Below are 134,770 nucleotides of genomic sequence, written 5' to 3' on the forward strand. Positions count from 1 at the left end.
GGGGTGGAGGGCTTCCTGGGTCCAGGGCTGGACATTTAAGCCACACATCTCTTCTTTCCAGGGCCAGGGGCTGAGCAAATGAGCGGTGGGGGAAGCTTCCTTTTTCTGTCTTCCAGGGCTGGCTGATTGCAGGTGGAGCAGTTGAGTTGAGTTGAACAGAACTGCAATACAAACCATTTTAGAAGCAGTAAGGAGCTAGACTCAGTGGTGTGGTAGTTCAAAAAGGTGAATGCATGTGGTGCAGGCATGAAAAGAGGTGGGGAACAGCAAATAGAGGGAAAGAGCAGGAGGGTCAGACAAGATTCCGAGTTTCCTATCGGGAGAAGAAGCAACAGAACCTCCAGTTAGAATAAGGTTGGTTTGCTATAGCTTGGAGAGAACAACTGATGCAATTATGATCTTAGAGTCTCATGGTCAAATCCTCAATCCGAGATTAATGCACCTGCCTCTGAATGCAAAGCTTGATGGCCTCTCAGATGTGTGGGGTGGGGTGGGGAGGGTTTCTGGAAGTTGCTCCCCCTTATCTGGAAGGCTGCCTTCTGGCACAGTGGGAGGCTTGAGGGCACTGGATCTGTCTCAAATAAGTTGGCTTTGATCACTTGCCGACTCAGCTTTTGAGTGTGTTGGCTCTTGCTGGATTGAGTGACCTTCAGGCACAGGGAATCAGGAAAGCAGGTGCTGGAGGCCAAAGATGCACAGGGAGCCTGAAGCAAGATGGTCTTGACCAGGATGTTGGGTGTGTCAATCTTCTTCTCCTCTGCCTGGATTGCTCTGGCTCACTGCAAGTTTTGTCCACGATTGACAAGGATGCCTTAAATTCTAAATGTATTGGAGAATGTGGTAGTTTTTGAAATGTCTCAGAACTGCTTTCCTTCATTTTTTTTTATATTTTGCTTCTAGCCCCTTAAATATATTTGAAATGTTTGCTTTCAGTTGGTGTTTGGGACACACAATTAAATGTGCAGCTTTTTTGCCTGATGTTTTAGTAAGTTCCCGCTGGACTGAGAGCGCTTACTCCCATGTAGAACTGAATCTACCCTCTTTAAAGCTTTAAAATTGCTTTGGTGCAATTAAGAAAACATCTAGAATGCTGTTTTTCTCCCTCTGCCGCCTCCTCCTGTTATCTTTCAGAGAAGTTGCTCCGCGGAATCTTTTTTTCGTCTGCGGAACTCTGTTTTCTCAGCACCCGGGGCAGGATGGGAGTCATAGGGCGTAGAACTCCTTAGCAACCGAGGGGGCGGAGACCCCGTTGCTACGAGACCCTCGGGCAGGAGCTCGACCCGGCGGCTTCCGCTCCTTCCGGAAAGTCTTCCCCGTGCGACCCGCTCCCGCGCTTTCGGTTCCGTCCGCGGGGCGCAGCGAGGCCGGCAATGCCGCTGAGCCGCTTCGGCGCGCTGGAAACGGAGCGGGCGGCGGCGGCGCTGCGGCGGCTTCTTCGGGCCGGGGGCTCGGCCAGGTTCGGCCGCGAGCGGAGCGGGTCCCCACGAGCGCCTGCGGGGGGGAGCGGAGGGACGCCACCGGCGGGACGATCCCCTGCGCCCGGCGGATCTCTGCGGGCGGCTGGGCCGAGGGGCTTCCGTGGGTCGGAATGGCAGCCGCCCCCGTGGGAAGGGACTGCAGGTCCCAGAAGGCGCGCCGGCTCGGAAGCCGGCTCGGGGGCTGCTCGGCCTCCCGCCCGGAGGGGCTCCTTTCATGTCCCCTTCCTCTTCCTAGGGCCAGGATGGTGAGGAGCTGGGGGGTCATCGCTGGGGTGGCCGTCGTCTTTGCCGCCGGCCTCTACGTCCTCTGGGGCCCCATGGCCGAGAGGAAACGGCGCAGGAAAGGTGAGGGGCGCCCACCTGGGACGGCAGCCAGGTGGGAACTGAAGCGTCTGCCAGCCAACAACATCCAGGCTCGGAAGGCACCGGGGACCCACGTTCATCCTGGAGCTGCAGGGATTCTCTTCTTCCGTTGGATTAAGAAGAGAAGCGGCCGAGCCTCCTACAAGGCTAATCCATGGCGTTAATCTTTCTCCCTCCCCGCCCCAACAGGGCTGGTGCCCGGGCTGCTCAACCTGGGCAACACGTGCTTCATGAACTCCCTTCTCCAAGGGCTGTCGGCGTGTCCTACCCTCATTCAGTGGCTGGAAGGATTCGCAGGTCAGGACTCGGCTGGCCAAAGCAAGAAGGCTGGGCAGCAGTCCCTGTCGCTGACCTTGCTTCGCTTGCTGAAAGGTAGGAGGTGCCTGTCATTTTAACTTTTGACTCCTTGTTCTGTTCATTGGATTACCTGGCAAATGGACACAGCGCTTTTTATGATACAAAGGAGGAAACGGCGATGTAGTGGTAGGACACAGTTCTAGAAATGGTGATATTGGCAACGCAAGAGGACACGTTCCGTCTGAAATTTGTAGAAAACTAAATGCAAATTCCGCCATTTGACAATGTCAGGGCAGGCAAGTGCATGCTAACAGCACTGGTGTCAAGGTTTTCCACTCTTTAGACTGTTCCGAAGCATATGAGTGTAAAGCATTTTCTTTAGAATCAGAGGCTCCAGGACTGGGAGGGGAATAAGTTCGCTTTTCTGGAGTCTGCATTAACTTTTTGGGCCATTTGTTGCTTTCAGCTTTATCCTGCCAAGAGACACCGGAGGACGACCTCTTGGATGCAAGTTGCTTGTTGGAGGTTTTAAGGCTGTACCGCTGGCAGATCTCCTCTTTTGAAGAGCAGGTAGTGATCGGAAAGAAGTAAGGTGTCATCTATTGCTCAGCTTCTCAGAATCTATACATAGATGGTCTGATCTATGATATTGGGCATATAAAAACAGGAGCAAGAATTACCTTCTCCCCTGTTCATTGCAGTCATTTTTCCTGCTGTTGTTGACCTGCCATTTTAAACTCCCGTCACTTCTTTTTTTGCTAGGATGCTCACGAACTGTTCCATGTTCTGACTTCTTCACTAGAAGAAGAACGAGATGGTCAGAGCCAGATTCCACATTTATTTGATGTGCATTCACTGGAGGTGAGTGAAAGAATAGCTAAGGATTACAACTAGAATTAGGAATCAAGATACATTTAGGCCAATCGCCTGTCCTCTACTTGCCTGGGAATTCGCCATCTTGAAGTTTTCAGGATTTTTCAGTAGCGTACATAGGGCTGGGCACGGGTGAATTTTATCTTTCTTTACATTCTTTAAATCTCCAAAACAAATAATTCAAATAATCAAAACTCTTGATATTTCTGGCTTATTTTCATAATACCCTTTATTTGTTGTTTTTCCTACTTAGGAGCCGGAAATACCTCAAGAACAAATATGCTGCCGGACAAAAGGTTAAAGAAAAAAAAAGCTTTAACAGGGTTGGCAGATTTATTACACAACAGATTATGGCACAAGAGTTGTATTTTGTAGGTCCGCATTATCCTTTGCCAAATCGTTGGAAAAGTCAGCATCCTTTTCATGGGAGACTGACAAGTAACATGGTTTGCAAGCACTGCAAGCAACAGGTACATAAGAAAAATAAGTGCAGGTTTTTGGATCCATTGTGTAGACATATGTGATCATTCTGGGATCCACCAGAATGGAAGAGTTGCCGTGAAACTCTGACTTGGGCAGGGCAACGGAGGTGCTTCTCCATCCTTGCCTGTCTGCCGGGAGGTGGGACAATGTTCAGATGGAGTCCAGTGCTTCTTTCTCTTCCAGAGTCCCCTCAGATACGACACCTTTGACAGCCTTTCCTTGAGCATCCCGGCCACTGTGTGGGTAGGTCCATTTCCTTGGAGGCCCAGAACCATGCTTTAGGAATCTGCTGGAGTTCTGACCTTTGCTTGACTTTCCCTGTCCGCAGGGCCATCCCTTGACGCTGGATCACTGTCTTCGCCACTTCATCTCCTCTGAGTCGGTCAAGGATGTCGTATGTGACAACTGTACCAAAGTAGGTCTTCTGCTTGGGATCACGTGGTGATCTGTTCTGTATTTCACCCACCAATTTGCAAATAGGTGTAAAAGTAGGGTCCTCCAATCCCCATTCCTTTGTGAATCGTGTCTTGGACACACCTGACCCCTGAACATCTTTGATTTTTTTTCCCTCTTCTCCAAGATTCAGGCCAAAGGGACAAAGGGCCTCCAAATTATGGAGCACCAGAGAACAACTTTTGTTAAGCAGTTAAAATTAGGAAAGGTAAGAACTGGGGCATTGGAACTGTTGGGGAGGGGCAAGGGACCCTCTCTCTCGCTAAGCATACTGCAAACTGCAGAGCAAAAACTGTTCTGTCTCATTCCGTGACAGCAAACGTTAGAGGTGGAAGATAGTCATGAGGGGTAGGTGGCTTCCTATGGCAGATTGGCAAGACCAGCATTCAGGCCCTTTTTGAAGATGAAGCTACTGTCTGTGAGAGGCTAAATTCCCAATTCACGTTTATTTTTCTCTGCGAGCACCATCCACCTGTAGTGTGCAGAGGATCAACCAGTATCGCAGGCTGACTTGTGAAACCACTGAGAAATTTGACACTGGTTCTGCGTGGCCCCAGGAATGTCCTAAGAGCTAGGGGTTCCCATTTGGGGAAACCCTGGGCTTGTGTTTCCGCTACATTGCACATGGGAATGTGTCGTCCTGCCACCAACAGCCCCATTTCCCTCTTGCCTTTCTAGCTCCCTCAGTGTCTCTGCATCCACCTGCAACGGTTGAGTTGGTCCAGCCACGGCTTGCCCCTGAAGCGGAATGAGCACGTGCAGTTCAGCGAGTTCCTCATCATGGATCTGTACAAGCAGCACTTCCCCACCCATAAATCCAGCCCCAGAGGGGGTCTGCAGGCAGAGCCAGGCGCCGGGGAAGGTAGGCATCGCGGACAGGAGCCCTGCCTGCTCGCCTGCATTGGGGATCTTTAGACATCCAGCGTCCGCTTGCTTTTTTTTTGTTTCGTTTTTTACAGGCATGGAACTAGCCGGGAACAGCAAACCCATTCTCAGCAACGGCACATACTACACCCCGTGGCTGCCTCCCTCTATCGGTTTTCCTTGCATGGCTGTTCCTGGCTGTGGGTAAGTGAGAACAGGGTGGGCTGCTGCTGGACTTCCTCAGAGACGAGAGCAGCCTGTAAAATACTATCTGTCTGCTGAGCCTGTCTATTAAACGCAGGAGTATTGGTTGAGCCTGTCTGGACTCAGCCCTGCCATAATGGTTCTAGAGGCAGCTCAGCTGCTGTCCCATGAATTTAGGCAATTGCTAGAAAGAGCAGAGTTTGCTAGCTTCTCTTCCGAGCTCAAAACGGAGAGGGGAGGATGGATGTGGAGTGGACGCCCCTGCCTCTCTTTTCCCTTTGGCAGTTCCCCCCTGTACGTGTACCGCTTAATGGCTGTGGTGGTCCACCATGGGGACATGCACTCGGGGCACTTTGTGACCTTCCGCCGTTCTCCATCATCTTCCCGGACACTGCCCTCCGCCGGCAGCCAGTGGCTCTGGGTTTCCGACGACGTGGTACGCAAGAGCACCTTGCAGGAGGTCCTGTCCTCGAGCGCCTACCTGCTCTTTTACGAGCGCATCACCTCCAGGCTGCAGCCTCCCAGCCGAGAGTTCCAAGCTGAGGAATGATGGAGGAGAGCAGGCCAGGCGTGCAGGAGTCGCTGCTCTACTCTGGGGCAAGAAGACACCGGGAGGTTTCTGCCCTGGACGCCCCAGGATGCAGTGGAGAGGGTGCCTCCCAACAGGAGCCGGTGGACCGCCCAAGGATGTGGTTTTCCTCCATCTCAGAAAAATGTGCTCCAGAATACTTTCCGTTCCAGGAATTTCAAGTAGAGACCTCTTAGGTTCTCCTCCCTTGTGACGTTCACCTCCGCTTCCTTTGTGGTGATTGATTTACTGCCAGTCTTTTCACATTTCACACCTGTAGCAGATTCAGTCAGACGACAACCTGCCGTGTCCGGAGGGGAGGGTGGAAAATTCCTTTTAAGTGCCTTGAACGTATTTTAATTAGCGAGACGGTGCTCTGGAATTCCGGGGGAGGCCAGCGGAGCAGAGGAAGCCTGGATCTCTGGTTGGGCCTGAAGCTGCTTCCCAGAAAGGAGGGTGGGATCTTTGTTCTGATGAGTCTGTTGTAATTACGTCAGATTTCTTACCGGGCTCTCCTTCAGCAAAAGGAGGAGCCCTCTTTCCTATAACTTGCTAATTCTGCCACCAGAATCTGCCGGTTTAAAATATTTTGTACATAATAAAATAGCTGCTAAAATTCCAAATGTGTTTAGACCCACATCTGGCTTGGTCTATGTGAGAGAAACCCTTTTCTCATCTTCCTGCACCAGCTCCTGTGGACTCAAAGCCATATGACAAGTGTGCTAATGACGCAACTTGACTGATGACAAAGACAGAGCTTTTCTCCCATAGAAAACAAATGATAACTATTTATTTCAGGGTATGTAAACAAGACACAAAGCAGTAGAGTTTGTGGACCTCTGGCAGGCTGCTGCTTGCAGAGCTTGCTGGAATAGGAATGAGTGGAGCAAAGCACAACAAATAGGCCCTGGGAATACACAGGCCCCTCCTTAGCTCCAAGCTGGGCGGGGGTTCCCCAGCTAGAAACAGGCCTGCATTTCGAGGGGCCTCGGCATAGAGACGCTTTCCTTGGCTTAAGACAGTAATGTCTCCCCACTGGTTAGAGAAGCGCCGTGGATCTTGATCAGCTCCTTAAGCAGCAAGCAGATTGACTGCAGTGTTCCCAACACCTGAAGCCTGGTTTGTTCAGTTAACCCTATTTTCTTGTTTCACAGGATACATTGTGCCACAGGCCAGGTTCACACAGCCGTCCAGGATAAACTGGCTGGCTGATTAACGAGTGAATCCAAGGCAAACCACAGCCACAAATACAGTTTGGTTAGAGACACATACACACCCTGCGTATCCAGGGGCTGCATCAGGTTGTGCAAGCAGAGCCTGTGATTAAAACAGCCCAGTTTTGAGTCCAGGTAGGTTTCAAGAATAGGGAGCTGTAAACCCATGCTGCAGCCTGTGTGAAATAAGGTTCCTTCAAGCACCCAAAAGGGCAGGCGCTCTGTTCCTGGGGGCTAAAGAGTCCTAATTTTCCGAAAGGTCAGATTGATTCTGGGCGCCAACACTTTCTTGCGGCTGGGCAGGCTGTGGTACCAGTAGCAATTGGTGGGGAAGTTCATCACCAACAGACTGCCGTGGTCCAACTGCAACTTGACTGGTGCGATTCGTCGGGAGGGGCTTTTGCCCCGAGAAGCCCTATGGCGGAAGATGAAGTCCCTGCGGGCACCGAAGGACAGAGAGGCAATGGGGCTGCGAGGAAGCAGCTCCCTCTCGTCATCTCTATGCTCTCCGATGTGGTCGTGGCCATCTTTATACCTGCAGAGGCACAAGGAAGACCTCGGATTCGTCTGCTGAGCAATGCAGCAGGGCAGCTGGAAACACCCCAAGCCCCGTGTGTCCGATGGATGGCGTTTCCTGCTGTCTGAAACACCCTGGGGAATTACCTGTTTATCAAAACAAAGTTGAAGGTGTGCCCAGTGGCCAGCTGGACACGGTCCCTGATGCGATTCAGAACTGGAATCCAGGGCTTGGGAGAAAAGGTGACACCAGAGTAAGTGTAGGTGAGCCCAGCATCCCCGTAGGTCACCTGCTTCCTTGGGATGTCGTGCCATTTCCCAAAGACGCGCAGCTTGGTGAATTCACCTGTTTGGGGAAAAAGCAGAACTGCCGATTCTGCTGCAAATAACGATTAGCGTTCACAAATCCCCGAGGCTTGTCAGGAGGAGGGAGAAGCGGCTTCTGCGGCCCCCTTCCAAGCCCAGAGCAAGAAAGAGAGCAGGGGTTATTTCCTGCTGCCACCAGCTGCCTTCACCTTCAAAGTACTCCACCTCCTTCTCCAGCTGCCGGAAGGCCTCGTCCGCCTGGGCTCTGCCGTAGAGGACGGTGTAGTCACAGCTGAGCCCCTCGGCCCGGATTTCCTTCCACAGCCCGCCCGGCAAGCGGGGCGCCTCTCGCTCGGCCCTCTCCGCCTCCTCCGGGCCGCCTTGCCGGGCAGGGCCCGCCTCCCCCTCCGGGGCCCTGGGCCCCGGGGCGGAGGCAGGGCGTGCCGGGAGAAGGAATTTCTCCGTGGCTGACTTCGGGCAAAGGAAGAGGGGCGGCGGGAGGGCCCCGGGGCCTCTTTGCAGGGCTCCCCTGCAGCAGCTCCTTCGCCTGCCGGCCCAGGACCGACCACGGGAGGAGCAATCCCGGCAATAACGGCCAAGGCCCCCCGCTAAGGCTCCCCCCCCCGGACCGGCTCCTCAGGGCCGCTAAGGCTGGGGAAAAACCTTGCTCCCCAGGCGCCCCCTGCCTCTTAATCCGGGGGGGGGGAGCGGGCAGGCAGGAAAGGGGCCTTCGAGGAGGAGAAGCAGCCGCCGCCGGAAAGCCCGCTCGCCGCTTCGATTTTGCTCCGGGGCTCTTCCTGGTCGCGGCAGCGCGCGTGCGCGGATTGAACAGGCGCGGGGGGGGGGAGGCGCTCCTTGGCCGCGCGTGCCCAGCAGTTTCGCGGCAATTTTTGTCGGGGAAGATTCCAGCGCTCCGCCGCGGCCGCCGCTCCCGACCTGCAGCGTCCCGTTGCCCCTGCGAGCGGTGCCACCATGATCGGGCAGAAGTCCCTGTTCTCCTTTTTCACGTCGGCGCCCGGCAAGAAGAGGACTCGCTCTCCGGAGTCAGACGCGGCAACTGAGGTACTTTCCTTTTTTGGGGGGGGAGTTATTGCGAAGAACGTTATTAATAACATTAACGCCATCAGCGCTTTATTAATAGAGCGGGAAGCAGTCTGGCGGTTTGGCGGGAAGGAGCGGGGCATGTTTTCACCTACCACGTTTTCGCTAGTCAAGACAAAAGCTGCGCTCTGAGGGGCCGACCAATGAGAAACCTCCGAAGGCTCTCGGCGGGAGGGACGCTGGCGGCCGCTTACGGTCACGTGATCTGGTGAACCAATGAGAATTCACGCTTTAGCAATCCAAGAGAGGGGCGGATCTTAGGTCGAAAGTTTGCCCCCGATTGGTCGCGAGGGTAACCCCCTTCTACCCGCAATCCAATTAAAGGACGAGGCGGGCCAAGGAAAAAAAAGGAAACAATGGGCGTAGGCCAATAGGAAGGCGAAGGGGCGGTGTCTTCAGGCTAATTTGCTTGGGTGGGATGCTAGCTTTGTTTTTCCCGCGAAATGTGCACGTTTCTGCGTGGCCGGAAGTGCCGGAGAGGCGGCTGCGGTTGCTTTGCCTCCATGGCAGCTTCCTGGGGCGTTTGGTCGTCTCCCCGCTGCCTCCTCCCTGCTTCCCCGCTCCTGACCCGCTCCTTTTCCTTCTTGCAGGCCGCCAAAAGATCGAAGGTTGATGGCTGCTGCCCGCAATCTCCCCCGCTTAGCCCGGAACAGGTGGAGCGCATCCGCAAAAACAAGGAGGCGGCGCTGCAAAAGCTCGCAGCCCGCACCGCCAGCTACATTCCCGCGGAGCTGGGTCAGAGCTGGAGGGTCTCCCTGGCCAAAGAGTTCTCCAAACCGTACTTTGCTCAGGTGGGCGAGAAGCCAGGATTTTTGCGAAGGGATCAGGTCCCCCCATCCCCGTTTCCTTGGCTTTGAGGTCTTAGTCCAGCTAATTAAAGAGAGGGGTGAAATTTAGCCTGTTCCTGCTGATACAAGGTTAGACAAGTGCTTTTAGCTCAGCAGTCCATCCTCAAAGGCTACTACCCCACTGGGTCAGGTGCTTTTTAAAGTTGGTTTGTAGACCTTTGTTTAATGAGTTCTGAATGCTTTAAGAGCCGTGTTTTGTTTTGATAAAATCTGAGATGACTGTTTGGGTATGACACAGAAATTCATTTCCAGCAGAATTTGGGATGAGAGTACTGAACACCATCGGGGGACAAAGACTGTATCAGTGCACGTTATGGAATGCCATGTCTCCATAGTTTGTTATGACCTTTAGTTGAGCTCTAAGTAAATTTTTCTTCCCTTTATATAGCTGATGGCATTTGTTGCTGAAGAGCGCAAACGCTGTACAGTTTATCCACCCCAGCATCAGGTCTTCACTTGGACCCAGCTGTGTGACATCCATGATGTGAGTCGACAGGTTATGATTAGTTTGTGTTTATCATCTTGTTCCTTTAAGAGTGGGTGGTGTTATCTTTGTTTGGGTCTTTACCCTTGGCTATTAGCTGGGTTCACCTGACACAGGTAACCATTGTGATTTTTTTTCAGTCATTCATGTTTAAGCAAACCCTGCCTTAATGCAATTCGGCTTTGTAAATCATAATGCCTGTCACCCTGACTAGTCTCTCTCTATTTTATGTAATGCCATTTGCTGCTTTTTTGGAATACTACTAAGAAAGAAAGAATTTTCTGTCATTAAATAGAAGCATAAATCTAGACAAAAATTATCTGAGAACAGGAATAATGGATGTGGAGTGTTTGAAAGTTTTCGGCTTTTGCTTTCAGGTGAAAGTGGTTATTTTGGGCCAAGATCCATATCACGGGCCCAATCAAGCTCATGGCCTCTGCTTCAGCGTCCAGAGACCGGTTCCCCCTCCACCCAGGTAAGATCAGCTGTGGCCACTTAGTTCTGTCAGGTTGAGGGGTGTCATGTTGTTGTAGCATTCTTTGGGACAGTTGACTGTTGAGTCTATATTGTGTGAAAACATAGAGCGTCTGAGACTTATTTTTCTTTGTAGCCTGGAAAATATGTACAAAGAGCTTGTTGCGGATATAGAAGGCTTTTCTCATCCTGGCCATGGAGATTTGACTGGATGGGCTAAACAAGGTGACCCAATGCCATTTTCCCCCCCATTGCTTTCATGCTTTTGATTGTGCTGCATTCATGCTTCAATTGCTAGAGTTCCCCAGCCTTTGTGACCAATCTGAAAACTGAAGGTCACATATCCAGACTGGTTGAGGTGTCTCCCCTAAATAGGTATTGTTTCTAACCTCTCATAATCATGTTTCTCACGTTTCTCATCAAGCAACACAAGTAATCAAATCAGCTGCGATCTTTCAAACTAGGCTTGTAGCAAAACCTATAATAGTGAACAAAAAAAATGCAATTATCTTATTGAGGGACTGTAATTGAAGTTGTACAAAATTATCCTTGAAAGCCATGTTTTCTCGTTAACTGGGAATGGAAATAGGTCTCAGTCCACCCTTCTGTCCCATCAACTTTGGATGGGCATATAAAGTGACATTGATTATCCAGCTTTGGTGGGAGCAAAAATGACTTTATTCCAGGACTCTTACTAATGGCATCCTTTTTTCTTTTCCTTTCCTTTCTAACAATACAGGCGTGCTGCTGCTTAATGCTGTCCTCACAGTCCGAGCTCATCAAGCCAATTCCCACCGAGAGAGGGGCTGGGAGCAGTTCACAGACGCCGTGGTCGCCTGGCTGAACGAGAACCTGGACGGCCTGGTTTTCATGCTGTGGGGAGCGTATGCTCAGAAGAAGGGCAGCTGCATCGACAGGGTAGGTGGGCTTTTGGCAGCACCACTGTTTGCATGCAACTTTAAAAGGGGATTTGGGGGAGCTACCCACGCTTAGCCCTCCTGCCGTTCGCTTGCAGTAAATGATGAAGCTAACCGTGCTTTGCTCCTTACCGTGGTGGGAGAGCCCAGGGAGCTTCCAAATGAGGATTAAAAGAAACCAAACCTTTGCACGGTGCATGATGAGTCTAGCCAGTGAAACTATTCAGTTTTTTAAAAAACCAACCCACTTTCTAACTCAGTAGATGTAGAAACGTGGCTGCTTGTAGGATCTCTCTGCTTAATTCTGGCCACGGTATGATGGGATACTTCGGGCTCCGCTAACCTTTTACTCTATGCCCTTAAGTCCCTCCGATTCTTCACTTGTGGGGCTGGGCAGTCTTAACGCCTCTGGCTTCTTGCAGAAACGGCATCACATCCTCCAGACAGCACATCCCTCGCCCCTCTCGGTGCACAGGGGGTTCTTTGGCTGTAAGCATTTCTCCAAAACGAATGAATTCCTGAAGAAATCCGGGAAGCCGCTGATCGACTGGAAGGCCCTGTAAGGATCCCGCATCTGTCTGGAGACCAAGAGACCAGCCCTTTTGTCCCCGTCACGCTGCAGAAATATTCTTGGAAGCTGATCTAAACTATTCTTTTCACTTTTAATTCAGGGGCAGTCTGAGTCAAGGTGCTTAACTCCAAGTACCTATACAGTATATATATATATATTAGTTTTGGAGCAAACGGAGATGGGGAAAGGAGCCCTGCCCTGTTTTCCTTTGAATTCTTTATATCACGATCAAGAGCGCCCTGCCAATCTGTCCTTTGCAATGAGGGCCTCGGGGGTTTTTGTTCTTCATTTCTCTCTCTCACGCTTCTCAAAGGAAAACGGAGACATTGGCAGCCAGCAGGAGCTCATTCAACAGGCTGCTTATTTCATCCAAGCTGATGCCTTATCTTAATTATCTCAGCTTGTCTTTTTTCTATCTGCCAACAATTTAAGACTTTCAAGAGGTGCTATGAAAAATAGTTTTTAGTATTTTGACTTGCAGGAAGCGGACCAACGATCCGAAAGTATTTAAAAGTATTGCCAGAATTCTGTGGGAAATGTTACTTAAGTAATATGGAAAGGAGAGCTGCAGTTGGTCAAAAATTACAGACTGAAAATTTTCTAGGAAACTAGCTTGCGTTCGGATGAGGGCTAACCGGCCTGCGAGGCATCGCACTTGGGTTGCAATTGATCCCTCTGTGCGGAAAGCAGGTTCTGGTGCCAGCCTCAGGTATTTCCCTTCTGCCAAGCTCAGGTGCCTTTTTGACGCTGCCCTAGCCCAGGTGTGGCAGTGGGCAAAGGTTCGCTTACAGGTTATTGCTATAGGAGCTGTTGCTGAACTCCCATCAAGTTCTGTTTGTGAGAAGAAGCCTTTGGCTTTGTTGTTCTATGCAAAATGCATAGGGAGAACTTCCAGCTGGTATATTTAAATACCAATTTAAGACTTTTTTAAAAAAAAATCTTTCCTGTAACACTAGTTCCCTATGTTGACTTGTTCCAAAGTTTTCAAATAAATGTTTCTGATGTTTCTGATATTTACTTGAAGCCCATGGTGCCCATCTTTGAAAGATTACTTCCCTTAAATGGCGTTGTAGGGAAATGTTCCTTTGCATATGCTGGTTTTTGGGGGGGCGGGGGGGGCGCAAGGACACTGCCAGACCTGCCCAGGGGGGGGGGGGTTGGCCTTGCAGCGGGCAGGGCTGCCAGGAGAGGGATGCCCAATGGCAGGGAGGGTACTGGGATGGAGAGGGGGGGGCGGGCTCTCGGAGCTTTTAAGCACTGGGAAGGGGCCAGGTGCGCTCTTGGCTGTCCCCGTAAGGGGGGAGGGGGGGGCGTTAGGGCCGCGTAGGATGGACTTTGCAGTACTTGCAGTATGGGTCTTTCACCCAGAGGCCGCATTCGGCCCCAGCACTCCTGCGTTTCCAAATGCCCTCGGAGGCTCCCGGCTGCGCTCCTCCGCGCGGGGACCTCGGGCTGCTCCGGGGAGGGGAGGGGCGGTGCCAGGCGATCGCGAGAAGCCCGCTGGCTGCCGTGGAGCCGGGCTGTCCCGCCCCGCCCGCCGCCCTTAACCCGGCCCTGCTCTGAGCGGCCGCTCTGCCTCGGAAGGAAGCGGGGCTGGCCGAGCAGGCGGGCCCGAGGCTGGGCTTCCTGGAGCTTCTGCCCAGGCGAGCCCCGTCCACGGCGCCCGCGCCTCGCTCGGCTGCGCTTTGGAATAATGCAAAAACGGTGCACCGGCACACGAGGACGGTTCCCTTCAAACTCTACATAAACGTGTGTGTGTGTGTGTGTGTGTTGTTTGTTTGCAAGGGAAAAGGTAATCTTACGCACAGTACGGTTTTTATTTTGTTTCAACTTATCTTTGCCAGCAGCAAAAGCATCTTTGGGAGATGCTAGAAGTAGTTGTTGTTTACAACTTTTAGAGCTACGTGTGGTATCCAGTAACCTTCCGAGGTGTCCAGCAGTTGTCCGTTTTTATACTGGAGAGTGAACTTTGCCCCAGTTAAAGTCAAACTGCCCTATTCGGCAGACGGCAGGATGCCACGGAGCCGTGCCACTTGGCACCGGCCGCTCCGGCCTCCCAGCCAAGAAAGAAATTTCCATGCAAACGCAACACAAGGGCGTGATCTTCTTTCAGACCGGGAAGCGCTGAATTCGGGTGTGCTCAGTTTTGAGTGGATTTAAGGTTGAGATGTAAGTAGCACAAAAGCCAAAATATTTATTAGGTGGTGCACCGGCAAAGAAAGAATTCGTTTTGAGCTGGCCTTTTCTAATGTTACCATTGCGCTTCATCTTAGCCGAAAGGTTTTACGTCGGTTTGCTGGCTGTAATAAAGTTGATTTAGTTATTATTTATTAGTACGTTTCTACTCGCGAAGACTTTGCACGTATTGTTGGTGACTCTGCGTTTTGTTTGTTAGAGGCAGAACTACCAACTTGCTAATTTGCTCAGCACTGGTGATGTTAACATGCAAATAATTGTGTGTGTTGTGTGGATGCCTACGTCCGTGCAGGATCCAGTTACTCTAACATTCCTGGACTGGCAGCTGCTGAGGAGCAGTAGCTAATTCGTTTGTCAGAAAGTTAGTTTTTGTAGAAAGTATATTAATGGACTAGAGAAAGCTGGAAAAGATGGCGGTTTTACCTAGTTAAAGCAGCTTTAGATAATTCATTAGATACTTGGCATGATTTCAGTCCCTTAAAATGTTGGTTGTTGGTTGTAGTTACAAAAGTTGTTGTTGATCCCTCGGCTGGTAGGAGAAAGGTTGCTTTCCTAGATGTTGGAGTGTTGGAATTGCAGGCAAGGGTCTTCCAGGGTGGAGGGAGGGTCTTGCCGAAAGAGGCTGGTTCCCGGTGGGCCAAGGGCCGGGGAGCTCTTCACCTATGGGGTCTTGGGGCAGGACCGCAGCCAGCCCGGATGCTGCTAGTGGAGGGTAAAAATAGCAAGCTCCTTTATAGCTCAGGCAGAGGAGCTGCCCGGGCAGCCAGGAATCCGGGCCTTGGAGAAGGGCGGCGGGGGGGGGGATGAGGTGGACCTTCTGAAGCTCTGAGGCGTTGAGGTGGGTGCGAGTCTGCAGCTTAAGGGGCAGAGGAGGGAGGTTGCCGATTCAGGGGGCTGCTCTTCTGCTTGTCACCCGGTGCCACTTCTCCAGGGTCCAAACAGCCTCTCTTGTTTCAGGTGCAGTTTGAGGGAGGGGCACCCTCTCCTCTTCTACAACGTTACCGCCCTCTCGGGTCCAAGGCCCCAATGATTCTGAGTCCCCAAACTCCCTGTGCGCCCAAGTATTCCTTCCCCCGCTGATGAGTGCTGCTATTCTCTTATTTCCAGGATTCCTGAATGGTTCTGCTGGCGCTCGTGGCCTTGTTGCTGGGACTGTGGCTGGTCTGGACCACGATGGCCAAAAATCCTCCACTTGGTTTGAAAAAAGGGAAGCTTGAGCAGCCTGTCCCAGAGCAGCTGGCCGCTCCCGAAGTCCGGCAGCTGCCTTCTGGCGGGTTCCTTCCACAGTTGCCGGTAGATGGGAGGGAAGCGGTATCTTCAGAGCCCAGCCAGGCCCCTGCAAGCCCATCGCACCAGCCCCTTCCATGCCCCCAGACATCCACCGACCCCTCCTGCCAACTCAAGCCCTCCATTCCTCGCTCTTCCTCTGACTGTGTGCTGTCTCCGGCCGCCGATCCCTCCAGGCCTTTGAGCCGGACTGTCCGAGTATCCTCAACACAGCTCTTGAAGCAAATGCACTCCTTGTCCTTTGAAGAGCAGACCGCCAGCCGTGCCCAGAGGAAGCAGCGAGCCATGGCCAAGTTTGTCTTGGGCTCCTTCGAAGACAATTCTTCCGATGAGGAGCTTGCAGGCGGAGGAGCCTTTCCGAGGAGCAGGAGGAGACGAAGCAGCCTGGCCTGCCCCGGTTCATCCTCCTCCGTGGACTCAGACGCGAGCATCGTCATGAGGTAGGCAACGTGGTGGCGTGGCTGCTTCATCCTCTGCCCTCAGGAGGAGCAAATTCAGGGAGGGTCAAGGTGGGCCGTGTCCTGTTCTTCCAACGTTTGGTTAGATGTGACTTATTTCAGGAGGCTTTTGGATTGAAGCTACTGTTCTGCAAGCCCCTTTTTAGTAGCTAGGATCTACATTTTAACCATTTTTGTTTGTTTGTTTTCAGTATTTGTATCATTGCCATTCAAACTTATTTCCTATTTATTTCTAAAGAGTTGTTGACTGCTTCTGCATACAAGTTGAAAAGCTGTCAGAATGCACGATGTCATGAATTAAAAGGGAATGTGTATAACTCTGAAAGGTAGATTGGTGCAATACGATTTGAGTTTGATAGGCAGAACAGTCCTTGCGAGCTTCAGCAGCCAGAATATCCTGATATGCTATTCCAAGGAATATGCCAGGTAAATGCACATCAAGCTACAGCTTAACAGAGTTCTGTGCACATTGGTCTTGGGTTAAGCTGCGTTAAATGCAGTGGGGTGCCTTTAGGATTTGCCCAATGGCTTCTTGGCGTATTGCTCTAGAAATGCAAGTGGTTGAACTTGGGAGTTTTCTACTGGGTTAGAGAAAAGGAGCAAGCAGTGCTCAGCAAGAGGTTAAAATGAATTCTGTGACTGTCTGATAAAATGCTTTTTAAAAAAACAATGGAAAAGCTTATCTATCTATGTGTCATTTCTCCTGCTTGACTCAGTAATCTGAACAAGCCCCCATTTTGGCTTCTGTTCTGATGTGTTCGACTTACCCCCCACGTGCTCTTTTACTCTCTTTCAAGCATTGCAGACTTCCCATATTTGGTCTATTAAAGCCAGAAAGTGGCATTGCCAGGGCAGCCTCTCTATTTGCAGAAATTGTTCTTAGGTTTGCCGAAGTTCTGGGCCAAAATGTCCAGGGTGCCAGTCTGAGGAAAGGTGGCAAAAGATCTCAGCGTCTCTCGCTGGATGTCGAGAGAAATCTCCTTAAGCCCGGCTCCGGGATCTGCAGTTATTTGTGCAGGCATTAAGGACTTAACAGCCGTTGGTCTTGGGACGAAAACCAGAGCAGCCTGGTATTTCCATCTCTGTGAAATACTCCCAGCCCTTTTTTAAGTGGCTTTTTGAAGTATGGGAACCCGATGTGCAAACTGGAATAGTGAGGAGCAAGAGGATATTCGGATCCCCGGAAGCCGTGAACCCTTGAGATGGGAGTGCAGAGAATTATTGGCTGGTTCTTTCCATTGTAGATTCATTCTGCCCCTTTCACACCCGCCATATACTATTTTACCTGTTGGTGTCTTCCTTTTTCACTTTTCTTTGCCCCTACAACGAGGGCATAAAATGCAAAGAAAACAGATCAGTTCCTGGTGCCATTCAGTGAGCTACAGTGCTGATAATGAATGTTTATCAGCCGTCTGCTGCTTGGGATCAAGGGCCAAGGATAGCTTTTCAGTTGATAACGGACTCCGCGGTCGGTCGGGGAGAGCGAAGTATTGTTGCTTTTATGGTCCGTCGCACAGCCAGCCACAGGTTTAGACCGCTATACCAGGAGGTTTTCCCCCCTTGAGCCACCGGGGGGTGCTGCTGGGGAACTGTCGCCCACGGGGAAGGGGGGGAAGTCACAGAAATGGAGGAGGAGGAGGAAGAGGCGGCAGGGGTGGCCTCCGACTCTGTTCCTGCCTGCCTCTCGGGGGGTCCCAAAGCCGCAGAAGAGGAGAAGAAGAAGCAGCAGACCGGAACTGGGCGCAGCAGCCTGGAGGTCAGTACCGGCCAGCAGGATTCTGACTTGCTTTGGCTCTGGGCGGCTGAAGCCTTCGACCTGCTCGGAAAGGAGAAAGGGGACAGCACAAACCTTCCTTTCTCCCGTTCTGAGCTTGTGCAGCAGAGTCCGGCGGCAGCACCCGGCAGGGAGTGTCGTTCTGGGGGCTGAGAATCGTCTCCTCCTGGGAGGTGGGCAGAGAGCAGCTACGGAAAGGAGGGAGCGAAGAACGTTTCCAAGCGCTCTAAGCCCGGGCGCCCTTTTGTCCTTCAGCCACCAGAGAGCTGCACAACTGTTTGAGGGGAGTCTCTCAAAACAGTTTCAGAAGCAAATCTCCTCTGAACGAGGTCTTCACTTTTCAGGGATTGTTTCCTAAGGATGTTTCCAGGAAACGATACCCAGCCATTTTCAAAAACAAGCCCTCCCTGCACAGCTAAGCGTTGGAAGCATTCCTTCCTACCCTCCTCGTAACCTTTGCCTGCCTGCCCCGATCCATTTTCCCTTTTGGAAATACGGAGCTTCTGAAGGATCGGCAGCCTAACAAAATGTGTTCTGGAGGGAAGACAGATGGTCAGTTCCTAAGATGTGTGTGTTTTGTGTTAGACGTGCCACCTTGTACCAAAAGCCTGTTAACTGAAAAGGTGGGAGGAAGACCCTTAACATTTAAATGCCAGGACAAGACAACGCTTTGCGCGGAACAATTTCCCCTTCACTCAGGCACGTGTTCCACCTTCTCCGGCCCCCCTGCGTGACTGTTGTTCTCCGGCAGGCTCAATAAGAGCTTCCGAGTAATCCAAGGTCCGTCTTGCATTCTTCCCTGAGGAACAGGCTCAGGCGCTATGGATTTACAGAAGTATTTCCTTCCAGAACCAGCATGTCAGGGATGTACCTGGTTAAGAAAGGGCGGGAGCAGAGGAAACTGGACCTCCACAGGGACTTCACGGTGGCCTCGCCTGCCGAATTCGTGACTCGTTTTGGAGGAAACCGGGTGATTGAAAAGGTATTGGCTGCCGAAGAAGAAGCGATGCTCCCCTTGGGCCCTTGTGATGCAGCTGGGATGGCTGCCTGTTAAGTATATTTCCTCGATGTGAAGCCCAATACGTGTAAAGAAACTTTATATAGAGTCAGGCAGATATTCCAGAAGCTTGGCGGGAATGCTGGATTGTCTAACACCGGGAGGGAAGGGGTCTCTCACTGAGCCCAGATCCGTTTCAGCCCCCTCTCCGCTCTGCCGGGGTTCCTGGGGAGTGACCGGCCTGGGGGTGCCTTCTTCCCGAACTCAGGTCCTGATCGCCAACAATGGCATTGCGGCCGTGAAGTGCATGCGCTCCATTCGCAGGTGGGCCTACGAGATGTTCCGGAATGAGCGAGCCATCTGGTTTGTGGTGATGGTGACCCCTGAGGACCTTAAAGCCAACGCAGGTCGGTAGCGGAGGCCTTCGCTGCGTTTCCCGGGGCCCCGGAGGGCTCCCCAGCCCTTAACTGACAAGCCCAACCCTCTCCTAGAGTACATCAAAATGGCGGATCAGTACGTGCCCGTCTCCGGAGGGACCAACAACAACAACTATGCCAATGTAGAACTGATCGTGGATATCTCAAAAAGAATCCCAGTGCAGGTAACCGCCCGAGTTCTCTGTCCTCCCTGGGCGGCAGCGAATTCTGCAGCAAAGAATGGGTGGAAAAGCGGGCCGTCTATAGAACGAGTAGAATAGAATGGATGAAGATATAGAACTGCTGAAGTGATCCCTTTGGGATCTGGTGCAACAGATCGCTTAAACCTTCTCCTAGGCTGTCTGGGCTGGTTGGGGACATGCCTCGGAAAACCCCAAACTTCCAGAGTTGCTGCAGAAACACGGGATTGCTTTCCTAGGTAGGCGTTTTCTCTCGGCTCCGTGTTGGCACGTTTGGTCAAGCACCTCCCGGAATAGGAAAACGCTGGTCTCTGCCGCCTAAGACTCGCCTTTCCCCAAGCGGCGCTGCCGAGCCTGGATCTGTGTGTGTTTTCCACGCAGCCTCCCTTGAAATTTCACCCCATTCTTTGTTCTTGCTAAGTAAAAAAATAATCTTCTTTCCCAGATTTCTGGAAACAATCTCATCCCTTAGGGCAGAGATCTGTGTTTTTACCACTCTGTAAAGGCCCCCCCCCAGGCTAGCTTTCCTACTGGACTTGAGGGACCTTCTTGTGTGATCAAGGTTAAACGCCTGGCCAGCAGAACAGGTGCGAGTGACCTCACCGTCCTTGCTTCTAATCCTGCCTATGTATAGCCAAGCTGCTCTGCTTTTGTCTGGGCCTCCAGCATTCCAGCCGAGCTTGTGCAGGCCTCTCCCAAACGTATTTTTCCCAAATGTCAGCTGACCCTCTTTTCTCTGCTTCCTAGGCCCACCCAGTGAAGCCATGTGGGCCTTGGGGGACAAAGTGGCTTCCACCATTGTGGCCCAGACCATCCACATTCCAACGTTGCCGTGGAGCGGCAGTGGTAAGAGGACCTGTCCCCCGCCTTGCTGTTCTCTGCCCACTTTTGACTTGGCGTCCTGCAGCTGGGATGCCCGCTTCCACCTAGGCCACTCCAGATCTCACAGGACCGAGAAAGGGCTGCATGACTGAAATCTCTTCCCTTTTCTTGCCTTCTGACTTATCCCTTGCGTTACTTTGGGGCACGACGAAGCCTCCGCTTCGATCATAAAGGAATAGCTGTTGCCCTCAAAGTTTTGTTGTGATTTATTTTCTAGACTTAGTTGCTGAATGGACCCAAGAGGAGAAGCAGCAGGCGGAGACCCTCACGGTTCCCCTGGAGACCTATCAGCGGGGCTGCGTGCGGGACATGGAAGAAGGCCTAGAGGTGAGTGGAGGCCCCTGGATGCCTTCTAAGGAGTTAAAGTGTTATTAGTAAAAATATTATTAGAGAGGGAAAATGACGGAGGCTTAGGCAACTATGCATGGAGGAAGAAAGCAGGTTTTCTTAATTAAGTTGTTCTACCTTTGGGCTTCCTATCGGATCCTGCATTGTCTGCAGAATAAAACACACCAGGCAGATTTTTGTTCCTTACAAGATTCATTACCCTCCTTTGTGTAAGGAGAGAATTGGCAAACTCAGTCGTGTGTAAGTCTCAACTTATGTGGAATTTTAAGCATAGGACATTATTTTTCCTGCTGAATACATTAAAAAATAAATGGTAAAATGTATTTGTGTCAGAAGCATCAGGGCGCTACAGACATTATGAAACGGTTGGCAGCCATGCAGGTCAGTTTGTGTTACTTTATCCTGACTAGTTTAGATGTTATAGGCCAAGCATACAATCTTGCTATTGACGGACCTGCATATTTTAGCAGGTGGCAAAGCCGGAAGCCTCTCTGCGCTCCGTGCCAAGGCTGCACGTCATTTGGCTTTGGAGCAGGCCTGGCCAGATCCATTTGGAGGAAGGCTGAGTTCGTCTGGGCAGCACAAGTTCAGGGCTGGGATTCCAGAGGAGACTTCTTCACCCTTTGCTTCTTCCTTCTCCTCCCTCTCTCAACTGCCAGGCCTCCAAAAGAATCGGCTACCCGGTGATGATCAAGGCCTCCGAGGGCGGCGGCGGGAAAGGGATTCGAATCGTGGAAGGGGTGGAGGAGTTCCCTGCCCGCTTCAGGCAGGTAAAGGAGGGGCTGCTCTGGGATTCTCCTGGGCCAGGTCCCACCCCCACCCCCGTCATTCTAAGGGCTTCCTGCCCCCGTCTGGCCCTTCTCCTTCGTGTCCCTCCAAAGAAGGGATGCCGTCGTAGTTTATGAAATCCTCTTTCCTCAGCTTCCTTTAAATTCCACGCCGAGAGGTCATCCAGTTGTTTGGCTTGAACTAATTAAGGGATATTTATGCTTTAAACCCGGAGTGCTTTCCCAAGGCACAACTCCCTGGCTTTTAGCCAGCTGTTTGGAAGCTCTAGACAGTTGGTGCTCCGTTTGATTTTCTTGCCCTTCGCCCCCCAGGTGCAGAGCGAGGTCCCCGGGTCCCCCATCTTCGTGATGAAGTTCTTGCAGCATGCCCGCCACCTTGAAGTCCAGGTCCTGGCTGACCAGTACGGGAACGCCATTTCCTTGTTCAGCCGGGACTGCTCCATCCAGCGGAGGCACCAGAAGATCATCGAGGAAGCCCCGGCCACGGTGGCACCTCCGGCCGTCTTTGAGTACATGGAGAAGGTGCGCATCTCCTGCCCTGCCCGGAGCTCTGCGCAAAGTCCTGGCCGAGAACACAGACCAGCCACAGCTGCCGTTTCTCGGAAGGGAGCCCCAGGACAGGCGCTCAGCGTGGAGGGCAGTTTGTGGCCCTTGCAGCATTCCACTCAGGGCTGCTCCTCTGTTGAACTCCTGAGGATGATGGCTCCCCTGTGTTTCCCCCCCCCTCCCTGTAATCTTCTGGTTGTGCTATAAGCTAAATTGGATGTGAGAAATAGCCGGGGGGGGTTGAATCTGGGTCTTTTCTGACGAAAGGAGAATATTTATAGCTCAGGGTTTCTGTCCTGACTGTGTGTGACATTCGTAAAAAGAAAGAGCTTTGCTAGCATACGGTCTGCGTGTATAGTAACGATTTATTTGAAACTACATCCCCTGCTATGTTTGGAAATGCAGTCCCTCACTCCTGGGGAGCCGTTGAATAGCATCCCAAGAAGCTGCCTATTTTTAGCCCAGCTCTGTTGCGTTTTCTCTCCGCAGTGCGCCGTGCGCCTTGCCAAAATGGTCGGCTACGTCAGTGCCGGGACAGTCGAGTACCTCTATAGCGAAGGAGGGCGCTTCCACTTCCTTGAGCTGAACCCTCGCCTGCAGGTGGAACACCCTTGCACGGAAATGATTGCTGACGTCAACTTACCGGCTGCTCAGCTCCAGGTATTTTCTGTTCCCAAGTCAGTTTCTCCAGCAGCCGTTCTGCAGAGCTCCAGAGAGAGAAGAGCTGAGCCTGCGTTGCAAATAAGCCAAGTAGTTTCTTTGTATGCCTCTTCTTCTTCTTCAGAAGAAGAAGCACCGAGACATCTAACAAATTCTTTTCAACGTGCTTCCCTCTCTGTTTTTTCCTCCTGTCAGATTGCCATGGGGGTCCCGTTGCACAGAATAAAGGACATCCGAGCTCTCTACGGAGGGTCCCCGTGGGGGGACAACCCCATCGCTTTTGAGGACCCCAAGAGCGCTCCTGTTCCCAGGGGCCACGTCATAGCAGCACGAATCACCAGTGAAAATCCCGATGAAGTCAGTGGAGTTAAAAGTCTGTCATCTCTTCCTTTTAAGGAGGGCAAATGCCTAGAAAGGCTGGGTGACCCCGTAGCTGGGCGGGCTCTGGCTTGCCTTGTAAGAGGATAGAATCCTTCTGTTAAAATGGTGGCAAACATCTCTAAAACACATTGCAGATGTTAAACAAACCTCCCTGTTCTTATTTGTTTAAAGTATTGGTTCTGTGCCTTTCTTTTCTATGTTCTCCCCGTGACCGCTTCAACTGATGATTAAAAATAACAAGCGTGGCTTAGAGCGTTAGTGCAAATATCTAGCACAAGTAAAGGGACACAGTGTAAAAGACCACTGGTTTCCCCCCCCCCCCAAATCAGGGCAGACTGATTTTGAACAATTGCTTCCAGTTGCCTAATCAAACTATTTGGCAATCGCAACTGACCCCTGAAAGGGAAGAAGGAAAATTCTGGTGCTTAATTGGTTTAAATGGTCACGAAGGAGACAATTTGTTACCACCAGGCCTAACGGACCCGAAGGGGACTTTAGATTAATCTCTCCCTGCTCAGAAGCCTTCTGTCTTTTGGGTCTGGGGCGCTGCCCGTGTGGCTCTTAAGTGCTTTGTTGGGGCCTCAATTCTGCCAAAGGTGAGCGAAGTCTGCCTTTCCTACCCCTCCCTCACCCTTACCTGTCTTTTGTGCCCCCCACCCTCCCTTGCAGGGTTTCAAGCCCAGCTCTGGCACCGTGCAAGAACTGAATTTCCGCAGCAATAAGAACGTCTGGGGATACTTCAGCGTGGCGGCCACTGGTGGCTTGCACGAATTTGCCGATTCCCAGTTTGGGCACTGTTTCTCCTGGGGAGAGAACCGCGAAGAGGCCATCTCGTCAGTATTGTCTTCCCTTGGGCTTTCCTGGGTGATGGGAACCTTGCAGGGGCTACTCCAGAAGGCAGCTGGGACTCTCCATTGGCTCGCTTCTCACGGGGGTTACTCCTGGGTTCTACTTCCTAAAAAGACCCAATTTTACTGGGATGGTCGCACATCCCGAAAGGAACCTAAACCTGTCAGCTCGCCTCCCTTTGCAGGGGCGTCGTTTTCACACTCAGACCCCGCTGCTCGGATTGAGGGAAGCAGTTGGGGTCTTTATGCGTCTGGCTTGTTGGCTTTCAGAAATTTGGTGGTCGCTTTAAAGGAGCTGTCCATCCGTGGCGACTTCAGGACGACGGTTGAGTACCTGATTAAGCTGCTGGAGACAGAGAGCTTCCAGACCAACCAGACCGACATCAGTTGGCTCGATCATCTGATAGCCGAAAAAGTGCAGGTAGCCCGTCTCAGAGTTGCAGGAACTGATGCTTGCATCCCTTGAGCCTTCTCCTTCCAAAGACTCCTGAGTCCATACTTTCTCTTTTAGATACCACATTTTTTATCTGGGTTTACTCTTCATTTGTGTATGTTTGGAAATCTTTTGCTCCGAAAGACTCACCAATGTATGAGCAGGTTCCAAAGTGAGCAAATTCTTCCGCCATTGGCAGGCGGAGAAACCGGACGCGATGTTGGCCGTGGTCTGTGGTGCCCTTAACGTGGCAGATGCCTCCTTCAGGACCTGCATGGATGATTTCCTGCATTTGCTGGAGAGGTGAGCCCTCACCCCAGCCGGGCCGTTTCGTGCCGCTCACTGCGCCAATCAGCAGATGTCCGTCAGACGCTCCACAAGCGTAAACGCTTTAAAATGTACTCACAATAGAGTTCCGCCGATTAAGATGTGCTGGGATGATTTGTGGAAAGCTCTCTTCCTAACATCCAGTGTCTCTGCTGTGTTTGTCAGCCATTCTGGGAGCCGCTTAGAAAGAGTTACAGGGGACAAAGGCCATGTGTTCCTCTGAACAAATTTGAGAGCCCTTTTCTGACCTTCAGCAGAGAATTAACGGAAAGGCTCAGGACACTTTTTGGTTCAAGAGCGTAAAGGTTTGGCTGGTTTTCCAGGGGCCAAGTCCTGCCAGCAGCCTCCCTCCTGAATATGGTCGATGTGGAACTTATTTACGAAGACACCAAATACGTGCTTAAGGTACGCTTGGCACAGGTTTTCCTTGACCGAAATGGGAAAATTCTTTTTCTGGTAGAATGGGAAGGGAGTTGTTGAGTTTGGCCCGCCCTCCCCCTTTAAAACAAAAACAACCGGCTTTTACGTCTGAACCTCCCTTTGGAAGGAAAGCAAAAAAGGCTGTTTCATTTCCGCGGCCTCTGACAGGTGGCCCGGCAGTCCCTGACGACCTACGTCATCATCATGAACGGCACCCACATCGAGATCGACGTGCACCGGCTGAACGATGGGGGGCTCCTCCTGTCTTACAACGGCAACAGCCACACCACGTACATGAAAGAAGAAGCCGACCGGTAGGCGATGAAACGGGTCTCTTTCCAGCCGTGCCCAAAAGCTCACACTGACGATGTACCCCAGACCCCACAAACCCACTTCCTTCCGTTGCGCGACCATGTCTTAATCTCTGCGATGGGCTACTTGAGCAGGAATTCCTTCTTGCTGTACGGAACGAGGGGACCCGGGAAGTGTCCAGTTGATGAGCTCGACGGAAAGAAGCAGAGTCTGAGGCGCTCTCTTCTTCAGAGAGGAGGGAAAGCCAACATCCAACCACATTTTTATATTTTTTCCTTTCTATGGCTTCTTCGTTCTCTGGCGTCTGACCCCCAGATACCGCATCACAATTGGCAACAAAAGCTGTGACTTTGGAAAAGAGACAGACCCAACCTTGCTCCGGGCACCCTCTGCAGGAAAGCTGCTGCAGTATATGGTGGAGGACGGGGGCCACATCTCTGTGGGTCACAGCTATGCGGAAATGGAGGTAACTCCTGCTCTGGGCGGAGGGCGGGGGGGAGGGTTCTAGATTCTTCTCGGTGGAAAGTGGCTGTTTCCCACTAATCAGTCCCTGACACTGATGTGCCTATTTGGGGAGCGTTCCGGCTCCGCTAGCTGGCTGGCAGTGAAGTGACCAGCTGGCTCTGCCTATTCCTCCTTCGGACCCTCACGCTGGACAGCTTAGCTTTGGTCCACTTGCCAGATGCTCGAAGCATAACTGATCATGTCGGGATCATTTGGAAACCATGGACCACCTGCAGGTCTGTTGCTCCTCAAACAACAGGTGATGAAGATGGTGGCATCCTTGACAGTGGAAGAGTCGGGCATCATCCAGTACGTGAAACGGCCGGGCACGTTGTTAGAGGCGGGCTGCGTGGTAGCTCGGCTTCAGCTGGACGACCCCACTAAAGTTCACCTGGTGAGCAGCGGAGCGGCTGGAAGCCGCTTGGGAGTGAGCAGAAGCCGCCTGGGAGCGCCCGGAGTTTGCCAGGCACCCGGGAGGGATCAAGGAGGCCGCCTAGTGCACCACCTCAGGGCTCCTCTCACCCCCCCACCCCCCGAAGCGCCTGGGCTGCCTCCTGTGTGTCCGGACGCTTCTGGGGACGAGCAGCCTTTGCTAGGACTCCTGCGGACCCATTTCCAGAGTGGTGGATTTTCTGGTTATAACGTTCTGTTGTTTTTCATGTTTTGCCTCTCTACCTGCCAATGCTTCCCAATGCAGGCCCAGTTGTACACGGGGGGGCTCTCCCCTCAACCGCCCCTGCCCATCCTTGGCGAGAAGCTGCACCAGGTCTTCCACAACATGCTGGAGAACCTGCAGAATGTCATGAACGGCTATTGCTTGCCAGAGCCTTATTTCTCCGCCAAGGTAAGACGTTGCTGCTGTTTTCTTTTCCACCTTTGCAAATATTAAGAACCATGCTTGGAAGAAGCTGGCTTGGGCTGTCCCGAGAATACATTCCTGACCTCAAGGAAACGCTTGGGAGAGGAGGAGGAGGAGGAGGAAGGCCTTGAAAGATGGCAGAAGGAGAGGCTAAAGGAAGAGGGAAGCTCACTTCCCTCCATCAGCCAGAAGAGAAGCTGCTTCTGTGGGAAAGTCTTATTTCCCCCCCCCCCCAGCCTGTCTCCGTTGCTAACCGCCCAAAATCTCCATGGCTGAGGGAGGCCCCTTGCCCTCGGTTGTCTACTACCACGCAGAGGCCCGGAGCCCCCTTGCTGGTGTCTTCTGTGGTTCACTCACGTGGTCCCTGAATCTTTCAACCTTTTTCCCCCGACTCAGATCAAAGAGTGGGTGGGTAAGCTGATGAAGACCCTCCGGGATCCCTCTCTTCCCCTGCTGGAGCTGCAGGAGATCATGACAAGCACGCTGGGCAGGATTCCAGCTTCCGTGGAGAAGTCGATCCGAATAGTGATGGCCCAGTACGCCAGCAACGTCACCTCGGTGCTCTGCCAGTTCCCCAGCCAGCAGGTGAGGGCGGGGGAGCCGATGGTGGGAGGGGGGGTGAGAAAGATTGATGATACGGACCGGCTGGGGAATTCTGGGAACTGAAGTCCACGTAAGGTCGAGAAACACTGACCGCTATAAAGGATTTTTCCTGCTTCTCTTTCTCTTCAAGATTGCCAGTATTTTGGACAGCCACGCAGCCACCCTGCAGCGCAAAGCTGACCGGGAAGTCTTCTTCATGAATACCCAAAGTATTGTGCAGTTGGTTCAGAGGTAGGTTTGAGTGCTCGTCCTCCACCTTTGGGAGAATCACACCGCGACACTTCCTGCCTGAGCATCTGCAGGGAGAGGCAGCCTCTTTCGTTGCACCAGCCGAGCTGATCTTCCTGTTGGTCCCGAGCCAACAGTTAAGAAAGCAGACAGTGTTTTTAGCAGCCCTGAAGGTGATTTGGAAAGGGGAATGCATCCTCCTGCATTGCTACTCTCTTCAGCAGGGCTCCTGCAATAAACAAGCGGAGCAGATTTTCTGCTTTTGTCACAAAAGTTGTGCCCCAAAGCCTTACAACGAATCATCTCTGACCCTCTTGCCCCACTTTCTCCATCGTTGGCGACTCGTTCGTAGCACCTTCTCTCCCGATTTCAGGTATCGCAGCGGCATCCGAGGCCACATGAAGTCGGTGGTGCTGGACCTGCTGAGGCGATACTTGCAGGTGGAGACCCAGTTCCAGCAAGGTAAGATGGAGGAGGAGGGTGCTGGCAACGCCTGGGGCAGAGCTTCCCAGAAGATGGCAACTTCTCTGCAACTCGCCCCTCTTTGGGTTCCCACTCTCGCTCCAGCTCATTATGACAAATGTGTGATCATCCTGAGGGAGCAGCACATGCCCGACATGAGCCCCGTGCTGGAGTGCATTTTCTCCCACGCCCAGGTGGCCAAGAAGAACCTCCTGGTGACCATGTTGATCGTAAGTTGAACAGGAGCCGCTTCCTGAAGCGGTGAGCTGAGCAGGGGAGGAGACCTCCGGCCCCTCCAGCGACGCCCCTTCCCCGCCTGGCTACCGAGCTGCAGGCCCAGCCCGGCCGGGAGGTCAGGCCAGGGAGCCCTTCCTCGCCCTGCCAGAGAACGCCAGCGCAGGGACACAGCTGAACGGTTGCTTTGTTTCTGATGCCCAGGAGCAGCTTTGCGGCCGAGACCCGACCTTGACCGATGAGCTGATGGCCATCCTGAATGAGCTCACCCAGCTCAGCAAAACGGAGCATGCCAAAGTGGCCTTAAGGGCCCGGCAGGTCAGGCCAGGGGTTGCCACTCATCCTGGCTGATTCTCCCTGACTTGCCTGGGTGGTGGTGGTGGTGGGGACTCTGCTGACCCAGCCCTGCTTTTCCCCCAGGTGCTGATCGCTTCCCACCTCCCGTCCCACGAGCTGCGACACAACCAGGTGGAGTCCATCTTCCTCTCTGCCATCGACATGTATGGGCACCAGTTCTGTCCTGAAAACCTAAAGGTGACTTCTTGAGCCTCCGCTTGCCTCGGAGTCCAAGGTCCGAGCAACCTCTGCTTACTTGGCTGCGGTTCCATCTTTTACAGAAACTCATTCTTTCGGAAACCACCATCTTTGACGTCTTGCCCACCTTCTTCTATCACGCCAACCAGGTGGTGCGCATGGCGGCCCTGGAGGTAAGGAGAGATTTGGAAGGCTCGACCAAGGGGGGTGGGTGGGCGGAGGGGAGAGGTTTTGCAGAGCAGATGACTTTTATGTTGCCATCAAGCTGCCGAGCGCAGAGCTGGAACTGTTTCCAGGGAGAGCAGGGTCACCTGCTGGGGCTCAAGGGGCACGTGGCCCTGCCTCAGGCCCTTACTGACCCTTGCCCAGGACTGACGTTGAGCTGTTGCCGCCCCACTTCCTTAGCCACAATGACTCCTTAATGGATGTGTTGGTGGTGCCCAACCTCTGGGCTGTGCTTTCCCTCTGCCAGTCTCATTTCTGCCTCTGCAGCCAAAGGTTCTTCTTGCTCTAAAACAGGAATCTCCAAACTTGGCAACTTTAAGACTTGTGGACCTCAACTGCCAGCATTTCTCAGCCATCCCTGCTCTAGAATTTTGCAGCAAAGCCGTGCAGATAATCCAGAGTCCTGAGGTTGGAGAACGTTTTGCTGCTGCTTTGCTGATCCACCATCCTGCCCAATCCGAGCGGCCCTTTTGTCTGCTGTAATAATTTCTGTGCACGGAGAAAATCATGAAAAGGCACCTTGGCCACAGATTAGCAAGCAGTCTTGCTTCCTTCTGTCCTCCCAGGTCTACGTGAGGCGAGCCTACATTGCCTACGAGCTGAACAGCCTGCAACACCGCCAGCTGCTGGATGGCACCTGCGTGGTCGAGTTCCAGTTCATGCTGCCTTCCTCGCACCCCAACAGGTAGGGCCCGTGTCCCTCGGCCTTTCTGGTGTTCGTGAGGGGTTGGGGCAGACCGAGGAGAAGCGGGAGAGGGTCTGCCTGGGGGAGGTTTTGGGGTCACTTGCTGGTCTCTGGTTTGCCAGCCTGGGGGGAGAAGGCCGAGGGGTCCCGGCGGGTCTGTCTCGGAGCAAGGGGGCTATTTGTGTTCCTGTCTCTTTTCAGAGGAAGCAGCCCCACTCTGAGCAGGTAGCGTAGCGTGTCGAGTTCTTTTGGCCCTGCAGCATGACAACAGTTACACAAAAACTCAGCTCCCCCGTAACTGCCTCCTCGACTTTTCCCTTAACTGCCCCGCTCCGAGCCCTTTGGCTTTGCTACTAACTTCCTGTCTGAGAGCATGTGAGGGCAAGACGGGCTCCTTGCTGGACCCCTGGAGCAAGCGGGTGAGGGAGAGCGGCAGGGGGGGCCCTTTTGCAAAGAGGCTGTCTTTTTTGAAAGCCCTTTGGAAAGAAAAGTGTCGGTTCCTGGTGGCCTCCGGGCTTCTGTCTGTCCAGCTGGATGTGCCAGTTCTGTAAGCTCCTCTTGGAAGCAGAGGAACTCAGCTCTACGCCCACGAATTGGTGGCCTGCTCCCTCTGAGGTTTGCCCCCTTCCTTGCGCTTCCCCCCTCCCAGAATGTCCGTGCCGGTCAGCATCTCCAACCCAGACCTGGCCCGGCACAGCACAGAGCTCTTCATGGACAGCGGCTTTTCCCCACTCTGCCAGAGGATGGGAGCGATGGTGGCCTTCGACAGATTTGAAGATTTCACCCGGTTGGTGGCCCACCTGGGAAAGGGACGGGGGGGGGCTCCTGGGCACGGCCTTGCGGCCCTCACTGGGGGGAGCTGCGTTGCTGTTCCTGCCAAGGTGCAGGTTGGAGCCCTTTCAGTTCTGTAACCAGAGATGCCCTTGCAGGATTAGATTTAGCTCCTCCATAGTAAGATATTTGGTTCCCAGATGTTCTGTTGGTTTAACTTCTCACTCCGGCCTCTAAATTTTTTTATGCCAGGAATTTTGATGAAGTCGTTTCCTGCTTTGCTGAGCCTCCCATGGAGAGCCCCCTATTCAGCGAAGTGAGATCCACCTCTTACGATGAAGACGATAACAAAGTGAGTTCTTCTGGGCTGCGGGCTTCTTCTCTCTGCTGCAGTCTGGCTGAGCCTAACCTGTGTGGGGTTGTGGCTTCCAGAACATCCGGGAGGAACCCATCCATATCTTGAACGTGGCCGTACGGTGGGCAGATCACCAGGAGGATGAGGAGTTGGTGCCGATCTTCAGGGCCTTTGCCCAGTCCAAGGTCTGTTCTCACGAAACCCTGACTTCCTCCCCTGGGCTGCTTGGCCCCCGGCTTTGCTGAAAGAAGGTTTACTAATTCATTTGCCTGCTTCCCTGCTTTAAAAGTGGGCCTGTGAACCCCTCACTCTACAGGCAGGTGTGGTTGCCTCTCCTCACTCAGCTGCCTTGATCTAATCAAAGCCTCTTCCTTGTTTCGTTCCTCTTATCTCCCAGTGAGAGGAGGGCAGTTCGTCAGATTTTCTTCTCAGATTATTCAGGTATTTTCTCATCTTCTTTCCCCATGCAGAATAATATCCTTGTTGACTATGGGCTCCGAAGAATCACATTTTTGATAACACAGCAGGTCAGTGAAAATGAATATGTGAAATAAGCCTGTGAAGTAAATGAATGTGTGCAGCTGCTCTTTCTCCTCACTGAAGAACACTCTGTGTTCTGTTGCAGAGGGAGTTCCCGAAGTTCTTTACTTTCCGAGCACGGGATGAGGTGAGGGGTGACTTAATGTTTACACTATGCACGATCTTGGTTTTAACAGGTGGGGGGGGGGCAAGCTTAGCCTCAACATTAAGTCCCACGAGGTTTTACGGCGCTTTCTCTCCCTCTTCTGCAGTTTGCTGAAGACCACATTTATCGCCACTTGGAACCAGCGCTGGCTTTCCAGCTGGAGCTGAATCGGATGCGCAACTTTGACCTGACCGCGCTGCCCTGTGCCAACCACAAGATGCACCTTTACCTGGGTGCCGCCAGGGTGCAGGAAGGCACGGAGGTCACCGACTACCGGTTCTTCATCCGTGCCATTGTCAGGCACTCCGATCTGATCACCAAGGTGAGTTCAGGGCTAGTTACAGGCAGCGCTTTCTGCTCGCGAGGGCCCTCGCTTCTCTCCGAGCTGGCTCCTTTTCTTGCAGACGTTTCACGACCCAAACTAGGTAACACCATCAGTGTAGTGATGACGTTGCTGACTAGATCTGATGATGTCACCTAGTTGGGTCATGAAACGTCTGCAAGGAAACGACTCAGCTCAGAGAGCACCGAGGATTCCGCAGTTCAGCCCTGAGCTACAAACCTCCTCCTTTTTTGGTACTTTCTGCTCAGCACAGCAGCCCATTCCAGGATGCTGAGGAGAGTCGATAGATGTACCCCTGCTCCCTTGGAGTGCAGCTCCACGGCTGATTTACAAGCCTTGCCTTTTTCTCGCCCTCCTCCTCCTCCTCCGTCTTTCCTCCCAGGAAGCCTCCTTCGAGTACCTGCAGAACGAGGGCGAGCGGCTTCTCCTGGAGGCCATGGATGAGCTGGAGGTGGCCTCCAGCAACACCAGCGTTCGCACCGACTGCAACCACATTTTCCTCAACTTTGTCCCCACCGTGGTGATGGACCCCTCCAAGGTCTGTGCGGCTTCCTCTCTCTGTCTCTGGAAAGACTGCCGCACTTGCGGCATAAGGGGCTCCCCCTGACCACACTTTGCTGGGCCCCCAGATCGAGGAGTCTGTGCGGTCCATGGTGATGCGGTACGGTAGCCGCCTCTGGAAGCTCCGGGTCCTTCAAGCAGAAGTGAAGATCAACATCCGCCAGATGCCGACAGCCCAAGCGGTTCCCATCCGCCTCTTCCTCACCGACGAGTCCGGATACTACCTGGATATCAGCCTCTACAAGGAAGTCAGCGACCCCAACACTGGAAGCGTAGGTGCCCTCCAGAAGCTTGAATACCTCCAGCCTCCTCCAGCTTTGCTTTCCTTCTTCTCCCAGGGGTTGGTGACCCTCCAGAGTTGCATTTCCCAACCGAGCTGCCCCCCCCCAGGTGCTTCGGGTCCATGCAGACTTCGCCACATGCTGAGGGGTCTGGGAACCATGGCTGAGGGCACCTCCAGACCATTTGACAAAGTGTAATTTCTACACTTAGGTGAAAATTCTGGATTGCAGAGTGAATGCCGCTTCTTGACTCATTTGAATTGCCTGATCCCCCTTTTTTTTTTTTTTTGCTTTGTGTCCTGGGCTAGATTATGTTCCACTCCTACGGAGAGAAGCAGGGCCCCATGCACGGCATGCTGATCAACACGCCCTACGTCACCAAGGACCTGCTCCAGGCCAAGCGCTTCCAGGCCCAGTCGCTTGGCACCACCTACGTCTACGACTTCCTGGAGATGTTCCGGCAGGTGGGCTGGGCCACGGCTCCAGGCACTCCTCTCGCCTCGCTCTTTCGGCCATCTGCGTGGAAAGACACTCAGTGCAACTGCTGCTCGCTGGGCTTCCACTGCGGCTGTGGACGAGCTCCAGATTTAATGTTCAAGAGGCCACAGAGTAGAGATTGTGTGTTCTAGTTTGTCTCTTCATTGGAGCTCCTGATTTGAGAGTTGCTGATGATTTTTAAATTAAAAGACAGCCTCCCCCCCCGCGCGCACACACACACACACACACAGAGGGAGAGAGACTGAATATTGGGGAATGTTTTCCTGAAGCAGGTGCCTTCCAGAAAATTGGACAATAAGAGCCCACTTCCTCTGGAGAGAAAGCCCACCTTCAGGCCTGCCTCTCCAGTACTAATAGGAAAAGCCAACGGGTACCGAATGCGCAGAGGTGCCTCGCAGGCCTCCCCCAAAGAGGCTCCGTGCCAACCGAAGAGAGAGACCCCGGTCTCCCTGATGGACAGCCCACTTCTCATCCTTGCAGAGAAAGATCCCTGGGCCCCAGGAAAATGTCCCCGTCTTCATTCCCTTGAGCTATCTGCCGCTAAGAATCCCTCTTCCTCCTCAGGCTCTGTTCAAGCAATGGGGATCCACTGAGGACGCCAGGCCCACCGACGTGCTGACTTACACGGAACTGGTGCTGGATGCCCAGGGGAAGATGGTGCAGCTGAACAGGCTGCCGGGTGGAAATGAGGTAGGCGCCCAGCAAGGCAAGCCAGAGCTCGAGGGAGGTGTGGGGATTGCCGGGGAGGCCTGAAAAAGCTGACCGAGGGACGGCCTGCCCTTTTTTCCTCTCTAAGCTGGCTTGCTGCAGCCCTCTGCTAAGAGAATTCAAGGGCAGAACGCTAGAACGTCCTCCAAATTAAGAAATGCAGCTTGGTTACTCTGCTCTTGATCCATTCCTCTTTCCTCCTCCTGCCAGATTGGAATGGTGGCCTTCAAAATGAAGCTGAAGACCCCCGAGTACCCCAAGGGCCGTGACATTGTGCTCATCAGCAACGACATCACCTACAAGATTGGGTCCTTTGGGCCTGCCGAGGATCTCCTTTTCCTGCGGGCGTCGGAGCTGGCCCGCGCAGAGGGCATCCCACGGGTCTATATTGCAGCCAACAGTGGTGCCCGCATCGGGTTTGCCGACGAGATCAAGAACAAGTTCCAGATAGGCTGGATAGATCCAGCAGATCCCTACAAGGTATGTGGATTGCTGTGGGAACCCAGCGGGATTCCATCACGGCTGGATCGCCACTCGGGAAGAGGAGAAGACGCCTTTGTTGCTCAAGCGGAGCCTCCTTGCCTGGCCAGGGAGAGTCGCGTGACTTCCAGGGCCTCGTCCTTCATGTCTGAAGGTATAATAGCAGGCAGGCATGAAGCGCTGGCTTCTTAGTTAATGAGCAAAGAGGCCACAATTCTCCAGACTCCTCATTGTGGAAGAGCAGGAAGGACTCACTGCCCCAGATCTAAGGGGGAAGCAAGAAAACATTTTTTCCCCAGTTGCTTGTTCCTTTTTGAGGAGGACCCCCAAAACAATCGAATTATATGCTTATCTAAAGGCTTTCTAGCAGTCTTGCCTTCCAGATTTATCCAACTAATCCTGCCCACCCCTCCCCTCTTTTCCAAAGGGATTCAAGTACCTGTACTTAACGCCGCAGGATTACACCAGGATCAGCTCCACAAACTCTGTTCACTGCAGGCATGTTGAAGAGGCTGGTGAGTCCAGGTGAGCAGGTGGCGCCTCTCCTTTCAGACTTTCTCTCCTGGGGGGCGGGGGGGGAGGCCAGGGAGGAGCTCTCTGTGTGTGTGTGTGTGTTCATCTTCTGCCTGCTCTCGTCTTCTGCAGGTATATCATCACTGATATAATTGGTAAAGAGGAAGGCTTTGGGGTGGAGAACCTAAGAGCATCCGGCACCATCGCGGGAGAGACCTCCCTCGCCTATGACCAGATCGTCACCATCAGCATGGTACGGCTGCGGATCTCTTTGCTTCAGCTGCGCTGAAAAGGGCAGCCACTGGGCAGCTACTGAGCAGGAAGCTATCGTGTTTTCTAAACCAGAAGTTCTCCACCTTGGCAGCTTGAAGATGTGTGGACTTTAACTCCCAGGATTCCCCATGGCTGGCTAGGGAATCCTGGGAGTTGAAGTCCACACATCTTCAAGCTGCCAAGGTTAAGAAACTCTGTTCCAAACTAAATAGCAGCTTTTTGCTTTCTCGGCCGTCAAGTGGTTCCTTTGCTTCTGTTATGCAGGTAACCTGTCGAGCCATCGGGATCGGGGCTTACCTGGTCAGACTCGGCCAGCGAGTGATCCAGGTGGAGAATTCCCACATCATCTTGACTGGGGCTGGCGCTCTGAATAAGGTATGAATGGGGCTTGTGTGGGCTTCCGTTGTTGCCTTTTGTTTCAGTTTGCCTAAGAAAAGTGCCTTGTGCCAGCTGTGCGATTGAAGAACCGGCCGGTGGGAAATGAGGCAGGCTTGTTCTTGTATGTAAAACAAGATATTCCCACGAAAAAGAACTGCCACTCGGAGGAGAATACAGCCTTAAAAGCCAGGTGGTTTTATTTATCATTTATCATTCCGCGGTAGGAACATTTGCATCCCAAACTCTGCAGTCCCGTATTAGTCCAACGGGGGGGTTTCGGGAAGCCCGTCCTGCCTCCTCCAGCCTTGACGACATCTGAAGGCTCAGGATGATGAGTGGGGCAGGAGCCGTGTGCAGACCCTGAGCTGCAAGAATGTGCCCTGCCGAGTCATTTCCAAGGATGCAGGCGTGACCGCTAGGAAGCTGCGCTCGGAGTCTGAGGACAGCGCCGTTTCTGTTGGCCTTTGTGGCAGGTCTTGGGGCGGGAAGTCTACACTTCCAACAACCAGCTGGGCGGAGTGCAGATCATGCACAACAACGGGGTCTCCCACGTGGCTGTGCCCGACGACTTTGAAGGCGTCTACACCATCCTCCAGTGGCTCTCCTACATGCCCAAGGTACCTCAGGGGCGGTGGAGGAACGCCAGGCTGCCGCTTGGCAAATCCTCTCCCTCCTTCAGTAGAGGCTGGTGAGAGCAATGGTGCCAGCATTTCAGTGAGGAAGGCATTTCCTCTTGTGGATCCCTGGCCTAATATCTTACACTAAAGTTCTTTTATTTCATTACAGTTAAGCCTTTCCAGCTTAATTGGGCCACAGGTTTTTTTTAAAAAAATAAGTAATCTATATATTATAATAAAAAACAAGCAGCTTCTATAATTGGCTAAGAATGCATGATCTTTGCTTGTTAATGTCACAGTCAGATTTCTTCAATTACCTGAAAGAGCCTGTTTCTTCCCTCCCTGACCACCACCAGTTTCTTAAAACTGGCCTTGAGAAATGTTTCTTCTTGCAGGATCATCACAGTCCCTTGCCTGTTATCCCTCCAAGTGACCCCATTGATAGAGAAATTGACTTTGTCCCTTCTAAAGTCCCCTACGACCCCCGGTGGATGCTGGCCGGGAGACCCCATCCGAGTGAGTATGGGCTCTGTGGCAGGAAGCCTGCCGGGAGGGCTGGAGAGCAAAATCCAGCCCTGGGGTGGAAAACCAGCTTGGTTCAACCGAATATAGGTAGCTTTTGACAAAGATAAAATGTGACTGGATAAAACGTGGAGATGAGGAGTTATTAGATGTCTTTGTTGGTTGGAAACTGTACAAATTGGTACCCAGGATTGCTGGAAAGAAGCAGCTCAGCAGGAGTTGGAGATCGGGATGTGATGTGGTTTATTTATTAAATTTATTGGCTGCCCATCTTACCCCAGGGTAACTCTGGGTGGCTCACAATATGAGCAGGCCTTTCCTGTGGATTCTCACGGTGTCTTTGGGTTTTCCCCTTCCTGAATATTCTCCAGTTTTGCATAACAGAGCAGCAGAGGTTAGAGAACGGCGTGGTTTAGAAGACTTTACCTTGAACTCTCTCTCCCTTTTCTTCCTCTCCATCTTGTTGTACAGCTGTGAAGGGATCTTGGCAAAGCGGTTTCTTTGATCACGGATCGTTTGCAGAGATCATGCAGCCCTGGGCCCAGACTGTGGTGGTGGGTCGAGCCAGGTATCGGCAAAGGGCTGGAGCTGGCTGAGAAGGGGGGAGGAACGAGGGAGCTTGCGTCATCCATTTTGGACCTTAAAGTAAGCTGGAACTTCCCTTCCTGCCCCGGCTGATGCATGTCTGCCTGTAAGGCATGATAAAGAGTTCGGCACCCCCAAATCTTTCTTCCCAAGTTTTAAAATGTTAAAATAATGGCACATTGTTTATTGACTGGTTGTATTGGGTACATGTATCCCTAACCTGAAGTCTGGATTTATCTTGGCAGGCTAGGAGGCATCCCCGTGGGCGTGATAGCCGTGGAGTCCCGGACGGTGGAACTGGCCATACCAGCTGACCCAGCAAACCCAGAATCGGAAGCAAAGGTTGTGCCCTGCAAAATTCAGAATCTTTCGTCTTGCAGGCCGTCTTGTCAGTTTATCTGTCCATCTCTCCGTCTTGCTTTTCTCAAGCTTCCTAGAATACAGTTCCACATCACATTGTGGTCTCCAGCAAAAGGACACCTCTGTGAAATTGGCCATGCCCGTACAAGGTGTCGAGGACGTATTTTTGCACAGCGTCTGATTGGTGTATTAATTCAGGTCGACCCGTGAATTTTTCCTTCTTGTCTTCCCCAGATAATCCAGCAAGCCGGGCAGGTCTGGTTCCCAGACTCAGCTTTTAAAACTGCCCAGGCCATCCGGGACTTTGACCGCGAGCACCTTCCCCTCTTGATCTTTGCCAACTGGCGGGGCTTCTCTGGAGGCATGAAAGGTGCTCTTCCCGCCCCCCTCCCATCGCGTCAGTGGCCGCCCGAGAGAGAAGGAGGTGGGGGTGACCTCTCGGTCTCTGGTTGCAGATATGTACGACCAGGTGCTGAAGTTCGGGGCCTCCATTGTCGACAGCCTGCGGCAGTTCAAGCAGCCGGCTCTCGTCTACATCCCCCCACATGCTGAGCTGCGGGGGGGCTCCTGGGTGGTGATTGACTCCACCATCAACCCCCTCCACGTGGAGCTCTATGCCGACCAAGAGAGCAGGTGAGCGCCCGGCTGCATCCCCGTCTTCTTTGTGGTCGCGTCTCAGGGTGGCAATCCCGGGCTGCTGAAATTGGCCTGCTCTCCAAAACGTCTCCCAACCTGTGAGTTTCTCCCTGGCTAGAAGGACAGCTACAGGTGTCTTTATTTTTGCTGAAGACGTTGAGACCTTTTATGCATTGGTTAGGCTTTCAGTGGAAAAGTCTCTCCCTTTTTTCCTTACAAAAGCGGCTTGTTCCTTAAGTTTGCCTACTTCTGGGGCCCGTTGTGAAATGCTGTCCAGAGGCTCTGTAGGCCCACCTTGACACACACACACACACACACACACACCGGGTTACATGGGGGGAGGCTTGTTCTGACCTGCCCAGCGCTTGTCAGCACAAGAGGCGGGGCTGCTGAAGACCCCTCGGGAGCTTCCCTTGCCTGCACCAGTTGGCAAGAGAGCTCTGCTTTGCAGGGGAGGCATCCTGGAAGCGGAAGGAACCGTGGAGATCAAGTTCAGGAAGAAGGAGCTGCTCAAGACCATGAGGAGGGTCGATGCCACCTGTGCGCGGGTGGCGCAGCGGCTGAGTAAGAGGAAGGCCGAGCCGGGCCTGCTCTCCTTCCCCTTCCCTTTCCTGCTGCTGCTGCTGCCTGATCTGCGGCTGTTGGGCACTCGGCACTCACCCCCCCCTTTGGGGAAGCGGGGGAGCAGGGCTTCGGGTGGGAACGTCTTCCTGGGGCTGGGGGGGTCTCCTCCCCAACCCACCTACCCACAAGCCTCAGACCGGCCCTTTCTGTGTTCTGGGACAAGCAGGTTCTCTGGACCTCCCCCAGGGGGAGCGCAAAGAACTGGAGAAGCAGCTGAAGAGCCGGGAAGATAAGCTCCTGCCCGTCTTCCACCAGGTGGCCGTGCACTTTGCTGACCTCCATGACACCCCCGGGAGGATGCAGGAGAAAGGAGTGATCTCAGTAAGCAGCCGGGCTCGGAGCCCTGGAAGGGATTCTTCCTCCCCTGAGCTTCTCCCGGCCCAGCCAGGGGTCTTGGGGGCTGTCTGGGGCTGCCTGGGCAGCTCTGTAGCCGAGGGGCAGAAGTGCCCTGTTGACTGCCGCCTGGCGTCACTCATTTGCTCCTTCTCTCCAGCTCTGAGCTTTTAAGGGGGGAGAAAAGCCAGAAAGGGCTCCTTAAGCAATTGAATGAAACACTGGCCATTTCTTGCAGAGGGCGGGGGGGTTATGAAGACCTGTGTGCAGGAACAGTTGTGGGAACGTGTCCCGAAGTGATTTGGCGTGTGGTCTTCTCTTTCAGGACATTCTTCAGTGGAAGGACAGCCGCGCCTTTTTCTACTGGCGGCTGCGGCGGCTGCTGTTGGAGGAGGTGGTCAAGGCCGAGATCCTGAGCGCCAACAGTGAGCTGAGCAACAGCCACATCCAGTCCACGTTGCGGCGCTGGTTCCTGGAGACGGAAGGCGCAGTCAAGGTCTGGGGTGGGAAGCGGCTTCTCTCGTCTCTCGCTGCTCTCGCTGTCCCGGCTGAGGGCAGCTCTCCGTTTCTCCCTGCTGTAGGGTTACCTCTGGGATAACAACCAGGTGGTGGTGGCATGGCTTGAGGAGCACCTGAGCGAAGAGGACGGGGCCAAGTCGGCCATCCGGGAGAACATCAGATACCTGAAGCGCGATTACGCCCTGAAGCATATCCAGAAGTGAGTGCCCGGGAGAGCTTCCTTCCTGGGTGGGGGTGGGGTTCTCTGAGAGGGCCCGTGGACTGGCCGTTCCGGGACATCGGTTGGCATGGCCTAGGCGGAGGCCTGGGAGCCCCGAGGGCATTTCTGGGAGGAATTAAATGCTTTGTATTTTTTATGCTTAAATGGGAGTGCAGAATGAGTGCCTCCCTCGCTCTCTAGAGATGGTAAGGCTTAGGCTGCCTGCATTGCTTCGTTGCGCAACGTGTGAAGAGGCCGTGAGAGTAGCCTTGGAAGGCTTTCATCAGTAGCCTTGGAAGGCACTCTCGCGGCCTCTTCACACGTTGCGCAACAAAGCAATGCAAGGCAGCCTAAGCCTTACCATCTCTAGAGAGCGAGGGAGGCACTCATTCTGCACTCCCATTTAAGCAGAAAATACAAAGTATTTGATTCCTCTCTGGAGGCTGAGAGGCCAGGATATTACAACTTTCCTCTTTACTGGCCCACTCGCTTCAACTTGACAGTCTGTTCCTTCTCCTGCTTTCCTTCTTAATTTTTGCTTACCTTGAAACGGTTGCTGAGCAAAGCGCCAGTTGTCTTTGGGACTCACAAGTTCAGAAGAGGAAATAAACTTTTTTGCATTAGTCTCTCTCTATGATCCCTCTTCTCTCTTTCAGCTTGATAGAGTCAAACCCGGAGGTCGCCATGGACTGTCTCATTCACATGACCCAGCACATCACAGGTGCCCAGAGGGCGGAGGTGGTTCGCCTCCTGACCACGATGGACAATCCTTCCCCCTCTTGACTTGCGGCACTGACAGCAGGAGAGGCTGCCAGCCCTCTGAGAAGCGAAGGAGACGGCAACGGTAAACCGTCTTCAATGGGTGAGCTCCGTCCTTCTGCAGCCTGGCAGCGCAGCCCTGGTTTCCCCTGAATTGGGACGGCCAGAATCTCCCAGTTCCCAGGATTTGCTGCCCTGCCACGCTCGGCGGCCCATATTTTCCCCAGCCGTCTGGGCCTACTGCATAATGTCCGAGGAAAGTGTTTGCATCACCCGGTTTAGAGTGTGTATGTTTAAAAGTAAGTGCATTTTCAATTATTGCCCAGGGTTATCTGTTAAATTAACGAATTCTCTTTCAAAAGACTCAGGACATGCCTTTTGAAATGGGTGTTGGAGAAAAAAAATGTCTGCCACCGAAGCCAACATGGAGCGGTTTGAGAAAACTTCCAAACGGGACTTCATTGCGCTCCAACGCAACTGTCTAGACTATTCTGCTCACTCCCTCGAAGCATTTGAGAATGGAGGCACTTCTGGCTGTCGGGCTAAGGAAGGAGATTCTGCCTTTCTCCCCTGGAAAAGTGAAAACAAAAGGTGTCCCCCTGCGCCCCACCCCCCAAGCGAGGTATTTTGGGTTCTGTCACAAGCTACATCCTGTTGTTTCTTCAAAAAGAAAGGGGGCCCCATCCGTGTTCCTAACTGGCTGAGATGTCAGACATGATACGAATGGAGATAACGGCGCTATTTAATGGAATTGCAGAATGAGTGGACTTTGCTAGGGGCAAGACAGTCAAAACAAACTTTTAGAGAGAAAAATCATCAGCAGGTGGAAAGTATGATGGGCTGTGAAACATCAGATGCATAAAACACTTTAAACCGCCCCCCCCCTTGGTTCCCCCCTCCGATCTTTTTTGAAGGAGACCTGGGACAGGGGAGGTGACGGCTGAAGGTAATTTACATTGTCCGGCACGTCCTTTGTTGGGCTGGAGTTCTTGGCAGGCCCTCATGGGAGTGGGATTGTCTCTACCTCTGGCATGAATGCTTGAGTGTGTCTGGTATGGGACAGTGGGGTTTTTTTCCCCCTAACAAGAAAATAGGGTTATAAACTACTTTTTCAGGGGAGGAAGAAATCTTGCTTTTCCTCACTGGAGAGCTGTTAATAAGTCTGTCTTCTCAGGGAAGGGAGGCCCCCAGAACGTACGGCGGAGGAGCTGCAAATAGCTGTTGTTTTTTAATAAGAGCAACTCTTTGACTTTTGATACAGACTTCAAGGTTTGTTTTATCTTTTGTGAGTTGGAGATTCATTAAACTGGTCTTGATTTTCTTAACGGTCCCGATTGTATTTCTTCATCCTCCACCCACCCCAGGAAAGATGCAGAATTGCTCTCTAGAACTGATCTGCCGGTGTGGATGCTGCTGCCGCCGCCATTTAGCCGTGTCTCCATCAGTAACACATTTTTATTGTCGTTTGTTTCCATACAAAGCTGACAGTAGTAAATTATGGGATGATCAGCGCATCAAGTCATCAGAACCAAAAGTACATTTTCAAGGGGAAACCTTTTCGTAAACCATTTCCACTTCCGTCTGCATTTTGCTTTTCTAGCCTCATCAGGCATTGCAATGTCTGTAAGTAGTCTTATATTTGCTTTAAAAAAAAGATACCTCTGGAATATTTGTGTGAAACAGGTTCCTGAAGAACAGCCCACGAGGGTCATCCGACAGGAGCTACACCCTGACCGCTTTCTTCTAAATGATCTAAGGCCACATAGGCACCCCCCCCCCGCCTTCCCAAAACAAAGGCGGCTCTAAAAATGCACATCTTCCCCTTGGCGGGAGGTGGTGCTGTAGGACAAGATGGCCTGCGGGGACCCTCCTCTCCCCTTGAGGCCTGTGCATATTGGCCTCGTGGAGGGAGGTGGGTGCCTAAGTGTAAACCTTTATAATGCAAATGACCCCCCAGGCAGAGAAAAAAAGCCAGCGTGGAATAGCCTGTTCCTGATCTCTGGCAAGATACAGGAGAGGGCTACAGCAGAGCCATCCTGTAACTCTTGTTCTGGGTTAGGGTCCCCAGGGCTGGGTCAGGGGAGTTTTCGGGGCCCTGGGGAAGGCTGTCGTGGGAACCACAAACCAGACAGTGGAGGGTCCCAGCTCACTTGAAAGGCCCTGGGCCTTGCTGGAGAAAATGGGGCTGTCCCCATGGAACTCAGGCGCCCCTTCGCTCAGACCTCCAGGGCGACCTGGAGGGTGAAAAGAGTCTTTGCCCCTTCAGTGGTACATGCAATTTTCTTGAACAGAATTGTTTGGCCTCGATTCTTTCAAACTGAAGTAGATGCAATTCTGAGACAATAGAAGAAATGATTAAAACCCTATTCACAGTAAAAAGGTCTTTAAAAATAAATATTAAATGAAAGTTAACCTGGTATTGATAGCCTAAATGCTAAATCAGAAGATCTTAACTGCAATATGCAGTGTCTCCTATTAGTGGTCATTTTTAAAACAAACAGTAAACAAAGATTAATGCATGATATATTTCTAAGTAAACATTCAGGGCTGAGCTGCAAAAAAAAAAACACGTTTTTATGTCAGTTGTAGAAAAGCTTTCTGCCTAAAACTAGGCTTGGTCTTTCACAGAAAATGTTACGTCTACAGTAAGTACATCCAAAGTGCTTGTTTTGAAATTGGAGTTTAAAAATGTCCAAAGTATCCTGGTGATTTTTAAAACAGTTTGCTGCAGTTTGAATAATTAAGTAAAAAAATATTACAGTGTTTTTCAAAAGTCAGTGCTGAGCATAAAAATCCCCTTTTTGTTCTCATAAAAATAAATTATAAATAAAATTTACAAACAGTAATACTGCTTAGCCCGAGAATCAACAAACCTCCTAATCCTAAACTCTAGTATTTTTTTTCAAAAAATCCGTAGTAAGCTTGTTAATCCTAATAATCTATTCAAGGTAAAAAAAAAATTCTCATTTAGTACATTATTTATCCTGGAACCCAGGACTTTTTCTGCTCTTGCTATTAAAAACATCCTTTTTCCCCAGTCTGCAGCTTACAGTCAAAGCTCCAAAGGGGGTCAATGGTCTGCAGGGTTCAGCCCCTGCGAGGGGAGGGGAGGGGGGCCTAGTGGGTACGCCTAGGACTAGAATTCCTCTCTCTGGTGCAGAATGTCCCAGGCCTGGAAAGAGGTCTGGGAGGTAGACAATCAGTGGGAGTCAGCTGTGAATCTCAGCAAAAGCTCCCGAAGAACCTCTGCAAAGCAGGACTGGACAGGCAGAGCAGCCGTGAGCAACGGGGGACCGGGGAGGGGGGCTCAGAACAATTTCACAGTATTTACCAGTAGGAAGGAAAAAACCCGAAGTCCCCAAAGTCCCCCCCCAGATGTAGCCAAAGGAAGAGAGGCTGGCTGGTCTCAAGGCAAGGGGGCGAGAGGTGGGGGATCTCCTTCGGAGAAGAAGTTGGGCAAGGGGGCTTTGATGAGCTCAGAGAGCATCGGAGGCCTGATGGACAACTAAGAGCCCCTGGGGAGGAGGGTGTGTATTTCATTCTTCCTTTGGATCGAGTTCATTTAAATTTTCTAGCCCCTTTTGATTTAGCTCTTCTGAGAATGGCTACTTTTCTGTTCTTGCTGCCCTCTCTCTCCCCCCCCCCAAAAAAATCCCACAATAAATTAAAATGTTATCTAGGTTCTGATGAAGAAGCAAGCTGCGTGCTTCCTACCAGTCCAGAAGCGAAACCAGGTCTGTGTCGAAGCTGCCCACTCCCACCAGATTTAAAAGATGGGCTTCGTCCTAAGAGTGCAGGCTGCTTTCGTTTAGTATTCTCAAGTCCATGAGGTGGTCTTTCAACCTTGGTTGATGGGCTGAAAATGGGGGAGGCCTGGTTTTCATACAGTCAGACCTGGCAGTCACTTGGGGGGGGGGGTGTTTGCCCAGTCCAGGTGTAATGGGGCTTTCAGAGCAGAGCAATGGGTTTGTTCCCTTGAGGGCCCCGGTACTGTGTGGGGGAGACGGCATCCAGCGCGGCACAGGTTGTGTAGAGGCCTGTCACCTGCAAGTCTGCAAAGGAGTGGTGGCTGGCACTGGGGGCAGAGGGCAGGCTGGCGGGCACCAGATCGCAGTCGGAGAGCGCCAGGGGAGAGTTGCTGAAGGCACCCAACGATTCCAGGTTGAAGCTGTCGTCCTTCTCCTCCCAGAGGTTCCCTTTCAAACAAAAGAGATTGTGATCGGATCTCTACTCAGAGGAGACTTAAGTGGGACGGATAAGGGCGTTTTCTGCTTCCAGATTCCCTCTTTTCCTCGCCTGCTGTTTGACTTTCCGGAGAAAAGGAGAAAAATGTGGTATTGTTTTTATTTCAGTAGATAAAGCGACTTTATGGCCGGTTGCAGGACCTTGCATTCTGGGCCAGCTACTTCAGTCGTCATCTCGACTTGAGCCATTAAGCTCAGATCACCTGAGGATTTAAGCCCAGCCTCTCCCCCAGGTGCCCCTCACAAGGTGCACGTAAAAGGAACTAAGGGGAACCAGAACATTTCCCTCCATAATCCCATTTTCTGGGCCAGCCCTTGAAAAGACCTTCAGGTAGAAAAGCTGGCCTGCTGGGAGACGTCTACGCCGCCACTGTTTCCTCCTGCAAAAGCAGCTTGAAAGTAGATTAAGGCAAGAATTCCTGCAGATGAATGAGGACCACCCCCAACTTGACCAGCTGCCACATTAAAAAACAAAAACAAAACCCAGCAACTCTAGTCCCAGCCTTCCAACCTTCTCTCTTACCTTGGAGTGCAAAGTCCATAATGCTGGGATCAAGGGCGTCCACCTCCGTGTTCAGGTCAGTCATCATGTTGAGAAAATCGGGGCCACGGCTCACCAGGTGTGGAGGGAGGGGGCTGTGGTGGACGCCGGGCAGGGTGTGCAGGGGGGGTGTCTGTGCAGGGGCCGGCGAGTCTGGGGCCAAGCACGCCTGGGGCTGGATCTGCCGGTGAAGCCGGACGGACTGCAAGGACGGCGTCCTGATCGGCTGGGGCTGCACTTGCAGCAGGTGGCCCTGAGTGGCCACTGCCCCGTGGCTGCGCATGGACGCTTCGGCCTCCGCCAGCTTGCCAGGCCTCCTGCAGCCAGCAGGGCGGTCAGTGATCAGCTTGTCCAGTTCCTCTGCAAGGAGAAACGGCTGTCTCAGAGGAGAGGCGGGACCGTCGTAATTCCACCGAGTCACGACACTTATTTGCATGGTGTGCTTTTTAAGTGCAGTGCGGCTGGTCCTCAAAGTGACCCTTTGAACGGCACTGAAACAATTGACTTATAACCGTTTCCCACACTTACGACCGTGGCAGCATCCCCAGGGTCATGCTATCAAAATTCAGACAAGCGGCTGACGATGGTTGCCGTGTCCCAGAGTCACCTAATCCCCTTTTGCGGGAAGGGTGGCTGCCTCCCGAGAGGCTGCCCGCCCAGGTTTCCCTCCTGGCGAACGACTTGCGGGATTTGAGCCTGAGGGAGGGAGAGGCCCCTTGCAGCCCCAGCACTCACCTGGGTTCGCCATGCTCCTGCGAATGGCGGCCGGGTCTTTCCTCTTCCACTTCTGCATCTCCTCCTCCATCTTGTCTATCTTGGCGGGATTGAGGGCCCAGAGGCAGCCCTTGCGTGAGGAGCTGCTCGCCTTGTTCTCCACTTTCTCGAAGCACTTGTTCAGGGACAGGTTGTGCCGCACGGAGTTCTTCCAGCCGTCGGGGGCTGTCTGTGAAAAGCAGGTGAGCCCTCACACTCGCCCCCAGACACACACACTTTGCCTAGAGCCCCCAACTCAGGGTCCTGGCTGTGCTTTCCCAAAGCCTGCTCTGTGTGCCGCGACTCCAGAGACCCCCATCATCCTTCACCCTCGGACGCGGACATTAATTCAATGTTTGTCTGGCCGACGAGGGAATCGTTGGGAGGCACCTGTCTGCGTTTCTGCAGGTGGCCCAAGTTGTCCCGTCTGCCTGGGAAAAGGCAGTGAAGGGAGGGCAGCCGTGAGAAAGTGAAGATTCCCACGACCCAAGGCTCCCATCTTCAGTGGGGTTTTTCGGCAGCCAATGCTCTCCTGCACAGACATCCCTCCGTCTGTCTGTACGTGGGCCCACTGCGGGGTCTCTGGGCCTCCCCCGAGGGCTGGGGAGGGGCTGCTGAGGGCCCGTTCTCCTGCACCCTGTTGGGCTCGGCCTTCCTCACCTTGAAATAGGGGAAGTGCTCCTTCATGAAGCCGTAGATCTCACTCACAGGGAGGCTGCCCGTCTTGCTGTTCTTCAGGGCCATGGCGATCAGGCAGCTGCCGGAGGGATAGTGGGGGACTCAATGGCCCTGCGGCATTCCTGAACCTTGACTCTACCCTTCCCAATAAACGGGGCTCCCGCCCCCGAAGTCAGGGGCTCTTGAGTTTTACTCACCTGTAGGAATAGATGGGCTTGGGGTAATGCTTGGTGTGCAGCTCCTGGGCTGCGTGAGGAGCCAGGCGGGGCTGGGAAAAGTGGGTGGGGGTGCCGTAAGAGGTGCTGTAGATGGTCACTGGGTTGCACTGTGGCCAAAGCGAGAGGGACAAGACCGAGTCAGCCTCTCAGAGGAGACGGTGAAGCAGGGGGGGAACGTGGGCTGTGGGGGTGTGATCCCACCCTGCAAATGCTGTTCGGAACACTTCAGCGCATCTCACATGCACTGCTAAACCCACAGCCACTCTGTGTCGTAAATGTTAACAAAGCAACTAAGCACTGGCAAGGTTCCTTAAAGTTGTGCTGGGACCCCAAAGCTTAGACCGTACCTGCTGTGTGCTGTGGGTGATGGTGAAGATCTGCTGGGTGTGGCAGGAGGGAGTGGGGAAGAGCGGGGCCGGCTGTGGCTGAAGGCTGGGGGAGGACTGGCCCCCCACCACATACGGACTTATCTGGTATGGAAGGGAGAGAAACAGGAGCATCAGTTGCCCAGGGCGCGAGCCCCCCCCCTCCCCAGGGCCATTAATGAGGAAGGGAGCCTGTCTTACATTGCTTTCGTGGGGTGAGACGGTGTTAAGTCCTAGAATGTTTGGAGATACGCTGGCTTGTACATGGGGCGTCGCTCTTGGGGCCCCCGAGGTGTGCACGGCACCTGACATCGAAAAGCAGGATACGGTACGATTCTGGACTGCTGTAAATCCCCTCCCAATCTACAGGCTTGCATAGGTGCCGATCGTAACAACTGGGCTTATTAAACCCAAGTCAGTGCTAGGTTTATGCAACTCGTTTGTTCTTTGTGTTTTTAAAATGACCACTAGTATCACAGCACTGAGGGGTCAAAGCAACGGAGGCCAAGAATGAAAGGGTCACAGAGTTTTCTACCTGTCTGCTGCAGGACCACATTCTGTGAAGTGATGCCAAAATCCATCCTTCCGCTGGTCATCTGCTGCAGCCGAGGGACGTCAACGGAGGTCAGCCACGAAAGAGACTGCAAATCGCCGGGGAAGTCGTCTTCGCTCAGACGGGAAGGCTCCGAGCCCAACAGTCTACGGAGGAACAACTTGGTGGGTTTTGTGGCTGCGTTGCCCTGGCCTGCTAGCCTGAAGGTAAGGCAGCAGCTGTGGGCCGGCAGCCCCTGTCCTGTCTACATTTTTATTCCAGTTGCCTGCATGCTGCATTATATGAGACTCTCGTGCGTAGGAAAGAAAGCCAAGACAAGGGGGAGGAGTAGTTTTCATATCATGCCGAGAAAGATAATACTTTGCACCTTCCTACTTTCCTAAAATTAGAGTGCTGGGCACCAAACTCAGTTCAAGAATAAAGCTTTTGCAGATTGTTTCTAAAACCCCCGTTTCCTAAAGGGAAGGTGGTCGGTGTTTCTGTTCTACCGAAGTCATGTTAACGCAAGGTCCACGTGGCGCTCGGAGCCTGCTGGAGTGGCACAACACAGCAATACCAGAAATAAATAATTTAAAATAGTGAGAAGGATTGAACACTACAATGCCTTCTTTGCAGTTTCCAAGGCTTTGAAATGCTCTCTTCAACTCTCTAACTGCAAAGCAAAACTTTCCAGTTCAAAACTTCTGGGCAGTTGCCCTCCCTTCTCGGAGGCTGAAGGGACGACAAGATCGATTGTTGTTACAGCAGCGGGCGCTTGGTATCCTGGCTAGTCCCGCCTGTCCTCCTGCCACCCTTCTCCGAAGCCTGTTTTCTTTTTAATGTCATGTATTGATGTGGCAATAACCAACATTGCCATGGTTACACTTCTACAGTTATTTTGCAGAGCCAGTCGAGTCCCATGCCTGAAAAAGAACATCAGGTGACCGGTCTCCCTGCCCGGCCATTGGCCCAACTGTAAGTAAACACCAGCATCGGATGGTTCAAAAACGGGGAGCAGCCCTTCTCATCTGCGGGAGTTGGTGGCCCTGCGCATTGTAAGCCGATAAGCCATTGTGTGTGGGGAGGCTGTTGGCTGCCAGCACGTGGCCACCCTTTGTTTTTGGAGATTCTGGCTTAATTGTTTTCTTCTGCCCACCCCGCCTCCCTCCCCGTTTTTACCAGTTCCCCATTAATCTGCCTGAATGACGGGAGACACTCTACCCGTGCCATCTGCTGCTCCCCAGCCCCGCACAACAAGCCAGCGGGGTCAAGGGGGCGGGAAGGGTCGAAACCCACAGCAGTGGCCTCCTGTCAGAGACCACGTGCACCACAGGCCCCGCCATCCGGTGCGCCTCGGAACCTTGCTGGGTGGAGATGCTCCGTGGAAGCTGATGGGCACCCGGCAGGCACCCCTGCGGGCGTAGGCAGAGTTAGCCGGGGGTGTGAAGATACAACCCTGGCAAACAAATGCTAACTCATCTTTAAAAAGATGCCCATCTTTCTTCCTTTAAAATGACCCTTAATTATTTTTCTCAATTCTTTGGAGCCACGGAGCCGCTGGGCTTCTTCATTTTGCTCTGTCCCCTTGAGAAAAGAATCCCCTTTTGAACAGGGCTGTTCATAAGAAGGAGGCACCTTGAGTAGGTTGGCTGAGGGGTTTTTTCCTCCAGGGAAGAGCAATGCCCGTCTCTCCTGACACTCGTTTAAATCAGTTGCGGGTCTGATCAGCAGACTTGATCAGATGTCACAGTAGAACTATGGAAATGGAATGGATGGCTTCTTTCTCTCCCTGAGGGATTTCTTGCTCTCGATTATTTACCTCAAGAGATTTGGGGCCGTTTGGCTGCCTGATTCCAGCCAATCCCTGCCTTTTCATTCTTCCTGCCAAGGGATTTTTTTTTGTGGCAGGGGGGAGTCAGCAGAGAAATCTGCTTGCCAGGTCGGTCAGTTGAAACTGGCCAATACAGGGCACAGACCGATGACCCAAAGCCTGTTTCCAACTTTGCTTCAGAAGGCGGTTACCTTAGCTGTTCACACACACACACACACCCTGCCTTTTGGAGGACGAGAGCCCCCCATTTCAAGGAATGTACTGTATTTTTAAGTCTAAAATGCTTTTATTCTCCATCCACCCTCCTCCACCCTCCGCTTAGATGTGGACAGCCTTTCCCCCCCTCTTTTCCTGACCAGTGATAGATTAAGAAAGGTCGTGTGCAGTTATTCAGCGCTCAAGCACAGCTTTGCCGCTACTAACTTTTCCCCGGGCAGGAAACGGTGCTGCCTTCTTGACTGGGCAGAAGGACCCTCCCAAGCTTCCACCCCGACCGAGCTGACCAGAGCAACCTCTGTGCTGAGCTGATCTGTGCTTGTTAGCTGCTTCTGAATGCCGGAGAGGGACGGGAGCCCCCTCAGCGCAGGCTAGCCAGTGTAGCCTCTCAGGCTGCTGAGGGATTACAGTCCTTGGCTTTCCTTTTGAGGATCCCTCCATTTTCTCACCTTGCAGCCTACTCTTTGTGGAGATTATCCCCCATTAATTCTATTTGCTAGGACTCCGTGGAACATAGCTCTTTAATCCCTCGTGTTCCCACGTTTCTGATTTGTCACATTGTGGTCAAGAGAGATCTCAAACTGGAGAGGCTGTGCACTGCCTAGGGCCCTTTGGAGCAGATACCCTGGCAAAGTCAGACTTGCATGCACACAAATGCACCGGCATGGATCCTCGGCCTGTTTGTGCCTGTTTGATAACGTGCAGGAGAAAAAAATGCTCACGAGGAAGAATGCAAGGGCTGCTAAAATCTTAAGTGAGATTTCATGAAAACTCTGGCTGGACTCTACCTCTGGCCGTAAACTAGAGAAGAAGTGTTTGCTTCCACCTCAGTTGCACCTGGATTCAGAAGGATTCTAGCATCTGTCCATAGAAAGTTCCAGGACAAATGCAGAGTTACCGATTTTGCAGCATCCTGACGCTCTCAGCCGCTCTCCGTCTGGGATGGCCAAGAAGCTTTTCCGCTTCTGTTTTTTAACCCTGACTTTGAAATCTGGTTCCCTTCGTGTCTACCAGCCTCAAGTGAAACAGAAGCTTATTCTCAGCACAATTACCCCTCCCTTCCACTAATTGGGGGCCATTCCTTCATCCCCCCCCCCGCCCGCCTGCGGAGCACTCAAGACCTGAGGTTCCCGTCCTGCACTGTGGTGACAGGACGAAAGTAAATTGACCTGATAGAATTTGACAGGTCTATTCTCTTCTTAAAAATCGGTCAGTCTGGAAGATTTTCTTTTACATAATCCAAAGTGGTTTCTCATGGAAGAGAACAAACGTTACAGCGCACTTTGGAGATAACGGTCTGGATCCGTATACATTTTTTTGTCACTTTTTAAAGGGGTCATGCAATTCATGGGTAGAAAAATGACCGTGCTGATAAATTACAACATTATTTTTGAGGTGGGGTGAAGGAACAAGAAGAATTTGGGAAACGGGTCTATTTCTAGAAATAAGCATTTTGCAACAACTAAGGTGACTTGTCAAAGGCTGCCTGGAACTCTATATAAACCAAGCTATAAGCGTCAAATCTTTTTTACTTAAGAAATAACTTGGACTTAATCTGCCAAATGACTGCGTATTTGATCTAAGCGGTCACTCACGTTGCTTATGCTAAGAATTAAAAAATCTTGCCCACATAATTTTCAAATGCCATCTACTCTCATCAGATTTGGCAAGTACAGATAACTTACAACCTTCACTTAGCAGTAGGATTTCTTTTAAAAAGCTAGCTTGGTTAAGGGCAGCCTGCATAACTTCACCCTGGAAGGTCCCTTAGTCAGTGTAACAGCGGATACTGGTGCCCTGACCACTTTTGGGGGGACCACTTGTGATGGGGATATTTCAGATCAGGTAGATGCTGGTCTTGAGTCTGAAGGGCCTAAATCCTTCTTGTTCCCTTGACGTCCACCAGAGCAACTTCAAAACTGGGCCATGCTGGAGTGAACAGTTCATTCTCTCCCCACTGCATTGTGTCAGTGGGATGCTGTTGTTTTTAGGGGGGGGGAGGCTGCAAAATTTGGACAATGCTTCCCCCAATCGAGCATGGCTTCCTTATCCCTATTTGCAAGACTGAAAAGTTACAAACAGAAGAAAATGTTTTGAAAAATTAGAGGGAGAGGAATATCTTTAAAGCAACTCCAGAGCGGATCACCCCAAACACTCCACTGGAAGGTTTCTGCCCTGGATTTGCGCCTGGAGACACCCAGCAACGGCCAGGAGGGCAGAATGCGGCTTTTCGGGTATCCTGATCTTAAATCATGAATGGTTTTGTGAAGAACGGCCAGGTCAGATTGGCAGCTAGTTAGGACTTTAGCCCAGGAAGACTTTCGCTGTGGCTGACCACAAGTTTGCCAAGAAGGAGAGTGACCGTTTGCCCCACCTCTCGCTTCTAAGGCAGCCTTCAAGGGGAGACCCAAGTAGATTATGTTGCAGTAGTCTAAAAAGATGATGGATCGCAGTGACTCAGCACACCAGGTCTAAGAAGAACAAAGGGGATGCTGGCCAAAGTAGGCCCCTGACTCTCCAGAAGCACTCCTAAGCTGCAATCTTGGATCTCCAAGAGAATGGAGCTGTGTTCAAATCAAACTGAATTTCCAGACTTGGATAACTTATCAGCAGCACCATCTCTCTCTATATATCTCACTGCTGAGTCGTTTCTAGGGAGCCCCAGAAGCACAGGATTCCCCCTTCTGGGAGGGGGGAGACCCAACCATCTCCCTCGACTGCCAAGCCTGGATTTCCAGAGGGGGGGACTGGCTCACCCACCCCTGCCCACCCACCACGTGATCGTGGCTGCCGATGGTGGCCTCCCACTGTTTGTCTGTTTGCCCTAAACCAGCCAAATCCCGGGGGGAGTCGGATGCGGGAAGGGGGCAGAGAGAGGCTGGGGGGCCCTTTTCGGAGGGAGGGGCGGGACTGTGGCCGGAGAAGGGGCGCTTTCCTGGCCCCCGAGGGCGAGCTGTGCCAAGGGCCGGGCAGGGCCAGGTGCTCCTTCAGTCAAGCCCCCCCCAATGGCCGGGGAGCTCGGGCGAGGGGCTGCTGGGGGCGCATTCCCTACTTTGAATACAAAATAGACTTTCCGAGGAAATCACAGTTCGGAACAAAAAAGTCGAGGTTGAGATAAACGGCGGCCGGGCTTCTGCCGCCGCCTCTGGCCGCTGGGCATCGGGGCCTGGGGCGCAGCTTCAGCCTTGGCGTCGGGGCCGAGGCTTTGGGGGTCGCCTGCGCGGGGGGCCAGCCCGGCCTGGGGGCGAGGGATCGGGCGGGGAGCGCTCACCTGTAGTCCGGCGGGGAGGGGCGGCGGGCCGGTCCCGGGTTCCTGACGAGGCCGGACATGGCGAAGGGGGGGTCGCTGTCGATGCCCGCCTGCCGGGCAGAGGCGGCCGGGTAGCTCTCCAGCATTTCAGCAGGCGGGCGGGCGGGGGGAGGCGCCGAGCAGGGCTCCCGGCCGGCCCCTCTCCAGCCCCCTCGGCCGAAAGCGGCGCGCCCGCCCTGCCCTGCCCCGGAGCAAGAGGGGGGCAGCGGGGCAGGTACCTCCGGGGCGACCCTCCGGTGGCTCCTCTTCCTCCCTGCCCGCCGCCTGCCTTGCTCCTCTCCCGGGACTGGCCCGGGCCCGGCGGAGGGGAGGCTGCGGCGGCTGCGCCCGGCCCGGCGGGTAGCAGCGCGGGGGAGGCAGGTGGCGGGACGGCCGGCCGGCCGAGCAGCGTTTTTAAATTTCCCTCTCCGGAGCTGTCCAGCTGGAGCATGCGCGCCCGGGGGCCGAGGGGCGGGGGAGCGGGCGGGGGGAGAGGGGCGGGGGCCGCCGGCCAGGAGCGACCCCTCCCCTGCCCGGAGTCGCGGGGCGGGCGGCGCGCGGGGCTGGCTCGCAAAGGCGCGCGGCGGGCGGCGCTGCCTCCGACTCATTGAGGACTAGCCGCTTTCGAGGTCTGCGAGGCCGCGGCCGAGAGGCGGCGGCGGGGCCGGGTGAAGGCGGCTGCTCGCCCGCCTTCCTTCCCGCGCTCTCGCCGGCCGGCCGCCTCCCGCTCTCTCGCCCGCCGGAGACGGCGGGAAGGGACCCGCCAGCCGCCGCCTCGCCCCTCTCAGCCCCGGCCGGGCCTTCCTCCGGAGGGCGCTCTCCGGCCGGCCGGCCGGCGGGTTTTTTTCCCAAGGGAGCACGAGACCCCCTTCGCCAAGGCTGCCCTCCCCCCTTCCCTTCCCAACCGCCATCCCCAGTCTATAGCGCCCCGAGGGTTGGCTGGGAATGCTGGGGGCTGTAGTCCCCGTGCAGTTGGAAAGTCCTGCTTAGGGAAAGCTGGCGGAGATGTGGTTCCTCCAGCCCCTTCCCCTGCGGGACTCTCGGCTAGAAAGGACCCCTCGCCCTAGCTTTTCCTGGGGGGGCAGTGTGGCTGAGGGCTATCGGCCCTTTTCCCTTTATCAGCTTTATCGACAGGGTGCTCCTTGATCCGGAGTGACATTCACGCTGGGAACTCCTGCTAACTCCCAACCTGGTCAGCCAGTCTGTCCCACTGGGAGAAGCCGCAACTCTCTGGCCGTGTCTGCTGAGCCCCCAGGCTGGCAGGCTCTGCATCCTCGGGGCCCTGCCGGGGCGGTGGGCTTCCTGTCTTGCCGAAGACCAGGAGGAGGTTTGCCCTGCCCTTACAGGTGGGATCACCTCTCTGTGGGATCTCCTTCCAGGTTAGAGACCCATCTGAAATTTCTTGGTAGTTTCTCTGGTCTTGCTCTGTCGGAAAGGATGGAGACTCATCAACAGGTTCAAAGGAAAAAACATTTCCTCTGTGTCTCTGAAGATGGGATGGATCCCTGGTGCTTTCTGGCTGCTGGGTGGACGCAGCAGGGGAAGACTGACAAGAAAGAAAATAAATACTGAACAAAAAAGATCAGGTCTCCGCATCACTTTGTGCTGTACGCCAAAATGGGCTGCAGAAACAATGGCAGTTGGGAGACAACAGAAAAACAAATATTCTTTAAGTAATACTGTGTTTAAATTCAACTCTCCTGAGAATTTGCAATGTCCATTTCATCTACATTAAAAACAATCTCATTGATATTCTTAAACCTGCTTTGTGTCTCTTGTAGGCAGGTCTCTCAACTGAAATAGATACAGTTATTTCAGTTATATAAAACCTGACTCCCCACCCCCCCCCACCCCCACCCACCCCCCCCCCGCAGTGTACCAAAACCTTGTGTCAATAACACTTTTATCTGTGTAACAAATTGTAGTTAAAATCTTTATGTGTGAAATTACCAATTAATCCCACAGGGATAAGGCCTTTAGTAGAAATCTACTCACTGGGGACTGTACAGATGGTGAATCAGAGTTTTACAATAGACTCAACTACTGATTAAATGCAAAGATGTAACGGACAAAAAAAGCCTTCCTCAAAATTTGGCTAGAGAATAAAGTATTGGGTCCTAGTGCCCGACAAGTTCAGCCTAGTACAGTCTTTAAAACTTTATTCTTTTTCTGCAGCGGATCCATGAGCAAAGTTTATTCTTCGGGTTGCTGTAGGAAATTGTTTTTGCACCGATATTGTACAGCCTGAAAGAAATATGCAGCAAAATTCTCAAAAGCAGAATATAAGGCAGCAAGCAGAAGCTCCCTGTGAAAACTGCTTTACTGCTCTTTTGGTGGGTGATACTTTGGTGCCGTAGAGTTTATTTCCCTCTATTTTTTTAAATTTCAGAAAGAGCATTTTGTCTAAATGATGCACATTGGCCGGTTGTTGGGGGCAGACCTACCAACTTTCCATCTGGCGTGACCTAAGACCAGGTTTGGTATTGGCAGTTACATCCTTTTGTGTATCAAACCCTTCATCCATGGCTTCTGTTTCTAGATTTTATGGGCAGAATCATAAGACTCTTCTTTTGGCTGGAATTACCAAGACTGCCATATTTAAAAGATGTTAATAATTATTTTTTAGTGCTAACCCTCGTTATTCTTTCTTACTTTAATAGGATAGATCCACCTGTGGCCTCAACGTGCATTTGCCATTGCTTTGAGTTTCAGTTTTGACATGACTTGGAAATCCCATTAAACCATTTTTTCTGGCCTTCCTTGGCCAGAAACTGATAATTTCAAATAATGAGTAGAAAGCAATCCAGTCCCTTTTTTTTCCTGGTCAAGAGCCGTGCATCACAATTTAAAACCAACATTTCCCAAAGCACTTCGTGGATTTGGGAAAGGTCAATTAACTTCTGTTTCCTCCGAGTAACCCCGGGAAGAGGTAACCCTGTGAAGAACAGGCAACGGTTGTGTCCAGTGACCTTCAGGGTCAGGAAGTTCACAAGTGCAACTAACAATGTCATCTCAAATTTGTTCCTGGGTTGGTGTATCGCAAGAGAAGGAACAAGGGTGGTGCAGCCTCTCCTGCTTCTGCAACACTCAGCTCCCTAGCTTCTCATTGAGAGATTTCTTTCATTATTTATTAAGCGAATGTATATGGGTGCCCAACTCGCAGGCAGGGGATTCCAGGTGGCAACGTTAAAAACCCGCATTGCCCCTCCTCCCCACAGCAGCAGCAGCACCATCCAATCGGCCACTCAGTGGACCTCATTTCCATCGATGGCCCTCAGGCCCACCAAGAAAACCACGTCTTCAGGGCCTTTTAGGAAAACAAGGAGATGGGGGGGCAATCGAGCCTCAGGGGAAATGATGTTCAATAGAGAAGGGGCCACCACAAAAAAGGCCCTTTTTCATTGTCCCGCCAGATTTCACCCCTAGCAGACCCTACCCCATTAGGTGTGTGCCACTTAGTCACAAGACCCAAAGAAATGATGTGTCCCTCTTCCTTTCCTCCCCCTTTGTAGAATCTGTACTGCTGTGGTGGAACAATAGAAAATTCAAAAGCCGTGCACGGAGATTGGTTTCTTGCACAAAGACTGAAGGGGAGCTGTATTTTTTTAGGGGAAGCTAAGAGATGGTGACTCTCGTGTTTATTCCTTGAAGTGACAGCTCTGGACTGGGGTTTCAAATGTTTTTGTTTCTGATTATTTTGTAAATCAATTTCTAAAGGAACCAGGTTTGGTTTCTGTTAAAATCACAATTGGACAGGAAAAAATATAGTCACCACATTCCTTAAATGATATAACTGGACAGAGGTGGACGCATACCCAAATTATTTTTCTCCAGCTTTGTCAAATAGATCTACGGTATTTTATCCTAAATAGGATTTTTTTCCTTCTAACAGAAAGAAATGAATTGAGGAATAGCTGCAGAGAAAGTGCAGTTAGAAGCAAGAAGCCGGGGGGCGGGGGGAAGGGGGATTGATGTTATTCTTTTTTATATATTTGATTCACTTCCTCCTTCCGCCTTTAATAACCGAGTTCCTTAAGCTTGGATGACCCAGGTTTTGTTGCCAGAGCTGTGCCACTGAATGCTACTGACCCCAGCCAAGACCCCAGCCCCAGACAAAGATGGAGCTGTGTGAGGACCAGTCAGCCTCCATTATTGCCGAGAGCGCCTAGCAGGAAGAGACAGGCTTCATTATTTTTAATTGGGCTCTACAGTTAAATAATACACAATGGCCACAATCGTCTGGGAAGTTATATTGTGGAAGGCCATTGAATGAAGGGAAGCCGGGCCGGAGCCTAGCAGCATTCCCATTCCTTTCAATGGGTGTCCAACCCAACGTTGGCTGTTTATTGATCCTGGTGCTGAAACGTAAGAGCGGCTCCTTGGGGTGGGGGTGGTGTTGTTAGACATTCACCGTTCACAGAACTGCCTTGTGTTTCATAATCTGTCAGCAAAAACATATGCTATCCAAACACTGGCAGGTCATACTGATTAAATCCCATTTCTTTTTATTCCTGCATTTCTTCTATTGCCTGCTCCAGATCTGGATTAACCCTGTTTTGCCTGCAGTCCCCTAAAGTAGAAGCTGATATCTGAAGAGATCCAGACACAGATTGCCATTTCAGTCTTCCGTTGCGGTGAGTCCAATCCTGGCCCTGAATGTTGGGCAGTCTGCAGAGGGCCCCCCCACCCCCCTTAAAGGAAGGTTGAAGATCTCACAGCCCCAGCGAGGCCTAAATTTTAGCCCAGCCGTCTCTTTTCTTCCCCCCAAGAGGACAAAGGCAGCTGGGGATGAGGAGGACCCGTGTCATTCAGACATTGGCTGAACCTGGGGTTGCTGCCTGGTTTGAGAAAGCAGACTGAAGAGAGACCTGACATCTGCTCTGCATTTCATAGCAGTTCTGAAATTCCTTGAAGCTGGCAGGGAGGGCTCTGGCACAACAGAAACCTCACCTAGATCCCTCTGTTTCATCAGCTTTAATAAGTGGGGATTATTTTAAAAAAAGCCTTCCATGTGGAGGTAACAAATCCAGCTTAATTTGTTTGCATGGAGGCCATCTTAAAATTATGTCCAAAAGTGCGTGCACCGCTCTGCAAGGCGAGAGTACAAGCTCAGCACGTCTTCTCCCAAATGCAAAGGGTGATTAGGGTTGCAATGCTAAACCTCCGCATAATTCATTGCACTATAAAACACAGTACCATATTTTACTGCAAACCAGAGAGCATGAAATTATAGCTGTAATGCAATGTTCTGTTCCCTGGAGATGTGGGGAGGGAGAAGACACACCTGTCACTTTGCTAGGAGGAAGATGTTCAGGGTAACCTGGTATCAGCTTTCACGTGTTGAATTTTGGAAGCTCCCTCAAGAAAAGTGAAAGAGAGGGGGAAAAAATTAGTCTAAAAGTTAGACAGAGACCGGAAAGTAGGAGGTGATATCTGATATAAATGGGCAGAGAAGGGAAGGTGCACAGAATCGGGCGCTAAGAAGGAAATATGGCATTCCGAACTGTTTATCACCCTTTATAGCAAAAGCATCCTGCAAGAGCTCTTGTAAATCCCATCCCATTTTTCCCCCACTGGATTTCAAAGCAGGAAAATATTGGGTGTGGGTGTGTGTGGGGGGGTTGACGAGCAGATATCATCCCAAGAAATCAGTGTTGTGTACCTTCTATTCTTGCAAATGCAGGATTGGAAAACAAACATTTGATGAGATTGTCTTCAAAACACCTAGCCTCTTTCTTACAACTCATTTAATATCTATGATTTGTAGACACTTAAATTGCTCAGTCAAGGTGGCATCACTAATCAAAAGAGTATGATTAAAGACAAGCAGACATATTTATCTGCTTGAAACCCTAACAATGCAGTAAAACCCAACTTATTGCTTGTAATAGTTAGAATTAATGAATGCAGGACTGAATAATTTATGACTGTCTTAGCACAAGCAAGAATTCAATTAAATTTGAAGAAGAAACACCAAGGCACTTGGCAAAAAATATCATCTTCTTTCCATTTTTTCCTACTGTAAATAATACCATTCATTTCTGCTCCTTTAGGGCTGCTGGCAGAGAAACAGGTGTGTGAAACAGGAGCAAAACAGGTATTATGTTGCTTAAAAGTCATTCATCCCATCGGAGAAAGGGAGAAATCCAGGCAGCTGGGAGATTTCTCTGCTTGGATGTCAGCTAGCAGCCCATTTGCCAGGAGAATGCAGGAGGGAGCTGATTTTTTTTCCCCTCAGGAGAGTGCCAAAGTGGATTTGTGGGTTATGTTTAGCCGTAATGTGATTTTAGCTTAGCGTTTTTTAAAAGTCAGGGCCAACCCAAAAGGAGAGTGACAGATAGGCAAGTGTGCTATGAATTAATAAGTAATAGTAACTATTTCCCACTAAGCAAAGCAGGGAGAGAAGCAACCTAAAACCAAGGAGAAATGTCCTGCTTTGTGGGGGCTCCATTACTGGAGGCTTTTAAGAAGAGCCACTTGTGGGGAATGGGATGGGGCAGGAGTATCCAACCTTGGCAATTTTAAGACCTGTGGGCCAACTCCCAGAATTCCCCAGCCAGCATTCTGGGAGTTGAAGTCCACAGATCTTAAAAGTTCCCAAGGTTGGACATCCCTGGTCTAGGGTCTCCTGCTTGAGCAGGGGGTTGGACTAGAAGACCTCCGAGGTCCCTTTCAACTCCGTTATTCTGTTAAATGCAAGATGCATTTCCCTTATTCCTGGAAGTCGGCAGCTTGCCGCCATCTACCTGGCTAAAGTGTGCCGTGTTTTGGGGTGGGAACCATAAACACAGTTCTACATCACCTAAGTAGGCATTTTTACAACCAGGAGGTGACTTATTCTGTCTCCATCTAGTGTGAGGCATCCCTGAATTATTAAGGATATTTAACATAAATATATAGTCGTAACATCAGCCTGGTTCTTGTTAGTTTTAATTTTTAAGCACTGCCGCCAGTCTGGGACTAAACTCGTGAAAAGAGATCCTGTAACTCTTTGCTTACCTGCTGCTATGCATTATTAAGTGCAGAGGTCACCCTTACACTGACTTCCATAGACCCCTGAAATGGGACCTGTCTGTGGAAGGGACCCCCAGGGGCCTAACCAGGCGAGCAGAAGGAGCTGCGGGGAAGCAGGGAACTTTCAAATGCCTTCCTTCATCCCAGCTTTGTTTTCGTCCTTGGTAATTAGTCTGTCAAGAAATTGCAGCAATCAAAGATCAGGCAGTGCCTGCTGCAACCTAATCTGCAAGAAGGTCCAGTGTCTAATTCTTATCGGCAGAATGAGCCAATACCAGCATCCCGGACCCAGAGGGCTCAGCCGCCGACACGCAGCATGAATTATTAAGCGTGCTTCGCTGGGACGGAAAAGTCTTTTTGCAGAGCTCCTGGCATCATGTTATGCTACGCTGGATCCTAAGCAAGCCAGCTCGCCCGAGTCCTGAACGGCTTAATCGGAACCATCAGCCTTCAGGATCAGCCTTCAGGATGGCGATCCAGGTAACGGCCAGGGCGGCGAAGGAGGAGGAGAGGCCATGGGAATAAAAAGCCTGGGGGAGTCTGAGAGAAGCGCCCACAAATTTGAATAAGAAGGTTGCTCCCAGTCCTCTTCTGATGTTGGGGAGCAATCTTGATGCCCTGGAGTTTCCATGCTTAAAACATCCTGAGCTGTCGGGTAGGAGAGAGCCCGAGATCCAGGCCTCAGGATGTCCCCCTTTTGCATAAATTGCATGAATGGGGGGCGAGACGGGCTGACCTTTGCTTCTCAATCCACTTCTCTCCATTCAGGCCCGTGTGTGGAGAGGTTCTGAAGAGCTGACCTACCAGAGAGCAGAAGGTGTCTCTGCTCTTTCGTAAAACCAAGAACCAAAACTTTCATTTAAATAAGCCAAAAAGCAAAGGCTTCGTGGAATGAACAATTTGGAACCAAATCTGTCCCCTGGAACAGGGTGTGTCTCGGCGGTTGGAGGCAAGAACTGTCACCCAAAAGGTGCACCGAGTCATCCCACCTCAGGCTGCAAGCTGCCGCTGTGGGACACATCCACAAAAGAGGGAATTACGCCTAGTGTCACAGGACTGAATGAGAAAAACGGTCTGGAAAACCAGTTAGGAGGGACAGTGGCTACCTTCACTTCCTCCAACAAAAAGGTCTTCATCCTTCAAGTCAGAGGCCATGCCCTAGGGCATTGTGGGAAATTACAACAGATCAGGGAATCCGCAAATTCTCGGGGGGGGGGCAGAGGAGAGAGGGGCTGGATCTGTTCCTGGGGGACCAGCTCTGTCCAGGCCAAGCAACCTTTGCCTGGGTGACCCAGGTGGTTGAGATGGATCTCTTTCTAGCCCCTTAAAGACAGCATTGTGTTACTCTAGCACCATATTTTTCAAAGGTGGCAACTTTAAGATGTGTGGTCTTCAACTCTCAGAATTGAAATCCTTCCATCAAAGTTGCTAAGTTTGAAAAGCGCCACTTCAATGGGGGAGAAGGAGGGAAAATTGGAAGGAGGAAGCGTTCTAGACTTCAGTTCAACAGATGGATCCATCATTGTCAAGGGTGTGTTTAACACAGCACTTCTTTTAAAAAAATTGTGCTAGTATGTGCAAAGCCCTAGAGCCGTATTCCGGACAGGAGACGGCAACAGGGAATGGCTTTGCTGCAAGTGGCCCTTTTTCTCTCCCACCCCAAAGGGAAAGGAATTGGTTGCTTTGTGGCTTTTTTGTGCCAACAATATCTGGCAGAGGACAAAACATAGTTGCAGACCAATCCTTAATTATAATGAAATGTTTATATGGAAAAGACAGCTTTGCTTTCAGCCAGGCAAAAGGAGCGTTAATTCGGGTCCTTGTGAGTTTGGAGGCTGGCCTGAACGTTGTGCTGTGTTTAAATTGGTGAAGCCATTGCGATTCTGATTACCAAACAGGATTTGTAATTATGCTGAACTGGAAGTCAGAGGTGACACGGCAGTAAATTTAAAGAAGGGTCAGGTCATTTATTTGCTGTTTCATTTTTCTTTCCAATGAGGCTGTTATAAAAATCTAATTTCCCAACGCAGTCAGCTGTGAAGCAGCCCAGAACAGAATCTGTTCATTCGTTTATTTATTTGTTAAGCAAGGCAAGGCCGGGGCGGGGGGGGGGGGGGAGCTTGTTAGGGGAAGCGGGGTTTAAAATTTAAGCGGTGGGTCTCTCTGCACCCTGGACAATGTTCCCCAAAATAAAGTTCCTGCCGGGGCCATAGAACTCTTGCTTCAGAGCTGGGGGAAGAAAAAGGCTTTACCTGTTTAATTTCCAGGGGTTTGGCTGCTACTGAAAGCACAAGGGAGGGGGAGGACGTGGGGGAACCATATGGTTGACATTTTGGTGAGAGAGAAGGTGGAACTTCAGTCTCCCAGAGTTGGGATAACAGGAGGCTGCCGAGTTGGGAAGCAGATTTAGAGATTAATCAGCAAATTCATGTTGAAATAAATGAGTCGGCTCCAGGCCCTCTCACACTTCATGGGTGTTCATTGCCCGAGACGTAGCACAATTGACTTTCTAAAATGCTCTATTTTCCCTCCCTGAAAAAGCCAAATGCTGAGCTGGGTGGCTGGTATGGGATCCCACCCCCCAGGTCAAGACCACCTTCTGCAGAAAAGCTTCAGAGCCGCCTGGTGCAGCTTTGCTGCTGCTGCTGCTGCAGGATCCCAAACTTCCTTTGAGCGAACCCAACCCAAAGTGAAACAGCTGCACCACTCACCGTTGGTGCAAGCCATAAAAGGGGCCTTTGCACCACGGCCGGCTGCCTGGAGGAGGGAGGGCGGCTGAGAGTTTGTGCCCCAGAATGGAGGGGCTGCTGGCGGTGAGTGCTCTCCGGGCCTCTTTGGGGCAGCTTCAGGAGGGAACGGTTTGCTTCTCCCTCTATAAACCCTTCGGCTTTTGTAGGGTTAAAAAATACGGGGGTCCCTGTGAATCTGTACGGAGGAAACAAGGGGAGAAGGGAGAAGAGTGTGAATTGCTGCAGTTGTGGAGTTTGGATGCTCTTTTATGCTCTGCTAAGTGAAATTGGGGTGCAGTGAAATGCTGAAGGAGGCACAGGGCAGACCTGGAACGGAGGAAACCCCCTCCCGTGGGCCTCGGGTTGGGGGGGTCTTTGCCGCTGTTTTCACTGATTCTGCAGACCAAGATGGTTGCGTTCCTTTGTAGTAAGTGATTCCGGAAGGTTAGCAACAGGCCCGGCTTCCCTGTTGGCTGGATCACAGAGAATTGCTGCCCCACTCGCTTTCCCCCCCCCATACTTACAGCTTGCCTGATGCTTAAAGATACATGGCTGTGTTGGAAGGGAGGCATCTATTCCTGGTGTTTGCTGTTCATTTACTTATTCTGAAGGATTCTCTCCTGATTTTTCAGCTATTCAGGCTTGCAAAATGATAGGCAATTAAATTAAGGTCTTATTGCAACAAAGTGTTAAAAGATCTGTAAACTTAGAAAGCAAACCAGAGCCACTTTGTGTCAAGCGCCAGCACCATTGTAGCAATCCTAAATAAGCAGACCCTTGTTGTTACTTCCGTTTTGAGCCTACCCAGCTCCACAGGGACCCTGGGCAGATTACGGCAGCCCTCTCCTTGGGGAGAGGCTTTTCCCTCTCAGAAGCCAAAGACCCCCGTCCAGAGCAGAAAGAGGAGGCTCCTGGGAGGCAGTGAGGGAGTTGGCTTTTCCTTTCAGTCTGGGAACAGGCAGCTCATAAACCAATTAGTAAAACCACCTCACAGCGTAACTTATATGGGAGGTAAATAAAGCATAATTACAGTCTATTTAAAAGCTATCAGAAGAGAGGGATTTGTCTATCCAATTGAAGGATGTTCTAGAGGCAAGGTGCCACTCTAGAGGTCCCCCCCCAACCCCTCCAATGCTCTCCCTAAATAGCAAAGTGTGTGTGGGGGGGGACATGTTAAAATTGGTTGTCATAAATTGAATCACTGCAGTGTCTGCTTTCTGGAGTGTCTGAAGGTATTTCAGCTTTGATGAGAGGATGCAAATAGGCCTGTTTTGCCAGGGTGGTGGAGTTGTTTATGGGCCTCTGGAAAGGAGGAATGGGAAGTGCCGTTCCCTGGCTTGGATCATTAACCTCCTGAAATGTTTTGACAAGGGGAGCCGTAAAAAGGCCGGGGCTGTGGCTGGAAGAGGAGCATTTTAAAACAGCCCGGAGGGGGGTAAAGAAAAGGAAAACTCTGTCCATCCACCCCTCCTCTGCCAAAAACTGGCCGCGGCAAGGAATCAGACCGTTCCATCCACCCTGCTTTTCCCAGGATAAAAACAGGGATAAAAAGCCCGCTCGGTGTGCTTCGCCTTTGGGCCGTTCTGAGGCCCTCAGCGGCCGCCTTGGCCTCTGTTTTCAGCTCTCCTCCAGGGTCCCAACATTTCCGCCCCATCCTGAGCTGAGAAGGCCTAGAGGAGGCTGGGCCAGGGGCCTTGCCTTCCCCTCCGGTCCAGGGCTGGGGATCACCAGCCCACCAGTTTGGGCCGCTCGTCTTGACCCTTCTTCCCGTCTTTTAAGTGATGCTCTTGGCCTGCCTCCCAGAGCAGGAGAACCCCAAAGAGTGGGCTCTGGGCTCTGGAGCTGTCCTCCTGCAGGTGGGACACGAGGAGGTCCTGGTCTCCAGGTCAGAGCTGGCCTGGTGAAGCCGCCCTGGACTTGTCCAGGAGGAGGAAGGGCCAGGAACAGATCTCCATTGTTGCTCTCATCAACCTGAAACGCGTCAAGGGAGGCAGGCAGCCCTGACCGTTGGCCGCCCCATTTATCGGGGCTGTTGTGTCCTGCCCGGCCCTCCCCCTCCCCGCCGTTTCTCAGATTAGCCCAGGCCGGCTCTAAAAGGCTCCTCGGCCGGGCTTTTGTGCCCAGAGTGCCCGGTGTGAAATCTGCAGTGACGTTAAATGTTTTCTAATGAATAATTATTGAAAGGAAATGGAGGGATATCAGTGTAAAGGATTGTAGCGTATTAAAACGTTTTATGTGATGGGTACAAAAATGTTGTCCTTCACAAGCACTTTGGGAAAAAGGCTTTATTTTCTTTTCCTTGTGAAGGGTTTTGATTCTCAGGGGATTATCCCTAAGCTCTTTCTGGCCCGTCTCCTGATGGCGGTGAAAAGGGCCGGGGGGGGGGTGTTGCAAGATGGCACCCAGGAAGGCCCTCGGAGTGTTCGAAGTTTTGGGGGTTTGGAGAAATATTTGAACATCGGAGGGCCTTCCCCCCCCCCACTTTTGCTTTTGATTTTGGAGACTGAGGTGCAGCTCCCCTTTGACCCTTCCATTTTCCAGGGATTGTCGATGGCTCTTTTGGCTGTGCCAAACTTAGAGACAAGGAACGGTCGAAATTGTCCACCGTTCAGCCTCAAAACCTGCATTTTCTGTGGCTTCAAGTCTGGAAAAAGTTCTGTGGGATGCAAACACATTTAAGATTTTCTTGTTTCTAGGATTCAGTGGTGATATTCTTTTCCCAAGCAGCAAAGCAAATTATGAAAGGGACATTAGCCTTTGGAGTAAAAACTTTTATTAACATGAAATTTAAAACACTAATTAAAAATCCCATAGATGAACGCAGCATCGTTCAGGGAGATATATTCTTGATTCATATAAGAATAGGTTCATAGACAATTTTTCTTTCTTTCTTGCAGTTTTGATGTGGTGAAATGATTCTAGAATTCACACTTTTGCAAAAGCCACCCCGGTTTGAGGAAAGGCAAATGAAATGGGGAAGGGAAGGTTTTGCACTCGCTGATAGCAGAATGAAACAGAGGGAAGAAAACGCAGAGAAAACTCGGGAGGCGGGCATGCAATGTAGGTCACTTCCAGGCTGCTGGTGGGTTTCTCCAGGGGCCTGTGTGACGGAGCAAATGCTGGGCAGATGGCCTTGGGCCCTCTGATGTCATGTTTACAGTGGGAGAAATTAACTGCAGCGCCAGAAGTTGAATGGCTAGGAGAGTCAAAGGCGGGAGGAGGAGCCCCCTCCCCAAATTGCTACAGTAAAAACTTTGTAGGTTCACATATTTTGATGAATATATTCATGCCATAATTCATATGAATTTAAAATATTTGTAAGCCATAATGCGGTTTGTTTGCTGCGGACTTAGTTCAAATGCTGACATGGTGGTTTATTCAAACCATGGACTAGTTATGGACTTTCTTCATTTCACAACTGTTTATCTTTTCTTCCCTTGAGATTCTCTTTGTGTGTGAACTTTTTAGCAGTCTCCAATATGTGGGATATTGTAGCGTTACACACTCATTTCAACTGGACAGACCTGAACAGATGCTGAGGTGGTAGCAAAGGATTGGCGTTGTCTTTCTTGGTTGTCTAAACGCTTGTAGCCGAGGGGGGTCCCTAACGCAACCCGGATTTTGTAGAATCTTTCCCAGCCTGTTGTTGTGTGAAGCTCCAGAAGCGGCTTAGATGAAGACAGCAGCTTTTATGTTCTCTGATGGGGCCACTTGGCTTCCTCCCCCCCTAGAATGAGCAGAAATGTCGATGTTTCACTTGAGAAGGAGCTTAGGGTGACCTCTTGTGGAGAAAAGGGAATTCTAGTCTGTGGAGACGGCACTAGCAAGGCACATTTGGCCTTCACAGCATCCTTGCAACAGGTCTATCATTCATTGGCTGCGCCTCTCCAGGCTGAAGGAAACGAGCTGCAAGACACGCTGAGCGTGTTTGTACTCTCCTGTCAGATGGTTGTGGGCTTGCTTCTCTCCATGATCAGCCTCAAACTCTCTGCTTTCTAAAGGTTTTTTCTGTGCTGGTACCAAATCATGGTAGACCCTAAGATCGACCCAGCACTCGATGTTAGGAAAATACACCCGTGTGTAGGCATCTTCTGCCTATGACCTGCAATTTCTTTCGTGTGGAATGGGTGAATGAGAGGACACTTTTGTTCTGCAGTCATGCAGCGTAAGCTCTTTCGGATAAAGCCCTGATCCACCGGTCCTGTGCCAGGGTTGGGGGTCTTTCGCTGTATTCATGGGGTTAGGCTAACGTTTCTGGACCCTGGCAATTTTAAGATGGGTGGACTTCAATAACCACCTGCTTCCTGGGGAAGGCAAGGTTGAGAAATGCTGCGTTTGACTGCAGGGCCAGTGAGAAAATACTCTTGGGTGCCCTGCTTTGCTCTTGAATTAGCTGCTTTTTGGATTTTCGCCTGCTGAAATGTTACCCAAGATGCAGCAGAGCATAATTCAAGCAGAGCTTTCAAACTTCAGTTGATGGCCTTAGTAAGGGCTGCAAAACATCCAGGCCCAACCACTTCCTGTGTGAGGATAAGACAACTTGTAGACACTGGTCTGTTGCAGTAGGAGGAACCAGCTGAGCGAATCCATGGTTGCTACCAGACACTTTCTGACTTGGGATGGCAGGATGAATCCAAGACTGTTAGGTACCAAAATTGGTGGCCCTGCACGGAGGAGAAACTGAAACACTCTCTCTCTCTCTCTCTCTCTCTCTCTCTCTCTCTCTCTCTCTCTCTCTCTCTCTCTCTCTCTCTCTCTCTCTCTCTCTCTCTCTCTCTCTCTCTCTCTCTCTCTCTCTCTTCTCTTTGCTGAGATGTTACATCAGAGGACAATTCAGCCAGTCTCTTTCTCTCTCTCTCTCTGGCTGGGTGAGGACAGGGCTCATTTGAACAATGCTGCCTTGCGTGGCCAAGAGTTGTGTTTTGTTTTGTTTTTGCTTGGGCTCCTTCCTCCCTGCCAAAGAGGTGGAAGCAAGATGTGGGTTACAGCGAGAAGTGAGGTGAAGTGAGAACGGAGCATTCTGAGGAGGTTCAGGGCAAAGGAGGAGAACTTTGTCAAGCTTAAAGAGAGGAACCTCAGGAGGGAGAGTTCAGGCTGAGGAGCTCAAATCCCCAGGCAGCTTATCCATTCCTTCCCTCTCTCTCTCTCTCTCTCTGGACCCAGGAAAGGTAAGGCATTCTTGTTGTTATTGATGTGGCGGTTGTGGTACTTGTTAAAATGAATCATCTGCAATTTAACAGTCTAAGACTGGTACGAGCGTGAAAATTTAAGGACCTAGGAATTAATAAGGCAGCCCCTGAGATTTTGTTTGTAAAATTAGGGTGTTCAGGTCCAATAAATTCTGAGTTTCCAAACACTGAGGGAGTTCATTAAGTATTGCTCCAGTCATGATTTGGTGTAACAATGGATGTCTTTTTTCATAAGGGTGCAACTGTCATCCCTGTAGTTCATCTTTTCTTTCCAGTAGTTTTTCCTCGATCCTAACCTCACTCAATATAGCAACATAAGTGAACCTGGATTTTTTTCTTTTCTGTGGCTGTGATCCCAGGCATATTATGGCCAGTGGGATGTTAAGCCAGACCTCCTAAGATTCCCTGGAATGGGAAGCAAGATTTCATTTTAATTTGCGCCTTTTCCGTGGCAAGCATTTTCTCTGCCGGTCAAGGGAAGAGAGCAGCAATTAATTCCTAAGAAGAAAATTATTAAAAGGATCAAATCTGTCACAGCATTGGAGCCAGATATCTTAGCTGGCTAACGTAGTTATTCACTGGAATTGCGGAGAGGCTCTCTGCCCCGTGATGGATATTCACTCTGGGCATGTACATAGATTTTCCATTGATTTTTCCTGATATAAAAGCTGGGGAGAAGCCTGCAGCTTATTTCATTCCCACATCCTGCAGTGTTTGGCCAAGCGGAGGGGTCTCCATTTTCATTGTCTCCCACCACAAAAGAGACGTGGAAAAGTAGGATCGTGGCCGGGTTTTCCCTAGACTGGAATGTCCAGTTGACTCTGAGCCCCTCCCAGAGGAAAGTGGGATGAGCTGGGGGGAGGGCTGCAAAGTTCCAGTGGGAAATGCGGAGTCTGGGTCTCTTAAGGGGGCCCTTTGTATCTCCGTTGGTGGGCTTAAGTCATTTTTGTCCATGGGGGGAAAACTGCAGCTCAGCCAGAAGTGGCTCTCTTGACAAAGGCTGAAAAGATGCCCGAACATCACTATTTCAGAAGAAGCGTCCTCAAAACTTTGGCAAGTTGCAGGCTGGGAGAATGATGGGAAATATTCTCACGATTCGGAAGGGTCCTGCAGGCAGGGCCAATCCTGCCATAATAGGTTTAAGTCCCAGCAAAACTCACAAAGGGGTCCTTTGTGAAATCTGCAGAGGCGAAGCACAAGACCTGGAGCCTGGCAGGTGACGGGGGAGGAGAAGGTGCCGGCATCTCAAACAGGGAGAAAAGGTGCCAGGAGCACAACTGTTAAGAGGATTTTTACAGCCTTTTGTAGCCTCCTCCATTTCTACATCACGCTTAACCGCCTCCTCCTCTTCCTCCCCCCACCCAGACATTCCAGAATTAAATAATAGCAAAGCCTATTCCTCAAGGAAAACTTTGACCTTGCAAGTCGAAATCAGTATCTGGGTTGCAGCTTCGGTAACTTGGTATCACGATCAAGAGAGCACCAGGATCTGATCTTTATCTGCTCTGAGCTGCAACAGAGGAGAGCTGAAGGGCTGCTTCCGCCTCAGGCAGGGCAAGCAGCCAGGCCAGGCTTCAGCCCATGTCCAGCTGCAGGACAGCGGAGGTGCTGGGTCTCCTGAGCGGGTCCAGATACCAGTTCTCGGGCTTTGGATAGCAGGGAGGGCAGCGTAATTCTAGGACTGCAGCTGGCATTTTGTATCCAGTATGTGTGAAAATATTGCAACAGAATTCCCTGCCTTCAGGAAAAGAAAAAGGCCCAGCTCAATGTATCCACAGAGAGAATGTCATAGATTTTTGTTCCCTTGTTTTTGTGAAGTTACTCAATGTGCCAGCTTGGCTACATTTATTAAAATAAATCACCCTCCAATTTTGCAGCCTGGGAAACTTTAAAAGGCATTCCTGTGGGTAGCTTGCCAAGATTTCTGGTTTCTGGTTATCTGAAAAGAAAAAGACAGCCTCCCCATCACTTACGTGAATATTCCCAGGACCAGGAGGAAAGTCTGCCGATTTATCCCCCTAACTGGGCCATTTCCTTGTGCACTTGCAGAAGGAGGCAGTGTGGAAGAAGCCCCTCCAGCTGAACATGGAGGGGGCTCTGATCGCCCGGGACAGGGTCGGCGTTCAAGATTTCGTCCTCCTCGACTCTCACACAAGCGAATCGGCTTTCCTGGACAACCTGCGCAAACGATACCGGGAGAACCTCATCTATGTAATTAAAAACGAAGCTGCCAGTCCGTTTGCAACAGGGCTGTTCTTGTCACCGGGCTGGGTATGGAAGGAGGGCGCTAGAGTAATGTTAGACCAGACGTGTTGAACGGAATCCGATGGGCTGCTGCCTTTTGAAGGTTCAGGGGACAATTTAGAGCCAGAACACAAGTCTGGGAGGGGTGTGAGGAAATGGGAGGCTGTGGCCCTCTCCTTGATGGACAGCTGGTGCACCCAACGAGCGACACCTCCCTCTTTCCCTCTGGCCCTGGGGAGGGAAGTGTTAGGGAGGGTAACTCTTGCTCCCAGAGCAGTCAGCCAGTCTGCCCTCCGTTCCTTGCTGCTGCTCGCCATCTCTCAGTGTTGCCCATCTGAGGGTGGCCTCCTGACGACGGGGCTGCTCCTGAAAGGTCGTCTCTCTCTGGGGCACTCACATCCTCCAGATACGTCCTTAGGCGTGAGGAGCACCTAATACAGGTTGATGTTGGATTGGGGAGGGGGGGCACCGTCTACTTTGTTCTGAAGATCCCACAGGCCGTGCTGATTGCCAGCCTGAATTCCTCTTGCTTTTCCCTCCTAGACCTACATCGGCACTCTCCTTGTGTCTGTGAATCCCTACAAAGAGTTGGACATCTATACCACGAAGCAGATGGGACAATACAAAGGGGTCAACTTCTTTGAGCTGCCGCCACACATGTGAGCAAAGATGCCGAGCCATTTCCTGCTCTGTGGCCTTCCTTGTGCCCAGATGGGATCCTCAGCTCATATCCATCCATCCATCCACCCAGACTTAAGGGGAATTAAAATACAAAAATACAGCCCCCAAATAAGTATACACGGGAGGTAGTCCCAGTACTGGTTGGGGAGTTGAAGCCCCATCTGGAAAATGCCCAGTCGTGTTCTTCTTACCCTCTGGGTAGGAGCTTCTCACTCTGTCCTTCTTGCCTCTTCTCCAGCTACGCCGTTGCCGACAACGCCTACCGTCTCATGTGCACCGAGTACAACAACCACTTCATCTTGATCTCTGGAGAAAGCGGAGCCGGGAAGACGGAAGCCTCCAAGAAGATCCTCCAGTTCTTCGCCATGACCTGTCCTACCACAGAGCAGCTGCAGGTTGTCCGGGATCGCCTGCTCCTCTCCAATCCTGTCCTGGAGGTACCAAGAGGACCGAAGTCCCACGGAGGTGGCGGGCGAAATCAAGGGGGGCCTGTGGCCGGGGCCTCTCCAGGCTGTTGGTCCCGATGGTGGAGGGACTTCCTCTGAAGGCAGGAGAGGAAAGGGAGCCCCATCCGCCCTTAAATTCCCAAACTCTGCTTCTCCCACAGGCGTTTGGAAATGCCAAAACGTTACGGAACGACAATTCAAGCAGGTTTGGGAAGTACATGGACATCCAGTTTGATTTTAAGGTAAAGCTTGCAAAATCATTGGGGGTTAAAAAAAAAAGACCTCGCGTTTTTAACTCTTTGATCTGGAACAATGAAATGTGGCCACCTTGTAGAATCTTTTATTTATTATGTATTTGTTATTAGAGGTTATATTCTTTATTTTTGTCAGAAAGTAAAAGTGGTGACACCCGTGCCTTCTTTTGCTTTTACCTCCACAACGCCCCTGTGAAGGAGGCCAGGTTGGGACCGAGAGGATCAGCCAGCAGTGTCCTTCCAGGCCGGGGGGGGGGAGAAGAATGCATCTCTTTCCATCAACCCGATCTGACAGCCTCGGCTCTGGGCTTCCTCACCTGGCGGCATCTCCCGGGGGCCCTGAGAAGCGGCCTTCCCCATTCCCCTCTGCCCCGGGGCGCCCTCGGCTTGGGGGTATGTGTGACGTGCCTGCTTTGCTCCCATGCTCCCTGTTCTGCTCTCTGCAGGGTGCTCCGGTCGGCGGGCACATCCTGAGCTACCTGATTGAGAAGTCCCGTGTCGTGCACCAGAACCCTGGGGAACGCAACTTCCACGTCTTCTACCAGCTGCTGGAGGGGGCAGAGGAGGAGCTGCTGGAGGGGCTGGGCCTGGAAGGCAGCCCTCAAAAGTACAGCTACCTAGTCCAGGTGTGTGTGGGGTGGGGGTGGGGGGGTGGAGTGCAGCTTTGTGTCTGTAGACTGCAATTCCCAGGTGTCTGGAGGCCCCTCCGGCATCGGCCTGACTTTGCAAAAGGCGCCATGCTGTTCCTCTCTTCCTCTGCAGGGAGGCTGTGCCAAAGTGTCTTCCATTAATGACAAAAGTGACTGGAGAACAGTCCAGAAAGCCTTTGTGGTCATTGACTTTGCCCCAAGAGACGTTGAGGTAGGAACCTTACGAGGCGGCAGAGAGGAAAAGAGAGTTTTATAGAGAGATATAAAGCAACCCCTTTCCCGTAGTGAGGAGATTGAGTTGTGCTGGATTTTGCAGCGTTCTCTGTCTTCATTTCCAGAATCTCTTGGGGATAATTGCGAGCGTCCTGCATCTGGGCAACATCCAGTTTGAAGAAGACAAGAACGGCCACGCCATCATCACCAACGGCACTCAACTCCACTGGATCTCCAAGGTGCCAGTTGGGGCTGTCAGTGACTCTGAACTAATTTGGAGGAGGCCAGCCCCGGGTGCAAAGCGCAAGGTGTCCTTAAAACACCAGCCTCCCCCACCCTGGCCACGGGCACAGGGCACTTATGGGCAGGCATTTTGCCCTGTGGGAATTCAGCCACAACACCAGGCACCTAGCGGTGTGAATGCAGCATCACAGGAGTAGTTCTGAGCATGGAGTAGCTGCAAAAGCTTCCCCCATCTCCCCGAGGTTTTGAACTACAGCGCTGATAAAGAGTCGAGCACAGATTTCTAGAGTGGCCTGCGGCTGTCCCGCACCTGGTGACGTCTTTTTCCCTCCTCTCTCTAGCTTTTGGGCGTCCATCTGTCCATCCTTCAAGAATCCCTAACCCACAGGAAAATTGAGGCCCGGTTTGAAGAGGTGCCACCCATCCTCCCCGCTCCTTTGCCAGAAAGTAATAAGCAAACCCTCCCCCATGTATGCCCACTGTGCTTTTCTTCCTCCCTGAAGGTTTTAAGCCCCTTAGATGTGGACCTGGCATTTTATGCTCGGGACGCCGTAGCGAAAGCCATCTACGGACGGACGTTTACTTGGCTGGTCAACAAAATCAACAGTTCTTTAGCCAACAGGGTTGGTCCTTCGTTGCTTTTTGTAATACTCACTTGTGTAAATGCCGCATCTCTTCAAGTCCCTTGCGGTCTGGGAAGGCTGATGGGTTGAGGGGGATTGCTTGGGGGCTGTGTGCCTGGGGTCCAATTTCTGCACAGGCATTCAGGGGAGCTTCCTGTCGGGACCCCCCACCCACCGCTTGTCTTCCTTCGGTAGGACTTCAGCAGGAAAACCGTGATCGGGCTGCTGGATATTTATGGCTTTGAAGTCTTTGAGACAAACAGGTAGGTCCCCGCTCAGCCTAGATCAAATCACTTTTTAAAACGATTGATGCGTTTAAAAAATGAGATGAGCTAAAGAGATCCAAGCACACACACGGAGTCTGGAGGAAGAGGAAGAGCAGGAGGAGGCCGTGACGGTACAACCTAGGGCGGTACAGCCCAGAAACGCTCCTAGAACACGACTGTTTTAAAATGACTTTGCTTTTTGCTCTTTTTTCTGTCCGTGTGTTCAAGTTTTGAACAGTTTTGTATCAACTATTGCAATGAGAAACTCCACCAGCTGCTGATCGAAATGACCCTGAAGACAGAGCAGGAAGAATATGAGCTAGAAGGCATTGAGGTAGCTCTTGCTCTGCCTCCCTTCTTCCCCTTCAACCTCCCCCCCCCTCGCCCCCAGGCTCCCTGAAGCAAGAACTTACTAGGCTTGGCAGCCCCAGGGCCGGAGGGGGCGCAAAGGAGACGAAATGTCAGCTGCAGTGGTCAAGCCACCCTGGAGGCTACCTGGGGGTGGGAGGGAGGGGGCCTCCTGCTTCTCAAGTGGGAATTCAGATGCTCCTGTAGGAGTCAAGAGGTGCTTCAAGAATCGGAGAAGACAATGATCTTTTGCAGAGCAAATGTGGTTGGGGAGAAGCTTTTTTTTTTTTTTTTACAAATTTGCTCATTTTATCCAATCACTGAGTCTGGTCAAGCAGATCTCACAGTATGTTTAAAGCCAAACAAAATCCTGCCAAATTTTACCAGACCAGGATTCTTCTTGGTGTGAACTCAGTGTGTATTCTCAGCCCAAATTGTGGAAAACTTTTAAAACTCCTCCAAACTTTTAAGTTTTCTTCCTAGAGTCCATCTAAATTCTGTCTCCAGAGGCTTGTGGAGATGGACTCGCTCTTTTAAGTAGAATTTTACTTGGCCAAATATGGCCTTGCGGTGCCTTGACCGCCTGTGTTTTTCTCCTAACTGTAGTGGGAACCGGTCCCTTATTTTAACAACAAGATCATATGCGACCTCGTGGAGGAAAAGCACAAAGGCATTATTTCCATATTGGTAAGAAAACATTGATTTTTGAGTAGGTTTACTGAATAAGTAAATATAACTTGAGTAAGTAAATATAACTTGCCCTCTAAAGCAATTTTGGGAACTGAAAAGTTTTAAATTGGCTAGGGATTTCTATCAAAGAGTCATGCACATTCTCACAAAACTGCAGTTCTGTTTTTGTGGTAGAATGGCAGAGAAGGGAAAGTGGACCACAGGGTGGTTTTATAGAACCTGGGGCTGACCTGGGAATGAGGAACACATTGAAAGAATTTTCTTTGATGTTTGGAGGTGCTTCCAATGTCCACTTTTCTGGATCGAGAGTCCTCCAGATGTGCTGGCTGACAGCTGTAAACATAAACCTGGTTTATATTCAAGAGCCAGTCACATTGGCTGTGCCCCACACATAACCAGGATTTTTCAGCGGGATTCATTGAACAAGTTAGAACGGCCTGGTTCAGGCATCACCTTAAGCCAGAGGCCTTGTTTATTGCTCAGGTGGGGACCCAGCAACGGTCTTTTGCCTTTCTTCTCTAAGGATGAAGAATGCTTGCGGCCCGGTGAAGCCACTGACCTGAGCTTCCTGGAAAAACTGGAGGAGAAAGTAGGAGATCATGCCCATTTTGTGACGTAAGTGCCAGACCCGCCACGCCAGAGGGATGGGGTTGCCTCCCAGGTGATGTTCACCTGCTAGTTCAGCCCCAGCATCCTGGCTTCCGCCTTTCATCCTGGTGCAGCAGCCGGTGGAATCCTCTCTGAGGGGGGGGGAATTTTCTGTCTTTTTTTCTCCGTCTCTCTCCGCAGTCGAAAGCTTGCAGACCAGAAAACCCGGAAGTCCATCGACTGGCTGGACTTCCGCTTGCTTCACTACGCTGGCGAAGTGACCTACTGCACCGTGGGTAAGAGAGGGAGGCCATCGTGGGAACTGGCTTGGAAGGCTGGTTGGTGGCTGGTTATTAGCATTGTTTTAACTTTATTTCCTGCTGCCCCTTAGGATTTTTGGAGAAAAATAACGATCTGCTTTACCGGAACCTCAAAGAGGTAAGAGTATTTTGGATCAACTGAGGTGGACTTCTATCTTGTCTTGGAGTTAAGGAATGGAAATAGAAGTAGAAAAGGTGCAAATAAAGGAAGAGTTGCAGAATTCGTAGAGTGGGTGGGCAGCTCTGGGTGAATTTCAAAATGGAAAGAAATGGGCGTGACAAGTTCTGCGTCCTTGTGCTTTAATCTGTTTCAAGGTGCTGTGTAATTCCAAAAATGGTATCTTGAAAGAATGCTTCCGCCTCTCAGAGTTACACAACCGAAGGAGGCCCGAGACGGTGAGTGCTTTCCTTGGCCCTTGAAATGTTTTAGCTTGGAGCCAAGCTATAGACCGGCATTTTGTAGAATTTGGGGAGCGTCTTTTAGTGAAGGAGAAATTCCTTCAGCTGGAAGGTTGCGTTTCCTGCTCACAATTAACCATCGCGGACAATGTGCCCATGGAAATGGGGCTCGCAGAGCTCTTTAGCACACTGTGTCCAGAGTACACACAACACACATTTTCACACAGTTGAGGACCCCTTTTCAACATTTAACTGCCTAGGTAAGCTTGTAACTGTAGGACGGGCGTCCCATCCCCTCCATGCCCGTGACCGAGGTCTTCTTGCATGCACAGGTGGCCACTCAGTTCAAAAACAGCCTGTCCAGTTTGATAGACATCCTGATGTCCAAGGAGCCCTCGTACATCCGGTGCATCAAGCCCAACGGGGACAAAGAACCTGGTATGGAGACGCCTGGGCTGGAAAGGGACGGCTGCACCGCTTTCCACGTCTGCTTCCGTTGGCTTGTCCTTGGCCCAAAAGGCCTTTTGAGGGCAACCTAAAATCTAGGCTGCCCTGGAAACAGCAGCTAACCTTTCTCAGCCCCCTGGAGAAATTAGAGTCCGTGGAAGTGCTGGTGAGGCCAGGGCCATGGCCTCAGTTCAACAGGGGGGAGACAGGCTGGGGTGGATGCTGAGATTGCCAGGCGCGTTGGCGCATTTGGGCAGCAGACCGTGGGCCCTGGGAGGCCTGCAGGTTTTGGTCAAGGAGTGGCAGAAGAGGGAGAGTGCCCTGAACGGGGTGCCGTTTTTGTTGCGCAGACAAATTCGACGACTCCTTGATAAGGCACCAGGTGAAATACCTGGGGTTAATGGAGCACCTTCGGGTGAGGCGAGCTGGCTTTGCTTACCGTCGGAAGTACGAGCACTTCCTGCAACGGTGAGACTCCTCCCCATCCCCTCTCATTGCCATGGCTTCAGTCATGACTGGGAACACAAGAGTGGAGAGCATCTAATTCCCCCCCAGAGCCCCCAAATTCTGGTGGAGATTGGATAACTGACCGGCACCCTTCATCTAGTAGCACGTTAGGAAGGCGTAGCTCCCCCACAGAGCGGTGGTGTTGTGCAGCCCATCCCTTTGCCGTGGGGCTTACGGAGAGGAATTGGAGCTAGCATCCTCTAAACAAGCTTTGCCCATAATCATGAATTCTGATTCTGGGCGGAGGTTAGCTTAAGTTCTGTGCTGGGCAGAAATGATTAGGGTCCCCCCCTCCGACTCCTTCCGCTGTTTGAAATCCATTTCTCCCGACTGAGCCTAGATACAAGTCGCTCTGCCCAGATACCTGGCCCCAGTGGCGAGGCCCCGCAGCCAAGGGGGTGGAGAAGCTCATCCATCACATTGGCTACAAGCCCGAAGAGTACAAGATGGGAAGGTAAAAGCGGTGCCTGCTGTGTGTTTGGGACCAGTTCGTGCAGACGGCGACTCGCCATTAAAACACGGCTTCTCTCTCTCTCTCTCTCTCTCTCTCTCTCTCTCTCTCTCTCTCTCTCTCTCTCTCTCTCTCTCTCTCTCTCTCTCTCTCTCTCTCTCTCTCTCTCTCTCTCTCTCTCTCTCTCTCTCTCTCTCTCTAGGACCAAACTCTTCATTCGTTTCCCGAGAACGCTGTTTGCCACCGAAGATGCCTTTGAATATAGAAAACACCTCCTAGGTATGTACTTGGACGTCTTGGGATCATGCCCGGAAACATCTGTTTCTACCTGAACATTTAATGAGTCTTTTCTCTGCAAATTGTCTTCTCTGAGAGCGCAGTGGAAATTGTGGAATCCCTTTGGCTTGTAGGCGCTTCCTTCCGAGGGCCCTGGATGGCCTCCTCATAAACACAACTTTTTGGTGCAAGCGTTACAAGGCTGCATGAAATCCTTGTTGGGCTCTTTAGTCCAGCACCGTCTTCCTTCCCGGCTTTGGCCAAACAGAGGTCTCCAGGCTTAGCACTGCAAGCCAATAGTCAGGTCTATTTAGGATTAATTTTGGGGTGATCTCCTTTGCATTACGATGGCCCTACGCTCAATCTCCGGTTTCCCTGACTGAAGAAACCAGGTAGATTTGGTGGGAAAGGTATCTAAGAGCTACTTCCGGTCCCGTAAAAACGTCATAATCCTGTTTACGAATCAAAATTCTTGATTCAGGTTCAAAGAGTATCTAGGCTAGAAAGTCATTTCCAGTCAGAGGTGAGGTCAGATGGCCCCGCTGGTAAAGAGAGCGGAGTCGTAGAGTCAGCCTTAGAAGTGCCTCCTCTTCCCGCTGGAAGTCACCAAAGGCTCCCCAAGGAAACAGAAGCGACTCTCACCTGGCAAAGTCATCTTTTTCCCTCTTTCAGTTTCCAGAATACAAGCCAAATTCAGAGGTTGCCTGGGGAAGCGAGAATTCCAGAAGATGAGACAAGCCGGTAAGGATCAGTTGGCAGGAACTGAAGAGAATCTTGAGCAGGACGTCAAGGCCCAGCGCTTTCCCACAAGGGCTGACGTCTGAACTCAGGTCCTGGGGACACTTTTTGAAAACTCGCATTGCTCGCCCCTCGCCTGCTAATAAGGAGGCCCTGCTGGCTGAGCTGGACACTCTTTCTGTCTTGCAGCCATCCTGTTGGAGGCGGCCTGGAGGGGGGTCCTGGCACGCAGACGGGCCAAGAAGAGAATATGGGCAGTTGAGACAATCCATAAGTAAGTTTCCTGCCTCTGCCTGGGACCATCCCTCCCTCTCCATTGCCTCTCAGCTCTGGAAGGCAATCAGAGGGTCCCTGCTCATCTGGTTATTCCCTGTCTTGCATGGATGCAAAACACGCACACACGCGCACACGCACACACGTCCACACCTGGGAAGGCACCTGGACAGGATAAGAAAGATGGTCCTGAATGTTGCTTTTCTCCCTTCCGAAGGTTCTTAAAAGGCTTCATTCACCGGAGAGAGCCACTGAACTCCGACAACGTGGACTTTGTGAGGTTTGTGCAGCACACCTACCTCACGAAACTCAGGGATCACATTCCAAAGACCGTCCTGGACAAAAGCTGGCTTAAGCCTCCAGAGATCATGAAACAAGTGAGAACGGGCTTGCGGGAAGCCTCCAGGTTCAGGGGCAGTTTGCTGCACAGCCAAGGGAGGGAGCCTCTGGCCTTCCTGCCTGGCGGTGGGTTCTCTCCAGACTGCTGGGAAGCGGGGTGGGGGTTGGGGTGCTCTGGAGATGCTGGGTCTCACCAGATCTTCTGAGGTTAGCTGAGGAATAGTCAGATTAAGAAGGTCTCCTAAACTTATATCCATATTTGACTTGTACAAAACTGGTGACTTTGGGTCGGAGCACCATCTGCTCCCCCAGGAACGGAACCCGGGAGGTCCACAGCGGTCTGTGACTGATTCTTGTGTCCGTCTTGTGTCCATCTGCTCCCCTTCTGCCTCTCAGACCTCTGCTCTTCTGAAGACGATCTGCAAAAGGAATCTCGTCCGGAAATACTGTTGTGGAATCACTGCCGAGAAGAAGGCCCAGGTAACAGGGTGGGGCCGCGAGACCTTCTGGGGCAGAAGCCTGCAGTTTCAGCTGAGGGTCTTCCTGGTATCCACAAATTCTTATTTTACTCCCAACCAGATGGAGCAAAAGGCCGTTGCCAGTGCCATCTTCTCTGGGAAGAAGGCTGGCTATGCGGAAAGCCTGAACGAACTCTTTGTGGATAGCCGGCTGAGTGAGTAACGGAGAGTTGGCTTGGCTCAAATGATGGGTTCTCCCTTGTTGACTGTCTGGATATAATTGGGGGAGGGAGTTTTGGGGGTAGCGCAGAACGGTGGAGTTGGAAGGGGCCCCAAGGATCATCTGAGGGGGTCCACCCATCTCCAAAGGACCTGAAGGCAGGACAGGAAGTAAAGGATGATCAAGGAGAGAAGCAACCTGGAACTAAGGAGAAATTTCCTGACAGTGAGAACAACTAATCAGTGGAACGACCTGCCTCCAGAAGTTGTGGGTGCCCCATCGCCGGAGGCTTTTAAGAAGAGGCTGGACAGCCATTTGCCTGGAATGGTCCAGGGTCTCCTGCCTGAGCAGGGGGCTGGGCTAGAAGACCTCCAAGGTCCCTTCCAACTCTGTTTTTCTGTTATCTGGTCTAGCAGGAGAAGTAAGTCTTTATTAAAAGGTCACATTCAAGTCACTTTCAGGTTGCTCTGTAGCTTCCAGGAACTCAAACATACGTTTGATGTTATAAGACCACTTCAGAAGAATCCTTAAATGAAATAAGGCGGGGGGGGGGGGAAACAAAAGCATTTCTGGCATGCCAGACGTGTCTCCGAAGGCCTCAGAAGAGCTTTCTGCCCCCTTCGCTCCCAGGTGAGAGCGAGCTGTGCCCGAAGGTCCTGCAGATGATCCGCCACGAGAAGGTCCAGGTAAGGCAGAGGAGGGCCTCCCCCAGGCCAGCGGCGCAAGAGTTCTCTCCCTGCCTCCGATGCTGCAGGACAAACCCTCCCGGCAGCCCTGGCTAAAGCGCCTCTTGTGCTGGTTTCCAGTATGTCACCCCGGTGGTGAAATACGACCGGAACGGCTTCAAGCCCAGAGAGCGGCTGCTGGTCCTGACCCATCTGGCGGCTTATGTGGTGGAGACGGCCAAGATCAAGCAAAAGGTCGAGTACGCCGCTCTCAGAGGTAACCTTTGAAACCGCTTCTCTTTGGCCTCGGCTGGTCACTCCGACCCCGTTGTGTCTTTGGAGCGAAGCGTTCGCACACCCACAGGAGGGAGAAGGTCTCGCCTACCCCGATTCTGCTCCAGAAGAGCCGGTGCAGGAAGTAGCATTTCTCACCCAATTAGTTCGGAGCTTTGGTCCAGGTACAGAGGATCCTCCTATATATCTGGAAGGGAGCAAGGCCGAGGAAATCGGGTGCCTTTCAATGAGCAGGAAAAGGAATGGGCAATTCCAAAAAAGTAAAATAAAAAACGGATGCACAAAGAGGTGAAGGGGTGGGCGGGAGGGGGCTGGAAAGGGGAGCCTCAGGAACAGGAAGGCTCCAACGTGTTGGGAAAAGATGGAAACCAGAGAATTTGTGGTGGAGAAGAACGTAGAGCTCCATCTTTGCAATGTCACCAAGAGCACCTCAGGAAAGAATCAGGGGCATGAAAGCATTAGCTTGATTAATGAAACATTTTTTTAAAAAAAGAAAAAGTAGCGACTCGGTCCTGCTTCTTCCACATTTCCATAAAATGGACCCTGCGGGACAGTAGAAATATTGCTCCGTCTGAGTTACGTGGTCTCACCTTCTCCGTGCCAGGCATTTCCACCAGCAGCCTCGCCGACGGCATCTTAGTCCTCCACGTTCCAGAAGACAACAAGCAGGAGAAGGTAAGAGGAATCTGCTCCACCTGGAGGCCCTCCTGCTTTGGGAGGGATCAGAATTAACAGTCCTTCTCCGGTCTTCCTTGCAGGGAGACGCCATCCTGTGGTGCAAGCACGTGTTTGAGACCGTCACCAAGCTCTGCATGTTGGCCAAGAAGCAGGAGCTGGTAGCCGTGGTCCAGGGAAGGTCAGTGGCCTTTGCTTGGGCAGATGCGGCCCTCCCGGGAGGCTTGCCTTTTTAATGCCGAAGAGGCAGCAAAGGATCTAAGGCTGGAAGCCTTTCCTAACATCTGAACTGCTTCCTCCTGAACTCCTTTTAAGTGTTCCAAATGTTTGTTTTCTCACCAAGATCTGCTTTGACTCAGGGCCATGCCTTGCCGGGCTTGGGCGGGAAGAGCCCTCGGTCTGTGGCCCGGTGCCACGGATGAGCCCCGGGTCGTCTTCTGCAGCCGGGGGCGGGGAGGGGGCTCTGCTGCTGAGCCTGGTCCTTGGCAGAAGCCGCTAAAGCCCCCAGCCTCTGGAGCCCTGGTACTGTATGATGTCGGTGGCTCTTACCTGTTTTGTCTTAGCCTCAAGTTCCAAATCAGTCCAGGGAAAGAAGGAACCATGGTTTTCACCACCGGGCAGGAACCTCACATCTACAAAGCCAAAAATGGACAGCTGACTGTTGTAAGTCTCTGGAGTGCAAAAATCCAGGGTGTTTTGGTGCATCCAGCCAAGCGTGAATATCATTTCCCTCCCTGACCAATCGTGGTGTGTTTTTTTTTCTCAAAGAGGAAAGGAGGTTCTGCAGAGGCAATCTACCTCTCTTAATTCATTTAGCTAATGCAGTTTGCTTTTTTTTTAAAAAAAAAAGAAGAAAATGTCTTTAAAAAAAACCAGCAGCCCCCATTTCTTCTTGTGTGTTTCTTTGGCTGCAGGAGCCTTGTGGCTGGCTACAGGTGGCCAAAGCGTAAAGAAGCTATCTAGAAATAACTCTTTTATGTTTAAACCGCAAAGGTGTCAACCAAGATAAAGTCCTGATGGGGAAAATCAACATCGAGGGAGGGCCATCCGTTACTCTGTCTGCTTGAAAAGTCCCTGAAATCGCCACCACCTCTGGGGAGAGTCAGTGCAAGTCTTCATAAACCTGCTCAGATGCCATCAGACTGTTGGAGTTGAGGTTATTTGCCTCTTTTTTTAAAAGCACAAAGTTTGCCCATTAATCCTAGACCCTGTGACAGCCTCAGTGAGCCTCTTCCAGAAGACATGCAGAGGTTTGAGTTCAACCTTCCAGTTGGCAACAATTGAGCCGTTAACTGCACCAAACAGCCCCAAGCCACGGTTTTAAAATGCAAAACTCCAGAGAAGAATCTCAGCATAAAACATGAAGGACTCCAAACACTGTTTCTAAGCAGGACTGGAAGAGGAGCAATAAGGCCGGCTGTGAAACTCTTGCCCTGGGTCTGAGTGAGAGTCTTGTCTTCATCAACCAAATTCTCTGCAAAGTTAACGGGGGCCAGCGAGCATCAGTCCCATTTGTGAAACAAAACACTGAGCTTCTTCCCTCTGGGACAAGCAAAGAAGTCCCGGAAGGCACTTCTGTTCCTGGAGTTATGACCCCACATTATTCTCTGTATTAGCAACCTGTGATGTATTTATGAGAAATTAAAAAGGTGAAAGGAAAATTAACTTTCACTGGCCTGCCCTCTCCCTGTCTCCTAGCCACCTCAGCCAGTCCACTTTCTAAGATGGGTTCCCTCCCCCCATTTCTCAATGGCACTCGAAGGGCTGAAGGGGGTCTTCAGAATCAGTCACCACACACAGACCTCCTTGGGGGGAAATGCGTGGCAAGCTTGATCCTTGAAGTATCATTCGCAGAGGAGGGCGGGGGGGGGAACCATGCAGAAGCATCCCAGCAGCCCAGGCTGTGCAACAAGGCGGAGGACAGGGGGAAAAAAACCCACTTTGGAGAAGGGGGCTTCTGGTTTCCACTAGCAAGCAGTAATGCTGCGTTCTCTCCCACCACGATCTTTGCAGTTTCTCTTCGGGCACTTGTATCCATGCTGGCTCCTCAGTCACCAGCATAGCTGGGTATGTTAGTGACTCAACAGGACGTGTGAACCGTCCTTAGATTGGAGCCGGCTGCTGGTCTTTCTTCTGCCCAAGAAATTGAGGGTCTACTTCAGTTCTGTGGCTCATTTCCCTTTCTGGTGGGCATTTGCTTCCTGCTAAAACTCTGATTTTGCTCCCTGACCTGTTTCAAAAACGGTGTCGGAAAGACGGTCTAAAATGAGGACACTAAGAGAAGCTGGAAATAGGAAACATGTCTAATTTATTTCCCGTATTTAAAATCTGTGTCAAATGCGAAACACTTACACAAACAAAAGAAATCACGTCAACAGAGAAGAGGAAGTGACTTTGCACAGACCCGATTCCTGCACGGCTCCTTTAAGAAGGCTCGGAGAAGGCAAGGCTTGACTGGGGGGGGGGGTGTTTTTCAACCGGTTTCTTCACAAGACCCAAGGCTGCCTTGAGGCCAGAAAGCAAAGGCACTGCTGGGGAGGGCAACCTTTTCCTTTGGCCAAAATTGCTTTTGGAATTAGGATTGCACAAGGACAGTCTAGAACAGAGGCGGGCATTCCTGTCCACTCTGATCCTTCGCTGGTCAAGAGTGGTTAAAATCTGATCTAATGCAAATGCCTCACCGACAGGCTAAAGAGATGAAAGCTTGCAGCTGCTCTTTCTTGGGTTGGGGTCCTGGTCATCCCACCCCAAAAACATTTCCTCACCCGTCCCCTTGTTTCATGGCTCAGCAGGCAGGCAGTTCCTTTTCTGGGAGCTGATGGTCCTCCCTGCCCGCCTGGACCAAAAGCCCCTCCCTCGCCCAGAAAGAGGAAACCAAGGACACCCCCACCCCTTCCTCTGGGCCGGCTTCCCTTCACTGGGGTTTTGAGAGGGCTGGCTAAAACACCCAGAGAGACATTTTCCAATTCCACAGATCACAAACAAATACAACTTTGGAAAGTAAATACCCCAGGAAGGGCCATAACAGGCAGCAAAGGATCCACTGAACGACCTAACGTGATGCCACCATTTTGGTTTGCAGCATCTTTCAACAGTTGCTTTTTGGCTACTCTGGTTTAGCTCCCTAAACTCTGAAATGCACAAAATAAACACTCTTTCCTAAACGGAAACAGGAATAAGCCAATTCTGGACTTTGGTCTGCAGCCTTGGACGCTTTGCAGAACATGTTAACTCGGCCGATCTCCAGTCGCAGCTTAATCTTTGGTTTTTCTGCTACTCACACTCCAAATTTATTTCTGCTGTGAAATGAAGGCTTGGAGAGATGCAATAGACATCGATTAAAGAATGAACAAAGGCCTTCCTTCTCATCCCACCTGGTGCAGCAAGATGGAGTGTGTAGATTCCAGCTGGCCAGGCGCTTTCTCACCTACACAGGGGCTTCGGGGGTGGAGCTGAGGGGTCTCTGGGTGGGAGGCTGAGGTTGGCATACTGCATGGAAGCCCTGGGCAGAAATGGCCGCCTGTTCTCCCTCCTTAGGCACCTTTTCCAATCCAAGCTGCTTTAGTGCCTCTTCTGAACCTCAAGGGGCCAAGGGAAGATGCCTAAGGAGTCTGACTGCTGGGGCACCATCTTCCCAGGGCCTCATCTGCAAAATGGCTCATAATTTAGACGGTACAGCCAGGGAGAGGCTGCTGGTCCCAGAATATTTGCCTCTGAATGAAGGAGACCGAATCACATGTGGACACGGCCAGAAGAGCGTTGCTTGGCAAATTTAGCCTTTGGTCTTGGATCAGAAGGTGGGACTTGTGAATGCGGAGGGGGCAATGAGGAAGAAGGCCACAGGCGCGCTTTGCAGCATCTACTGAAGGCAAGATGGGGAACCGCCACCCTTGGGGAAAAGTGAAGAAAACAGGACGTTCCTGCATGGTCCTACCACTGTTTTTCCTCCTGTAATAGGAGATGGAAGGCCTCCCTTCTTCCCATCCCCTGCTTGGGTGGCAAAGGGGTTCAGCCACAGCTTTTCTCCCTGGGAACGAGGACTCCTCCGGACTTCCAAGAAGTCTCCCCTGAAGGAGCCCCCTCCACCCAGAGGCTGGAGCAGTTTTCTCCAAGCTCAGGACAGGAATTCAGAAGTGCCGCAAAGCCCAGACCTGCACCCCGGACAATCTATTTGGGTACAATGGGCTGCATCATCGAATACCAAAAATACTCTCGGTAGAAAAGGACAGTCCTGTCAGCGAGCCAGAGGCCGGCCGAGTCGGAGGAAAGGGGCCGGCCCACTGCAGCCGCAGCTCACTGGTGCAAGTGAGTGCGGTCATCGGGGCGCTTGATGTGGATCCGGCGCACCCTCTCGATGCGCTCACGCTCCTCGTCCTCCTCCAGGTGGTGGGAGCGCCCGGCTGCCCCCCCGGTGGCCTCCAGCAGCGCATTGTCAGGGCCTCGGCCGTCCTGGGCTTCGTAGAGCAGGATGTTCAAGGTCTCTTCGTAGATTCGGGCTTCTGGGAATTCAACCTGGAGATGCCAAACGGGGGGGGGGAGTGTAAGACAGAGCCCTTGCGTGAACCTTTCTGAGCGGAGGGAGGGCAGAGAGTCAGCCACTCACTTTGGTCTGCTTCTTCTCGGTGGCATACACAATTGAGGTGCAGCACACTTCTGCAATCTTGCGTCCCTGGCCGTAAAACGACCAACAGCAAATCTCATCTCCCAGCACGTCTTTGATGAAAAGGACCCTCCCGTTGAAGCGCAGAGAGAGTTTGTCAAACAGCTCGATGTTTTTCAGCATGTTGTCGTCTGAATTGCTGGTGATGGGGGTGGAGACCAGAAGGGAGAGATGGGGCAATGCTCTTAATTAGCCAGTTCCCCCCTCCCGGCTGTTTCACTCCCCTCCTTTCTGCCTAACAAGGTAACTGCCCCCTTCGCCCCCTCTCCAAACTCTCTCCTTCTTGGTAGTGAAAATACTTTACCTGGTGTAGGAATATTTGTTATTGCTTCGGTTGTAGAGCAATTTAACCGCTGGCTGCAAAAACACAGAAGACAGATACAGGCCTTTAGTTCCATGGGTCACCACTAGGTGTTGAGGGCAAGCTGGTCCCCTACAGGGGATGGTTGGAACTGCAGAGGTAAACATCTGGAGACCAGTTGCTCCTCTCCAGGTGGGCCACCATGAAGATCTGGTGGAAGGGGAAAAGCACACACACACCCACTTCGGAACCCCCCTCCCTTAATGTGAGGCCTTTTACCTTGTTGGACGTGGCTATGAGTTTCTGCTCTTCCTTGGAGGATGTGATGATGGGCACTTTGCAAAAAGGCTCATAGACATCTTTGTTCTGAGAAAAGAAGAGGACGGACTGAAAGGGCAGCAGGAGGTTCAGGCAGATGCAAGCCCTTACTTAGAGTTGGACAAGTCCTCTCTGGCCAAGCTCAGGAATCTTGACAGACTCTGCAGCTTGCAGAAGTTTCCCTTTAGAACGGTGTTTTCCAACCTTAGCAACTTTAACATGGGTGGACGTCAACTTCCAGAATTCCCCAGGAGTTGAAGTCCACCCATCTTAAAGTTGCAAAGGTTGACAGAAAGTGCAATACCAAAAGGGGGTCCAACCCACAAGGCTGCAGTTCCTCCTGCCTCCCTCCACCCCTTCCAGGTGGGAACCTCCTCCACTCCCCATCAGAGGGGTCCACGGGGGGCAGCAGAGTGGGGAAGGCCGGCCCCCGGGCACGCACGGCGGATGTACCTGAAGGGCAGCCTGGCACTCATCCACCAAGCCTTGGACCAGGTAGTACTTGGCCTCGGCCAGCAGCTCCTCAATCTCCCGCCGGCTCTCCGGGAGCGGCACGGCACCATCACGCAGGTAGTTTAAAATGGTTCCAAAATGCTTGCCACAGCGGTCTATCAGGATCCAGCCTAGGAAGAGTCAGAAAACACAGCCAAGATTGGAAGGAATGCAGAGTCTCAGCTAACCCTAATCCTATCCCTGGCTTGCCGGCTGCCGTTGTTTCACTCTGAGCTTCGTCATGTGGCTGGCAGCCTCAAAAGCAGCCAGCTCGGAAAAGGCCAGATCTCGCACAAGGGCGCAAGTTTCCATGAGCTCAACTTGTTTGTGGGCAGAGAGACAAGAATGTTTAAGGGAGGGGTGAAGATCAGAAATGTGCAAGGAGGCCGCTGGTCTGACAAATAAGGGCAATGTTGGCTGAAGAATGCAAGGGCGGTCTGAAATGAAGGGGCTTACAGCTAAAAGCTGATTAAGCTCAATTCTGCAAGCTACAAATTTTATTCCAATGGAATCAGGAGTCTTTTTTGTTTTGGAGTCAAACTATAGTAACCTTTTGATATTTGAACGTGTTCATTCTTCTTAGCTTAAAATCCTCAAATGCAAACGATTGAAAAATCTGCTGAATTGTGATTTTCTGTCCCAGTTTCCCTCATCAATTTTCAAATGATCACAACAAGTCACATTCCTTGAGATTGCACAAAAGTATGATGCACAGGGGTGTGGCCTAACTCCCTACTTTGCTTTTACGACAAAGTAAAGGGTCAAACTCCCGTCTCCTCTCGTTTCTGCTGCCCATAAGTGGGACCCCTGCCGACTTACCTGCTACGACACTCAAAAACAAAGGCAAGAAGCTGCACCTTACTCCAAGCAGAGTCTCAAAATCACATTGATTGATATGAGATGGATGGCAAATAAATTTCATAATTAAAAAAAAAATCAGAACAGTATTTGGAAGCTCTTCCTTCCGGCCATTTGTATCTGGGCGAAACTGCAGGTCAATCACAAGAACGGGGCAGGAAGTCGGCAGACCTCCCTGCCGGAAAAGCCACTGTGTGAACGGCTCCTCATCAAACAACTACATGTCAGCACACGAAGCCAAGGGCAGCACGCGTGTCGTGGGATCGGCTTGCGTGCTTCTGTCTCCTGGGGAAGCAGGGCCCACAGAAGCGTGACCTCTGAGGAGCAGTTCTGAAGCCTGGGAAGGCTGTTCCGGAGGGCGGCCAGGAGCCGCTTGACCCCCAAAGCGCCCCTGGCAGAGCTGGCCCCGGGACCCCTTCCTTCCCCCGGGGCTTCACCTTCGCTGTCCGTGAGGACCTCCATCCGGCCACTGAACATGGCCTTCAGCATGGTGTCCTGCTTGGTCAGCGTCTGCATGGTGGTGTAGTACAAGGCGCCGCCGATGTTCAGCTTCACATACTTGGAGCTGGGACTGCCGCTTTTGAAGGACGTGGTGCGGGTCGTGGCTGCTGGCACGGCGGTGCTCACCACTGTCTCTCCGGACATCTCTTCCTGAAAGAGCAGAGCCCCTTCAGGGAGGCCCAGGAGCACCCCCCCCAGCTGGACCGGGGTGCCCAGGGTGGCCCCCAGCCTAAAGCCCTAAGTGGCAGCGGACCAGGCCGGGTAAGCGCCCCCCCCCTGGTCTTTCGAAAGGGGCTGGGGAGGGCGGGGGGCTGCCCGTTGCAGGAGGGGAAGCCCCTGGGGAGCGGCAAGGGGCCCTCTGGCCTCTCTCCAGGGGGTGAAGCCCACAAGCCTTCAGGGCCCCTTTGGAGACCCCCGCCCTAGAAGAAGGGGGCAAGGCCCAGGAGCCCTCCCGGGGACCCCGCTGGGCCAAGGTGGGCTTGAGACCCAGCCAGGCCGGCCGAGGTCTCGGCTCCCCCCCCCCGCTTTCCCCCCTTCCTCTCCCAGCACCGGCCTCGCTTCGGGCCCCGCATCTCTCGACGGGCCGGCCGGCCGTTAAGCGAGTCCAGCCTTCCTCCGGGCGCGGAGGCGAGAAGTCCCCCCTTTCCCCGCCTGCCACCCCGTCCTTCCCGGCTCTCTGAAGCCGCGCCGGCCCCTGCCAGCCCCGAGGCGGAAGGAAGCGGCGCCGGCTGGGCGAGGCGGCCTCCGCGGGGAAAAGTCCCGGGAAAGCGAGCCGCCCCCGCCCCTTCCCCGCGGGGACCGACTAAATGCCCTCCGCGACCCCTCGCCGCAATCGCCCGGCGTTCCCTGGACACGGTTCGCCCCCCGAACTCCTCCCCCCCCCACCCGGGAGCCCTCCCGCCAAGTGCGGCCCGCCTTCCCCGCGGGGGGGAGACCCCCGAAAGGGAGGGGGCGAGGATCCCCCCCCTCACCATGAACAGCCCCGCGCGAGGCCCCCTCCTCCCCTCGGGCAGACGGTGACGCTCGCGGCCCCGCCCCTCCTCCTCCTCCTGCGCAGGCCGGAACTGGGTCTCGCGGGGCGCGTTTGCGGGCGGGCCGCAGCCTCCGGAGCGCTTCCGCTGCAACGGCCGGAAGTGCGCCCGGCTCTATGGTCCTGAGAGTTCCGCGGGGGGAGGCCGGGGGATGGGGGGCCGCGCCGTCGAGGGCCACGACCTGTAGCAGCCCCGCCGCGCGGCCGGAGCCCCCTCGCCCTTCGCGGGCCTGGCCGCCAGCACGCCCCCTGCCAGGTGGGACGGGGCCGCGGAGAGGCAGGGGAGGCCGAGGGGTCCTCTCGTGGGGGAGGTCTCTGCCCTGCCTCGGCACCCCCGAAGGGGCCCCGGCGCCAGCCCCCCCTCCCCCCTCCCCCGGGCCTTGTGACCCAGCGGATCCCCAGGAGACCCCTCCTCAACTGGGCTGGGGCGCTGCCCCTCCGGAGGCCTCCCCGGGACCCCCTTGCTCTGCAGGCCGATCAGGACCCCCCTTCTATCCCGTCTGATCTCCCTTTCTCTCTCCCGCCTGCCTGCCAGCCTCTCCGACTGATGCACCCGTCGATGAGCAGCGTTTGGAAACAGCCAAGAAATGTGATCTGGAGCTGCCCGGCGTGAACACGTTGCTCTCCTCAACAGCCAGAAGAAGCCGCAGTTTGGAGCGAGCGTGAACCATGTTTGTCTACGGGTGACCTCCGGGCTCTTCTGCAAAACACACCCGCCTGGGGTGAGCCCCACACCAGAGCCTCCTTTGTGCTGGAGACCGTCTGAGCGGTCTTTCTCCGACCCGTGTGCGAAGGTTCTGGTGCTCCTGCTTCAAGGCTTCTCTCCCTTGTCTCTTGTTCGCAGAGGCCAAAATGTTCAGCGCAACCCAATCGTCCAAGGCCGAGTTCCTGGACAAGGCCCGGCAGGCCCGGGAGGAGCGCCGGGAGCAGAAGGAACGTGAGCAGGCTGCGGTGCGGATCCAGGCCCTCGTCCGGAGGTTTCTGTGCCGCTGTTGGCTTCAGTGGAAAATCAGGTGTGCATAGCCACGGATACGATGAAGCTTTATCTGTGGCAGGTATCTGGGCGCATGGAAAAATTACCTGTTGCCATCCATGAAATCCTCCAGTCCCAGAACAAGAGGCCTGGGAGGTAATCTGAGTCAAGATAGAGAACCCCAGCAGTTTCCTGGATTTTTGTATCCAAATTCAACGCCTTGCCTGCTGCGCTACAGGCGCCTGTTGCTGGGACTTCATTGCTTCTTCTCCTCTTTGGCTCAGGAGCGAAGTGGATAATTTCTTTCACACCAGCGGTCCTGCCAAGAGGACGGCCCTTTCGCTGTTTAAAATCTCCCGAAAGCTGCTCTTTATTTTCAAGCTCCCTCAGGACAAAGAGGTACAGCGCCTCTGACTCTTTTGCAGACTTTTGGAATCTTGGCTGCTCTCTCGGTATTAGTTGGGAGGGGGCATCTATAGGGGGTGGATCCCTTGGTCGCCCAGTTCTGGGATGGAAGAATCCCTCGTGGTTGCCCTTGGACAAGCGAAGGAAGGAAGCAGCGTCAGAAGCTTTCCATTGATTCAATAGCCATTTAAATTTAGTTCTGGGGAGTCAGAAATAAAGGTGGATGCTGGTAGTTTGGGAAAGGCTGATGCCATCTCACCTTAAGTCCGTTTCTTGCTCTCTGCAGAGATTTGAAAAGCTGTGCCGCTGCATCCTTAGCAGCATGGAGGCAGAAAATGATCCTAAAGTAAGTAGGTTTGCTTTTCACGAGATGAGAGTGCAACTGTGCGTTTGGCTATTTATTTTCCCGAAACCAAAAGAGAAGCGAGGAACCATTTCGGTGGTGAAACCACAGCTACAGGTTTTCCCAGGACTGTTTGTGGCTTTTTTGAGACGTTTCTTTGCCTCAGTGGCTTCACAGGAGAGAAAGTTCCTCTGAATTGCAGGATTGCAGCATTTTGCCCTTTGACCTCTCAATCCAGTGAAACTTTCCCCCCCAATGGGCCAAGTTACTCTTATGGCTCTTTCATTTTGCAGGTGTGGTACGTATCCCTTGCACTCTCCAAGGAGCTGACTCTCCTATGGATCCAGCAAGTGAAGGATGTGCTGTGGATTTGCTGTGAATTTCTGAAGCTGCTCAAGGTACAGACTGGTCCAATTTCTGTGGCATGGATTTTTTAGGGGCATTTTTTCTCCTGCTCTTAGCTTTGTAGTATGTTTCCTTTTCAACTTTCTGGGGGTTCATTTTTGTAGCCAGACATCTTGCAAGATTCAAAACTGGTAAATTTGCACCTCACGATGCTGGTGACTTTTACGGACACCTCTACCTGGAAAATCCTGCAGGGAAAAGGTGCGTTTGCAGAATTCTGCCTCTAGATGCTGCTTTGTCTGCCAAAAAAAATTCCACTGCCTGGCTGCGAAGGGAAGTTGTAGCTGAGTTTTTCTCTCTGGGTCTTTCCGCAGGAGAAGCCCTGCGCCACGCCATGAATCGCATCTGTGCAAATATCATGGGGCATCTCAACCAGAAAGGGTTTTACTCCGTGCTGCAGGTTTGTGGTGTCTGGTTGCCTTTAAGTTCCTCTGCGTGAATCTCCTCACTGGGAAAAGATGGAAAGAGCTTTATGGGGATTTTTCCATCTGCTCATCTATGGTTTGCGACACCCAGCTGTGATTTATTCATTCATTCAGAGCAGGGGTCTCCAGCCAGTTGGGGAACTCTGGGAGTTGAAGTCCACAGGTCTTAAAGTTGCCGAGGTTGGAGACCCCTGCTCTTGACCCTTAAATGCTTTTCAACTTTTTTTCAGATTTTGCTGACAAACGGTTTGGCAAGGTCTCAACCTTCCTTTTCCAAAGGCACTTTAACAGCGGCTTTTTCTCTTGCACTGCGGTAAGACAACTAGCCGAAGCTACGACTCCGTCCGGGTCAAAAACCCTTTAAGGAGACCTTGGGGGCGCTCTGGACTTCTCGAAACCCTTGTGACATATTTCCCTTCCCCAGCCCGGTGGTTGCGGCTCAGTTTTCTGACAATCTCTTGCGATCCTTCTTGATCCACATCATGTCCGTGCCAGCCATCACCAGCCATCTTGCAACCCTGACACCGGAGGTAGGCGGGTCCCGTCAAGGCGAGAAGAAAAGAGGAGGTGACGTGTTTGAAGCTTCCTTCTAGAATTCCAGAATGAAAGTCTGGTTGTCCTGCATCCTCTTCAGACGTGTGGACTTCAACTCCCAAACTCCCCAGCCAGCAGAGAGTTTGGGAGATGAAGTCCACACATCTTAGAGTTGCCAAGGCTGAGAAACCCGGCCCTACAGAGTTGTTCCGGCCATCTCCTTTTTGCCGTAGGGCTCATCCTTGATCTTATCCCTGCAAATCAGGGCTGGGGGTTTTCAGGAGGTGTAAGAATGAGGGGGAAGGGAGTCAGTCGCTTGTGCAGTGCTGTAGAGAAAAGCTGACAGGAAACCTTAAGAGCGTGTTTGTTTGCCTTCCTTGGCCAGAGCCAAACAAATAGACTAAACTTTAATTCTAAAAGACCTGGAGAGCTCAGCTTGCTCTATCAACGTCTCTCCTCGGGTGAAAGTCTGCTTTCCTTTCAGCGCCTGGCAGTGATGGAATCCCAGGATCTCCTGCGCAGGTTCCTGTTGTACTTGAGCCGGGAAGAGCAATGCAGAGACGTCTGTGTGTGTCTGGAAGGGAGCCACACGCTCTGCCTTTTGGGTAAGATCCCCAGAGGACACGAGGCCAGAGTTTGCACCGGGCCCTGCAGAGTAGGAATTCCGGAGGCCAGGTTGCCCTCAAAAGAATTTCCTCCCTCTATCTATACGTCAGGTAGCATCTGGGCACAAGCATCATTCTTCACCGCCATATTTGTGATCCTCGGTCACGCACGACTTCTCCCAGCGGTTGCAGGCGACAGGCGTTGGGGGCCGGGGTGGGGATTGGGGCTGCTCTGAAGGCTCAGCTGCGGCTTTTCCCCAGGCAACCTCGTCTACTTGGGGTCGCTGAATGAGAAGGTGCTGCAGGAGGAGACCCCCCACTTTGTGAGCGTCCTGACGCAGACGCTGTGCTACTGCCAGAGGTACGTCTCGCAGAAGAAGTCGAACCTCACCCATTGGCACCCGGTCCTTGGCTGGTTCTCCCAGACGGTGGATTATGGGTAAGCACCCCTGGCGCAGCCTTGCTCATGGGAACCTGCTCTCTTGGGGTCCCTCCTTGCTTCCAAGTTTGCCCCTCTGGGCGCCCAGCCGCGGCCACTGCCTTGCTCCTCCTCGCCTCTCTCCACCCAGCCTGAACGAGTCGATGCCTTTGCTCACCAAGCAGCTTCAGCACCTTTGGGGGGCCCACATGATCCGGATCCTCTTCAGCGACGTGCTCAGCAAAAAGCTGCTGGAGAGCCAAGAAGCTGCTCGCCAGCCCCCGCCAGCCCACTCCCCACAGAGCAGCCTGCCCGTGAAGAGTGAGTAGTGACACGCCCCCCCCCCCATTCCCCAGGGCTCCCCGGGTGGTTCCTGCGTCAGTGGTTCCCAAACTCTGCAAGCTGAAGAATGCTCCAGTCGGTATTTGTGGACTTCAGTTCCCAGATTTCCCCAGCTGACGAATTCTGGGAGTTGAAGTCCACCCATCTGAAAGTGACCGCAGGTGAGCTACCTCTGAACTCGGACATGGAGCAGCTTCCCTCGGGGTTGACTCCATCTCCCTTGCGTCTCCGTCTCCCGCCAGGTCTCTTCAGACGCGCCTTCCAGAAATCCACCTCCGTTCGCAACATCCTGAAGCCCATCGGCGGCAAGAGGGTGGACTCGGCGGAGGTGCAGAAAGTGTGCAGCATCTGCGTCCTGTACCAGATGGCCCTGACCACGCTGACGCAGATCCGGCTGCAGATCCTCACAGGTTGCTATTTGGGGGGAGGAGAGGGGGCTGCTGGGGGGGGTCACTGTCCGTTGGGTTATGCGGAGAAGCAAAAGTGGCTGAAAACCTCCTCCCCCCTCTCCTGGTCCCGCTGCTCGGCCCCCTTCCAGGCCTCACTTACCTGGACGACCTCCTGCCCAAGCTCTGGGCCCTCATCTGTGAGCTGGGCCCCCAGGGGGGCCTGAAGGTCTTCCTGGAGTGCCTGAACAACCACACGGAGGAGTCCAGGCGGCTGCTGGCGATGCTGACGCTCTTCTGCGACTGCTCGCGCCATCTGATCACGTACGCTGGGGGGAAGAGGGGCCCGGAGGGGGGCTGGCCTCCCCCTGGGCGGATAAAAATGCAGCCTTTCCCCCTCCCCCTCTCACCCCCACCCCCCAGGATACTGGACGACATTGAAGTCTACGAAGAGCAGATCTCCTTCAAGCTGGAAGAGCTGGTCACCATCTCCTCTTTCCTGAACTCCTTTGTCTTTAAGATGATCTGGGATGGGATTTTGGGTGAGTCCCCTGGGGGGGCAGCGGCCCTCTCCCCCCTCCTGCTTTACGGGGAGACGGGCACGGGGGGAGCCTTCTCTCTGAGGCTGGCTTTCTCTTGGCCGCAGAGAACGCGAAGGGGGAGACCCTGGAGCTCTTCCACTCGGTCCACAGCTGGCTGATGGTCCTCTACGAGAGAGACTGCCGGCGGCGTTTTGCTCCGGAAGAGCACTGGCTGCGCAAGTAAGAGCTGCTCGCTCGCTGGGTTCCTTCCTTGTCTGGCCTGGGCTGGTGCTTTGCTTGCCCACCAGTCAGTTGCTGAAGCTCAGTCCCGTCTCTGCAGCTCCTGCTGATTTTTCTGTGCGGTGTGTGTGTGTGTGTGTGTGTGTGTGTTGTTTAGGGACCTCAAGCCCAACTTGCTGTTCCAGGAGCTCGACAAAGATCGGAAGCGAGCCCAGCTGGTCCTGCAGTACATCCCTCACGTCGTCCCCCACAAAAACGTGAGTGGAAGCTGGGTGGGCCTGGCGGGGGGGGGGTGGAGGGCGAGGAGCTGCAGGAGGTGACAGGCCAGGGCTGACCAGTGGGAAGGCCAGACCCTGAAGCAGACTCGGGTCCAGTAGCAGTGAGACCCCAGGCGGGAAGCCCCGCCAGCGCCTCCCCCGCGGCCCTTGGGACGGCTCTGCTCACGGGCTCAACCCGCTTCTTTCACGTCTAGCGGGTTCTTCTCTTCCGGAATATGGTCACCAAGGAGAAAGAGCAGCTGGGCTTGGTGGAGAGCAGCTCTGCGTCGCCTCACGTCACCCACATCACGATCCGTCGGTCCCGCATGCTGGAGGTGAGAGCGGAGCTGGCGGCCCTGGAGCGCTTCAAGGCGGAGGCGTCTTCCTTCGCCTCCTGATCCCGGGGACCCTCTTGCCTCCCCAGGACGGCTACGAGCAGCTGCGCCAGCTCTCCCAGAACGCCATGAAGGGCGTCATCCGGGTGAAGTTTGTGAACGACCTGGGCATGGACGAAGCGGGCATCGACCAGGACGGCGTCTTCAAGGAGTTCTTGGAGGAGATCATCAAGAAGGTCTTTGACCCAGCGCTCAACCTCTTCAAGGTATCCGCTCCGGGGCTGGGATTTGGGGACGGCCCAGGGGCACCCTAGCCTCGGCTTCTCAGCTCCCCCTCTTTTCCGGCACAGACCACCAGCGGGGACGAGAGGCTGTACCCGTCCCCCACTGCTTACATCCACGAGAACTTCCTGCAGCTCTTTGAGTTTGTCGGGAAGATGCTTGGAAAAGCTGTTTATGAGGTAGGCCAAGCTTCACAACCGGTGGGTCTTTCCGGATCACAGCTGCGGCACTGCTCACCCAGACCAGTGGGGGAAGGTGAGGCCAGGGAAGAAGGGCACGCGGGCGGCCTTGGGGGGCGGGGGGAACGCTGGTGGCTCTGCAGTTCTCCTCCCTCCCATCTACCAGGGAAGGGTCCCTGGGGCTCTCTGCGCTTGCTCGCTTCCTCGCAGGTGTTTCATTGCCCAGACTAGGAAACGCTGTCGGTGCTGGCGATGAGGCAGCTGGTTGGGCAATTTCTCCTTTCAGCCCTGAGCTACAAATGTTCTCCTCTGTTGGCCTCTTCCAGGGCATCGTGGTGGACGTTCCCTTTGCCTCTTTCTTCCTGAGCCAGTTGCTGGGCCATCATCACAGCGTCTTTTACAGCTCAGTGGACGAGCTTCCCTCCTTGGATTCCGAGTTCTATAAGAACCTGACCTCCATCAAGGTCCGCTCCCAATTCACCTGGCTGCCTTGCATCCCGTGGCGGCTTCTGCGGGAATGGGAGAGGCTGCAGAGGGCAGGGAACAGCTGTCCCTCGTCACAGGTGACGGGGTGCCGCAAGGGGCGCACAGGAGGTGTTCAGCTGTGCTGGGGGTTCTGCAAGCAGCAGGATTTGCCTCTCTCTGGACTCGGCAGGATTTTTTGAGACTAAACCTGCCTGCGTGCTGGGCAAGTCCTGGTTAGGCATTTTCCTGCACTCCTTAGCAACGCAGCTGCTTTCTCGTCCTTTTGCAGCGCTACGAAGGAGACACCAGCGACTTGGGCCTAACCCTCTCCTACGATGAAGATGTGATGGGCCAGGTAGGCTCAGGGGCCCCTCGAGAGGCACCTGCTCGTTAAAGGTTATCGGCTGCTTTCTTGTCCCGTCCCCATTTCTGCAGTCAGGGCTAACTTCTTTCTCCTCCTCCTCCTCCAATTTTTGCTTTTCCAGCTTGTGTGCCACGAACTCGTTCCAGGAGGAAAGACCATCCCCGTGACCAACGAGAACAAGTGAGCCTGACTTTGCTTGCCCTCACAGCCCAGCGTGATCCGGCAGCTGCCTTAGCTGCAAAGCGCCCCTTTGCTTCTTCTGACCTTCACCCCCAAAGGCCTGCCGCGCAAAGGGCTTCAGAAACGCCTCTCTGGGGGGAGGGGATGTGAGGCCGGAGCCCAGGGCTCAGCTTTGCTTCCCCCCCCTCGTTGGCTTCCTCCCTCTGGCCAGGATCAGCTACATCCACCTGATGGCCCACTTCCGCATGCACACCCAGATCAAGAACCAGACGGCCGCTTTCATCAGCGGGTTCCGGTCCATAATCAAGCCCGAGTGGATCCGTGTCTTCTCCGCACCCGAGTTGCAGCGGCTGATATCTGGCGACAATGCCGAGATCGACCTTGAGGACTTGAAGTAAGGCAGGGGCCGGGCTGGGCCTGCCATCCGAGTCCGGTCTGCCCTGGGTCACCCTGTAATGAGACTCAGGCGTGCCCGAGCGAGGATTCGGCGCCTGAGAGGTGGGGCTTTGCAAGAGAAAGTTCAGGGGAGGGGCAGCCCAAGGAGGCTCCTTTCACTAGGGAGGGGAAAGAGTTAAGAAGCTGCCGTTCTTGGGGCCTGCCTGGTCTTGGGAGGCAGGCCAGGAGCAGGTCTGGGAGGCGCTGGGCCGTGTCCAGTTCCAGCAGGAGAGGGAACTGCAGAAGGGGTCTCTGGCCCTTTTGGGGGGCGGGGACAGAAAGCCGGGGATTCTGCCCCACCTGACCTGCTTGTCTTCCAGGAAACACACCGTCTACTACGGGGGCTTCCACGGCAGCCACAGGGTCATCCTCTGGCTCTGGGACGTCCTTGCCAACGATTTCAGCCCCGAGGAAAGAGCCATGTTCCTCAAGGTAAAGGCCGCCGTGCTGCCCAGCCAGTGTCTGCCTGCACCGGTGCAGCGAGCAGGAAGAACTCTGGTCCCGGCTGCCTCGCTGCAAGAAAGGCCGAGGGAGCTCAGACTAAGAGCTGCAGTCTCACCCCTGGGGGGAATCTGTGGAGCGGCCCTCCTCTCCAGCCACAGTGCTGTGCCCCACCTCCAGGGGCCCTTTGGCGAAGCCCCTTCGGCTCACGGGGGCAACTGCCTGCCCTTAGGCACCCCTTCATCGCTCTGTTGTCTCTCAGTTTGTTACCAGTTGCTCCCGGCCGCCACTCCTGGGCTTCGTCTACCTCAAGCCCCCCTTCTCTATCCGGTGTGTGGAAGTGTCGGACGACCAGGTGTGTGTGGCTGGTGGCAGGGCAGGGACGGGGCCTCCTGAGCCCGGGCTGGCATTCCTGGGCAAAGTGCAGCAAGCTGGTGTTCTGTGGGGCAGATCCAGAGCCCTTGGGGGGCTGCCTGGCCCTGGGGGGGAGAGAGGGGAGGGCTGCCGGCATTCTTGGGATGTCACCGAGGAAGGAAGGAAGGGAAGGGGAGCCTGGCTGGCCTGCCACGCCGCACTCTGCTTGTGGGACTGGGGTTCAGCGTCTTTAGCTGCCAAGGTCCCCCCTTCTGCCCCTCTCAGGACACGGGGGACACCCTGGGCAGTGTTCTGCGGGGCTTCTTCACCATCCGGAAGAAGGAGCCGGGGGGGCGCCTGCCCACCTCCTCCACCTGCTTCAACCTCCTGAAGCTGCCCAACTACAGCAAGAAGAGCGTCCTGAGGGAGAAGCTGCGCTACGCCATCAGCATGAACACGGGCTTTGAGCTCTCCTAGCGGCCCTGGCGGGAGAGCAGGCCCGGAACCCGTTGGCCAGACGAGCAGCGCCTTCCCGGAGCCGTGGGAACTCCCGGGCCGTGCCCAGGTAGAAAAGGAGACGCCTCCAGTGTTGCTTAGCTCCTCCGAGACCGCAGCTGGCCTGCCATTAAACGTAGCCTTGCCTGCAAACCTTGTGCAGTTACCCGTTGCGGGCAGGGGGTCGCTGGAGGTTGTGCCGCACGGAGGGCTGGGCAGGAGGGCCATCCAGACTGCTGCGGGGGCTGGGCGGCCGTTCCTGCCATCTTGCTCTCTTCCCCTGCCTTGCCCTGGTCAAACTTCCCAACTGCCCTGGTCAGGCTCTTGTAAGAAGCCGCTTGGGCCGGGTTCTGTCCGTGGCATCCGAGGCCCGGCTTGCTCAGTGGAGAGATTTGAGTGGATCTGTTCTTCGCTGATCATGCAAGGCCGGTTTTACCTCTTGACCCGAAAGTGGGAGTCCTTCCTTGTTCAGCCCAGTTTTGTTACCTTGAACTGCTGGCCAAACTAGTTTGGCCTTGAATCAACTTTTCTCCAAAGGCCCCCAGGGCCCCCCCAGCAAGGAACAGGTAACCGTTTCCCGTTCTCCCCGTGCAGCCTCTCTGGTCGCGGGACTGGAATCCACCGGTCAGCCGTCGGTGACCAAGAACACAGGGCAGGCTGCCTCCCTTATGAACCCAGAGAGACCGCTCGGGTGCCAAGAGGGCCCTGTGGGAAGGCCTGGCCCAGAAGGCGCTCAGGTGCACTCCGGCTGAGGGGGAGGGGGCAATCAGTGGGTCCCTCTGACCCTTTAAGCCCCAAGGACTGGCAGAGGTGAGGGGGAATCCGTTGGGCAGAGCAGGGCGGTCCTGCTTCAGCTCTCTCAGGGACTTTGTTCTTCTGAAATTCAGTGTGGCTGCTTGTTAAAGGAAACACTAATTGCATGTGGTTGCAGATGGGTGTAGACCAGGGGGCTCCAAAGTTGGCAACGTTTAAGACTTGTGCAACTCCCAGAATTCTCCAGCATAGCATAGCTGGCAGGGAACTCTGGGAGTTGGAAGTCCACAAGTCTTAAACATTGCCAATCTTGGGAGAGCCCCAGTCTAGACTGAAGCAGCTGTTTGCACCAGCTCTTTGTCGCTCTGGGGCAGGTGGTCCCGTCGTCCTTTTGAAGTCTCTCACACGCCACAGAATGACCTTGGAGCTTGTGGCGGCTCTGCTGCCTGTGGATCTGGTTCCACCGGTCTTCCCGGGAGGGCGTGTGCGTGTGTGTATGTACAAATGAATATTTTGAACAAACACAACAAGCTGATCAAGAAAGGCTACCCAGTATTTTTCCTGCCTTTTGAAATAAATTGGATGAATCTGTCCATAGGAAAACATCTTTCACTCCCAGTCCAGCTATATATTGAGTGGGCCATTTCCCACAGGGGTCTGCAGCTCAGCATGTCCAGGACCTAATTACGGCCCTGCTCCCAGGTAGCTACACTGCTTGTGTGAGTGGTTATTTTAGAAAGACGTATCATAAATCTCAAGTGTGTCACCCTTTTGCACAAATATTGTGAAATATGAAGAAGAGTTGGTTTGTAACAAACTAAAACAGTGCAAGATATTTTGGGGATGTTATTTTATTAAGTCCAGTTTTTTTAAATTTCAGAACATTGCTACTGCCTTGAAACACCTCCCCCCTCCCCCAAAAAAATTAAGGGCTGGGCCCAGACAGGTTCATAAGTAAGGAGCTGTTCTGGATGCTGGCTCACCTCGTTTCCCTCCTGATTTTCCGTTAGGGATTGTGGGGTGTTGACCTGGGGCCGCTGCTGCAGGCCCCCCAGAGAGCTGTTTCAAATTGCCCTCTTGGAGGGGGGGGTGCGGCCTCTCCACTTCTGGTGCCTTCCTGCTCACGGATGCCGGAGTGGCCAGTCCCAAGAAGCCTGGCAGCAGCTGCACGTTGCTTCTCACAGCCTTCAGGGCGCAAATGGGGGCTTTCTACCGCAGAGACCCCCATGGATTGTCTGGGTGTTTGTGTCACCTGGAGGTCCTTCAGCAGGAGCCTCGGAGGCAGTCGGCTTTCTTCTCTCCCCAGCACCGCCCTGCATGCGTGTTTTCCGAGGAGAGACTTTTGGCATTGGAAATCAATAAATTATTTTGTTCTTTTATCGCTTAGTATTCTTTTAGTTACAGCACATTCTTCAGACTGGAAATTCAGGAATACAGGAAATAAAGTTGAAAAATTGGTTGAATGCGGTCGCTTTTCTTTTTTCAAAATGCACGACTGGCAGGAAACGGAAGCCACGTGCCGGTGAAAGAGCTTAGTGCCAGGCTCAATTCTGGCACGTTTGCCGATGGCGTCCCTCTCTCAAAAGTTGTGCTTCTCAAGACTGTTGACAGGATGTGTCGGTGGACTTGGCTGAGGGAAGAAATCCAGACCCTCCCCTCATTTTGATGGAAGGAAACTGGCAGGCAGGGCCATGCTGCTGGAGCCAGCGGGACGGAACTAAACCGCCTGCCTCAGTTCACTTCAGTGTTCCAAGAAGCAGCAAAGGCATCTTCAGGCTTCACAGTTGCTCTGAATTCACGTACGCAAGCTGGACTCCCAAAAACGTGGTCAGAAACCTGAATTTCTGTGGGTTTCTGTTGGCATTTCAGGTGGAGATCTGAGCACTTCAAATTTCCAGCGTTTTACACTTCATCTTGTCTTGTTAGTTCAAAAGTTGTACACCTCGTGCATGGGTGAGTTTAGTCTTGGGGCTCCGTCCGTCTGTAGATTTTCTCCTTCTTCCCTTCCTGCTTTGCAGAGAAACGGGCCAAGATGAACAGATAGTCGCTCAGCCTGGATACAGGGAAGAAAAGAATCACCCTCCGTCTGTGGGCGGCAGGCCTCGTTTGCCTCTTTAAACACCCAGATCCAAGTTACCTGTTTAAATACTTGGCCACGTTTGCATCCGCTTCTCCCGCTTTCACCAAAGGAACGACGCTGAAGGCATAAGGAGACAAAGGCCCAAACGTCAAGATAACACAAAACTTTAGTGGCCGTCCAGACCAGGAATCACTGCCACAATTCTTTGCCTGCCTTGCCTCAAACACAGATGTCTTAATTTGTGAGTTTTGCTTGGACAGTGACAATTTAGGTGATGGCTTCCTTTCTCTCTCCCATGGCTGTGTTAATTCTAAACCCACAAATCCACCCGGGGTCTCCTGAAGCGCTTTTCAGATGCTTCGCACGTGCCTTCCCTCTAAAACCTGCCTCCAGGGTCTTGCCGACAGAACAGACCCGTCCCTTACCGCCTCTCGGCTCTGCGACACACAGCTCGGGAGAGATGGAGTGCAGCGCTGCTTTTTCCACCAGACTGAAATGATACAAGCACAAGATGCACAAAAGTCAATTTGCTTTTAGTGACTCACTAAGGAAGACCCTTGTGGCTGCCTTTCCTTTTTTTTTTTTTTAAATGTAGGATGCAAAGGCATGGTGATCCTGGCAGGGAAAAACTCTTAAGGGTTTCTAGAGGCCTAAGTGCAGTGATTATATCCTGACTCCAGGGCGGAAGGCATGGAAAAGCACACAAGGATCTTACCGGTAAAATGAAGGACGTGAGCGGCGGAAGCTGATCTGAGTATTTGTCTATCCAGCTTTCCAACTCCAGCACAGGTCTCTCACCGAAGGATGTTCGCTCTGAAGAGGAGGAGGAGGAGACCAGTCACACTAGACGGGCCTGGAGGAAAGCCACTGGCTGAAGGCCTTGGCAAAGCCTCAAGTCCCTTAGAATGTGTCCAGCTTCGTAGAGTCCTACTTACTTATGTGGGACTCCCTGGCTGAAGAGATGGGCGTTGCCACATTAGAGCCGGCATCTTGCAGCATACACTGGACCTAAGAGGGGAAGTCAAGACAACACATCTGGAGCAAAGAGATGTGGCATCACCTGGAAGGCAGTCGGGCCTCCGTTTTAATCCGGTTATGCGCCTCTCAGAATAAGAGAGGAGTAACAGTTTGGCCCAGATAGAAAGGATGATTTCTAAGGGGTTTTACACGGCCAACTAGAGCAGAGCCAATTTATTTCTCACCTTGTGAAGTTCTTCCACAAACGCGTGGCCCCTTTCGCTGCCAAATTCAGCACTTAAGCTGCAGCAAAAATAAAAATGGACTTCTTTTACCTTTAGTAATACGCAAGAACTATTAAGCCAGTCTGAAATCTATGGAACTGTTCACGTTAAAAAAAAAAAGCCAAGAATACTCGATGGGAGTAGGAGGAGGCAACGCCCTTATCTGAAATATTTTGGCATAAAGCCTCAAGTCAACTTTGCAATTACCCTATAGCCGAACTCAGTTCATCCAGGGTTCCCAAAGCATCAAAGACCCGATCGTCCTTGGCTCTCCTCTCTCCGGTGAAGGTGCTCGAGAAGCCTTGAAATCCAACAGAAAACGGGGCGTCGGCCGAGGAAGGGAGGCCCCCCAGGCTTACTAAGCCCCCCCCGGGGGGGCTGCTGCTTAATTACTGCGCAGTCGCGGGTTTGGGGGCGGGGGGGCTACCTTTGTCTCCCGTCCTGGTGTAGATCTTGGGGGCTGCGCCGCTTTTCCCGGGCTGGGGCTCCGGCCTGCAGGAGAGGCAAGAAGGCAGCGGTCTCCGGGGAGAAGGGCGGCCCGTCTCGGGGCTCCCGCGACACCCTCCCCGGCCCGGCCGCGGTGCCAGGGACCCTCCCCGCGCCTCCTCACCCGCCGCTCGGCCGGCGGCCCGGCTCCTCGCCCCCCGCGCCAGCAGAGCGCGCCCCGCCCGCCCGCCCGCCCCAGCCATGCCCGCCCAGGAGGAGCGCGGAGCGGCCCGGAGGGTTTGTCCCTTCCCGGCCGCCGTCGCAGCCGCCGCCGGCTTTTGATTGGACGCGGTGTGGCGGCCATCGGCCAATCGCGGGGAGGAAGGCCGGCGCCCGGGAGGAAGGCCGGTGCGCGATGCTCGCCAGGGACAGGTGAGGGTCTCCCCGCCGGCCCAAAGACCCCCGGAGGGCAGCGGGGGAGCGCCTCGGGCCCAGGAGGCTCGGGGGCCCCGGGCGGGGCGGGGCGGCGGGCGGGCGGGCGGCGGCCGCTGCGGCCCCCTTGGACGGACGGCCCGTTTCTCTCGGCAGGGAGGCGATGTGGGAGCGGAGCCTGGTGGTCTCCGCCCCGGGGAAGGTGATCCTGCACGGCGAGCACGCGGTGGTGCACGGGAAGGTAGGCCGGCGCTCGCCCCGGAGGGCCCCCCACCGCCTGCCGGTCCTGGCCGGCTTGCGCTCTGCCGAGGGGGGAGGGCCTGCTCCTGCTTCCCGGCGCTTGGCGCGTATGGTTCGCGTGTTAGTGAAGCAATTAATCGGCCCTAGGACGGTCACTAAGGACTAGCCTCTTTCCTCTGCCGCTCCTCCCGGCCGCAGGTGGCTCTGGCGGCTGCCCTGAACCTGCGAACTTTCCTTCGGATGACTCCGCGCCAGGATGGGAAACTCTCCCTGCGGTTGCCTAACCTGGGGAGCAGATGGAGCTGGGAGGCTGCCGAGCTCCAGCCCCTGCTGGCAGCGCTCTCAGGTAGGCCCCAGGCGCCTTTGCGGAATTCCACCCGGATCCAGAGGGAGCCCCATCCAGAAAAGCAACAAGGGGCAGCCTCTCCTCCTCCTCTCCGGCGGCCCTTGGTCTGGAGCTCCAAAAATCAGCTTTATCTTAAAGCTTTTGGTTTGTGGCCCCAGAGAACAGTGCACAGGGGCTGGGTTTTCCATTGACTCCTGGGCCTGTTAGCTCCCTTTGAGAGCTTCTCAACTGTTTCATCAGAGCATCTGATCGTCTTTGCCTTGCAATCGGGCTGTGTGCTTTCAAAATTGTATCGGTCAAACTCTGCCCCTAGAGAAACTGATCTATGACTTGTCTCCGGTGTTACCTTGATGCATTTGAAATAATTAGGGTTGTTTGAACATGCTGAAGAAAGTGCTTTGCTTCCCTTTCCCGGCATAAAAGGTGATGTCTCCTGCTGTTTGTTCTCTCCTCAGCTGAACTACCTGAAGCGCAGCTGCCCAGCGCCGAACAAGTGGAGAAGCTGAAAGAGTTTGCGGGGGGCAATAATGGACACGAAGCAGTCCAGAGTGTAGCTGCTGCAGCCTTTCTTTATTTGTACTTATCTGTGGCATCTAAATATGGGTAAGGCTACGGGTCTCACCTTTCCCGTGTGGCTCTTTTGCTCCTGGCAGTCAGGATTGCCAAACCTGTCTTGCCAATTTCCACATGAAGCATTTGGAGGCGTTGATTGAGAGTGTGCAGCTGCCCTGCCCTCCTCTGGGAACGTCAGGAGAGTTTAGCGAACGTGTACATGTCTGTTAACATGGATCCTAAAGAACGTGCAGTACAAGACAGATTGGTAGAGATAAAGAGTGGGGTACAGCAAACTAAGGTTGACAGTGAAAGAGGAAAATAATGCTTTATTATTGCGTGAATTTAAAATCAGGCTGCAGATTATATCTATTTTAAAAACCTCAGGAAACTAGGAGTGGGCAACGTATCACACTTCTTACAGAATACTTGTTTCTAAGGCACCACATCTCGAAAAACCACAGGAGAAAATAAGCAAAGGAAAGACCGGTTCTGTGATCTTACTCTTTCTGTAAGCCTGTTGTGACTCGTCGTGAAAGCAGAGACTATTTAATTCTAGTCAGTGTGAGGGGAAAAATAAGTGAAATTGCAAAACTTAATTTCTGCGGTGTTCTTATCTTTCAGGGTTCTGCCATCTGTTGACATCTTGGTCTGGTCTGAGCTGCCCACCGGCGCTGGGTTAGGCTCCAGCGCAGCATACTCGGTCTGCCTGGCAGGGGCCTTGCTTTCTGGATGTGGTGCCATCGGCTATCCTCTGCAGGAGGGCCAAGAAGTAGCTAGGTAGGAAGCGGGAAAGAGAGGAGCTGGAAAATGATTTCCACCTGTCCGGGCAGGGCTGGGCATGTGTTACGGCAGCTTGTTGTCATCTTAAAGCTCTTCATTTGGCTCTTGTTGCTCAAGGAGAGGATCCCGGTTCTGGGGACCCAGGTGCACTTTTCAGCCTGTCCAGTCTAAAGGACCAGAAGCAGCCGGCCAAAGGAGAACCAGGAGGGCTGCGGGAACGGGGTGGGGACAGGCTGATCTCGACTGAGGCCTTTTCTGCTCTTCCAGATGGAACGAGGAGGAGCTGGACATGATCAACAGGTTGGCCTTCCGAGGAGAGCAAGTGATCCATGGGAATCCTTCTGGAGTGGACAATGCTGTGAGCACATGGGGTTGGTGTTCTCTTTCCTTCTTTTGCATTTCTGAACTAGCTCAGGCGCAGCGAGGGGACCTAGCCCCTCTCTTAGGTGCTCTACTGACTTCCGAAGCGAACCACCTTAAATGTTCCTTACGGTTCCAGGAAGGGATTTTGGCTCTCGTGGGCCCCAAGGCCTCCCTTCTCTTGGTTTGTAATAAAGGAATAAATGGGCAGATGTTTTCCTCTTGCTATTTCAGGTGAAATTGAACAATTTTGCAAAATATGGAAAGATGAAACTTCCCGGGGAATTATTATTTTTTCCTTCTTTCCCAAACGTTTAGGTGGAGCCTTGCGGTATATTTCAGGAAAAATCTCCGCATTGAAAAGGTGAGGTTCATTTGAGCATCAGTGTTTAGTTTTAACAGGAATTGGTGGCTTTATAAAATCATTTTTTAAGATTGAGTTGTATTTTTAGCATGATCATAAGTCTTGCTATTTTTTTCACGAAAAGATACCGTAGTTTTTTTCAATGTTTTGACCTACAGAATGATCAATGCGTTAAAAAGTTTTGATTTAAAAACACTGAAAAGCCTTGATAGGCTGATTAATTTCTTCAGACAGAAGGGCAAGGCCTTGTTTCTGAAGAAGAACGCTAGCAGCCTTCCACGGATCTCACTCTGGGTCTGAGGTCCCACAGTGCGAAGGTTGTCTTCGGCAAGCAAGCATCACATCGGAGAGTTTGCATGCTGAATGTTGCCAGGGCTGAGAGAAGAGATTGCCAGAGAGGCCTCGGCAACAGCTCCCCCCTTTCCCCCGACTTTCCGCCAGCTTGGCCTAATCGGACTTCATTAGAATCTTTCACAGGGCATGAAATTGCTCTATTAGCAGCTAATGTTAGACACCAGTTATTCTGCTGGCAGTTATTAGAAAACAAAGTTATTTTGGCTTGAAAAATGTGGGCCTTGGTTGGGTCGTTCAGAGAACGCTTATGACATGCCAAGCTAATTCTGACTAAAACGTGGCTCTAATTGGCGATTAAGCTCAGCTAGCGATGGTCCCTTTCTGGTGCGACGCTGGCTGTGTGGCATTCGCAGAAGTGAAGGCTACCAGGTGCTTCAGTCATCCTGGGGAGGGAGACAATGGGGCTTGTGATTCCACCTGCCTGCAGTGAAGATGCTTGTGGAAAAAGACAAGAGGCAAAGTCCTCACTCCTCTCCCAGGCTGCAAACTTACAGGTCCTATAGGGAAATAAAAGCCATACCTTCCTCCTTTGGATGTGCCTGATGGGTCTGCACGCTTAGTCATTGCATAGCAATTTTGCAGACTGTTGAATTGATTTTTAAGAGTCTCTTTTTTTCAGGGTGCCCACTTTGCGGATTTTACTGACTAACACTAAAGTTCCACGCAGCACCAAGATCCTGGTGGTGGGGGTTAAAGACAGACTCCTGAAGGTACTTTTTCTGGTTCCTCTCCGAGGCTTTGTGACTGCCCGGAATGTATAGCTGATGATAGGTCAAAATACGTTGAAGGTTTGGAGAGAATTATCTGAAGAGGGGTGGTATAAGAAGCACAGCTTGGCTGAGTGTCAGGAAGCAGGAGACGGCTGCTGCTCCGTTTCAAGGTGTTTGAGATGATCACCAAGAGTTCTTTAAAACAGCATTGCTTGGGTCTCTGACCCTTGACCTTTTGGGCATCATTTTAGCCAAATATTCTTTGCAGCTCTGCCTAAATAGGCCGTTCACGAGGATCCCTTTCTTCCTAGCTTTAATAGAAGTGGGTGTTTTTTAAAAAGTAAGTCCTATAACTGTGCCAAGATAGCTTAAATACTAATAAACTTCTTTCAGATTCTTTATGCTTTTTATTTTTGTTGTTCCTCTCTCTCTCTCTCTCTCTCTCCCCCCCCCTCTCCCTCCTGCAGTTTCCCACTATCATGGAGCCGATGCTCACTTCCATAGACGCAATTTCTCGGGAGTGCGAAGGTATTCTGGAGGCAATGGCTGAAGAGCCATTGCAGGAACACTACTCCAGGCTGGAGGTAAGCCCTCATCTCTTTTTTAAAACAGAAAAAAAATCAAGCTAAGGCTTTTTGGCACACTCAGTTCTGTCCGAAGTATGTTCCCTCCTTGAGCTACACCCGTCTTTTCTCATCCGTGTCTCTGCTTTTTTTTCCAGGACTTGGTGGACATCAACCAGCATCTCCTCAATGGCATCGGGGTTGGCCACTCCCTGCTGGACCGCGTCTGCCAGGTCACTTCTTCCCATGGGCTGCATAGCAAACTGACCGGGGCCGGGGGAGGTGGCTGCACCATCACTTTGCTGAGACCAGGTGCGTCCTCCCCAGCTGGCTTTTGTCTTCCTTTGCACAGGCTCCATTCTTGCTCTTGAATTCTCTGTTGGATGTGGGTAGGTTGAGTTCATAATCAAGCGTGTAAGCGAAGGAGCCCTACAGATGCGTTGCAGTACAGCTGTTGGGGGCACATTGGCTTTCAGCTGTAGGAGCTGCTTTCAGTGGCTTATGGGTCTCCTTTAGAGCAGTGCTTCTCCACCTTGGCAACTTTAAGACCTGTGGACTTCAATTCCCAGAATTCCCAGCCAGGATAGTTGTCAAAGTTGAGAAATGCTTCTTCAATAGATGACTCTATTGTGACACACCAGTGAATACCACACTAGCGTAAGCCGTTCTTAAATTCCACTTGAATCCTGCACGCTGCTTCTTAAAAGCGCCTGTCTAGGTGGCCTTTGCTGTTTGTGTGTGACGCAAGCTCAGCGCTGGCTGTTGCCACCTGTTCCCGTCCTCCTCTGCCTGCATGCGTGGCTCTTTGGTGCCACTTCCTTTGGCCGCTCGGTAACCCAGTCTGCTGTTTGGGCTGTCTAACGGGGGGGCACCGTCTCTTGGCAGGCACCGCTCCTTCGGCGGTAGAAGGTGCCATCCGAGAACTGACCCGCTGCGGGTTTGAGTGCTGGGAGACGGCCATTGGGGCGCCTGGCGTGAGCGCACACAGCCTGCCGGGCCTGAAAGCGGAAGCGCAGGAGGCTCTGACGGGCAGTTGACGATGGCCGTGAAGACCGAGTCTTCCTCCGCCTGGGACCTGCCCTGACTTGGAGCAGACATCCAGGCGACATCCTGGTGGGACTCGGCTGGTCTACTCCGAGCCCTTCCCCCGCCGTTGACTTGGCTCTACTGCTAACGGAGGGCTCTTTGGCCACACGTGTAAATACCAAGCTTCTCTTATCCCTCCCCCCAATTGGCGAGGCCTGGCAAGTTTGCTTTGGGAATGTAAGTTATTAACTGTCTGTCTTCTTAACGCTTCCTGGGAAATACTCCAAACGGCATTGCTGCATTCCCTGGCTGGTGGGTGGGTGGGTGGGGGTGCAGGGTCCCCCGGTAACGAGGTGCTCAGTGGCTTGAAACCGAATGAAAAAGGTGGCTTTTAAATCCCCTTGTAACAAGCATGTTTCTCTCAGGGCTGGGACGCCCTTTACGGGGTTCTGAATAAAGGCTGGTTTCAAAGATGGCTCTTCTGACCGCGGCTTTTGTGTCGGGCTTCCTTCCGTCCTGGGCTGCAGGGTCTCCCCAGCAGCAGCCACTGCGGGGGTCTCTGGGGCACCTGGCCTGGCCACTGCTCTGAGCTGAGCGAGGTTTCTCAGCGGGCACAGATCCTTTTCGGAACAGCAGAGGGCGCCAGAGACCAACTTACTGTGGGAGCTGCAGCTGGGGGGCTCTCTGGAACTTGGGTGGTGGGCCAGGGCGTCTCCTCCCCCTGGCCAGCAGGACCCCACCCCTGAAACAGAGGCCGGCCGGCCAGCTGGGGGGGTCTCCCTTGGTTCTCTCGGGCAGGGGACTGACTGCTCTTGCAGCTCGGCTGGGCCAGTTTTCTGCCACCTGGGAAAGTGGCAGAGCAGAGGGAGCTGGGTGGGCCACTTGGGGGGGGGGGCTGCCTTCGTGTGTGTGAGTGTGAGTGTGTGTGAGAGAGAGACAGACACCCTGCCCCACATTGGCAAAGTGGGAGGGAAGCCTGTTGCCTGCAGAGGCCTCCAAACAGTTCTGGGAATTCAGTGGCTGTCAAATTTCACATTACAATTCATCCTGATTATTCTTCTTGAATTTTACCCCCCCCCCCATTCCCCTCACTCTGGGCTTTGAGAAGGAGGGGGCAGCCCTTGAAGAAACAAATAGTAGTTAAACAAAACCATAGTTTGATGGAATGTATAAAAGCAGCCATGTTGGGTCTAGAATTTTAAATGGGTTTTGTTGGTCTGCTGGGTAGTGCCATCCCCCCCCCATATGAAAAGGGAAATCTCACATCCCGTGTCATCTTTCGAGAAACGGACCTTCCTCTCTTGGGGGGCGGGGGGAATGGCGGATGCTGGTTGAGCAAAAGGACCGTGAAGGAGCAGTAGAGCCTCCCTCCGGGAGGGAAAAGCAAGCAGAGCCAGGCTGGGTTGGGCAGCCCCGGCAGAGATCAATTGTGCAGAGATGCAGGAATGCGGGTCAGTGAGACCATCTGCTCCGGAAAGCTGTTTAATTTTGGGAGAGGGCCCAACTGAGACCGGCGGCCAGAAAAACACTGGCTGGTGGCCTAATGGGGTTTGTGTGGGGGGGGGCAGGTTATCAAAACAGTCAAGTGTCGGACTTTGCCTGCTGCCTGCCTTGAGGCAAAGCCTGAAAAATAGAGGTACAGCTAAGCAGGTGAACTTCAAAGGCTGAAAATCCTTAACTCTCCTGTCGGTCTCATTGGCATCAGTGGGTCTTTGGCCTGGCGGGTTGCCCAGCGCTCCGAGGCCAGCAGCCTCCCGGGCCTGATCCTGGGCTGGCAAGGCAACCCAGCAGCCGGAAAGAGAAGCCAAAGCGTAGCCATTAACCGTGAGGCTATTTATACCCTTCCCAATTATTTGCTCAGCTACTTTAAAAATGCATAACCTGCCTTTCGGTTTAAGGTAATTTTCAGCTACATGCCAATAAGAGCATCAAAAGCTTAAAAAAACAACGACCCAATAGCACTGGATAATTGAGCAACAGGCTGGTAAGGAGAGTTGTATTGAAATCAGTCTTAACTCTTAATGAATAAGCTGGGGATACTGGTTTACATAACCCCTGAAACCATGCTCCACTGCCAAGAGGACGGGGGAGCAGACTTCCCCCTCGGCATAAGCGGGCTGGGCTGGGGCTGAGGGGCACAGCCCATCTGGTTGGACCAGCTGAGCTGTTTTCTGTCCTGGTGGGACTCAGACCGGACCAGCCGGGCACAGGGGGGCTGCTCTGCTCCTCCTCCTGCCCCTTCTTGGGGTTGGTTTCTAGCAACCTTTGGGGGTCCTCCCTGCCTCAGACCCCACCGCAGTGCCCTCCCTACCCTTTCAACCCCGAGGGGGAGTCCCTTCTGCCTCCCCCCCCCCGGAGTGGCAGGTGTGGGAGAGCCAGGCTGGGCGGCGCAGATGGTTTTGCTCAGCGTCAGCAGTGGCTGCTTTCGCTCAGCTGAATAGATGCTTGGGAGACAATGGCGTTAGGGGAGATAAGAGGAAGAAAAGGGTCAGGATGGAAAATGTCAGAGCGGGAACTGAAAGGTAGCCTCTGAGATCCCAGGGGGCCCAGCCGAGAGAGGGTGGCCCCCTCCCAAACATTGCAGCGCTCATCAGTTTGATCTCTACTTAATCCTGGTTGGGGGGGGAAACGGCTCCATCAGTGGAAAACAATGTCTGGACTGACGCTTTGTGCCAAGCCATAATTGCCTGACTTTGTACACACACTTAAGCCATGATATACAAGCTGCCGTGGCTGGTTCACTCGTTCACACTCTGAGCCAAAGCCCACCCGGCTACTTAGGGCTTTGCTCTGAGAATTGGTCAGGATTTTCCACCGTGGAACAGAACGGAAATGGGTCACCCTTGCCCAAAACCCACTTCTGGAACCCTCCGAGGGCCCCCGATCCACCTGGTCCCCAGAGTGGAAACCTGCAGCTCTTAAAAGAGTGTGAAATTGTGGTCAGAGCCAAGTTAATAACGATCAGCTCTAGGGCAAGGTGCTCCTGGTCCTGGAAGACGGCTTGCCATTTACTCCCCAGAGTATCAGAGCAGGTTCTTGGTCCTGCTCTGTTGCCCACTTCTACCGTCTCCCTGGTCGGAGCGTTTCCTTCAAGGGCCAAGATCTAGGACAAGAGGAGAGCCCCCCCCCCCGACGGAGCCTCCCTTAGATGGAGCCCCCGGGTCTGGGAAGCCCACCCTCTGCCCCAGATGACCTCAGAGCTCTCCACGGTGGAAGGAAGCCACACGGCCCAGTTGTCCATCAGGGTCCTGCCAACCTGTCTGGAATTAGCTTTGCCGACTTGTCCAGGGAGAGCAGAATTGGGTGTTTTAAGGCAGCACAGCCTATAATTGTTGAGGGTGTGGAAATGCTTGCTGAGACCCTGTGAATTTCTTCATCTTTTTGACAAGGGGGCCGCTTCGGGCAGACCCTCACTCTACAGATGAGGGAGGAGACGGGCCTAGGCTTCCTTCACCCAGCGTGGAAGGGCACCCGTGGCAGCCTGTTACTCTGTGATGGATTTAAGGCATGAATCCCCCCCCCAGGAGCCCCCCATGGCACCGTGAAGGTTTTGAAAGTTAAGTATTACTGTCGGCTTTGTTGTTGCCGAACTACGACAGACAAATTGAGAACTAGTTGTCAAAATGTCAGTGCACAACAAATCAACATTCAAAATGAGTCTCGGTGCAATGTGGTGTGTAATTAAAAAAAAATCCTTTTTAGAAATTTCGGCAAGCATTGGCTTGGCTTTATATTTGTCTGTGTGATTAATAAAGGCAGCTAATTTTCAGACTTTAAAAACCGCTAGAAAATAGCTCCTAATTACATATTAGGCTCCGAACGTCCCCCGCTGTGCTCGGCTGGTATTGGTGGGCCAGGAATTTTGGCAGGGGCTTAATTACATTCTGAGAGCTTCATCTAATTTTAGTTAAATGTAATGTAATCAGCAGCAGATGTCTTGAAATAAAATATGAATTATGAATATGAAGAAATTCCTTTAAATAATTCTTTAAAAAATAATTTGCCATTGAGTTTTCTCCAAAGCGGCACAGAGCTCAGTTGGAACAGGTTGGAGGCTAGGAAGTGGGGTTCAATTACTGGGGGGGGCAGGCTGGGGGCTTCAAGGTCAAGTAGGAGGCACGGAGGGTGAAGCGGCAGTGCCACCGGACAGATGCTTCTGGTGGGGGGTATCCAAGGGAGATTAAATGTCGTTGCACCGCCGGGTCAGCTGGATTTCAAAGCAGGTCAGATTTCCTGGGCTGCTGAGTTAGCGTTCTGTGACATCCATCCTCGGCTTTATTGAGTTTTCCAAGCAATTTGGGGGTCCTGCCACTCCTGAGGGAGCCTCTCCCCCTCCGCCTCCCCCTCCTGCAACAGCCTGAGATCAGCTTAAATCTCAGCTTATATTGCATTTTTGTGCTGACACCATCAGGATTGTGTGTTTGCATCCTTGTTTTTTCGCTGTCTCTGAAACCCAGCGCCCCGAGTGGGTTTGGGACAGGGGAGGCATCGCACGGTCAAGGATCAGAGCTTTTAAAAAAAAAGCATTTGTGGGTGTGTTCAGAGTGGAGGAAGGGAGAGCCCCTCGGGTTTGTGTGATGCTGAGAGGTTATCCAAAGAGTTGTGAAAAGTGAGGAAAGGTCCGTGGCCAGCCGGGGTTCACCTTGCTGATAGAGCTGCCCCTTATTTTGGAGGGTGGCGAGGAAACTGGGGCGAGCCAGCCTTCCTGCCGGGCCAGGAGCTCCCTGTGCTGCCCGTCCCTCGTGGGGCACCTGGGCCTCCGGGAGGCACCCGCCAGAGCAGGCCAAGGCCTCCAGCCGATGCCATGCGTGCGTCTGCGTTCCGATCTGGTTTCGCCCGTGCTCCCCCTTCCCGGCCTGGGTTAGCAGCCCCGGCTATTCAATTCATCAAGGGAGTGACAGCTAAAATTCATTTGAAGATGAAGAAAATGCAGGCTAATCCTTTCTGGGAGACATTGATAGACTAGCGGCCGGGGAAGAATTGCACAGCAGTAATGAAATTAGGCTAAAACTACTGGTGGATAAGAGATAATTGCCCTTGTCTGTCATCAGGAATAACATCTCCCCAAATGCAGCAACACGAGGATGGGGGACGTTGAAGAAGCGGCATTTATTTCTCTGATTCCCCTTCCGCCGCCTTCAGAAAGGCAGGGACTCCCTCTCCGCCCCTCCTGGGCGCCTCGGGATTAGCCGGCGGGCTCCTCTCACCTTTCGGCTGCACGTGGATCCTTTACTAACACGTTGCTGATCTCCCCCGAAAGGTGAAGCAGGATGGGTGGTACCTGCGCTGCCAGGTGAACCGAGGAGGGGAGAGGCTCCCAGCCCCAAGGGCGGGAGGGAGGGACCGCCGTTCACTCGCTGGGGCTGCACTGTGCTGCTGGGGGAGCAGGTGGTCCCGGCTGCCAGCCCCCCCCATCTCATGGCTAGGGATGATGGGCTGGGAAAACCAGGCTCCCCACTAAGGAAAAAAAGCTCTGCTGGTCTTACACCTGTGCTGGGATCCTTCAGCCGTGATCTGCAGCAGGGCAGGTGATCTGTCAGCAAAAGCAGCCCAGCAATTCTCGGGATCAAGTTCCTTCTGGAAGTGGAGGGACTCTGAAACTGCTGTCCGGGCCCAGCTTGATGCTCCAAATATTTGCTCCAGCGCATAAATTGCCCCGTAAATTGCAGAGTCTCCAGCAGCCGCGGTTGAGACTCCAGGCTTGGAGTGACCAGCAGCCATTTGTTGGCTGATTTATTGCCAGAGGCAGAGAGGCTGGTGAGGGAGCACTTGGGCCGGCCAGCACAGGAATGGTTTATGTGCCCCGGCCAGTGGGTGTAATTTACTGCGGACGGTGGAGGAATATTTCACTTCCTGTCATGCGGGTGAACATTACTTGCGTTTGAAATCGCCCGAGTACACGGAGGATTCCACTTAAGCAGCTCCACTCGGCTGAGCTGGGATGACGCCCCTCCTGCCTGGCTCGGCCCATCAGGTTAGGGAGCGGGTGAGCCGAGAAGGAGCCCCCCCCCCCCGCTGCTTTCGGTGCCCAGGCGAACTGGCCTCTTGTGAGAATCGGCACGTGGTGCAGCAGGAGACGGCCTGGCTGAGCATGTGGCATCTCAGCCCCAGCGGATGGCTGGAGAGAACCTCCAGCCTCAGAGGCAGCTGTCTGAATTCCAGTCCCTCCTTTTGGGGACTTTACCCCTGCTTATATCTTTCCTCTGATATGTAAAGGACCTCCAAAGGGAGAGAGCCCTTCGTGGCTGGCACGGCACACCTCCGAAGCAGCAACTTCTTGGGTGCCCCTCCTGGGATGCAGAACGCGTTGGTCTGTTTTGCAAACAACGGTGTGGTTTCATTGCCCACCTTGCTGAAGACGGCGTAGCTAAGTTGAAAATTGGAATCGATTTTCTGAGGACTACCCTCTTGCTTTCCCCAATGGGGTAGATTCCTAGCAGATTCTACAGCCAGCCTGCAGGGGGGCTCTGGGTACCAGCGTGCCCCCCTGTGAACTCGGCGGGCAGGATGGGGAGTTAGGTTGGCTCTGCTCTCCCAGCCTCTGGACGCCGAGCGGTCGAAGGGCAGGAGAGGCTCTGAAGGGGCCGGGCTGGGCTGGTGAATTGGCAGCTCTGCTGGGCCGGCCTCCTCCCACCCGGCCCTTGAGGACCAGCTTCCCTTCAGCTGCTCCTGCGTGTGGAGGAGAGCTGCATCCAGAAGCAGTTCAGCCCAGGAAGCCGGCCAGTTGTCCGGGTTTCAGCCAAACCTTCTCCGGCAGCAAAGTGTCCGGATGGATCACCTGTGGCCGGCACCTTCCTTCCCAACCTCTCCGTCCCGCACCTGTCCAGATCCAATGAAGTGTTTGGTTGCCAGCTAACGTCTGAAAAGGGGCAGCGCGTGACTCCCAGGTTGTGTGTGTGTGTGTCTGTGTGTGTGCAGCTGGTTTAGACCATCTGGCTCCCTCATCTCAAAATCTGGGGCTGAGGCTAAGCCAGGCGCCTGAAAGGCAGCGGCCGCCCTGACCAGCCAGGAGGGGCAGCCCAGCCGCTGTGTGCTCTGCCAGATAAGGCCTCGTCTGTATCTGGGCCTGACACGTTGCTTCCGAGACAAATGAGCGGCCAGGCGCTGCCGGCACGGAGCGTGTCCTTGCAAAGCCAACAGATTGGCCTCTTCATCCGCCCGCTTATTTTCTGCTGCATTAGCCAGCAGGTGCCTGGTGAGGGTCCTGGAGTGGCTCGCCAGGAGGCCTGGCCGAGCCCAGCCGGTCCTGGGCTGCGCCAGTTGCTGAGCCTGGCCAGGACCCCCTCCCTTGCAGGTAGATTGCCTCTGAGCAGGAGGCTCCATCTAGCTCTTTTGGAACAGATTCTTCCCTGGGGGAGGGAGGGGAGGAAAAAAGCAAGTTCTCCACCTGCTTGGAAGTCACCGGCCAGGGCCCCCCCCCCAGCCTCCTTCCCTGCGTGGGTGCTTTTTTTAACACCCATCCCTGAGTTTTATGGCCTAATGGAAAACTCCTGTTGACACTCCACCAAACGGCAAACAGGAGCGAACATTACGAAGTAGCTGACAACCAGCGCAGAGGAGGTGTGAAATATAATGCCCCTAATATTGCAATTAGACAAGGACAACTCTTTTCTGTCTCTTTCATCCCAGGCCTTTTTTTAATTAGCAAGAATAATAACATCCAGGCACAAAAGCCCGAAGTGGAGGGAAGCTGCTGGGGGGGGGCGGGTTGGCACACTGAAAGGGAAGCAACCTCAAGGCTTTTCTGCCCTTCCCCCCCCCCCCGCAGAGGGGGCGGGAGGGGCAGTGTCACTGTCTTGGCAAGGGACAGGAGGGGAGGAGGCCAGCAGCAATCCTGCAAACAAGGTAAAAAGCCATTGTCTTTTTTTGCTGCCTTTTCCAGCAAGAGCCACTAGACTGCGGAGCAGGAAGAGAGCCAGGCTGTTCCCAGGCCTGCTTCTCCCAAAGGAGCTGGAAAGGCCTGAGGAGACGGCCAAGTGTTGCCTGCCAGCCTTCCGACGCCCGCGGAGCCAGTGGGCATCGCTCGGGAAAGCCATTGAGGGCTACGCATGGGAACGTGGGTCCAGTCCGGGGGGGGGCAGAGTGTCCCAAGCGTCGCATTTGGGACAGGAGAGGAGTCAGAGGCAAGGGACCCCCCTGGGGGTGAGCTGGTTTGGAGTCTGGGGGCTGTTTGAGTTGCTGGGGCCTCTGGTCCCTTTTAAGGCTGAAGCCCTCGGCCGAATGGCTGCCTGCCTTGCGTTCTGGTAGGGTAGTGCGCACGTGAAGGGAGGACCAAAACAAAATAATTAAAACGCAGGCGGAGGCAGTGAAATCGTGCAAAGCCAGAGCAACTTAGTCATATGCTGCTTAAATGGATAAGTGGGACTTAGGATATCTTTTTAGACAAAAGAGGATGATCAATTAAATGAGTATCAGTTGGAGATGGACTCACCAATCAGCCCTAAGTGGGTGCCTATAAAAATGCCGGATGGAGAGCAGCAGAGAAAAGGGGATGGAAAATGAGGAGACGAGGCACAAAAGATGGAGGGAGGGTGGAAGAGGAAGAGAAAGTTACAGGGGGGGATTTTAAGCATAAGTCAGGCATGAAACGGATCCGGGAATCCAAGGTTCATCTCTGTGTGCAAACTTAAAAATGGAGTTTTCAAAACATCGGTTTAAATGCTCTTTGAGTCCTGAGGCCCTGCGGAAGGGTCCCCCCCCCACCACAAGGCAGCCTCCTTAAGACTTGAACAAAAGTGCCCCCCCTTTTTTCCTCAGCCTTACTGGTATTCGGTTCCATCAGCCGTTGACAGGTCTGAAGGCCCTTCCGTCAGCAAGATTGTAAGGCCTGGGAGACGGCTTTTAAAACAAAGGTAAAGCTTGAAAGAAACCAGCCAACGATAGATGTTCTTAATTTAAAAACTCAAAAAGTATCAGTGGACTTTTTCTAAATAATTTTTTTTAAAAAAAGCCTAGGGAGCAGGAGCAAGTGTTTGGGTTCTTATTTAGTTTGCTTAATTGGCCGTTCTGCTTGATGTCAAGGGTCTGCCTGGGGGGGGGGGGGTTACCTCAAGAAGACCAGCTCAGTCCTTCCCATCCAGCCAAGAGAGCCGAGCTGCCTCTCCACTTTCCCTGAACCCTTTGGCCTGGGCTTCGTGCAGGATTCACCCACCAGGTGTCCATCAGCCCTTCTGGCGAGGCTGGGGACAATGGGAGTGGTAGTCCTTTCAGCCTGTTGCAGGGGAAGGCTGTGCTGTTTGCCTGCATTGGCAGTCCCCCCCCCCAAACTCCATCCGGGAGAGTCCACCGAGGGGGCTCCCTTGGCTGCTGTTCTGGGTCGCCTTCCGAGCCCCCTCCCACTTGGAGCCCCAGGAGTTAATGGGCCTCCTTGCCCCCTTCTGAATTATTTAGTGCTCCATTTTGATGCACTTTCCTGCTAATTAGCCTTTATTAATGGAAGGTGACCTCTTCCCTCGTGGGTCACCTGCCTCTTGTGCCACAATCTGTTACTTGCCAGGCTTCGTGCCGCAGAGAGTGCCCAGTGTTTGTGCGTCCGTGCGTGCGTGCACCAAAGGAGCAGTCAGGAGAGAGACTTTAGCTGTGGAGGGGAGCCCTCTGTACCACCCCCAGCCAACTCCTGGCCTCCCTCTCTTTGCATTTTAAGGGCATCCTCTGGTTTGAACACAGATACCGGCAAATATCTAAATGTTGCTGCAGAACTGTTGACTCACGAGCAGGGAAAGGTCCCCCAAAGCTCACAAATTGTGAAGGAGACAACAGGGTGGCCTACAGAGAGATTATTTTGCCTGGAAATGGTGCAAAATTTCCCTTTAAGGCAGGGGTCTCCAAACGTAGCAGCTTGAAGACTTGTGGACTTAAACTCCCAGAATTCATGGCTGACTGGAACAAGTCTTTAAAAATGCCAAGCCTGGAGACCCCTGTCCTAAGGAGAAAAATAAGATCACACGCCGTGTCTAAACTGGCATTTAGCAGAACGGTCCTCATGTGCAGCAGAGGTGGGAAAGGGGGGCCTGACAGTTTTCCATCCTCCTGGCTGGGCAGGGCAGGGGAGGAAAGGCCGGCTGTGGCTCCCACTGACCCTGCAGGGAACAGGAACTCGGAGGCCTCTGACTTGCTCCCCTGCAGACCCTTTGGGTGGGGGAGCTTTGTCCGTCGCACCCAGCAAGCCCCAGAGTCGGTGCCGAAGCAAAGAATCTGCTGATCTTTGCATCAATGGTTGGTGAGGAGGAACTGCCAGCCACCCTTGGAGACGCCTCTCCCTGCCTAGCCTGCAGGGTGGACCTGAACCAGGCCCAGCTTCTGGTGGACTCGGACGGGTCTTCCCACACTCACCATTTTGCATGGGGGAATTGAGCTGCTTCCTTGCTTCTTGCCTGTGGCCGTGAGGTGCAGCGGCTAGAGCAGCTTCCTCAAACACACACACACACACACACACACACCCCGCAGTGGAGGATTCTGTGCTGGGTTGAGGGGCACCGAAGGGGTTCTGGTGCCAGGCCTAGTTGCCGCTCACCAAGCCGAGGCCGCCTCCATCTTGCCAGACCCCAGCTGGCTCTGCCTCCTCCTGGATTGGGGCCATGTGCCTTGAATTGCAATTGCAGTAAATAAATCCTATTAAGGGGGACTTTTTCCTCCCGCACACACTCATTACCATGTGCCAGAACTCCTGGGCTCCTGGGATCGTGACTCTAATGAGGCCAGGATGTATGTGTAGCTGGAAAATTAATGCTTATGCAGGTTAATTTGTTTTTATTAACTACATCACATGAGCAGCAGGGCTGCCTCCGAGGAAGGGAAGATGCCACTCAGCGCACCGGGGGCTGGAGGGGGGGGGCAGAGGGTCCCAGTGAGGCTCGGCACTGGACTTCCCACCACTCAGTGCCAGAGCCCCCATTGCTCTTTCTGTCCCCAAGGGATGCTCGGCCCCTTCCTCAAGGAGCGGAGGAGCCTGGCTGCATCTCTGGCCTCACCTGCCCTGCCCTGCATCCCCCCCCCTCAGACGCATCTCAGGTGAGGGAGGCCTGTTTGGTTCCGGGGGGGGGGCTTCTGAAGCTGATGGCCGGCTGCTAGGAAGGGTCCCTTTGGTTTTCTTGCCAGATGGGCTGTCCTGAGCTGCTCTGTCCAGAGGGTGAGAAGCAGGAGAACAGCTGGGGGCATCACCTGTGGCTTCCTTCAGGCTGCCAGTACCGGCCTAGTCCCGGTTTCAGGATCTGGCCCACTGGAGTGTTGCGGTGGGCCGGCCAGCTTCCCACAGAGCGCCTTCCAGCTTCTCCCGGGGTGGTGCTGGTGGTAGAAGGCGACATCTGCACCAACCAGCTTTGATCCGCCCCAACCCCAACCTCCCTCTTGCCCCCCCCCCCCCCCGGGCGGGCTGAACTGCCAGGTTACTCCTGCCTGGGTCTCGCTCGCCTGTGATTTCACTAAGGGAGAGGCGGAAAGGGAGAGGAACAATTCCAAGAAGATAATTTTTAAAAACCCTCCAATTAGCAATTGATCCTTCTGACCTGGCCTCATGTCCACCTCGGAAGCCGAGGTGACTTGAGTGGGGAGGGGAGGGGGGAGCAGGACCGTCTCCCAGGTCAGCAGGGAGGGAGGCTCCCTCAGCCGCAGAGTCAGGCCCTCCTCCCCTTTATTGGAAGGGGGGGGTCCGACACCTGTTGCCTGGAAGCCACTGCCGCCCACCTCCCGCCCTTGAGCAGTGGCAGGAAGGAGGGGGGGGGAGGCCTTTGCAGTGGTTGCACAAAACTTTCTTGCAACTGGATCTTCTTCCCTCCTTGATTGGCAAGTGAGTGGACTTGTGGTGGGCATTTCTGTCCCTTGGGCCAAAGATGATCCCCTTCCCGCTCAAAAAAAAAAAAAGGCTCGGCTGGTCCCAGCGAAAGAGAAGCAAGGAAGAGGCCAAGACCAGCCTGGCAAATGTTCTCTCCGCTTGGAGCTCATTCGAAGAGCTCAGCCAGGATGGGTGGTTGTTTGAAGGGCTTATATACTCCACCCCCACCCCCCAAGAATTCACGGGCAGAAGCCCCCAGTTGCTGGCCCTCTGCTCCAAGGCTAACAGCTGGGTGTTGACTGGCAGAGCTGTGGGCCATGCGCCCTGCTGGTGGGAGGCCCTGGGACTTACAGCTCCGCCACAGCTCGGGAGCCGAGTTTCCCACCGGCAAGCCCGAAGCCCCTTTGACCGCCGGGCTGAGGGGAATCGCGCTCCTGGCTTCATCCATCCAGGAAGGGAAAGCAGAGGAGAAAGACGGGTGAAAAAGATATTTTTGTCCTTGCCAACTTCAGCTTCGCTTTGGCTCTCCCGCCTTCCCCTTCTTTGCATTGTTCTCCTCCTCCACCGAGGGAGATTCGGCATCCTCCCTTTTCCCACTGAAAAGGCTAAATGATATACTGACACCTTAATTACACCCCATTGTCACAATGTAGCTTGGAAATTGCATTACTGATATGAGAAGAAAGGACTCTGGCGTGTGCGTGTCACTGCGTTTGATTCACGGTGGCAGGTGGGGAATGACACAAATAGGAGCTTAGAGGAGTCACACCCTGCTTTGTCGGCAAAAAGCGAAGGGCGGGGGGGGGAGCAGAAGGGCGGGGGGGGGAGCAGCCGCTGTCGCTGTGGGGCCGGAGGGCCAGAAAGGATGGGGCAGGCCTGGGGTTGCTTCCTGTACACAGGCCAACATAGCCCACAAAACAGTTTTGTGTCTAATGGGATGCTCAACCATCTCAGTCTGAAGGATTTGACATAAAGGAAGACGGGACGGGGAGGGAGGAGGAAAACTCAAGCATCGGCTCTTAAAGCGGCTGGCCAGTTCTTGCAAGGAAAGTGGTTCGGGGGAGCTGACATGACTGGTGGGGAGAAATGGATGGACCTGGGACAATGGCTGCATGCAGGACGTTGTTGTTTCGGGGCAGGTTGCTTTTGCTGAGTGTTGTGTGTGAATTCCCACCGTTGTGGTTTTTGAATCATGGCTTAGCAGGAACATTAAACCTCACTGACCAGGATTTATCAAAGAGAAAATGATTTGTATCCTGCCAGTGTATGACCTGACACCCTTCAGGTCTCAGATAACATTACTAAACGCATTTTAAAAATGCTGCTTGTGAGAGAAAGGAAGGGCTCTGGAAATAAATATTTAAATGAGGATATTTAGGCAGACTTTTCTAAACAGAGGAATCTGCCAATTCATCCGCACAAGCGCGGAGCACCCCAAACGGATAGCAAGCAGCCCTCGTCAGGCAGACTTTAAAACTCAGGGGGGGCTTTGCGAAGATGAGGCTGGCTGTGCCGGACGGTGTGTTCAAAATAACATTCCGGACACCCACCCACCCACCCCCGCTCCATCCCTGCCCAGGCTGAGGTGCCGAGCGGGGGAAACTTCTCCAAGAGAGGCAGAACTGGAGCTTGGATGGCAGCGTCTCCTGGCCAGACACCGAGATGATCAAAGTCCTGCGTTCCAGTCCAGCTGTATCATACGGAGCGGTTAAAATGGCTAGCTAATGGAATCTTTCTAACCAGAATGAAGGGTTGCTGGGTCTTCTGCAGCATGTGTGATGGGGCTTGCAACTTCCTGATCTCAGATACTGGAGCTCCCATCTTCATGGGTCTGCTTTAAAACTGCTTGTAGGGAAAAGAGTGTCTTGAGTGGGCGGGTCTCCCGCCCCTCCCTGCCGGGCTGCCTGCCTGCCCTCCAAATCTGAGAAAGGGACGGGGAGCCTTTGGAGCTGCGCACAGCCGGGCGTCTTGGCTGGAGGCTCCTCCGCCCCTTGAAGGTTAATTGGCTGTTAACATTTCATTGATTCGGGCCTGGCTTGGCTTTGGCCACAGATGGTTGCTGCGGGGGGGGGGGGGGGGGGAGAAGAGGCTGCCAAGAGAGCAGTGCAGAGGGTGGAGTGGGGCTCACAAACAGGCCCCCCATTTGTAATTCAGAGCTTCAGCGCATGAGTTCTGGGCTGCCCACAGGCCGCCCTGGTGCAGTTTGCAGAATTCTTTTACTTTGCCCGAGGAAGGGAAAAGGCCAGACCCACTTGGGGTGGGGGAAGAAAGGGGTCTGGACGGAGGGGCTGGTGCTCCTCTGCTCTTCCACCGAATCAGCTCCTCCCCGGACTGGGAGAAGCCAGAGAAGGTGGCATCTTTGGCTGAGGCTGCTCTGCAGCTTGGAGACCTTTTCCCACCCCCAGTAAATCTTTCTTGGGGGATTTATTGTAATGGATCTGCACGAGAATCCACGCATCATCTCTGCCGCTGGGCGCAGTCCATTACCCTGGCAAACCTGCGGCATTTCGCAGAGGCCACACGCTCTGGAGAGGAAGCGCCACCGAAGCCCTGCCGGGTCCTGGCTGCCAAGCTGAGCCTGGAGGCAGCCAGAGGGAGGAAATGGGGGGTGGGGGGCAGGCAGAAGGCAAACCCTCACGGGGTGGGGTGGCGGGATCTTCTGGGGCCAGGATGCCCAGCCCAGGAGTTGGAGGGCTGGGAAAGAGGGAGGGAGGGGGCTGGGATCTGTGGCGTGGAAGCCAGTCCCATCAAGCAGCTCCAATAATGATTTAATTAACAAAGCAGTTAAGGAGGGAAGATCTTTAAGCGAAGCCACCAGCCTTTTCAGGGGCTCATCAAAGCCGCATTGGCACAATCACCTTCCTGATGTCAGGAAGAGCAACAGGAGTCACATTTGCTGCCAGCTGAAGAGCAAGGGCTGAACCCGGAGTCAGGTTCTCTCTGCCGCTGATAAGAGCAGCGTCTGTTTATTAACAGGGACCCTCCTCCCTCCCCACATCCATGGGGCCGCCGAGAGAGGGGCCGGCTGCAGGAAAGCCAGCAATTCTGAGATGCTGCCCCTTGGAGAGGGCTCCTGGGGGGCTCTGCTGGGCCGGGGGTGGCTCTCTCCCATCACGGAGACCACCTGCCACGCTGCCTCCCACAAGGCAGGGCGGTGCCAGGGCCCCAGGCCCCCCCTTCCCTCCATCTTTGAGCTGCCTCCCCCCACCAAGACCCGAGCGGGTCCCTTGTGCTGCCTCCCTTCCCCTGGGGGCGTGCAGGGGGAAGCCCCTCTCTCTACGCCTGCCTCCCCCACCCTCTTCCCCCTAGGGAGCAAAGTTGGGGTGGGGGGAGAGGAGGAGGAGGCACTGTTTGCCTGCAGAGGTGGGACGCTTGCTTGCCCACCAAATGTGGGAACGGCCTTCCAGAGATAGCGTCATAAATCACGCCGACACCTTCTCTTGGCAGGACTGGGGACGGCTGACAGGGGCTATTCATCTGAATGTCACTGGCAGTAAACTAGGTAGGGGGGCCACAGCACAAATAAGCCCTGGGGAAGGAGGGGGGCTTTGCAACATTGTGGCTCAAAAATCTCGCCCCTGGAGGCCTGGGTATCGGGACCGAAAGGGTGAAAGTGAATCGCCAGGAAGGGCTGGGATCACTTTTTCACCCTCGAGTGAAAGTTTAATGCTGAGGATATTGAAATGCCCAAGAAGAAGGAAGGTAGAGATCAGCAGCAATCACATTTCTCCCCCCCCCGCCGCCATTCTGGTTTGCAAGAAGTGGGGCCCTTTGAAGGACAGGAGAAACTCGGGGAATAAGAGGCCAAGAGCCCCCCCAAGTCAGCAGCAGAAGCGGCGGACCAGGAGGCAGGCTCCTGGCTGAAGCGCAACTATCACGGCAAGACCAAAGGGCTTCAGAGGCAGCTCATTCCTTCTTTGTGGTGCTTTGGGTGGCTGAAGCTGAGGGCAGGTGTGGGGCGGGCCTCCTGGGCAGAGAGGTCAGCCGCTCGTCCTGGGGCGGGGGACCCCTCCAGAGGCAAGCAGAAGATGGAGAGAACGACCGTTGGGGCTGATAGAGGAGAAACTAGGCAGCTCAGGGCTGAACCGTGGGGTGCTGGGTGGTTTTCTTGCAGACATTTCATGACCCCACTAGGAAACATCATCAGTGCCGTGGATGTGGGAGGCCGGGTTGAAGCGCTCTACAGCTCCTTCGTACAGCCTACAGCCACTGTGCTTTTGGCTCACACCAATGAAAAGACCCGAGTTTCAGGGAAATGTGCAGATTCAGGGGAACAGGACCATGGAGAGCTCCTAGATGAACCTCCGGTTGCAAGGAGCCCCAGCCAGACCCGGAAGCAAAGCCTTGGACCCAACCGGTAGAGTTCAGCCAGCAGCCACTTCCCCGTCCCTGAGAGCTAAGCTTGAAGTCTGACTCTGTTTTTCTCTTCTTCTTTTCCGTTTTGGATAGTAAAGTTGCGTTAATCCTGGAGAACTTCAGCTTTCACACTAGGGATGGGATAGTTGTCTCATCTTTGTCTGTCCAAAGCCACAACTTTTCTTCCTGGTTGTTGAGAGGTCTAGTGGAAGCTGCTTTTCAGAATGGAACAAGGCAGGGATTACCTTGTGGTGATGTTTCCATCAGATAAAAGGGTGGTCTGTTCCTCAGGTTGGAGAGTTGCAGATAGAGAAGTATCAGCACTTGGCTTCTAGTGGCGGGCGGTGTGTGTGTGTGTGTGTGTGTGTGTGTGTGTGTGTGTGTATGAATTCCCACTCTCCGTCTGAGATGGGAAGCCTTAAATGTTATTACGAAGAGTTTCCCCAGACAGAATCTGCACCACTTTTCCTTCAGGCGCTGTTTGCAAATATTGGTTATTAAATTGATTTTTGCCATGGTGCTTCCATGCTCAATGAACATTAAAATTAAAGTTCTGCTTAGTTTCTCACTAGGTTAAGGGTGAGGGAGCCAGAGGCTGCATGTGGGGAGGGACACAGCAATGGATGGGGGTCCCCAGAAGCACACATGCAAAGCAGAGCTATTCCTCAAAGCAGGCACGGGGGGGGGGAGCCCCTTCTCTAGTATGCCTCCCAGGTGAAAATCCTGCTGGGGGTCTCTCCCAGGTGGCCCTGAATTGCGAGGTGTTTGCCTTGGCATGGTTATGGCAGCAGGCTGCCTGCATCAGCCCTGGCAAGGTCATTCAGCAGCCAGGTGAAGGAATCTGAGGTGGGCTGATGCCTGACCCTCGGCCCTGGGTGGGGGGTTTCGCCCCCAGGAGGTGGAAAAAATAGCATTTCAAATGGCTTAATTTTCTCTTTAATGTGAGAGCCTGTCCCTAACCGTCTCAGAGCTGTGAAAAAATTCTTGATTCGGCCAGAGTGTATTTTCAGCCCCTTCTTAAAAACAGAAGGGATTTTTGAGTTTGGTGTGTGCACACAGAAACACACACACACACACACACACACACACCAGGAGCCCTGGAGAGATTCTGCTTCCAAGGCCACCTTCCCAGGACCACCCCCGCCCCCTCCAGCAGGATGCTCGGCCAGTCCTGCAAGTTGATGGGTGCAGTGGCCTGCAATGCTTGCAGGTGTCTCTGGCTCCTTCTCCAGGCGACTCCGAGCCGAGGGCGGCCCTGTCCGGCTGCTTTGGCCCAGCCGCCGGAGAGATTGGCTGAGCCTGCAGGAATTGCCAGGCCGAAAGCTCTCCCCAAGTCCGAAAGGCTGCCTTCTCCCCAGCAGGGTTTGGAGAGACAGGAGATGGAACTGATTTTCCTCTAGTTTTACGTGCTCAATGAACATTTAAATTAAGGTGGAAGCGAAGGGCGGCGGGAGCCTTTCCTTGGGCCTTTGCTCCGATTGCCCACTGGAGACAGTCCGATGGATCCAGGTGGGGAGGGTTGTGTTTCTGGAGTCTGCGGGTGCTGGGACAGGAACAGGGGCAAAGCTAAAGGGCAGGCAGGCAACGGGGCGGGTAGAGCCCATGGCTCTGTGGAAGAGAGCTTGCTTGGCCTAGGGAAGATTTTGGGTGTCTTCAAGGGGAGAGGAGAGAGACTGGCTCCCTGGGCAAGGAGGCGCCATGCTGGGCTTCTCCTGCCCTGCGAAAGCAACCTGTGGGGAGCCTCTTTGGTGCACCCCAGGAAGGGTCCTTGTAACAGGAAGACCCTGAGCGCCAGATCTGAGGACCTGCTGGACTCTTAGCAGAAGTGGGGAATCAGCAAGGTGCCCTCCTGCTATCCGTGTGTTTCGGTGCAGGCAGGAGCACCTGCCTCCCCCTCCCCCTCCCCACCCCCCAGTCTCTTCAGCCCTGCCGCCAGAGAGCCACTCATGCTGCGCTGGTTCTTTTTATTGGTTTTCATCACTTTTGACATTGCCAACCGTGGACCTTGAAGCAAATTTTCAGAAGCGACTGTGTGGGGCAAGGAAGCGATGTGCCGTCATTTTTCTAAATTAGGGGAGATTTCCAGCCTGCAAAGAGGAAGGTGGCAAAGACTCATTTGGGGGGGAGGACCAGAAATGGGCCAGAAGGATCCTCCCCAGCTTAGCTGCTCAGGAGGGCAGTGGGACAGGTGGGGGGGGAGATAATTTGTCCTGAGGCGGCTGAGGAAAACTTTGGCTTGCAAAACTGACCAGTAATGGCTCCCAGACTGCCAAAGGCTGAGTTGGAGAACCTAAAAGGGGCCTTTCCTTCTTCTGTAAGCAGATCCCGGAAGGTCCCTCCAAGTGGGCCCCTCGGGATCCGATCCAAAGGCGTCCCCGTGTCCCCCCCAGCCCAACTGTGAAGGAGAAGTGAGGAAAACTAGGAAAGACAAGGTTGGGTTTGCATAATCAGCCCAGATTAGCCCTGGGAGGCCTGGGCTTTAATCGTGGCTGGCGAGCTGAGCCTTGGGAAGAGCGGGATGTGATTTTGAAACAGCTTCATTAAGTGGCTGTTGGGTTTCAAATCTGATTTTCGGTCCCTGATATTAAAATGTGTCACATGTAACAAAGATCAAAACCTCTCAAATCAGGTTCCAGGAAAACTGGGGGGCTGCTCCAGCTAATAAGAGCAGGTGTGGGAGGAAACAGCACCTGGATGCGAAACAGGAATAAATGGAATAAATAGGGGTGTTCCTGGGCATGTACCAAGTGCCCTTCCCTCACTACTGACTCTCTTGTCAGCTGCCCTTTCCCTTCTTGCTTCTGCCCCGGTTGGGGAGAAGGGCGGCCCCAGGGTCCCCCGCCTGGTGGCCCCTCGTGGGCCGCCCCTTGTGGCAGAGGAGGCCAGGATGAATTGCCTGGGTGTTCCGGAGAGGAATGTCAGGAGGCGTGTGCCAAGAAATACACCTGGGAGAGGGAGGGAGAGCGAGAGAGCGTTCCCAGATGGCACCATCCATTTTGATGTCAAGCCCAGTTGCCAGGGAGGGAGATGTATTTCATGCCGAAGCCCATCATTCATGGAGGAAAAAAAGCAAGGAGGGGGAGCTGAACTTCAGGGAAGGGTGTTTTATGGACTTCCAGGTGAGCAAGATTCACAGTGGTGAAGATCCCTGTGTCTCCTCCTGCCTTCGGGAAATTTACTGCCAGCCTCCTGAAATTGTTGGCAGAAAGAGAGGTGGGGGCACCGGAGGTGGGCTTTCCTCCCCTCCCCATCAGCTTCCCAGGCAGAGGAATAAAAGCTGCAGATAAAAAGATGAAAGAGCATTGCTGCCCCCCCCCAAAAAAAGCTGGCAGTCCTCCTCCAAGTTGCAAAGCCAACCTTGTCCACCACAGCTGCCCGGGAATCCAGAGCACAATGGCCCAAGACTGACACTCACACACGCACACACACACCGGCCCTTTGGCTCCCCCAGATACGAGATCTCCATACTCCTGCATAAGCCGGAGGTAACATTTATCTCCTGAATCACCTTCCCATTTTCACTGACATGGACAGTTTTTTTAATGCACAATCGATGCCTGATCCCTTTTTATGGCCTGTTAATGCACGGCCGGCCGGCTCCCCAGGCCAGGGGGCCCCTTGTCATTAAAACTGGATCTCTGCTGCAGCTGCTGCTTGGAGCCCAGAATGGCTGGCGTCTTGGCAGCTATCGAGTATCAGAGCGGGACTCTTCTCCCCCCCTCCCTCCCTCCGAGGATGGGCCCCACTGGCTGGCTGGCTCTCCCTGATGCCCAGAAGGATAACGTTTCTGCCTCTGCCGGCCTCGTCTCCTCCTCCCCTCCCCTCCAACTAATGGTTGCCATGTCTTTTTTGATTCACAGCGAGGCCAGCTCAGATCTGACCCCCAGCTGGGACTCCTCTGCCATGGGAACCCCTCCTGCTTAGACCAAGATTGACAGAGGAGGGCCTCACTTGTAAAATGAATCTGCATAGTGGTGCCACTGAAAATATCCTTGCTCGCCAGCAGAGGGAGCCACTGCTGTTTTGATAGACCTATGCTGCCCTCTCTAGTTAGGGTTGGAATTACCCTCCGGTCCCACAATGGGGACCTTCAAACTGGGGCAGCCTTGGGGCATTTGGTGATGGGGGCTAGGGAGGCGAGAAGGTTGCCCGCCAGTCCCAGACCCATGCTGGTTGGGAATTCTGAGAGTTGTAGTCCTGCTCTCTTGGAGGCTCCCCTCGTTCCCGGCTCCTTTTTTTAGTGCCTGGAGCCTCTAAATTTGGTCGGCATAGCAACGCTGCAGGTGAGTCTCATTAAGCACCAGCCTGATTGCTCCCCCTTCAGTCCTGGGTAATTATTTGGGGATCGGATGCCCCTCCTCAGGAGACACTTTCTGACTTGGGGGGGTGTCTGCCTCCCCGCATCCCTCCTTTACCCCAGCACCCCCCACTGGCACTTGTGCCCCCGCAGGGCCAGCTTTTGTCTTCTGCTGCGACTCATCCCCATCATTAAGCCGAAGGTTGGTTGCCATGGCAATTAATCACTCAATCCTTCATCAGCAACTTTTGCCAAATGTCACCCTGCTCTTGATCAAATGAGGAGAGCAAATTAAGCCCGGCGCCCACCCGCACCCTCCTTCCCAGGTGCCTTCCCCAATCCCTTGCAAAGCCGCTGCAGATGGTCCCGCAGGCTGGAGCTGGGGGGGCCGCGAGAGGTTTGGCCCCTTTGCAACCTTCGGGCTTTCTTGCCTGTCCCCGCCTGCCCAAGGACCCTTGGCCAAAGGCAGGGCCCAGGTCATCCAGACTGGCTCCAGGATGCAACGTGGGGGTGAGTTGCCCAAGGCCGAATCCTCCATCGGCTCCTGGCCTTGGAGCGGAAGGGCCGGTGGCGACTGCTGCTGAGCCCTGAGGAGCCCAAGGAGTTAACCCCAGCAGGTGCTTTCCCTCCCCTCTTGCAAACCATTCTTCCTAAAAATCATTTCCCTCTTCACCCTGCAATTAGCGGAGTCCTGTGCCGCATGCAAATGCCAGCCTTTAATTGTCAGCTCTAACCTTGAGAAAAGCTGCCCCCCCACCCCCACCCCCGATGAGCCGTTTGCCTCCATCAACCTTGGCCAAGGACTCCGGCCCTGCACGAGGGCCCTCCTGGCACGAGGGAGTCAGGCCAGGATGGAGGCCCGGCACTTTGGACTGGGAGCCCCCCTGGAGACATGGGATGTCTCTCCAACTTCACTTCCTTCCCTTGAGTTGATCTAGACTTCCGTCAGGTGGGGAACGTCATTGCTCCTGGCTGTTCTGTGCTGTTCAGGGTTCCTTTTTGCTCCACTGCTCTTCCCAGGGACCCAAAGCAATAGGCAAAGTCTTACAGCATGCGCTGGTCCTGAAAAGCTAAGCACGAATGGGGCGGTTAGTCTTTGGCTGGGAGACCACCAGGCAACCCCAAGTCTGGGTTAGACTGGAGGGCCAACAAAGCCTGGCATCCCTTCACTCCCAAGAAACTTCCAGAGCTGGGTTTGCCTTTTTTCCTTGGCTGCCTTGAAGGAGACATTAGGACAAGCAGTGAGGAGAAGGTCCAGCCACCCAAGGGAGCCGTTTCTGACATCTTTGGCCAACCCACCAGGAAGATATTCCGGATTCAGGGGCTGTAAAGTGCCTGAGCAAGACAGGTGCAAGGGGGAGGTCACCCCCATGGCAGGTGCTTTGGGAGGCTGGAACAGCCCCCGCCACAGGGGGGGGCTGGGGGAGAGGGCAGCCCTTGCCCGCTTCTCTCTTCCCTGGACACCGTTGATCCAGTTCCAGGTAATAAGCAGGGAGAAAGCGAGGAAACTTACACAGCGACGCAATTATAGGAAATTGTAAAATTGCATTAGGGAAGGTGGTGTTTAAGGGCTGATGCCTTTGGACAATTTGTCTCTTTCTGACTTGGGGAAATTGATTAGCCAGCCTCAGGCTTCCCTTTCCGAGGCGGTTCCGCTGTCCTGTCCTTGGTATCTCTGGGGAGGCTGGAATCGGCCCCCACTGGCGCCTACCGGAGGTTTCCTGCTCCCACTGGGACATGGGTGGTCCAGCTCCCTTCGGCTTATCGATCCGGCCTCAAACTCACAACAGAGCTTGCCCATCAACCGTCACCCCGATGCGAGGTTTAGGGAGGTGGGTTGCCTGTTAACCAACCCGACAATCCACAGAAGTTGCCTTTAGTTTAGGGCCACCCTGATCTCAGCAAGAGATCCTAGCTGCAGCTTTGGGGAAAAGGGAATCTGCTGGCTTTGCCCTTGATCCACAATAAGAAATGGTTCCCATGGATTTGCCCTGGACACCCCCCCACGAGAAGTGGCACCCTGGCAGTTGCCAGGCTTCTTCTGCTGCCTGATCCCAGGGACAGATGGGAGCCATGGTGGAATTGACCTCTGCCAAGGCTGGGGATTAGTGTTCCTCAGAGCAGGGGAGGGGGCGTCCCCTTTGCTAGAGCCCAAGCAAGGGGGATGGCAGAGCTGTGGGGGGATGAGGCTTCCCCGGGCATTTCTGTCCCCAGGCCCCTGCCCCCCCTTCCAGGAGTTGGACAGCTCTCTCTGCTGTCCAGGACCCAGAGGAGGGTCTCCCACCTCCACTGAGAAGGGCAGTTTGCATCAGCGGAGTCCCCTGCCCGCCCGCCAGCTGTTTGGGGGCCAGCCCAGCCCGTGGATGACCCTGCCTGGCCCACGGCTGGGGAGATTAGTTCCCAGAGGTATCTTTGCAGAGAGAAGAGCAGTAATCCTAGCAGCTCGTGCTAATTAGGGAGCTGCAGGTTGACCCACTGATTTCCAGAAGTGATTGACAGGCCTGTTCATGCGTTCTCAGGACCCCTTGGGGCCACCTTTGGAAAACTCCAGACCTTCCGGCTTGGGACTCGGGGCCGACAGGCCTGGATCTTGGGGGCCTGTCGCTGTGGCCCTTATGCAAGATCGGTTCCCATCATGGCTTTCTAGTGGTCAGGGCCTGCCGGTGGGGCCGGATCCCCTGGGTGGCCATCTTTAATGGGCTCCCCGCCCCTCCCTCGTCCCCTCCCCGGCCTCGGCTTGCTCATCAGTGCTTGATGGTGGGCGGCCTTAATCGGTTTCTAGGGCCCACTTAATGTTCCCGGGGACATAAAGTGGAGGCTAATCAACTCATTTTAGCCAGAATGGCCCCCACCCCGTTGGGGCTGCTGTAAAACCTGCCGGTGCCTAGAAGCCTCTGTAATTAAGGCCTCCCTCCCGTGAACCCATTTATAAGAGGAGAGTTTCCCGCCTGCCCGGCCTTTTAGGCAGCTTCCTCTCCAGCGCCAGCCAGCCAGCCACACTCTTCAATTAAGCAGCTGTGGATAATGGAGGCTTCCGAGGAGGGAGAGGGAAGGGGAGAGAGGCCCACAGCTTGCCGTTTCCCAGAAGGGACGCACGAAAATAGCTCTTTCCCCTTTTTGTGCAACGTGTATGCGCGCGCACGCACACACACACACACACTCACTCTCTAAGAGAGACAAATAAAGCCACATGCATAGTTAATTGCGCTGCTCGGTTTGCCCAGAATTTCTGCACTGAAGCTAATAAGAAGGAGGGGGGTGGTTTCCACAATCCTCTTTGGTGAAAGCCAGAGATAAAAGGGGGAAATTGCTGGCCAGGTTAATGACCATAATCAAGTTAATCATAGGCTTGGGGAGGGGAAAGGGCCCCAGTCCCCTTCCCTTTTCACCTGTAACTAGTCCCAGAGGTTCTCCAGTCAATGTCTCTAACCCCCCCCCCCCATCCTCTCCTGGTCCAGGTGGCACCAGAAGCAATATGTGGGCGCTGCAAAAGAGGTTTGGGTCTGGTGGGGCCCTGGGCTCCTCTGAGGTTGGCCCCAGAAGGCCCTTCCCCACGGCATGTCTGCGTGCCTGGAGATGCCACGGGTGCCCTGTCCGCTGCTATGGCTGCCTACCGAAAAACTTGGGGGGCCAGCAGGCAAAAGGATGCAGCACCACCTTTTTCCCAGCTGGCTTTCTTCCCCTCCCCTTTCCTGGGAAGCAGCATGGAGCCTTTGGGGGGAAGAGTTCACAGCCCCTCCATCCTCCCCCTCCCTGGGTGATCAAAGCAGCCGCTTCCGATCAAGAGACCAAAGGGAGGGCCGAGGTGGAGAAAGGGGCTCTCCCGTGGCCTTAATCCTGATGGAGGGCTTGCTGAAAAGGCCAGTAAATAGAGGCCCGTCACCCTCTGCCAAAGGAATCTTGGAATTTGTGGCTCTGTTGTTTTGGCCTTGTTATTCCTAGTCTCTAGAACCGTGTTTTAGAACTGCCAATATTTTTCTCATTTCCATCTGGAATTTCAGCAGCAACACGCTTGTTTGAAAAACGGGCAACGTCCCAGCAGGAACCCAGCCAGGAAGGCTCCCGCCTTTCGCTGGCCTGCTCTGGGGCTTCTTTCCCACATCTCTGCCGAAGCCCCGAGTCCCAGAGCCACGTCGGGCACCGTGTCAGAGGGGACGGCGCTCCCCACAGCTCCCTCTGAATGTCAGAGGAGGTTTGGGTCACCCTGCCACGTGGGGAATTCTGTCTCGATGGGAGCAGGTTGCAGGGCCAAGTTGCCCTGGGCCTCGCTCGCCCTGCCCAGCTGCTTCTCCCAGCTCTTCTGTGGGGCATCCGTCCTTCTTTCACCAAGGGGGGGGCTTTGGCTGCACAACCGAAAGGTAACTATCCATTAATTTCCCTTCCCCCTCCCCTTGCCCAATCTGGCACAGGCCTTCCTGTCCTGGGGCCAGCCTGCAACTTTGTGCCAGTTGCAGAAGGGAGCTGCTCTTTCTGAAAAAGCTCCAAGGACATTTTATGAGCTGTCTTAGGCAGGAACATTCGGAACAGTCTCTCTAGGTTACGGGATGCCCTTGGTGAGTGAACCGTGTGTGTGTGTGTGTGTGTGTGTGTGTGTGTGTGTGTGTGTGTGTGTGTGTGTGTCTCGCTGTGTCCTTGTGTGAAGGAGGCGTGACTTTTATGGGGCAAGTCTGGCTCTTCACTGGCCCCCACTCATCTGAAAACACCATGAAAGGCAGGCTGCAATTTCCCTTTCTTTATTGGCTGAGACTTCCGAAGAATCCCTGCCCCCCCTCCCTTTGCAGTCAAAGAGCATCAGAAGTCCTTGCAGGATGTCCCTCCCCCCCAATTAAAGATCAAAGTCTTGTAGGAGTCACTAATCGGAGGTGCCAACCTGTTGCTGCAGGAAGCAATAAACACAGGGGCCCTTTGCCCCCCTCTGGTGAATTGCTCTGCCTGTCAAATGGCATCTCTTTGATTTCATGGGTCTGCCCTGCAATTTGGGGGCGGGGGCTTGTCCTGCCAGGATGTTTCCTGGCAATGTAGCCTTTCCGGATCCCCTCGGCTCC

The 134,770-nt window shown here is 53.2% G+C and overlaps 9 protein-coding genes across 20 annotated transcripts; 6 read left to right on the forward strand and 3 right to left on the reverse strand.

Annotated features, from left to right (window-relative positions):
* The first annotated feature begins 1,262 nt into the window (after positions 1–1,262).
* On the forward strand, positions 1,263–6,206 carry USP30 (ubiquitin specific peptidase 30). Its single transcript, XM_081339253.1, has 13 exons — positions 1,263–1,456; positions 1,714–1,823; positions 2,031–2,213; positions 2,605–2,708; positions 2,901–2,999; positions 3,265–3,307; positions 3,387–3,481; positions 3,678–3,737; positions 3,823–3,909; positions 4,075–4,155; positions 4,626–4,809; positions 4,907–5,015; positions 5,301–6,206. Exons 1-13 carry the CDS (start codon positions 1,371–1,373, stop codon positions 5,563–5,565), a joined length of 1,506 nt encoding a protein of 501 aa, XP_081195379.1. The 5' UTR covers positions 1,263–1,370; the 3' UTR covers positions 5,566–6,206.
* Positions 6,207–6,353: 147 nt separating this feature from the next.
* ALKBH2 (alkB homolog 2, alpha-ketoglutarate dependent dioxygenase) lies at positions 6,354–8,803 on the reverse strand (the record flags this gene model as incomplete). Its single annotated transcript, XM_081338836.1, has 4 exons — positions 6,354–7,332; positions 7,461–7,659; positions 7,829–8,251; positions 8,686–8,803. 4 exons carry the CDS (start codon positions 8,801–8,803, stop codon positions 7,032–7,034), a joined length of 1,041 nt encoding a protein of 346 aa, XP_081194962.1. The 3' UTR covers positions 6,354–7,031.
* A 397-nt stretch (positions 8,804–9,200) lies between these two features.
* UNG (uracil DNA glycosylase) lies at positions 9,201–13,031 on the forward strand. Its single transcript, XM_081339417.1, has 6 exons — positions 9,201–9,511; positions 9,957–10,052; positions 10,430–10,527; positions 10,663–10,751; positions 11,266–11,444; positions 11,866–13,031. The coding sequence occupies exons 1-6, from the start codon at positions 9,224–9,226 to the stop codon at positions 12,004–12,006; spliced, it is 891 nt and encodes a 296-aa protein (XP_081195543.1). The 5' UTR covers positions 9,201–9,223; the 3' UTR covers positions 12,007–13,031.
* A 1,986-nt stretch (positions 13,032–15,017) lies between these two features.
* ACACB (acetyl-CoA carboxylase beta) lies at positions 15,018–41,942 on the forward strand. 6 transcript variants are annotated; one of them, XM_081338942.1, is made up of 53 exons: positions 15,026–15,048; positions 15,318–15,937; positions 18,579–18,711; positions 18,995–19,133; positions 19,218–19,327; positions 19,500–19,581; positions 20,090–20,188; positions 20,442–20,551; positions 21,232–21,342; positions 21,673–21,882; positions 22,396–22,566; positions 22,762–22,923; positions 23,617–23,780; positions 24,066–24,216; positions 24,428–24,531; positions 24,879–24,960; positions 25,144–25,289; positions 25,603–25,753; positions 26,051–26,185; positions 26,489–26,635; positions 27,047–27,235; positions 27,384–27,484; positions 27,855–27,943; positions 28,049–28,173; positions 28,382–28,495; positions 28,598–28,711; positions 28,795–28,884; positions 29,503–29,621; positions 30,271–30,408; positions 30,645–30,744; positions 30,825–30,932; positions 31,218–31,274; positions 31,373–31,414; positions 31,539–31,754; positions 32,158–32,313; positions 32,405–32,608; positions 32,926–33,081; positions 33,680–33,805; positions 34,034–34,303; positions 34,731–34,828; positions 34,949–35,069; positions 35,354–35,464; positions 35,941–36,084; positions 36,480–36,600; positions 37,078–37,174; positions 37,437–37,533; positions 37,786–37,921; positions 38,007–38,184; positions 38,639–38,751; positions 38,975–39,132; positions 39,470–39,640; positions 39,726–39,862; positions 40,519–41,942. In XM_081338942.1, exons 2-53 carry the CDS (start codon positions 15,327–15,329, stop codon positions 40,643–40,645), a joined length of 7,341 nt encoding a protein of 2,446 aa, XP_081195068.1. In that variant the 5' UTR covers positions 15,026–15,048; positions 15,318–15,326; the 3' UTR covers positions 40,646–41,942. The 6 variants fall into 6 exon arrangements, 4 of the variants coding, with proteins under 4 accessions (XP_081195068.1, XP_081195067.1, XP_081195069.1 ...); XR_014027890.1 differs by having other exon boundaries at positions 15,027–15,048; positions 27,855–28,173; positions 38,978–39,132; positions 40,519–40,724; positions 40,984–41,942; XM_081338943.1 differs by having other exon boundaries at positions 15,027–15,048; positions 38,978–39,132.
* Positions 41,943–45,048: 3,106 nt separating this feature from the next.
* MYO1H (myosin IH) lies at positions 45,049–83,157 on the forward strand. Its single transcript, XM_081339058.1, is given in 35 exon segments — positions 45,049–45,443; positions 47,969–48,179; positions 48,857–48,875; positions 48,878–48,927; positions 70,270–70,431; positions 71,008–71,123; positions 71,384–71,582; positions 71,753–71,833; positions 72,292–72,471; positions 72,608–72,706; positions 72,834–72,947; positions 73,293–73,364; positions 73,455–73,574; positions 73,770–73,837; positions 74,069–74,174; positions 74,795–74,875; positions 75,402–75,493; positions 75,668–75,762; positions 75,858–75,904; positions 76,102–76,182; positions 76,518–76,623; positions 76,983–77,100; positions 77,480–77,593; positions 77,793–77,869; positions 78,539–78,607; positions 78,794–78,878; positions 79,095–79,254; positions 79,613–79,696; positions 79,796–79,889; positions 80,525–80,580; positions 80,701–80,836; positions 81,458–81,528; positions 81,612–81,709; positions 82,092–82,191; positions 82,522–83,157. Coding segments are annotated over 35 exon segments (3,534 nt in total). The 5' UTR covers positions 45,049–45,294; the 3' UTR covers positions 82,546–83,157.
* A 662-nt stretch (positions 83,158–83,819) lies between these two features.
* On the reverse strand, positions 83,820–89,717 carry KCTD10 (potassium channel tetramerization domain containing 10). Its single transcript, XM_081338697.1, has 7 exons — positions 89,630–89,717; positions 88,595–88,808; positions 87,261–87,430; positions 86,769–86,855; positions 86,493–86,545; positions 86,132–86,327; positions 83,820–86,040 (listed from the first exon to the last, which is right to left on the reverse strand). The coding sequence occupies exons 1-7, from the start codon at positions 89,630–89,632 to the stop codon at positions 85,822–85,824; spliced, it is 942 nt and encodes a 313-aa protein (XP_081194823.1). The 5' UTR covers positions 89,633–89,717; the 3' UTR covers positions 83,820–85,821.
* A 90-nt stretch (positions 89,718–89,807) lies between these two features.
* On the forward strand, positions 89,808–101,204 carry UBE3B (ubiquitin protein ligase E3B). Of its 6 annotated transcripts, none has more exons than XM_081338864.1 (30): positions 89,808–89,944; positions 90,224–90,410; positions 90,533–90,701; positions 90,946–91,060; positions 91,353–91,412; positions 91,703–91,807; positions 91,919–92,015; positions 92,129–92,214; positions 92,470–92,552; positions 92,664–92,769; positions 93,258–93,378; positions 93,640–93,817; positions 93,948–94,117; positions 94,381–94,548; positions 94,677–94,848; positions 94,948–95,066; positions 95,171–95,285; positions 95,443–95,542; positions 95,758–95,877; positions 95,967–96,143; positions 96,228–96,338; positions 96,665–96,802; positions 97,093–97,158; positions 97,289–97,347; positions 97,559–97,741; positions 98,103–98,214; positions 98,486–98,578; positions 98,863–99,142; positions 99,667–99,882; positions 100,424–101,204. In XM_081338864.1, exons 3-28 carry the CDS (start codon positions 90,541–90,543, stop codon positions 99,052–99,054), a joined length of 3,207 nt encoding a protein of 1,068 aa, XP_081194990.1. In that variant the 5' UTR covers positions 89,808–89,944; positions 90,224–90,410; positions 90,533–90,540; the 3' UTR covers positions 99,055–99,142; positions 99,667–99,882; positions 100,424–101,204. The 6 variants fall into 6 exon arrangements, with proteins under 6 accessions (XP_081194990.1, XP_081194991.1, XP_081194993.1 ...); XM_081338865.1 differs by having other exon boundaries at positions 100,706–101,204; XM_081338867.1 differs by having other exon boundaries at positions 100,836–101,204.
* Positions 101,205–101,441: 237 nt separating this feature from the next.
* On the reverse strand, positions 101,442–103,835 carry MMAB (metabolism of cobalamin associated B; the record flags this gene model as incomplete). Its single annotated transcript, XM_081338837.1, has 8 exons — positions 101,442–101,878; positions 101,963–102,022; positions 102,331–102,395; positions 102,621–102,718; positions 102,841–102,913; positions 103,108–103,165; positions 103,354–103,447; positions 103,574–103,835. 8 exons carry the CDS (start codon positions 103,833–103,835, stop codon positions 101,785–101,787), a joined length of 804 nt encoding a protein of 267 aa, XP_081194963.1. The 3' UTR covers positions 101,442–101,784.
* Positions 103,836–103,973: 138 nt separating this feature from the next.
* On the forward strand, positions 103,974–109,401 carry MVK (mevalonate kinase). Of its 2 annotated transcripts, XM_081339421.1 has the most exons (11): positions 103,974–104,004; positions 104,161–104,245; positions 104,443–104,590; positions 105,046–105,193; positions 105,767–105,922; positions 106,193–106,296; positions 106,604–106,649; positions 107,623–107,713; positions 108,181–108,297; positions 108,435–108,588; positions 109,162–109,401. In XM_081339421.1, the coding sequence occupies exons 1-11, from the start codon at positions 103,988–103,990 to the stop codon at positions 109,311–109,313; spliced, it is 1,218 nt and encodes a 405-aa protein (XP_081195547.1). In that variant the 5' UTR covers positions 103,974–103,987; the 3' UTR covers positions 109,314–109,401. The 2 variants fall into 2 exon arrangements, with proteins under 2 accessions (XP_081195547.1, XP_081195548.1); XM_081339422.1 differs by lacking the exon at positions 104,161–104,245 and having other exon boundaries at positions 103,989–104,004.
* Positions 109,402–134,770: the final 25,369 nt, after the last annotated feature.

The sequence above is a fragment of the Vipera berus genome, assembly GCF_964194415.1.
Source record: "Vipera berus genome assembly, chromosome: 14".
NCBI classification, from domain to species: domain Eukaryota; kingdom Metazoa; phylum Chordata; class Lepidosauria; order Squamata; family Viperidae; genus Vipera; species Vipera berus.

Bases quoted from the DNA above. Each gene is read 5' to 3' on its own strand.
- ACACB (XM_081338941.1), top strand. From the start codon at position 15,327: ATGGTTCTGCTGGCGCTCGTGGCCTTGTTGCTGGGACTGTGGCTGGTC. The intron at 36,085-36,479 runs GTACCTCAGGGG...TTCTTCTTGCAG, and splicing joins GGCTCTCCTACATGCCCAAG to GATCATCACAGTCCCTTGCC. The intron at 39,641-39,725 runs GTCTGGGGTGGG...TCCCTGCTGTAG, and splicing joins AGACGGAAGGCGCAGTCAAG to GGTTACCTCTGGGATAACAA.
- KCTD10 (XM_081338697.1), bottom strand. The intron at 87,431-88,594 runs GTGAAGCCCCGG...GACTCTTCCTAG, and splicing joins GGTCCTCACGGACAGCGAAG to GCTGGATCCTGATAGACCGC. The intron at 86,041-86,131 runs GTGAGTGGCTGA...TGGCATCTCCAG, and splicing joins CCGAGAAGAAGCAGACCAAA to GTTGAATTCCCAGAAGCCCG.
- MVK (XM_081339421.1), top strand. The intron at 106,650-107,622 runs GTGAGGTTCATT...TCTTTTTTTCAG, and splicing joins AAAATCTCCGCATTGAAAAG to GGTGCCCACTTTGCGGATTT. The intron at 107,714-108,180 runs GTACTTTTTCTG...TCCCTCCTGCAG, and splicing joins TTAAAGACAGACTCCTGAAG to TTTCCCACTATCATGGAGCC.
- USP30 (XM_081339253.1), top strand. From the start codon at position 1,371: ATGCCGCTGAGCCGCTTCGGCGCGCTGGAAACGGAGCGGGCGGCGGCG. The intron at 1,824-2,030 runs GTGAGGGGCGCC...CCGCCCCAACAG, and splicing joins GAGGAAACGGCGCAGGAAAG to GGCTGGTGCCCGGGCTGCTC. The intron at 5,016-5,300 runs GTAAGTGAGAAC...TCCCTTTGGCAG, and splicing joins ATGGCTGTTCCTGGCTGTGG to TTCCCCCCTGTACGTGTACC.
- UNG (XM_081339417.1), top strand. From the start codon at position 9,224: ATGGCAGCTTCCTGGGGCGTTTGGTCGTCTCCCCGCTGCCTCCTCCCT. The intron at 9,512-9,956 runs GTGGGCGAGAAG...CCCTTTATATAG, and splicing joins CCAAACCGTACTTTGCTCAG to CTGATGGCATTTGTTGCTGA. The intron at 10,053-10,429 runs GTGAGTCGACAG...TTTTGCTTTCAG, and splicing joins AGCTGTGTGACATCCATGAT to GTGAAAGTGGTTATTTTGGG.
- UBE3B (XM_081338864.1), top strand. From the start codon at position 90,541: ATGTTCAGCGCAACCCAATCGTCCAAGGCCGAGTTCCTGGACAAGGCC. The intron at 94,849-94,947 runs GTACGCTGGGGG...CCCACCCCCCAG, and splicing joins TGCTCGCGCCATCTGATCAC to GATACTGGACGACATTGAAG. The intron at 95,543-95,757 runs GTGAGTGGAAGC...TTTCACGTCTAG, and splicing joins ACGTCGTCCCCCACAAAAAC to CGGGTTCTTCTCTTCCGGAA.